Source organism: Schistocerca piceifrons, chromosome 2 (assembly GCF_021461385.2).
Source record: "Schistocerca piceifrons isolate TAMUIC-IGC-003096 chromosome 2, iqSchPice1.1, whole genome shotgun sequence".
In the NCBI taxonomy this organism is placed as follows: Eukaryota; Metazoa; Arthropoda; class Insecta; order Orthoptera; family Acrididae; genus Schistocerca; species Schistocerca piceifrons.
In genome coordinates this window covers 435,543,131-435,687,309 of record NC_060139.1, presented here as the reverse complement: position 1 = coordinate 435,687,309, position 144,179 = coordinate 435,543,131, and the positions used below count along the sequence as shown (strand labels likewise).

General features: G+C 42.7%; 1 protein-coding gene across 1 annotated transcript; it reads right to left on the bottom strand.

Moving 5' to 3' along the window:
* Positions 1-47,148: 47,148 nt before the first annotated feature.
* On the bottom strand, positions 47,149-126,960 carry LOC124776316 (esterase FE4-like). The gene is made up of 10 exons (XM_047251251.1): positions 126,823-126,960; positions 117,022-117,159; positions 116,005-116,164; positions 104,992-105,177; positions 84,959-85,158; positions 81,338-81,503; positions 76,561-76,733; positions 67,756-67,921; positions 63,224-63,356; positions 47,149-50,127 (listed from the first exon to the last, which is right to left on the bottom strand). Exons 1-10 carry the CDS (start codon positions 126,958-126,960, stop codon positions 49,959-49,961), a joined length of 1,629 nt encoding a protein of 542 aa, XP_047107207.1. The 3' UTR covers positions 47,149-49,958.
* Between the last annotated feature and the right edge of the window lie 17,219 nt (positions 126,961-144,179).

Genomic DNA, 144,179 nt, shown 5'->3' with positions numbered 1-144,179 from the left:
AAAAAGTGTAGCATCAGTTATTGAACGCCCCTCGTATATGATGTATCTGCCCCCTTTGCGGTTATTTCTCACGTTATTCGAAAATTCAGTACTTTATATAACTAAACGATGAGCCAGCAACTTCCTACTATCTGATGACCTTCTCCACCTAATGAATGACATGCAATACAAATTACACCGACCAGCGGCCAGAACATTACGACCATCGGCCTGCTATCGATACAAGCAGCCGAAGACCCATCAAGTGCCAATGTTAACACGACATCGGCAACTACTACTGAAATTGGAACGTGACCGTCGGCACTGGACGTTGGCGCAATGGCAGACCGTTGTGTGGTCTGATGAATCCTTCTTCGTCACACTGACGGAAGGGCGTGAATCCGTTGTCTTCCAGGAAAAGAGATCCTTGGCACCTGTGCTGCAGCTCGGAGGCAAGCTGTTGGCGGCTTCAAATGCTCTGGGCAAAATTTACGTGGGCATCCTTGGGTCCAAAGGGGCTCGTGCAAGATACCACGATGGCAAAGGAGTATTGTACTCTGGTTGCAGACCATGTACTCCCATTCGTGATGGTCATGTTTCCTGACGGCAGTGGCACTTTTCATCAAGATAATTCGTCATGTCACAAGGCCAAGGTGTGATAGAGTGGTTCGAGGAAGACAGTGGCGAGTTCCAGTTGATGTGCTGGCCCCCCGACTCGCCGCATCTGAACCCGATAGAACGAGGGATGTTATGGGATTTGACGTCAGAGATCATCACCTCTCCATGGAATTTACGGGAATCAGATGACTTGCGTGTCCATGCCACGATGTGTCACCGCTGTTATCCGTGCCAAAGGTGGACATAACGGCTATTACGTAGGTGGTCACAATGTTCCGGCTGTACCATAAACCTATCTTTCGTGGTAAGGATAGAAATAAAAAAAATATTCCTTTAAACGACATAGTTTCTCATTTTAATGGAACTAGTGACTTTAATGTTGGTGTTGTTTATGTCTCATCAGGAAATTATATGTTAGTCTTCTAGCAACCTGTTAATCAAACTTGTGTAGATGTAAAATCTTCTTCTTCTTCTCCATCTTTCCTGATAAAGACTTGGGAGATACCTGTAATTACATTTTTCCATTCTTTTTATTGTATGATGGGAAACACTAGTCATTTCCACCATTCTCTCTAGCACAATTTTCGTGGAATATTTACTGCCTCGTCTCCTTTTTACAACTTAAATTTTGTGATACTGCACACAATCTCCTGTGACTTACTATTAACAAACTTTCTTCCACCTACACTGCACGGAAAATGTGATGCCAGGCTATGTAAAACAGAGATAGGTAAGAAAACGCTCGAAGCACGTGAGTCGACAGGCGCCGTCCGTAGCAAGCAAAGTGCACAGCACAGCAGGCGACATGTAGCCGAGGAGACCACCTTTGCAGAACAAAAGGAATGGACTCGCCCAGCAGCTAGGAGGAGAACGCATCTGTGCGCTGGGGACCACATTATTTAGCGCGAGCTTTGTGCGTCGTTCTTCAGTGGGCATTGTTGTGCTGAAATATGGCTTTTTGATGTTGTCATGCTGAAATATGACATGTTGAGATGATAAGAGGAGGAAACAAATAGCGAGCTCAAAAGCTTCCCAGAAGTACCTGTTGCTGCTCAAATTGCTTTGAATTCGCAGGGGCTGACATGCTGTGTTGTATCCACTATTACCACAAAAATGAAATTTGGTGTTTGTCTGCTATGCCACCAAACATTGCATGCTCCGACTGCAGTTATTGTCACAGGAAGCCGCCATGATAGTACGACATGTTGAATAGGTCTCTTCAGAAAATTAATTATACCACTGAGGTGACAGCGATGGTCTTTAGTTATCTACCATAGGCTAAGGCGTTTGTGAGCTATGGAGAATGGAAGCTCAGTCAGTGGTATGTGCTGCAACAAACATACGCCAGATGGTATCGAAGTGCTGATGCAGATCGTTGCTCTGCCTCTGCAGCCAGCGCTGTGGACCAATTTGTTTAGGAAAATAGTAGTGGGGGCTTAAAAATTGTAGAGAGACGCGAAGGCTTGTCCATAGTAAGCAACTTCTAATTGATGCAGGTAGCAGCAGATGCGCAGAGATGAAGACACCTAAATAGACAGACTAACGCGGAGAGTTGTGTCTAACGGACCTTCGCACTAAATGCCGCAACAACAGCCACTCAATGGCGACTGACTGCTGGTGACCAGACGCGCGCTACTCTTCGTCTCGGTCTTGAGGGCTCGGCTGAGCAGCAGCTGGCTGTGCGTTCAGATCGCCAGCAGTAGAGACATACTCGGCGGCAGCGTCCAGTCTTAGTTTTCATCGAGTTATCGTTCTTCTTACACTTTTCTTCTGTAGTTTTTGATTGTACGCCTGATACATTTGAACATTCAAGTCCGACATTTATCTCCCTGTGAATGGTATATGTCGTTATCATTCGTATCACCTTTTAACAAATTAGTGCTTAAACGTGCGAAGTATATCTTATTTGGGAGACAGAGTAGTCAAGTCGGCAGACCTTACGTACCTGGAAATTCTGCAGTCGCGGAACAAACGATATGTTTCCAGTCATTCAATCAACTTTTGACGCACTATTAGAATTCTGCTTGTTAACGATTTTAGACTGATTCTCTCCAGTGAGAGGGCCGAAGAGGGAAAAATGGAAGATCCAGGATCAGCTGTTGCTGTTTAAATAGACTGATACTGAACTCATCGTCGCGCTGCCAGTGGATACAAATGGCACGCATTTCAAATCCATGTGATGCCATCATTTCCAAATCATTTTATGACACTGTGATAATTCGTTTAGTTATTACTAGTGTGGGGTCAGATACGTGTAACTGCCCTGAATGGAAGCTACAAGTGGCTGTTTAATAACTTTGGCTGTGCCAAAAAAATTTAAAATGTATTTGTGTTAGCTACAGAGAAGAAATTCATAAATTTGTCGGATGATACCTACGAGACTGTACACAACAAAAAAATATCGCAGCTTTAACTTTATTTCTTCACTGTATTACTTATCCGTCATTCGTATCTGAGCTTATCTTTGTCACACATCAGCAAAAATAATGTATGAACCATCTGAAGTCAGTAAACCAATCAACGTCTTTACGCTCGGTTTTGCAGTAGATAAAGTATATTTACTGAAGTGGAGCAGTGGTCAGCAGACTGGACTCTCATTTACAAGAACGACAATTCAAGTCCCCCTCCGCCCATCCAGATGTAGGGTATCCGTGATTTCCCTAAACCCCTTAAGGTAAATGCCGAAATGGTTCTTTCGAAAAAGGCGTGGCGGATTTCCGTTTCCATCATCCTTTAATATGAGCTTGTGCTCCGTCTCTAATGACCTAGTTGTCGACGGGACATTAAACACTAATATTCCTTTCTTCCTGAAGTAGATAAATAAACCAAATCACAAATAATTCGTAAATATGCTTATAATTACCAATAATTTTATCGTAGCACGCTTGTTAATAATTAATTTATGAACTTCTGATCTTCCAAATCAGTTCACAACGCTGTATATACTGTTCAAAATGCATTACCTACTCACAAATAGCACCGACACATCGTAAGGCACCTGTTGTTCCAAGTTTGAATTATGCGAAAGCCATCAATAGATACATTGTTAGCACAGAGTATACGTCTCTGTATTACCACTTGCTTTTCCAAAGAATGAACGGTTAGTACATATTTATTTCGGGCAAGTAGATCAGGTCACGGAACATTTTTGTAACAAATAAATTCTATCACCAGTGTGTAAAAAAACGGCCTGAAGAAAGTTAAGAAATTTACAGGAGTTATGAATGAGAAGAAAACTGCAAAAAAAGCGCGGTATAGCTCACGTGGTATTGAACAATTGCTTTAACGCTGGACTAGATTGGTCTGCACCATCATCTACGAACACAACGCTGAATTATAATTTACGGCATTATAGCTCTGCACTTGTAACATTTATCATAATCATGTTGGAAGCTGACCCTCCGCTTTTTGAGTTTATTTTGACCTTCTATATCCGTCTGTCGTAGTTAGGTCTCGCTAAAACACCCCATGTTCATTACCTTGTATATCGATCGGATGAAGTACTCATCACACAACGCAATCGGTACAAGAAAGTGATTGATAACAGATCCACTTCTGAAGCGCAACGGATAACGAGAATAGGAATTTAATTGTTACTCGATGTACACACAGGAGATATGGGGAAAATGACGTCGTGAACCATGTAATATTCTCTGCAGTTTCATCAGTTTAACTTGCGCAAGGTCCAGTTTCCTTTTCATTGCCGGTTACGCTCAGAGTTCATAATCAATTTATATTCCATGGCCTTTCAGAGTGAGTGGATAGGGAAGTGGTTATGAAACGCCGCTTTATGATTACTCATTTAGAAATTTACCGATCACAAAATTAATTTTTTTATTATCATAAAAAAATGGAGACATTTTTTCTCAATCCATATTCTGTACTCATTAGACTATTCATTCCATTCAACGAATTATGTAATTCTTCTTCACCTTTACTCAGGACAGTAATGTTATCAGCGAATCTTATCAATGATATTCTTACATCCTGAATTGTAATCGCACTCTTGAATCTTTCTTTTATTTCCGTCATTGATTCATCTATGTATGGATTGAACAGTAGAGGTGAAAGACTGCGTACTTACCTCCGACCCTTTTCAATCCGAGCTTTTCGTTCCTGTTCTTCCAGTCTCATTTTCTCTCTTGGTTCCGCTACATAACGTATATTACGCGTCTTTCGCTATAGCTTACTCCTATTTTCGCATAATCTCGAACATATTGCGCCATTTGACATTGTTGAACGCTTTGACCAGACCGGCAAATCCTATGAGCATGTCTTGATTTTTTTCCAGAGTTGCTTCCGTTATCAAGCTCAACGTCACGACCGCCTTTCTGGGACCTTTATCTTTCATCAAGCTAAACCGATCGTCATTCAACAGATTCTCAATTTTCTTTTCCATTCTTCTGTGTATTATTCTTGTCATCCACTTGGGGGCAAGCGATGTTAGACTGACTGTGCGATGGTTCAGCCACTGATCTGCTCTTACTGTCTTCGGAACTGAATGGATGATGGAACGTCACCAGTTTCACAGATTCTGTACACCAGTCTGAATAGTTGTTTGGTTGCCAATCCCCCCCAGTGAGTTCAGAATTTCTACTCCTTCTGCATTATTTGATCTGAAGTCTTCCACAGGTCCTTTCAGTTCTGACTTTAAGATTGGATCCAGTATTTCTTCCAAATAAACTTCAGTTTGTTTTATCATGCCATAGGCCAATTCTTCCCCTCATACAGGCCATTACTGTAGTCTTTCCGCCTATCTCCTCTCTGCGTTTAACAGTGCATTTCCCGTTGCTCTCATAAGGTTGCTACCCTGGGTTTTCTGTATGCTGAATTAGTCCTTCCGACGATCATTTCTTTTTCGATTGTTTCACATTTTTCCTGCAGTCGTTTCGCCTTGTTTTCCCTCACTAAGTGTTTTATGTTTGTGTAGTCCTGTATTTCCCTGGACATTTTTGTACCTCCTTCTTTCGGTGATCAACTGAAGCATTTCTCATGTTACACAAGGTTTCTTCGGAGTTATCTTATTACTCTGTTTAGAGATGTCCACTCCTCTTCAATTGAGCTGCCCACTGTTGTATTCCTTATCACAGTATATATACCTTTAGCGAACTTAGATTGCATCTCATGATTCCTCCGTACACTTCGTTCCACGCTAGTTCTTCCAGACGATTTTCTTAAACTACAATTTACCCTTACATTTCATAGCCGCACGAATTGTTGTACCCTGGTATTTGTATGAGACAACTGATCCGTTCTCTGAAATACCTGAAAATTTAAAATAAGTTGTTAGTCTTCGCAGCACTTTCAAACCACTTTAAAAAACTGACAGGTTATTTTTGCCGTTTCCTTCTGATAATACTTCATTACAAACAACAGCATCACCTGCAAAAAATCTGAGATTACTAGTAGTATAGTCCGCCAGATCATAAATATACGACATGAAAAGTAATGGTCTCAACATACTTACCTGGTGCACAGTTAGAATTACTTCTACTCCTATCGATGACTCTCCATCCTAGATAACATGCTGCATCCTTCCTATATTGTGGACTCTCTCTGTGCATTCTCGGAGATCTGATCCCTCAGGTACAGCCAGTGAACGTTGTTGTTTCTGTGAGTAACAAGATCACACGTCCGCCTGGCTTTCTGCGCTGGCTGTGTTAGGGCCAGTTCACACTTTCATTCACGGCTCCGTCACGTCACGCCACCGTCACGTCAAGTCACGTGATCTCAGCTTGCATGGCTGTCCTCAACTGATTTTTCGTGGGAATTGCGATGTTCCCCAAGATGATTTTCAGCTGTTATGCTGGAAGTGCACATACACAGCGTGGTAACTTATATACGTGGATATTTGAGTCCACCTTTGTACTAAAATGACATTTAAATGGTTTGCAATTTGCAGCGATAGCTTGAATATTAGAGAAGGAAGACAGAAGTGCAAAAGAACACAAAAAAGAATGTGCGTCCGAAAAATATCATCACGTGGTACAGAAAGCGTATTTCACACGCTATACAAGGAGCTCCTGGAAGAGGAACTTTCATTTTATATTTTAGAAAGTTGAAGCACCTGTTTTTTTATTTGTTACATCAAATTGCGGCCAGAATTACTAAAAGAAACGCAGTGTTGCGAGCTGCCATCACATCCCGTGAAAAACTGATTTGTTTAAGGTTAAGTTTCGTTGTTAGCCCAGTGTAACTTTTTGTGCAATAGTCATATCTCCCACAATACCCTTTCCTTCAAGGTTTATATGTTTTCTTTGCGTCTTGTATTTGGCTTTTAATAGCTCAAGTGCCTTATTCGTATTGGGGTTAGCTCGTGAAACCACATAAATACTGACCACTGAGGTCTGCAAAACTGATTCACACACAATCCAGAGAGCTACTTATGAACAAATAAGTCTGCCCCAAACACATATTTAAAAAACAACTTGCAATATCTGAAGGTTTCAGGCTATTTCTTTACGAAACGCTACAAATGCCTGACAGTATACAAATAAATTCCACATACAATCCGATTCTATCCACAGTACTTTTCTCACTTTAAGTTGCAGCCATATGGCACGAATTTTATTGTAAACTATTAAATACTGCACCGGTATGTATAAAAACGCACTTTATAAATGTAGTAGAGGACAAGCAGTTTAGTACGCTTGTCATACGATTCAGACTGCTACCTCCCTGCTTCAGTTACTGTTTCGTCATTTATTATAAATTTAACAAAGGAAATAGAGAAACGAAACAGTTTTACAATAAATAACGAACAAAAAAGAACTGATATTAACCACTAAAACCAGAACTAAACGAGGTATGGATATCTGCACATAACCGTACAACGGGAGTAAATTAGCTTGGGGTCATATGATCAACAATGGACGGATGACGTCAGCTGTCAAAACTTACTTGCCGAGAAACCTTGACTATGGCGTGACGTGACAGACGTGACGGGACGGGACGTCGAGTGTGGACGCCGCCATTTCAAATGACTTGCAGAATCTTGTGACTGGGCGGGACGTTACGTGACGTGACGGCCTGTGTGAATTGGCCTTTAGTTACAGGATGACGGCGTTGCAGCGTCCGCCAGTAACAGTCACCCCTCCTCGCTGATTGGCAGTCGTTGCAGTCGAGGGCCGCGGACCGCTGTGTCACTGCTGAACTCGCTGTGGGTAACTCCTCTTGCTTCTTCTGCTGTTCCTTGTACGTAGAAACCCAAGAAAGTTTCTCAGGAGTTCTGCTGTTGTGTTCTCCATCCAAAATGCAAAAAATTTTGGTCTCCATGGCTCTTCTAATGTTTGCCAGGACACCAGACTGGTCGCTCGACCGCCTCAACTAAGTTGTACAGCCACACTTTCAGTAGATCATTAATGAATGCTGGCAACACTAGAACGCGCTACCATTCTGCGTTAGCACCAAGATTTCCCCATCTACACACATATTCCGGGAAGCACTGTGAAGTGTGTGGCAGGAGTACTTAAGGCTGTACCACGAGTTACGATTTCTTGCCGTTACAGTTGTTTGCGGAACGTAGAAAGAATGACTGCTTAATTTCCGTAACTAGTCTAATATTGTCTTTGAGGGAAGGGGGGGGGGGGGAGGGGATTTTTACAGAAAGTGATACGTAGGGGACTGAAGCATATTTCTAGATTTTCTCTTAATACTGATTCTCGAATCTTTGCAATCAAACTTTTGCAGAATCAATTGCGTCTCGCTTTACGCGTCTGCCATTTCAAGTTTTTCAGCATTATGGTGAGGCTCTCCTGTACGTCAAACAATTCTGTCATCCATAAAATTACAAGAATTCAGCCGTAGCCATATTTTGTCTGTAGCTAAGACTTTGGCTGTAAATCGCTCAGCCATCATCGAAACGAGTCGGATAGGTCTGGCTGGCCACAAGAGTGGACCAGGCAACAGGAGCAGCCGAAGCAGAGTGCTTTAGTACACTGTGTTCAGTTTAGCTTATTTTTTCTTAAGGGTTTAAGATAAAAAGTGGATATTATTTGTATTTTTATCTGAGTCATTAGCGATGACTTCCATTTAGAACGTGCATGTTTATTTCGTGTATTAGCTTTTGTGTGATCTGGGTTTGTAGCGTAGCTTCACGGCACCATAAGCAGTGCTCTCGCCTGCTTCACTTAGGGTTTGTTACCTCTGCAGACAGTAGTTGATTAGCCAGTGTAGATCGACCTACCCAAGCGAGAGGACCGGGCAATAGCAGCAGCGGCAGCAGTCTGCTTTAGTACACAGCGTTTAGTTTAGATTTGTGTTTTATTCAGAAGCATTTGTCTTTTCTTCTGATTAACGATTATTTACATTGAGACTTTACGTATTTATTTCGTGCGTTATCTTTTGTGTGAGGTAAGTTTCTAGTGCAAAGTAACTGTTGCTACATTTGTCTTCACTAGTACTTCTTCTTTAAGAGTTAGCGGATTTTGTGACCCATGGTAAACTGCGAACTTTGCATAGCAGATTTCAGCGTCTGATTATTCCACTGGTTTATGTTTTGTATAGGTACTTCCCAACTTCAGTAGATCCAAGTCGGGTAAGTTTCCCTCTTGCTAAGATCTATTTGTCCTTCGTCAGTTAGTCCTGACCGCTTTGTTTCTATTTTTTACTTTTTTTTTACACAGTATGACATGGAAAGCGACCGTGCTTGTTGTGAGCGGACACAAGGAGAACTGGCTGCTGTCCGTAAGCAGCCGGAAGCTGCGTTGGCCACAGTCGACAGGATTCTGGCTGCTGCTCAAAGCTCCAGAGAACATGCAATACCTTTGGTGCCAATGGACTCCACCAGTAACCTAGTTGTCTTTCCATCTCCAATACACATCTGACTGGTCCGTTTACATTTGAGTGAGTGACGGATAGTGGTGTGTTCGCTTATTTTATTTATTTATTGTTTACTTAGCCTGACCAGATTAGCCCCTTAAGGCCCCCTCTTACATCTGAACAGGAATAACACTTACCAAAGATTTCAAAAAAATTTACAGTAATAATAGTCATAATAATATAAACAATGATAATAATAATGGTTGACGCTAATAATAATAATAACGATAGCAATAATGATAGTGAATGGGATAAGGAATTATATAAATTATTTTAGTACATTTGAGTCTATCATTAGAGTTATCAGGAATAAAAAGAATATACGTAGAGAAGATTGAAATGACAGAGACAGTAGAAGTTATGAAACAAAAATTTACAAACAGAGAATTCTGCTGAAAAGGGGGGGGGGGGGGCGTGGGGTGGGCTGAGGTGGGGGAGAGGAGTTGTGCGGTAGAGGGAATTTGCGAGACTAAATTGCGGATCTCAGTTGGGATAATGGCTGTTGTGATACCACCTTCAGAAATGCGCGGGTGGCGATGGACGTCGACTCACCTGGATTGCCTCCCGCTGTGGCGGCGGTCCCACGAACCAGGAAATAAGCGCCGCCAGTTCCCTCCCACGTCGAGGAAGGGACTTTAGAGGAGGAGGAGCTGGGGCAGCCGCTCCCAGATGAACGCAGTGTGCAGCCCTTCCTTAAGAAGATCGCGGCGTCAATCAAGGATGGGTCGTACCCTCACATGGACAACCCATATCTATTTACGCCGCTTGATGTACCCAAGTCTCCCCTTCCCCACCGCCCGTGCAAACTCCGCCACACTCGTGGCCTGTTGCACGAGGTGGTGTCTCGGAAGGAGCTACGAGCGATCAACGCCCTCCCCATCTTCACCCCTGACGACTGGGAGCACGTCTACCAGGTCGCCGAGAAGTGCCTGAAGGAGGAGTGGCGCTCAGGTAGAAGACAATCTGCCCCCAGAGAACGCAGCCGCCATCGCCTACTTCGAAAATCTTCGAAAGTAGCCTGAGGACCATCCGTACAATCGTTACCACCATTGCCTACCATGGAGGAACAGCAGCTTCGCTGCTTAGACTCCTGCCCTCCGTGCTTTAAGTGAGTGAGTGAGTGAGCTGTTGTGATACGTGGGCCATTAGCTAGCTGTCTTTTTGAAGCTTAGAAGGGATTTGGTTTCCCTGATATTTTGTGGAATATTGTTCCAGAGTCGGGTTCCTGATACGGAGAATGATTTAGAGAAAATGTCAGTGTTACACTATATGATCAAAAGTATCCGGACTCCCCCCCAAAACATACGTTTTTCGTATTAAGTGCATTGTGCTGCCGCCTACTACCAGGTACACCACATCAGCGACCTCAGTACACATTAGACATCATGAGCGAGCAGAATGGAGCGCTCCGCGGAACTCACGGACTTCGAACATGGTCAGGTGATTGGGTGTCACTTGTGTCATACGTCTGTATGCGAGATTTCCACACTCCTAAATATCCCTAGGTCCACTCTTGCTGATGTGAAAGTGAAGTGGGAACGTCAAGGGACACGTGCAGTACAAAAGCGTATAGGCCGACCTCGTCTGTTGACCGAAAGAGACCGCCGACAGTTGAAGAGGGTCGTAAAGTGTAATAGGCAGACATCTATCCAGCCTATCACACAGGAATTCCAGACTGCATAGGATCCACCGCAAGTACTATGACTGTTAGGCAGGAGGTGAGAAAACTTGCGTTTCATGGTCGAGTGGCTACTCATAAGCCACACATCACGCCGGTAAATGCCACACGACGCCTAGCTTGGCGTAAGGAGCGCAAACATTGGACGACTGAACAGTGGAAAAACGTTGTATGGAGTGACGAATCACGGTACACAATGTAGCGATCCGATGGCAGGATGTGGGTATGGCGAATGCCCGGTGAACGTTATCTGCCAGCGTGTGTACTGCCAACAGCAAAATTCGGAGGCGGTGGTGTTATGGTGTGGTCGTGTTTCTCATGGAGGGGGCTTGCAACTCTTGTTGTTTTGCGTGGCACTATCTCAACACAGGCCTACATTGATGTTTTAAGCACCTTCTTGCTTCCCGCTGTTGCAGAGCAATTCGGGGGTGGCGATTGCATCTTTCAACACGATCGAGCACCTGTTCATAATGCACGGCCTGTGACGGAGTGGTTACATGACAATAACATCCCTGTAATGGGCTGGCCTGGACAGAGTCCTGACCTGAATCCCATAGAACACCTTTGGGATGGTTTGGAACGCCGACTTTGTGCCAAGCCTCACCAACCGACATGAAGAATGGGCTGCCATTCCCCAAGAAACTTTCCAACACCTTATTAAACATACGCCTGCGGGAGTGGAAGCTGTCACCAGGGCTAAGGGTGGGTCAACACCATATTGAATTCCAGCATTAGCGATGGAGCGTGCCACGAACTTGTAAGTAATTTTCAGTCAGGTGTCCGGAAGCTTTTGGACACATAGTGTGTATGCTGATAGAGAGAGGATTTTATTGTGTCCACAGCGGGTGTTTCTGCTGTGCTGTTCGGATAGTGGTGTAAAAGTTGAGACAAGTAAGAGGGAATGCAATGATTGAGAAGACGATAGAGCAACCATATGGTATGATAGCCTCTACGCTTATTGGCACGTAGCCATAATAATTGTTTGTAGCCAGGAGTGATACTGCTGGAAAAGCGAATGTCACGAACGTATCGCACACAAGCATTCAACGCCAGTTCCATACTGCGTTAGATTTCGTATGAAACTCCTTGGTGATTAGCATCACCATAGTCGAGTATAGGGAGTAAACGTGACACTTCTTAAGCTCGAAAGGAAACACTTTTTTATGTTTCTGTAGTAAGTGAAGTGACGCTGACACCTTCTTACAGACTGTAATTATGTGTTCAATCCAGTCTAGGTGATGATCCAGACTTATTCCCAAGTTCTTTGCAGAATAAGTAAAGGTTATTTCTATGCTGTTTAGGATTAATCATGGAAGAGATTCTCTGTATTGAGGGGTAATAAGTCTTTTATGGGTGACTCAGATTGCTTGTGTTTCAGGTGGGTTAAGTTGCAATCCTAATTTCTGCACACAGTCTGGCAAGGCAAATAAATCAGCATTTACATGCTGGATGACTGCGCACAAGTTTTTTGGGTTTTCATGTAGATATAGCTGGAGGTCATCAGCGTATAAGTGATATGTACAGTGGGAGAGAACAGTTGAGACGACATTAATATATAATGAGAATAGTAGCGGGCCCAATGCTGATCCGTGAGGGGCTCCCGATACTACATTCCTCCGTTGCGAACTTTATGTCCCAATCGTTACACATTGCTGGCACGATGTTAGGTATGAGTGGAACCATTCTACAGCACTTGAAGAGAAGTTTAGGCTTTTGAGTTTAGGAAGTAAAATGTCGAACTCCACAGTGTCGAATGCTTTGCTGAAATTTAAAAAAACTCATAATAGTCGCCTGCTATTTGTCCATGGCTTGTTTTAAATCATCATTCAATTTTATAAGAGCAGTTATTGTGCTGCGATTTTGCCGGAAACCAGACTGGTATTCATCTAAAAGATTATGTGATGTTACATAATTAGTAAGCTGTCCATGATCTATATATTCTAAACCCTTGGACAGCGCTGGTAGAATGCAAATGGGTCTGTAGTCAGAGGTTTCTTTGACAGATTAGTTCTTTGTTAATGGTTTTACTAATCCGTGCTTCCAGCCAGATGGGAAGGTGCAAGGGGTTAAAGGATTGTTTAAAATGTTCATTGTCATGGGCAGCAGTTGACTGACGAGGAAATTAATCAGTTTCACTGCAATATTATCGTGTTCTGCAGCTGCAGAACAGATTCGCGCAATTGACTTCCTGACCGTGTTAGGGCTTACAGTCTATAGAGAAAGTTTCTTGTATCCACAGACCACTGATGCATTAAGAGACTCGATGGTTTGTGTCCTTCTTTGTTGGTCAAATATAGATGTCGGTGTGGCGAAATACTCACTTAGGTCTTCACTAGGAAGCTGAGGGTCGGCAGCGGATTTGGGATTGCTTATTCCTAGGCCTCGTAGATTTTTTGACAGTACGGCAAGTCTGTGAAAGTCTCAGTTAGTGAGTGGGCATATCCGAATTTTGCATTAGTGACGGATTGGGCAGAGAGGAAGTGGGAACCGGCTGCTGGCCGCACAGCTGGTTCATTATTCTTCAGTGACAGGTACGAGGTGCTACCTAGGGTTGATAAAATTCTGAGTAAGCTTGGGATGCCTCTCCCGTTGGTCCATCTGCTGATTAACTGCCCAGTCTGGACAAGATACTAGGGCAGGTTTGATAGTCATTGGGAACTCCAACATTGGATGGGTAATGGAGCTCCTCAGCGAAACAACAAGCAGGTCGGGAAAGAATGCCAATATGCACTTGGTACGTTTGTTGGGGGAGGGGTCTAATCCGTGAAATGGAGGAGGCTCTACCACCGGCTATCGAGTGCATTGATTGCAACCGGCTGCAAATAGTGGTTCAAATTGGCACGAATAACGTCTGCCGCTTAGTTTCTGAGGCCAAGGAAATTCTACTAAATCGTAACAGTAAAAGTATAGTTGAAGAAACCTTACAATTTCCTCACTACGTAGAACTAGATCTGAGGGAGAAAAAAGACTTAGTAATAAAAAGAGTGAGGGAAAAAGCGGAAGCCAGATCTAAAAGACACGGTAAGGGCCTTAACGTGACCAAATTCAAAATTAGGGCTTTTGTTCTCATAAAAACTAAAGAAAATCTAATGAAATAAGCCAAGAAATTTCTAAGTTCGAATAAATTTATGATGATCCCCTTGAAGAACAAAGAACTCCACACACTAACGCCTATTATTTTGTTGATCCTAGGTCAAAGAAGCCGTTGGGTGTTCGTGACATTGTAGATTTAAAGCCTTACATCCACAGAAATGTGTAATAAGGGAAACATGAAAAAAATGCATATGGAATTAACCAAATAGTATTTTACTCTGTATGTTATTGTTCATGATGTTGTGTTGTCAAGTGTTGTTATGTTGGAAAAAACTTTTTTGTCCTGAGACTACTGATACACGTCTATAAGTTTCAGACGCGGTATAACATAATTATATATTCAAATAACATGTAAACTCCAGGCTATGGCATACATAAGGACTACATTGATTGAATATTGCAGCATGATCAGGAGGACTGCCAAATGTGTCAATAGGCAAACAAAGGGTGAAAAATTTATATAGTGTACTGAGTATTGTGTTTTTCATGATGAACTGCATGAATATTTAAAGCAGACAAAACATAGTTTCTTAATGATCATACTGTGACAAATAGGTTGAAACATCCCCTTAGAAAAATTATACATGACTGTCTTTAAACTGACACACAATATTTTTAGCGCAACGGAATCTGACTTTCAATAATCCCTACAAAAGAATCGCCCTGACTAACATTAACCTATACCTTTCACAAATCACTTACCTCACAAAAATCTTCGTTACTCGAACTAATGCAATATAGCGAGCGCCACTACTGCCAGCTAAATAAAAGATTCAAACTACGGAAGGCACTAACTACTGATAGGCATAGTTAGCAAATGAAAGATTTTAATAGAGAACAAACAATGTATTTACCTTAATAGTGTTGAAAAATCATAATATACATAGCAGTTCATGACATCCAGTCATACAAATTTCAAAACTCCGCCATTTCTCTCCCCACATCCACCACTGCTGGCGGCTCACCTCCAACTGCGCAATGGTACGCACTGTTCACATCCAGCAGCCGCTGCCCAACACTACAATGGCAGACAACAATGCAAACTAGCCACAGACGGCACACAGCACAGCCAGTGATTTTCATACAGAGCGCTACGTAACGTTGCCAATAAGAAAACATAAACAGCCTACATGCACCCCACAAAAAATTTTACAAATTGTTTTGGGCAGTGGCCAATATTGATTTGATAAAATTTTTCATAATTGCAATAACAAAGATATCAAATGCACACACTTATTGATACAATGTTGGTCAAAAGCTAAAATTTTCTCACAGTCCATCATAAAGACAGTCCTGATCATTCATCACAGTAAAATTGCAGTGTTTTTCTGAAAGTCTGAGCAGTAAAAGAAAATGCACACAGAAGTAGTGGATTTCCATGCAGTCTTGAAGAAGTAGTGTTGTCCTTCCAACGGAAAGACAGTGCTGACTCTCGACATGCAGACAAGTAATGGGTCACAACAGAGCAAACCCACAGCAGAGTCATTCGAAGTTTTGAAGAATATTGGTAGGCAGGTCATCACAGAGTAGACCCACTGTAGTCCTGGTAGAGATTATGGTATTGGTGGGCCACCAGAGGTGCAGACCCACTGTAGTCCTGGTAGAGATTGTGGTATTGGTGGGCCACCAGAGGTGCAGACCCACTGCAGTCCTTGTAGAAATAATGGTATTGGTGGATCATCAAAGATGCAGACCCACTGTAGTCCTTGTAGAGATGGCCAGCAGCCATCTGTTGTGACTGTACAGGTGCACAATCACCATTGAAGAGTCTTGCAGATAAATAAGCAAGTCCATAACCACCACTTGCGCACTCACAAAGTTTTTGGAATTGTCCTTAGAACCAGCAATGCTGTTATCCAGTCCCTTGCTGAATTATTAACACATGTGCAAACACTAACAGTCCCTATTTCTCACATATTGTCCATATACTATGACCAACAGAAATGTGTACAGTGAAATGGAACTTACAAGTTAATAATATGATGAACTGGTGTCAATTACAATTTTATAACATAAGAATACAATTGCAGAGGTACAAAATACATCATTAAAGAACATAACAATACAGATAACATTTGTAGTACAGGCTTTAGAAAAGAATCGAAATAACATATACATCAGTGTTACAGGAATTTTGACGTGAGTACATACATAAAAGATCAGAATAACTTTCGAAACATCTACTTCACACATGAGCATTAAAACAAAACAGAACAAATAATGTTTAAACATCTTTACAAAGTAAATAACATAGTATTAGAAAAATTCTACAACATAACAACATCAGCTAAACACATAAAGACAGGAAAAACACAAATACACAAGGGAATACAAACACATAGTGGGATAACACAAAGAAAGGACAGGGTTTCTTTTACTGCAGTATTTTGCAAACGAAACTTTCTTACCTTCTTAGAGATCTCCCTTCGTTCTTCATTATATCCAAAAAGTCCTATCTATACCAGCTTTCTGTACTTTTTTCGTATGACTTCTCAATGCATTTCTTCCAATTCATCGCAACTCATTCTCTTGTATAGTCTACCCCCTCTTAAGCTAACTTAAATCTACTGAGCTCAGATGCTAAACTAAGGGACGAGGCAATGCAGCAGCACAGAACAATTAACACAAACAGCAATGACAAAAAAAAATGGAAATTGGCAAAGCAAGCAGCAGCAAATGCAATGACTTATATCTAAACATGACAGAGCTCAAGCAGAAAAAATACTACAGTAAAAATGGCCATGTTTAATACCTATGTCACATCTTAACACTAGAGTGATGTATCACGAGAACTTACATTAGCAGATAAGTTACCAAATCGTAAAAAAATTATTTATGCAATTACTGTGAAGGGAAATGTCTATTTATGTGCCCTCGTTTTCTTGGGAGTAGATCATAAATTTCTTATTGACTGGATCTGTAGGCATAAAATAACTATATTAGTACATCTATTAAATTTTATTCTAACCAATGCTGCAGTGCAGCTAGAAACTAGATATTAAACAAAATGAGTAAATAAATACATAAAGCAAGCCATATGGCGTTTCTCTCAACTAGCAAGACAATAGCCGTGAAATGTTTCTCATCGTTTCATTAGGCATTTAAGTAAATATCATAAATTAAGAGCTCCACAGTATAATCATATGTTTTCAAGTTTGAGCATGTCGTATTTGCGATGCTTTCTACAAAGGAATGTCAATAGCGAGGACAATGGCCTCCTTTTTTTTTCTCCACCTGTGCCTCTGAAAGGCACACACTAATGGCTTTTTCCCAGGTGACTATCGCGCAGCTGCGTGCCCACCACGCATTACGTGAAGGTCACTTAACTTTCCTACTGAAATATTTATGACAGCAGTTTCCGCTACAGTGGCAGTCTCATATAAAAAATTTCACAGGCCGACAATTTGCGTTACAAATGTGTAGAAACAAAATCCTATAAATACAACAGTGTCCAAAAAATTTTCAGTGGCATTGTGATACATTCACACATGTATACACATTTCATAATTCTAAAGTACGATTCTTGGTTTCCAACATCCTTTTCCACAAATCAGAGTCTGTAACCACTACTCATTATTCCTTACCTTACTATACATATACATATTCATCAACATTTCTTCAATATTTCATCATAAGAAATACGTAGCATAATCAAATTCCTCATACACGGTATCATCATCTTATTGATCATAAACATACCTCAACAGCATAATACATATCGTCGTTGTAATAATATCATAACATCTCAGTCAATTCTCAAAATCGTCGTAGCTTCCTCCAATAATTTCAAAACCTAAAAAAAATTATCTGCTCATTTCAATACTGTCATCTACCTCAAACGTACTTTAAAATCATGATCCCATACCAAATACATCATTCAAAGCTCTCATAGTATCACAGTGGTTCCGAAAAAATATGAGCAGTTCACAAAGTACAGACAAAATACAATTTCGTAAGTGTGAAGTTATCCAACTGTGTAATTATGTAAACATCTGTCACTGATATAGTAAAATAAATATTTGTCTCTCTCAGTTAAATGATCAGATAGCTGTGTAATTCTGTGTTAGAGAAATATGGTACCGATGTGTAAAGTTGTATAAGCAAATACCATATTAGCTAGGGCTGCTTGTGCTTGCCACACACATGGTACACAAAGTAGGCGTGTACCCCCCTGAGGATTAATGTAATTATACCCTCAGGTGTTACAGATTACAGTAATGGAATGAAATGTATCACGGAAAACCTTTGCATCTTTGTAATTCAAAAATCTTTAAAAATAAATGTTTTAAGTACAAAATTAATCACTCAAATACGTGTCCTTTAGCGCTAAATGTGCGTCTGGCTGTAAGATAATCTCTGTCATTGCTTAAGGATAAAAATTGTGCCAAGTGTCGTAATTATCGTCGTCTGTAAGCAAAGTTCTGTAGAAGTCAACGTACTTACCTCGTAATAAACAAAGTGAAATGCTATGCGTATAGATATCGTAGTTATTACGTACATTACCGTGATTAAGAAAGTACTATACTGTAACACATAGTAGTGCTACGAAAAAGGCTGTCTCATTGTAGCTATACCACAAAAGTTACTACTAAAACATGTTTTACTTTCCAGAAGAATTCAGAAAACTGTGCAGATATAAAACAGATACAGCATAAAAGCAACGATGTAAATTGTGTCACACATTAGTAGCGTCATGATATAATCGTGTAGCTGTCAAAGAAACCAAATACTAACACATCTTTAATCTCACAGAAAGTAGTTCAAATTAAGAATGTCTTTTCAAGTAAACCAAAATGTTGCATTAAAATCTCATTAGCAGTATATGTTCTAAGTATGTAAGCCTTATAGTCGTTATGTAATCGTGCAACTAACAAGCAAGAACGTACACACACGGTAACACTGTGTCCTCTGTTCACTATAACAATGCATATGTAATTACTTGTCTAAATAAGTTCCCTAGGTTCTTGACTGGATAGTTAACTTTAGAAAATAGTTGCATGTTAACAGTTTCTAAGTGTGACAAAGAGTACTAGTAACGTGAAGTGAAAAATTTTATAGCAAAGACTAAATTAAAAAGCAGATTATCTCTCAATAAACGGTCTTACATGTGAAATGTGGTGCAATCCTTTACTCATCCTAGTACGCAGAGTTTCAACTTCAACGCAGTTATCATGTGGTATACGTCGGTAAGGAATGCTAAAATTTTTTTCAAGGTTAGTGTATACGTTATTTTTCTCGGAGCCAGCCGGCGCCCGAGTCTGCCTGCGGTGCAAGTCATTGTCTGTCTCTTTGTTGCCGCGTGTCGTTACTGGGATTTGGAGGTCTAACTTCTACGAATTCACCCTGTCGAGGGGGCCCTGCCCTGTTTGAAACCCGCCAGTTCTGATTAAATTCTGGTCTGTTGTCACGATTATATCGTCTGTCGTCATAACGGTAGATTCCATAATTTCCTTCTTGTTGGTCACATGGTCTAGAATGTCTCCCTGAATCGTAACTGCGCTCTGAATTGTTACGTCTGAAGTTATTCTGTCTCCCATGATAATAACTGTATTGGTTACCATATTGTCTGTTTCTGTGGTTATCTATGTCATATTCATTACTACGGAAATGCGATCTTTCTGTGTAATTATTATTACTCTGTCAACGGTTGTCATACAGGTGGTGTCTGTTTTGGTCACGATTTGCGTTGTAAGAATAGCCTTGTCATATCCAGTTATTATTTCTTTCATCGCGGAATTGTGACAGATGTGACCTGTAATTGTTGTGCTCCTGTTTTCGCGTTTCGCGATTGTCAGTGTCAATTTCCAGTTCTTGTAACAGTCCCTGAAAAGCTTCAATGTCGTCTTTGCAACGTCCTGCCAAAATAATATGCCGTAAATGTTCAGGCAGTTTGATTAAGCAAATGCGGATGAGTTCTGAGGGGCTGTACGGGTTTGAAAGATACTGATTCTTAAGCAACATGTCTTCAAAATATTTCATAAGACTGAAAAATTCAGATTGTTCGAAACGTTTCATCATTATGATGCTATGTTTTACTCGGTCTTGTGTAGCTTGAGACCAATATACTGAGAGGAAGGCATGGTAAAATTCTCCTTCACTGTGACAATCGTGAATGACCGATCGCATTCTTACAGCTGGTTCATTCTCCAAGTAGCCACACATAAATTCAAACCTGTGCTCCAATGACCAGTTGGGAGGAAAACAATGAGAGAATTGATGAAGCCATGCTTGTGGATGAATGTCGTTGTCAGAATTCTTAAATGTTTTGAATTTACGTGTAGTAATGAACAGCTTATAGTCAAAATCATCGTGTCGGCGAGTCGCACATCGCTCATTGTTACTTTGTTTCGGCGGCTCCATCTCAAAATCCAATGCGCCTTGCCAATTTCTTTCATAATTTCCGAAGTGTCCTGTGTTATTATTTTGCGGTTGTTCCGTATTTCTATGTCCCTCTTCCCGTACTGGAGCGCGAGTGTCCTCTGAAATATGTAATTCTTGTATTACTTGTGCCAACTGATCTTGTACTTCCCGGATTTCTCTTTTGTACTGTGTATTGATTTGATTTTGATTTTGTTTGAATTTTCTAATTTGTTCATACTCTTCAGTGTCCGTGAAGGCTACAGGTCTTGTGTCATTCAGATCATCATCTACCTTTGTAGATAAGTTAGTGAACTGATCTGAAAGTTCGGCTACTTTATCCGATTGTGAAATTATTTCCTCTGTGTGTTTTTCTGAACCAAGATTCAGAGTGTCCATTTGTGTTGAAATCGCATCTACTGTGTCCTTTAAGTTTTCCTGAGTTTTTGCACGTTGCGTAACCGAATCGGTAGATGCAATTGAGTCAGTTTTAGCTTGCAAGGTCTCATGATTTTCATGAACAATAGTTTACAGTTCTTTTATGGCTGCTTCGTGATTCTGTAATGCATTTTCATGACGCGAGAAAATAGGTTGGAAATGCTCACAAATTTGTGTTTTTACGTCATTATAGACTTTCTGACATTTCGATTCAATGTTATGTAACTCAGTGGTTAAATCTTCACGTGTTTGTTCAAGTGTGGTGTCTAACTTTTGAAGCTTTTGCTGTGTTTGTCTCTGATTTTGTTCCATTGTGTCTAACTCTTGTTGTGTTTGTCTCTGGTGTTATTCCTTGTGTCTAACTTTTGAAGCTTTTGCTGTGTTTGTCTCTGATTTTGTTCAAGCGTTGTGTCTAACTTCTGTAGCCTTGGTCCCATTTGTTGCATTAACTGTAATAACAATGCACTGGTGTCTGAAACATGTTCCTCAGTGTTTTTCGGCAGTGAAGTTGCACCGGCAACATTCACATTTTGACAAGCAGAAAATGTGTCTTGACTTATTTGAGAAAACGTTGAGGACCCAAAACCTGAATCTATAGTATTTGCAAGATTGTGTCCTGTCATTTCGGATTCCTGAGGCGAACTGTTGCTGACCGATTGATCGATAATGCTTCCCTGTTCACTAATTGTTTTACTGTCTACACCATTATTTGCCGCCCGCTCCATTTCCCTATGCACAATTACCAAATTACTATGTTGAACATTAGTTAATTCATTATATGGTGGCGCTAACACACTGCTTTCGTCTCCACTGTCATTTCTAAGTTTACTTTGGAGCCTAGTATTACGTTTTTCACACGCCATTATTGTCACAATATTTCACACGACAAAAACAGAAAAGCACAATTTGAAGAGCAAAAATAAGAAAACACATTAACATAGCACTGAAAATAATATCTAGTTAATTGCAAGTGCAGCTGCGAAGTACTTGGTGCAAATCTACATGCATGCCACAACTGTTTTACTGTACAAGAATGAAAGACTGCAACTACAAAGGAGATTCTCTCTACAATTACGCGCTAGCAATAAACAAAATCTACACTAATTACACAAACTACGAGAAAAAATCAGAAGATTCCAGTGAGGTATCCTCGGCTAAGGGTCGACATATGAAACGTCCCCTTAGAAAAATTATACACGACTGTCCTTAAACTCACACACAATATTTTTAGCGCAACGGAATCTGACTTTCAATAATCCCTACAAAAGAATCGCCCTGACTAACATTAACCTATACCTTTCACAAACCACTTACATCACAAAAATCTTCGTTACTCGAACTAATGCAATATAGCGAGCGCCACTACTGCCAGCTAAATAAAAGATTCAAACTACGGAAGGCACTAACTACTGATAGGCATAGTTAACAAATGAAAGATTTTAATAGAGAACAAACAATGTATTTACCTTAATCGTGTTGAACAATCATAATATACATAGCAGTTCATGACATCTAGTCATACAAATTTCAAAACTCCACCATTTCTCTCCCCACATCCACCACTGCTGGCGGCTCACCTCCAACTGCGCAACGCTACGCGCTGTTCACATCCAGCTGCCGCTGCCCAACACTACAATGGCAGACAACAATGCAAACTAGCCACAGACTGCACACAGCACAGCCAGTGATTTTCATACAGAGCGCTACGTAACGTTGCCAATATGAAAACATAAACAGCCTACTTACAAGGTGTAATGTAAGCTGTGTATGTAAGCGATATGTAAATTCCTATATATATCTTTCACAATATGAACACATGTATAGAATAGTATGTATTTTCTGAATGCAACAAAAATTGATTTTTTTTTAGTGCTTGATGAAAAAGTGTTTATACACTCCTGGAAATGGAAAAAAGAACACATTGACACCGGTGTGTCAGACCCACCATACTTGCTCCGGACACTGCGAGAGGGCTGTACAAGCAATGATCACACGCACGGCACAGCGGGCACACCAGGAACCGCGGTGTTGGCCGTCGAATGGCGCTAGCTGCGCAGCATTTGTGCACCGCCGCCGTCAGTGTCAGCCAGTTTGCCGTGGCATACGGAGCTCCATCGCAGTCTTTAACACTGGTAGCGTGCCTCGACAGCGTGGACGTGAACCGTATGTGCAGTTGACGGACTTTGAGCGAGGGCGTATAGTGGGCATACGGGAGGCCGGGTGGACGTACCGCCGAATTGCTCAACACGTGGGGCGTGAGGTCTCCACAGTACATCGATGTTGTCGCCAGTGGTCAGCGGAAGGAGCACGTGCCCGTCGACCGGGGACCGGACCGCAGCGACGCACGGATGCACGCCAAGACCGTAGGATCCTACGCAGTGCCGTAGGGGACCGCACCGCCACTTCCCAGCAAATTAGGGACACTGTTGCTCCTGGGGTATCGGCGAAGACCATTCGCAACCGTCTCCATGAAGCTGGGCTACGGTCCCGCACACCGTTAGGCCGTCTTCCGCTCACGCCCCAACATCGTGCAGCCCGCCTCCAGTGGTGTCGCGACAGGCGTGAATGGAGGGACGAATGGAGACGTGTCGTCTTCAGCGATGAGAGTCGCTTCTGCCTTGGTGCCAATGATGGTCGTATGCGTGTTTGGCGCCGTGCAGGTGAGCGCCACAATCAGGACTGCATACGACCGAGGCACACAGGGCCAACACCCGGCATCATGGTGTGGGGAGCGATCTCCTACACTGGCCGTACACCACTGGTGATCGTCGAGGGGACACTGAATAGTGCACGGTACATCCAAACCGTCATCGAACCCATCGTTCTACCATTCCTAGACCGGCAAGGGAACTTGCTGTTCCAACAGGACAATGCACGTCCGCATGTATCCCGTGCCATCCAACGTGCTCTAGAAGGTGTAAGTCAACTACCCTGGCCAGCAAGATCTCCGGATCTGTCCCCCATTGAGCATGTTTGGGACTGGATGAAGCGTCGTCTCACGCGGTCTGCACGTCCAGCACGGACGCTGGTCCAACTGAGGCGCCAGGTGGAAATGGCATGGCAAGCCGTTCCACAGGACTACATCCAGCATCTCTACGATCGTCTCCATGGGAGAATAGCAGCCTGCATTGCTGCGAAAGGTGGATATACACTGTACTAGTGCCGACATTGTGCATGCTCTGTTGCCTGTGTCTATGTGCCTGTGGTTCTGTCAGTGTGATCATGTGATGTATCTGACCCCAGGAATGTGTCAATAAAGTTTCCCCTTCCTGGGACAATGAATTCACGGTGTTCTTATTTCAATTTCCAGGAGTGTATAAACAGTTATGTGAAGGGTTTGTTGTGTAATATTTTTGCAAACAAATTTGTTTATCGCCCAACACTGTTTTGAAGTGTTATTGACGTTTCATTGATGTATCTCTGTCAGGAAATCGCAATATTTAGCTGTGTATCTGCAATTATGATGTGGGTATTCTGTGTTACTTAAACTCATTGATCTGTGGCAAGAAAATTAGAGCTTTGTAATGTGTATTCGAAAAAAGCAAAAGGATATGTTAAAATGATAAATTAATATAATATGTGTATGTTCATAAAAAGATGTTTATTGAAAGCTGGTTCATGCTTAGGGCACTTGTTTTTGTAACATGTAAAAGATATAGGGAAGACCCCCATAACGTAAGTGGCATGGCACGATGTAAAAGCTGGTTTCGGCAGTCGAACTGAGTGGCCCCTATGTGTGAATGGCATGCAGTATGTGGCTAGCCATAGCACGGTACACTTCGAAGGTACTAAGAGAGGCAATTGGAAGTTGCTTTACAAAGAATTTGCCTCGGATGTGGATGTGGCTATTATTAAGTATTCTCGGCATAAAGGAATGGCTCTAATATGTTGAAAATCCGACTCCAACAAGAGATTTTATAGAGCATTCGAACATTAAGAGCCGAGAGTACAGTTAGCCGCTATTTCGCTTGCCACCAATCTTCGCCACTGCTTTACTAACTATATACATTCAGTAATGCATGTGAGCATGAACCATTTAATTTGTGTGTTGTTTTAATAATAATCACAAAAACATAAATTCCTGTCCGGAACCATATTTTCGATCCTGATCACGAACCTATGTAGGGCCCTAACGTAAATGCTACTAAAACCGAGTATCCTGATTTAAATAAACAGTTCTTGCATTCACGTGTTTAAAAGCAATTTTTTGTCTAATGTAAAAGGAGTACTAAACGTTAAAGCTAAAACCACAAAAGTGAAGTTGGATAGGTGTTTGCTAAAGTATCCTTAGTTTATTACAAGATATAGTTTTATAGGATTACAGTGCAAGATTGAGTAAATATTATTGTCTAGAATACCTGATTCAGAGGTGATACAAAGGCAAATAAGTTATGCTCATTTTCAAAAAGGTGTGTTTTGATTTCTATCATGAATGGTACCTTTTTCGAAGTTAATTAAGTCCAGTGTTGCATTTTATTGCCTTGCAAACTAAATTATGAGCTACTCCAAATGAAGTGAATGATTTGTTTTTTGAATTAATCTTTTCTACTGTAACAAACAAAGAGCATTGACTAGTGAAACTATACTAGTTTATGGGTCTCCATCATATTCTCTACCTATTAGGAAAAAATTGAGCTATTACTGTTGCTACGGAAAACTGGTATATGTTGAGGAGTTTAAACTGTGTATTTATGATATTATTCATCTTTTTTTTTTCATGTCAGTCAAGATAAAAGCCCCCCATCTCCAAATTTAGTTCTGCACTTCATGCAGTGACATTTCAGTATTTGATTAAGTAATGCTCTTGAGTGTAGCTGTCATTAGTATGAGCTCGGTGCAAAATTACTTCATATAATTTACTGATGTGAGCGTTATTGGTAATTGCTGCTACACACAGTTCAGAGTGCAATGTGTCAGTTTGTATCCTACTTGATATTGAAGGGGAAATCTCAACGAAAGTAACTTCAATAACCAATATTCAATTTTCTTAAACATATATTTCCAAATTTATCTGCCTACTTGGGCTGGCGACCGTTCATTATTTTAAATTCAGTTATGATTTTACCACTTGCATTAACTCCCAAGGTTAAGGTGGGTTTGGTTTTTCTGTTAATTTCACCAAATTCAAAATCATAGTCCGATACCTTTTTCCATTAGGCACACTCGAGGTCAATCTTCGAAATCCTCTCAGAGGGTAACATTAACGTTTTTCACATTAGAGTGATATACGTTGGTGTTATAGCCTTCTAGCAGCAATTTATAGTGGGTCGCTAGAGCAACGAAGGATACCTAACGACTGGAGAAAAAGTGCATATTCCCGTTTTCAGGATGTGTCACTGGGTAGATACATATGATTAAAGGCCTACATCGTTGACATCAATCTGTTGTAGAAATAGGGAACATGTTTTATATTCACATATTATGACGTTTTGAAGAATGGAAAGCATCGGTACAAAAAACATGGTTTCCGGGAACAGAGGTCTTTCGAAACTCAGGTCATTGTGTTCCCGCTTGACATCCAAAGCGTTGTAGACAATGACGCTCAGGTACATGCCGTGCTCGACTTCAGGAAGGCGTTTGACGCTGTCTCGCATAGCTGTTTCCCGAAAGGAATAACAGCTTATTGAGTATCTTACTAGATTTGCGACGGAATTCAAGACTTCTTTGCAGATAGAACTCAACACGTCACATTTAATGGAATAAAATCGACAGATGTAAACGTAATTTCAGGAATACCCTAAGGAAGTGGGATGGGACTGCTGGTGTTTACAATGTACGTAAATAAGCTAGTAGAAAGCGTCGGAAGTGTCACAAACGTGTTTCCAGTTGACGCTGTTGTCTGCAAGAAAGTTGCAAGGCCAGAAGACATTATCGACTTGCAGAATGTCCTGCATGAAACTGACGACACTTGCAGATTCTGGCAGCTGTCTCCGTCGGTAAGTCAAATTAACAGATTGTGCATATATACGAAAAGAAATCCACTTTTCCATAATTACAGTATTGGTGGAAGGTGTATCTACCGTAAAATGTTGAGGAGCAGGTATCCAGAGTGATCTTAAGTGGAATGACCACATAAAACAAATAATAAGAAAAGCACATGGCCGACTGACATACGTGGGAAGAATCTTAAGGGGGGACGTTTATGAAATTGACCACAAATGTCAATTTTCGATTTATTTTTTTATTTGTTAATACAACTCATGGACAATAAGTTCCCAAAGTTTCAAAATTGAAATCGCATCCGAAGTGCCTGAAAATTAATTAAAAGTGTGACGCAGCCTCCCTGCCATGCCAAGCTCAGAGGGACAACAAGCCCTACATTCAGAAGGAGAGGCTTCTAAATGGTATCCTGGATCTTGTCAAGCCCACTTACAGGTTTCTGGCCGATCCTGCACTTCTCAAAGAGTGTGTTCATGGCAAAACCCAAAATCCAAATGAGTGTCTAAATTCACCCATATGGAAACGATGCTCTAAAAACACATTTGCATCTGCTACAATTGTCAGAATTGCAACTTATGATGCAGTTATTGTATTTAATTATGGGAACGTCGGGAGCATGAAGGTATTAGAAAGAATGGGCTTCAAGATAGGAAATTTTACTCAAGACATCTTGAGAAAAATAGATTTACAGCGCGTCTCTGCAGCTGAAAAGTCAGTTGAAGACCTGGTAAAGGAAAGAAGACAGACAAAAAGAAACCAGAAAAGCAGCCTTGAAGAGAAAGACGACCCAGAGTACAAATGTGGTGCCTTCTGAAGAGGTGACATAAGGAAAAAAGTTAGGTTGAACTTCAAAGTGAAAAGTTTGTTTTTTAAAGTTTATGTACCTTTTCCTCAGATTCTATAAATGATAGAATTATGAAATTTTGCACATATTTCTGTAAACTTAATGAACGTTGTGTCAAGAGCAAATTTTGAAATTCTGATTGCAAGCCGAGATAGGGGGCAAAGTGCTTGGAATTTTGCATGAATTTAAAATTGTACTTGTGGAATTATAATTTAAAAAAATTATGAAAATTCCCCTATTTGACTTATTCCAAAAACCTTATGAGAGAAGCTTACAACATATGAAGAGATGAAACAGAGAAATTTTTGTAGAAATCTCTTGAATACTTTCTGAGAAAAAGGAACATACATTATTTTTTTAAAATAAAACTTCATATTTCATTCAAAATAAAATGTTGAAGATATATAATCAAAAGATTTTATATGTAAATGTGTTACTTTTATGTAAAGCGTGGTACAAAATTTCATTGCCATATTTCCAAAACTGTGGATTTGGTGCATTTTTGAAATAGTGTGTGTTTTTCATCAACGTCCCCCCCTCAAGGAAAGGTAATTCATCCACGAAAGAAGTGGCTGGAGACATACTTGTTTGACCAATTGTTGAGTATTGCTCATCAGTCTGAGACCTTTACGAGGTTGAATTACTAGAATAGAGAGACAGCGTCTAATGAAGAGTGGAGTGTTCCGTCACGGGATCGTTCAGTCGACGCGAGAGCGCTATGGAAGTGCTCAGTGGCCGCGCGGAGTGGCCGTGCGGTTAGAGGCGCCATGTCACTAATCGTGCAGCTCCTCACGCCGGAGGTTCGAGTCCTCTCTCGGGCATGGGTGTGAGTGTTAACCTTAGCGTTAAGTTAGTTTAAGTAGTGTGTAACTCTATGGACCGATAACCTCAGCAGTTTGGTCCCTTAGGAATTCACACACATTTGAACATTTTGAGTGCTCAGTGAACTCCAGCGGCAGACCCTACAAGAGAGCCGTTGTGTATCACAGAGAAGTTTGTTGTTGAAATTTCTAGAGGGTGCGTCCTGGGAAGAATCGGATAACATATTACGTACTCCAAAGGTCGGTTTAAGGCCAAATCTACACGAGCCGCCAAGGTCAGTAGACGCCACGGGCGTCACAGCTGTAAGGCTTCTACACAGGACGCATCACAATTAGTTGTGGCCGCCTGGGGCGCCAAGCTCAGTATGGGCGCCCAAGTGCAGTATTTGTATAACGTGCCTGTCACAATTAGTAGCGGAAATTGATGTGGGTAAGAGTGCACAGCGAGGGGGGCAGGTGCGCCAAATGAAAATTCGCTTGGGTGGATAAATGTTCTCGAACCTGCCCTGCCTACTCCCACATACATCTCGCACGAAACGATCTTAATGGGAAGCTTTGAGAAATTAGAGCCAATACAGAGGTTTACGCGTGCAGATGGGGAGGGGGGGGGGGCGTTTAAGGGGTCAGTTAGGGGTACCAAAAGTACCCTCCGACAAACAGCGTCAGGTAGCTTGCGGAGTATAGATGTAGATGGAGGTGTAGACAGTTTGTCCGACTCGTCCCTAAGAGGGATGAATGATTTACTACCGAAAAATGTTATCAGTGGAATGGACATACGGTTCTGCGTGAATCCCCGTAATTCTAGAGATCAGTTAATTCGTTGTGACAACATGAAGATCCACAGACCTGTTACCATTCGCGTTTCCCTTCTTTGATTACGTTCAGCACCCCAGGTGAGTCGTATGTGGTTTGGGCAGTACACACTTGAGCAGTATTGTAAGATGAGTCACACCAGTACTTCCGCGAGTCACCTCTGTAGGCTGGATGCAGCTGCGCACTGTCCTGCCGACCAGCTGAAGGCTGCCGCCTGCTTCGCCTGCTTCTGAGTCTGCGAGACCTTTCCATTCCAGATCTACGGAAACTGGTACGCCCAGGCTTCTGTATTTGTTGTCTAACTTCCATCTGACAGACATTGATACTGTAGTTATTAAATGCTCCATTTCAGCATTTTCTGAAGTGCACGATTTTACACTTCTGTTCATTTAAACTAAGTTGCCACTCTTCACTCTACGTTGAAATCTTATCGATATCTAACTAGATATTTGCACAGATTTTTTCAGGTAGCACAAGGGTCCTAACACATTTCTCTGGTGCACACCTGAAGTTACTTCGCCTTCTGTCGATCACTATCCATCAAAGAAAAAGTGCTGCGGCCTATTACTACTAAAGCCTAAATTTAGTCACGACTTTTGCTTGATATCCAACATGACTGTATTTTTTATAAACTTTTTTAAATGTAATTACGCGTCAATTGTTATTAACCGTGAATAGGGATAGTTGTTCATAAGATTGCATAGAATAGTAATGGCATCCCCCTGCGAGAGTTTCCATTTTGCTTTATTAAAGAGTTAAGGCTCCTGGAAGAGGTAACTGCGGGACGTGCCGTTTTCTACTTTACACAGCTACCTTACTGTTCACTTATGCTGCACGTATACTCTACTTACGTCATTCGCGTTGCTCTAGACAGCAGTCATATATAAGCTAGAAATCTTATCTACAAATAAAAACAGTGGGAGCTAATATTTATGCATTCATGTCATTTTACTATAGACTGTAGACTAAAGAATTTTACGTACAGAGTTGCCTATTAGCATTTGACCATTATTACTGGTATCATAAGATCATTTTTATTTGTTGTAATTTGCATATGTGAGATTTTGATCATTTCAACCAATTGTGAACCTGATCAACTTTCTTCCGTACTACATATGGTGTATTCGTTATCGTCAGAATGCTTGTTTCATAAGACAACATAATTTTTGAGTGGCCCTTTTCCTCTTTGGAGAGTCATTTGTGTGTGGAATTCTACTTCCGTAAGTCAGTTTTGTTAATTAGCATCCATCTTATCCTAATTAGATGTAGAAAAATGGGTCAAATGGCTCTGAGCACTATGGGACTTAACATCTATGGTCATCAGTCCCCTAGAACTTAGAACTGCTTAAACCTAACTAACCTAAGGACATCACACAACACCCAGTCATCACGAGGCAGAGAAAATCCCTGACCCCGCCGGGAATCGAACCCGGGCGCGGGAAGCGTGAACGCTACCGCACGACCACCAGCTTCGGACTAGATGTAGATCAACAGCAATAAACATGTTTCATTCACTACATTACAAAAGAGATGCTATGAAACGGAAAAGCAATAGAAAACTTGTAAGCTGAAGGTTTTAGTCTTCCACGGCTCAGAAAACGCTGTACGCCGAATACAGCTACCAGCTAAAACGCATGGCTATTAACATTTTCTGCAACACTTATTAATTTAACGACCACTGCCGCGAGTGTCTGATAGTTAAGTGCATGCCCTCAAGGTATATGTTCCACCTTTTGGTTCGTTAACTGTGAAATGTAATTATTATAACTCCCTTTAGACACGTTTTCTCCAGTTAGACGGGAGGTGTGCAGACAGTATGGTGTGAATGTTGAGGAAATGCGAAAAGAATCCTACTGTCGATCAGTCCTGTACAACTAATTTTAATGCTGACAAAAACTGGGACTGTCTGAAACTTTGTAGCGATAAAGAAATATTTCTGCTTCTGTTTATGATCATTATGCCACTATTTAGAATTTTGTTCGTTAGTGGAAGTTTTCTGTTACTGGCGATATTCCCCAGCAAATTAGTTCGACACTAACGGCTGTTTTTATTGGTGCTGAGCTACTGTCTCAAACTTGTCCATTGTTATCAGACAATACACATTTCTGGTGATAATTATTGTTTCTACGTCGAAATAGTTCGATGTTAACCTTCTATTGGTTAATAGTGATCGCTCGAATGTTGCTTCAGAGATTCAATACTAGTCAATTTTCTGTCTGAAACGTCGTAATTGAGGCAGGGCCGTTTTAAGGAATTTTAGGGAGCCCTGCAAAGTCTGAGTTTGGAGCCCCCACGTTTTTTCTGGAATGTATTTTGTTTACATTTTGTATGATTTTCGTGATGATATATGACTGATATGAATGTGTGAGTGTGTGTAGCTGCAGCTCAAAGAATTTCGATGAAATTCACGGACTGAGAATTCCTTGAACCTGTGTACAAATGGACCGGGAATTTGTTAAGTGCTAGCTTACCCGCAGCTTTGCGTGGGTTTACTGTGTAAAGTTGCGGATAATCCTGTACTTGCTGGTCAAAATGCATTCACCTATTTTTTATTTGGAGTGTAGCGCGTCCATCTTTTTTTAGAATGTAAATAGACGATGATGCTGCCCGGTTAGGTCGCTAGATGGCTTTGGCGTGTTAAATGTAAGCACTTATGCATTAAAATATGCACAAAAATATACGAAATATACACTAAAACAAGGAAATTTACACGAGAAATTTACTAACATGCACTTCAAATCAACGAAGCTGCACCTAAAACCAACACCAAACGGGATTTGAGATACAGGAATTTAAAAAATTGTTGGGTGTGTCTGACGTTACAATAATACTGAACCAATTCTAAACTGACTTTATTTGTGTCTGTTATGGTAAATTACTAAATATTATTCCAAATATTTCAAAGCGATGGCCTTTATGTCTGTCAGAATAGTTTTCTCATTTGCAAAAATTGCCTCTGCGTCACATTATGGTACGAAATAGTACTGCATTATTGCAATGTCGCTTGCAAAATAATCCTGCAAAAGTAGATCCGGAATCATAGTGCCAGATATAATGTTTTTCTTTAACTCATAAATTTAACAGCAAGCAAGTGTATGGCGATTCTGAAATGTACTAAAGAACTGACTTACAGTTTTTCATATAAATTGAGGGAATTATAAATTACTACAGATATTGCAGCGGCTGTAACGACCGAACGTTTCATCACAATTTTTTCTTTTTAAGAAGCAACGAGTATGTTGGCAACAGACACACAGAGGTGCCATTGATCTCAGTGTGAACAGGGGTGCCACTCCCAACCAATCATTAGGCACGCATACATACAACTACTGAAATTACTACAACTGCATTTCTAAAATCATATGTATTGAATGACCCACAAATTCTCAACGTAAAGAGATTGCTGTATAATATTCTTAGCCAGTAACAATCCTGCGCTGAGTCTAAATTCAGTTGGTTGACCATACAGTCCTCTGCCTGACATAGGCACTGTCAAAGAACGGTGGGTGCTCTTGATACAGGTGGGCTACTATGACTGGAGCTGTATTGGCAGCTGAGACTGGAATTGGAACTCGCTGTAAAACTCGCTGAACTCTGGAACACACTCTGTAAGACGCTCTGCAAGAACTCTGCCAGTTAAGCTTTAGGGTGCATCTAACGTCCTAGTTCGCAGCAACACGAGGCTCCTCTCTATTTGTACCACGAAATGCGCTGTTAGCGATCCCTGGAGCAGGCTGATGTAAATTAGCTGGCGGAGTTGCTTCACCTGGGCATGTGGGCGTCCCGTTCACCATGTGTTCCTAGAGGGAAGCCTAACTACTAGGAGTTGTAACTCACGGTGATATCACCTTCTTCTTCTGCTGCTTCTGCTGGAGGTCAATCCTCCCCGCTGAAATCTACACTGCCACTGTTGTGCTCCAACTTCATAGGTTCTATTTGCGGTGGAGTGTCAGCACTAGTTGACAGATTCAGTTCTACAAATCCTCCTCCCTCCTCCGGCATTGACAAGTCGAACTCAGAAATCTTATTACCCTCTGGAACGTTGCTGGAGCTGGTCCAAATTCTTATAACAGGCACCATTAACTGTCATCATCATCATTATTATGCACATCGCATCACAGTCCCCAGGTACATACTTTCTTCCCTTACTGTATTCTGAATCTGTTATCTGATTGTCAATTTGAAATTCCTTTTCCTACTTCCATGTTCTCTGAAACCAGTCACTGCATACCTGAAAAGTGCTGTTAGGGAAACTTGAGTTTCTAATCTTCTTTCCACGAAGCACTTTGACTAGCAATGTGCTCAAATGGTTTAAATCATACCTAACTGGAAGAGTACAGAAAGTTAAAATAAGCAGTTCACATAATATGCAAAAAAAACTAGTGATTTCTCAAACTGGGGATCAATCAAGAATGGGGTGCCCCAAGGTTCGGTCTTGGGTCCTCTGCTGTACCACTCTATATTCACGAAGATGCAAAGCTGGTACTTTTTGCCGATGATACAAATTTAGCTATCACACCCTACAGACATGAATTAACAGGTGAAATTGTAAACGAAGTTTTCAGAAAATCATTAAGTGGTTCTCTGCAAATGGGCTCTCATTAAACTTTGACAAAACACAGTATATATATATAGTTCCACACATTAAATGGAATGACACCATTATTAAATATAGACTTCGATCAGAAATCGGTAGCTAAGGTAGAATATTCAAAATTTTTAGGTGTATGCATTGATGAGGGGTTGAACTGGAAAAAACACACTGAGGATCTGCTGAAACGTTTGAGTTCAGCTACTTATGCTATTAGGGTCATTGCAAATTTTGACGATATACATCTGAGTAAATTAGCTTACCACGCCTATTTTCATTCTCTGCTTTCGTATGGCATCATATTCTGGGGTAACTCATCATTGAGTAAACGAGTGTTCATTGTACAAAAGCGAGTAATCAGAATAATTGCTGGAGCTCATCCAAGATCATCCTGCAGACACTTATTTAAAGAGCTAGAGATCCTCACTGTAGCCTCACAATATATATACTCACTTGTGAAATTTGTTATTAACAATCCGAACGAATTCAAAAGTAATAGCAGTGTACATGGCTACAACACTAGGAGAAAGGATGATCCTCACTACTCAAGGTTAAATCTAACTTTGGCTCAGAAGGGGGGAAATTATGCTGCCACAAAAGTCTTTGGTCACTTACCTAATAGCATCAAAAGTCTGACAGATAGCCATATAGCATTTAAAACGAAATTAAAATAATTTCTTAATGGCAAATCCTTCTACTCATTAGATGAATTTTTGGATATAGTAAGTGGGTAATTTCCCCAACCCCCACAAAAAAATAAAATAAAAATAAAAATAATTAAAAAATTTAAAAAATTAAGTGTCATGTAATATTTTGTGTAATGTAATATCTTGTATAGACACCTTTTATTAACCTGACACGTTCCACATCTTTACGAAGTGCCGTATTCATGATCTATGGAACAAGTACTAATGTAATCTAATCTAATGTGTCCTTAGGAGGAATTTCTGTGTATGAAGTAAGAAACATTGTCGTTGGTTCCACTGCTGTGTATTCTTGGCTAACGTCCTTCACCTGTGCTTTGAAAGTCCTGACAAAGCGATCAGCAGCACAATTGGATTCAGAGTGGAATGGCACACTACAAAGAGCAAACCTATGTTTATCAAAGAGGTCAAGTCCTATGAAATTGACATCTGTCAGAGACAGTGTTGTTGTTACTGCTACTTGTTCATACTGAGCATTTACTGTACAGAGTTCTTTTATTCTAATCTGTTACTCACTATGACTTGTCAGTGTACCATTAAATTTGATTCTGCGATGATCCAATAAATCCATGAGCTACACAGTTGATTGTAGATTTTGAAGAACCCATATTTACTTGTGATTTCACACTGATCTCTTTTATTGTGACTTCTACCTGCACTGATTTGCACCACTCTATATTAATTTGTATATATCACTTCCTGATTGTTTATCAGCACTTTCAGTGTCTTCCTTGTGTGTATTATGCATGGTGTTCATATGTTGTTTTTGTAGGCATACGTCTGCCTTGGACCTCTTTTCATGACATTGTGAACATTTTGCATCTTGGTAATGGTATGCTTTCTTGTCATTCATTATGAAGCACTTGGCACATGATTTTACTTTGTTTTGATAATGATTTGTGTTACTAATTAATTTTTCCTTTGTTTTTTTGTACTCCTGACTATTGGTCTACCCTTTAAAATTACTGGAGTCTGTTTTATTACGCAGTGTCAGACAGTATTCAACCTTGCCATAGTGGAAAGAAGCAACAAACGATCAAGTGGCAGTGAGAACTGTAGAAGGGTCGATACTGTGACAGTGAAGATTACAACCATGCCTGCATCCCTTGTACACAGCGAGCACAACTTACTATGCCCAGAATTTCACTGTCAGCACTACCTGATGTCTCTCAACCCCTTAAAAGTGTAGGTTTGGACATTTTATGACCATTTATGCAAATGCAGTGAGAAAATAAGTATTTATACATTATAGATTATTTATGACTACCTAATTGTATCGCAGTTTGCTGATATTGCAGCAGAAGCGGTAGCAAAACCATTTGTTATGAATTAGGTTCTGCCATGTGAAAGTACTGGTGGAATACTTACAGTTCAAGGGACAAATTTCATGTTTTGACTATTCTTTCAGGTCTATAAACTGCTGCACATTAAAAACTGTAAGACAACTCTTTTTCATCCAAAGGCAATTGGAAGAGATGAGTGTGTACTCAAAACCATAACTAAGATGCTTTAATGCATCAACAAACTCATAATAAGTGGGATAAATACTTGCTGTACATTTCATCTGGCTATAAGAGTCCAATCCATGAGACGACTGGGCATATCAAATGGCTCTGAGCACTATGCGACTTAACTTCTGAGGTCATCAGTCGCCCAGAACTTAGAACTAATTAAACCTAACTAACCTAAGGACATCACACACATCTATGCCCGAGGCAGGATTCGAACCTGCGACCGTAACGGTCGCTCGGTTCCAGACTGTAGCGCCTAGAACCGCACAGCCACTCCGGCCGGCGACTGGGCATATCCTTTGAGGTTGTGCACTGGTGAGAAATAAGGTCCTGTGACTCCTGATTGAACTGCGGTGGCAGTGTTGACATTAATTGATTCAGAATTGATCCCTTTTAATTAAAAAGGGGTGCACATTGATGTTATATTCAGCTATAGAACACCAGATGCAAATGTTGAACACAAAATTAATTAAGAACGTGACATGGGATTTCAACTACTTGATTGAAAACAGATGCAGTCGATTAGCACTGATTTATTTTAACTCACGACCTTCAATCATAACATTACATGACATAGCAGATTCACGACCGTGAATTCAGCGTGAAGTTGCTATAGTCACAAACACGCATATTTTGACCTCTGTTGACCGCTCCTCCATAGCTTTCCGCGGCTTTCTCCCATGTTTCACTGAAAATGGGACGACGGACATTTATCAACAGGCATACAAGTTCTCTGTCTGCTTCCCGGTACACCAGCATGGGAACGGGGTCAACCACCCGCTCACTGTCACTCATCTTAAGGCGGCTGGAGGCCGTCGCCCGTTACCGCTTTCTCAGAGCTTGAGCCGCCCTTAGCTGCCTATTGTCGCTTCCCTTAGCCGCTCCCCCGGCGGCCACGGTCAATTCTGGGTACTTCCCTGGGATAAACTAGCCTCCAGTAAATCGACGCGTTCCCATAAAGTTTTCATGTCGTGTGAATTACTTTAAAACCATCACCCGACAATGATTATTCCAATATGTCCATACTATACCATCTACAAGATGCATTGTGCCTTGTCAGTCATTTTGTTCAGCCCTACTGTTCGCTCAACGTGAGCTAGGTGATCTTTAATGACTTCATGTAAGGGGCATAGTTCTTGCCATCTTACAACTTGTAATAAAATCATTTAGAATGTTGGAGTTAATTTGCAATGGTATTTTAGGAATCAACCATGAGGATAGATGTTTGTTTTTTCAAAAAAACTGCATAGCTGTAGAGTCATTTCAATTAACGTCATACTCTGGAATTTATAATAATTTCTATAATGTAGGTAACTGGTTGACGCCGTCAGTACAATCTTACATTCGTCCCTCGTATTTTAAGCGGAACCATACATTTTGTAAAGCTACCCTCATTATTTAGGGACATACTATTTCGTAACATCTCCCCAAGGCTAGCTCTAATTCCATTCGTGCGAGTGTTACAGATAAGTAACTGTGACTGCCTCTCGAGCTATCCAGCTGTCTAGCCAGAGCGATGGCATGTGTGTGTGTGTGTGTGTGTGTGTGTGTGTGTGTGTGTGTGTGTGTGTGTTTGTGTGCGTGTGTGTTGTTCTTACATAAGTTAGGTTAAGTTAGTTTAAGTAGTGTTTAAGTCTAGTGACCGATGACCTAAGCTGTTTGGTCCCTTAGGAATTCATTCCCACCCACTCTTTCCCAACAACTGTTAACACTTAAGTTGTATATAGTAATTACAACCGGAAATCTGATTCATCTTATCTGTGATAGTACAGGTGTATCACCTTCCTGAACATCTGTGTACACAGTTCAAATCTGGTTGCTCACATTAATTCAGTTACATTCATCATACACTTAAATGTTGAAATCCATCGCAAAAAAAAAGCAATTTAATATGATCACCTCAGATGGAAAAAATCGTAAGGCGCGGGATTGTTCGTCTAATCAACGAACTTCAGCAGACTGCGGACTGTTCGTTAAAACTGTTAACTGAGTTGTTAGCGAGTTGTTTACAGTGACAGGGAAAGCGTTTCACGCTCTCCTTTCATATGTATGTAAGGAAAAATTCCGTTCTTTGGGCTGGACGCAGTAGCTTTGCTAGGATGTAATATAGAGCCCATATCTATCAAACATGTGTTGCCTGCAGAAAGGAATTCCTTTAGATTCATCATGGCCTTACTAATAGCACAATATGTCATTAGTAACTACCTACCTTACTTTTCCACTATGATCAAGAATGCGTCACTTCAGTTCTGCTTAATTATAATTGGCCAAAATCGTAAAGGGCTAAATAAGAGGTCTTGTGCAATAAATTTCGACAAAATATGATTCTAGTGGTTCTTTTCACTTTAAGTAGTTGGGAATGCTCATAAATTTTGTATATTATACTTACCATTTTCCCTTCCTCTCACTGGGTCGGTCATTACCACCAACCTTGCGTGTTGCTTTTCGATTATCAGAAACGGTCCCTCGTACAATGGATAGAATTTGCTAATTACTATTTCACTCTCTGCACTTCTCTTGTAGCTCTTAATTATAATTAGGTTCCCTACGCCGAAGTGTACAAGAGTATCTTTCTCCTATCTCCTTTTTCGCTTCTCTGCCTCTGGTTAATGATTCCTTAATGTTATCTATTAACACTGGTTGAGTGGCAAAATTGTCATCTGACCAATTGATCCACTTTAGGATTGCTTCCCTTTCTATTTGCCGCCCTGCTACCTCCACTGGAGAAATCTCGGTAACAGTGTGTGGCAATTCATTCAAGACCTTTTCAAACGGAGTCGCTTGTTCTGCACATTTCGAACTCAAGCATGACTCTCGCTGCCAGATTGCTTTGTCGGTGATATCTTGAAATTAAAATACGGTCTACGTATCCCCCCAACCAAAACCTCCTTAAACTGTTTCGCTGTAAATTTCACGGTCAAGGGTTTACCAACCTTACTGAAGCAATGATCTCGCAACTTCACAACCACCGTATTTGTCTTTGCTCTTTTTAGAGGATTTAGTTTTAACAACTTCGATCAACAATCTAAAACTAAAAGGATGTATCCCACTCCTCCTTGGGGCATAGGCAGTGGATCGCAAAAATCCACTGCCATTAACTCTCACAGATGTTCTGAAATAATGGATTAGATTAACGTGTGCGTTCCTGAAGTGTGTACTTTCATTTTTTGTCATGTCTCGCAACACTTCCTTTATGCGCGTATTCATGTTTTTAAAATAATAATACTCTTTCATGTGGATAAGACATTTTTCGTTCCAAAGTGTGCATAACATTTATTTACATATCACATTAGTAATGTGATGTCTTTGGTATGCTCAGTAAACATTTATGTAGTTTACTATTTTTATGAAATAAAATTCCTTTGTGTAGTTTCCAAGTTTCGTCGTTAGCAGTGTTGGTTTGCTGTAAATGTTGAATGTTAACATGTAAATTAACTCCTATTCGTTGTACGCATCCTAAATTCTAATAGTCTTCTAATTTCTTTTCCGTATCTTTTTATCTTTTAAAAATATCCTGGGTTGCTTGCATCCCTATTGAATTTTTTGGATGATTGGACTATGGATAAGGTCTAGTTTTCTGTTATACTGTAATTCCGCTCAAGGTTTGTTAGCATCCTATTTGCAAAGGCTATAGGGCAGTTTTGTACTGTACCCTCCATCGCATATTCTTGAAATATTTGGCATCCGAGCATCTATAGCTAAGGGACATGGTAGGGTGAAATCGAAGTGAAACAGTAGTTGTGACTGAACTAACTGTTACTTTATTCTGTTGAATTCCTTCTTGCAATGTGTATACCAGTTCCCTGGTACGCTTAGTTTAAATAATTTTAATAAAATTGAGCACTGATTCTGGAAGGAATTTCCTATAAAAACCATCCATGCCTAAATAGCACTTAGTTGCTTTTTATTTGATGAAAGTTTAATAGCATCTAGTTGAAGTGGGAGGGGTCATGTCTGATTCCTATTGTATTTACTCTACGTCTCAAAACTTTACTTCATTTCTACCATAGTGCGGTTTTGATAGTTTAATTGTGATGCCCTGGGAATTTAGTCTATTAAAAAAATACGTCCAGAGTTTGAAGGTGTTCACTCCATGATGTAGATACAGCTACTATGTCATCAGTACAAATTAAGACTTTATCTCTTAACTCAGTGCCTATGCCTCTGACTAAACCTCTTATGAACACTAATGAAACATTTAGTCCAAAAGGTAATAATAGGAACTGGTATGACCTATCCTTGAATAGAGAAGTTGCTAGCTTTTAGGAATCCTTATGGAGAGCTGTCTGAAAGTATCCTGTTATAAGATCGATTATACTAAAGTATTTGGTCCCTGCAAATTGCGTTAACATTTCTTATGTTATAGGGGGCCTCACTCTCTCAGGTTCAATCATTTATTAATAGTTATTGCATCTAGTGTGACTCTAACCGATCAATCTGTTTTCTTAACTGCTACTTGTGGAGTGTTGTAATAACTGTTAGAGGGGTCAGTAATCTTTAGAGTGCAAATAAACTCTTTAATTTATTCCAGGATTCATTGAGAAAACATCTCTGTGTTTATCTAACAATGTAACGATCTCGCCCTTTTCTTTTGTGTTCACGTTATTTGATTTACTAATATTACTACGTGTATCATCTTAGGTTATTTGTAAGCCATAATCCTGAAATCTTTGATTGCACTCACTAGCTCAGCTTCTGATGTAGGAATTTTTGTATAGATAATGATTCAAAACGTAAGGTAACTGTTTTTTCATCTACTCCATATGGAAATTTCACTACAGCATTTTGAGAATCCAACGTTACCTGGTGTCCTGTTAATCAATCTATTGAACCTATTACGACAAACATTAGGTATTTAAATTTATATTTATCTAGCGCAAATGCAATTAATAGTTTTCACGTACTGGCTTACTTGCAGCTCCTGGTATTCGTACAGTCTTGATCTGGTTACTGAAAGTCTAGGAAAGGTTTGGAACACGTTTGATGTATAAAATCTGTGATGGATCGTATATTTTCCTGTAATACATCTTTTCTTAAACTTTTTCCATTATCATATGTAATTAAATTAAAAATATTGCTCTCGACAGTCCTATTTTGATGTTCTATGCTGTTATTCTCGGTACTGTAATCTTTGTCCTAATCTGTGTTAGTGACCGTTGTTGCCTCTGTTGCAATGGCTGCACACGGTATGGCGTTGGTTACTGTCGTTGCTATTCCTACCACCCTGTCAGCTTACAGATTGTCTCTCAGTGGTGTGAATTTATTAATCAGTTATTAATTTTACCCCAGTGTCTTTCTAGAAGTTTGTCTCTTATCCTCCCTGGTAAAAGACTGATAATCACTTCTAACAAATGTTTCTCTGTTGTGGTATCGTTTAAATATTTTGCCTTAGTAATTCGCCGCCCAACGAACTTTCTGTAACCCTTCCAGTAATTTTGGAACATATAAGTTCTAGATATATCTTCTTTTGAGCCCTGTCACTCCAATACTTTTGTTTAAACGACCTTTAAAAACATTTGTGCGTTTGACAATCCTCAAATTTTAACACTCTCCACTTTGCTATGTCACCCGTCATATGCCTTATCACAAATTTTATTTTATTGTAGTCTGTTCACGACTCAGGAAGCATACCTCTGAAAGATTTTAGAAATCAGACATGATGTATATCCCCTGATGGTGTAAATTTTGGAAATTTGGGATTGAGTCCCTTACTTAATGCAGCAGTGAAATCATTGTAACTGCTGCTACTTCTTCTTTTTCCTTTTATTGATTTGTATTAGTATTATTGTGTGGTATCTCTTTTCTATAATTTTTTAAATTTTCATTGTAACCTGTTGTTGGCCTATCACCTATAAGTGTATTGATAGATAACGTATACTTAGTCTTGAAAAGGTCCTCAGCCTTATCGTGTGTTTTCTTGACAAGTAATTTCCTTTCCAGTTCAATAGGTTCTGGTTCATTAATAATTGATGATATTAATTCGATATTCTTGCTTGTACAGTTTTCTAAGGTGTTTTTAGTCTCTGATAATTCTAAAACTGTAATCCTTTGAAATAAATTATCTCGTTTAGATTTTAACGCATGTACATGTTCTGTTTACAGTCTCTACGATTTCTAGTTGCTTATCCATCAGAATTATTACTTTTAAAATCATGGAAAATCTAGTACATTCACTGTACTGAAGTACCAGCTACTGTGGCTGTGTGACGAGTAGAATCATCATTCAGTAGAGGGCGGTTGTTCCCGTAAAATACGCTGACCAACAATCCCCTGCATAGGACTTTTTTAACAGACGATAAGGAGCTCGGGAGGGAAGTCGTGTGTCGGCTGCAGGGCGCATCTAGAGCGTCGAACCACTTAAGGGCGTTCTTTGGTCTCCAGTCTAGCGTGACGTGCGCCCTCTTCTGTCTCTCCTGACTGTTCTCGGACTTCGTTCCGACAAAACGACGTCTCCCGTGACCACCTTGCCTGGATAGATGTCGGCCTTTCTGCCCTGGGCGCACTCTTTCGGATTCCCATTGGGAGAATGTATAATCACGATGTCTAAAATTCCTGTTCTTAAAAAAATGACTCATTGTGGATGTCCGTATCTCAGAACGTCTTGACACGAACTTCTGACACTTCCATGTACGCAAGTGAATAATAATGGGTGTGCGGAGTAATCGTAGTTAGCACAGTTCTCAATTTATGAAACGAAATTACACAGCAGAAGAAGTACATATGGCTTGGGGCAGAATTAACAGGGTACTATCTAGTGATTTCCAGAATACGTAGAGCACCAAAATAACGAACAGACCACTAAATGTTTCTGGAAATAAATATACGAAAAACCTGAGCCACCAATTTGGTTCCACTAACTAACAGAAATAAGTAGTAAAGTTTGAGAAAAAAGTGTTCATTTCACTAGACATGGTTTAACATAAAAAATCACCTCAACCGCAGCTACAAATTCGTATTTGTCGCGACACTAAATGACTTACAATTTTGTCAGAACAGATGCAACCGAACATTTTTCACCGCCTGAGGCATGAAAGACACCGTGGCACGCTGATTAAGCAGCTGCCGGGGGAATTACGGTGGTGGTGGTGAAACTGAGAAAAGCTACTTAAGAGCTAAGCATCGGGAATTATACACATTGAATTGCAAAATCCCTAATTGTCACACCCGTCTGTACGATTTATACTGAAGAGAAATATAGTCGGCACTGTAGTATCGTAGCCTATTGATATTGCCGTAGCCCGTGCCGTGATGAGTCCGTGGACGCTGCGAGCAGCACTTTGAGCATCAACACCAATGAAGAACGTCCAGGCCGCCGATTAAGAAGACCTGCAGGTCTGGGCCCCAGTCTGCTAGTACAAGTGCCAGTCGCTGCTGAACATTATTCCAAGTCATTGACAGCCCACCGGTAAACAATCAGTTGTTAGAAGTACGCCCTTCTGAGGCCTCTGCTTATAGCTTGCTGCGTCTGCCACAAGTTGCCAACAGTGTAGAATTTTTTGTAAACTGAAAGTGGAGGGGAGAGGGGAAGGGGGGGAAGGGAAGGAACTAGAGATGTCGTGGGGAGAGGGGAAGGGGGGGAAGGGAAGGAACTAGAGATATCAGCTGCATAGAGCCTTTATGCAGAATCAGCGGCGAGGAGCGAAAATGTGTGCTGGATGGGGATTCGAAAACAGGAGCTCCTGTTTATTGGGTAGTTGCGTTAACCTCTGAGCCACTCAGACACCGCGTATATCGCAAACGCGCGGGATACCTCGGTACGCTCCCTGGCTGACCCCCACTCCCACCTACCTGCAGCGCCCGTCCATGTCCTTCATGCTCTCTAATTTTATATTTCCACTGCAGGTCAAAAGTAAACGTACATCTGCACTGAAGATTATGGATTCATTGCCAGTCCAGAAAAATTTATTGTATGAAGTCCTGATGCAGCAGATATCACAGGTTCCTTCCACTTCCTTTCCTGTCTCCTCTCTGCACCTTCAGTTTATATAATTTGTATCGCAGCTACCGATTATGTATGGACACCTCCAAACGAACAGACACCACGACTTACTATAAGTGTAGCATTTCTTCACCACAATTTGAGTACAATATACACTCCTGGAAATTGAAATAAGAACACCGTGAACTCATTGTCCCAGGAAGGGGAAACTTTATTGACACATTCCTGGGGTCAGATACATCACATGATCACACTGACAGAACCACAGGCACATAGACACAGGCAACAGAGCATGCACAATGTCGGCACTAGTACAGTGTATATCCACCTTTCGCAGCAATGCAGGCTGCTATTCTCCCATGGAGACGATCGTAGAGATGCTGGATGTAGTCCTGTGGAACGGCTTGCCATGCCATTTCCACCTGGCGCCTCAGTTGGACCAGCGTTCGTGCTGGACGTGCAGACCGCGTGAGACGACGCTTCATCCAGTCCCAAACATGCTCAATGGGGGACAGATCCGGAGATCTTGCTGGCCAGGGTAGTTGACTTACACCTTCTAGAGCACGTTGGGTGGCACGGGATACATGCGGACGTGCATTCTCCTGTTGGAACAGCAAGTTCCCTTGCCGGCCTAGGAATGGTAGAACGATGGGTTCGATGACGGTTTGGATGTACCGTGCACTATTCAGTGTCCCCTCGACGATCACCAGTGGTGTAGGGCCAGTGTAGGAGATCGCTCCCCACACCATGATGCCGGGTGTTGGCCCTGTGTGCCTCGGTGGTATGCAGTCCTGATTGTGGCGCTCACCTGCACGGCGCCAAACACGCATACGACCATCATTGGCACCAAGTCAGAAGCGACTCTCATCGCTGAAGACGACACGTCTCCATTCGTCCCTCCATTCACGCCTGTCGCGACACCACTGGAGGCGGGCTGCACGATGTTGGGGCGTGAGCGGAAGACGGCCTAACGGTGTGCGGGACCGTAGCCCAGCTTCATGGAGACGGTTGCGAATGGTCCTCGCCGATACCCCAGGAGCAACAGTGTCCCTAATTTGCTGGGAAGTGGCGGTGCGGTCCCCTACGGCACTGCGTAGGATCCTACGGTCTTGGCGTGCATCCGTGCGTCGCTGCGGTCCGGTCTCAAGTCGACGGGCACGTGCACCTTCCGCCGACCACTGGCGACAACATCGATGTACTGTGGAGACCTCACGCCCCACGTGTTGAGCAATTCGGCGGTACGTCCACCCGGCCTCCCGTATGCCCACTATACGCCCTCGCTCAAAGTCCGTCAACTGCACATACGGTTCACGTCCACGCTGTCGCGGCATGCTACCAGTGTTAAAGACAGCGATGGAGCTCCGTATGCCACGGCAAACTGGCTGACACTGAGGGCGGCGGTGCACAAATTCTGCGCAGCTAGCGCCATTCGACGGCCAACACCGCGGTTCCTGGTGTGTCCGCTGTGCCGTGCGTGTGATCATTGCTTGTACAGCCCTCTCGCAGTGTCCGGAGCAAGTATGGTGGGTCTGACACACCGGTGTCAAAGTGTTCTTTTTTCCATTTCCAGGAGTGTATTTATTTAAAGTGCACTTGTGTGAACTAATCTTTAGCTTGGCTGCCCAGATTCCTACGGCTACAGATCCTTTGTCCACCTTCCATGTCTTTGCCATCAGCAGCGAGGAGATAACATTTGGCTTCTCAGAATATGACGGTTACTGACTCGCATCATAACAAGTACACCTATTACAATTTTAAGGGGAAACATATCAAGAGTTAAAACGACATACCCATACAATAATCATGTGAGTAGTACAGAGACTCAAATGGAGGCAAGCACACTCACAATCAAAAACAAATCACCATATTTATGACAGCGTTCATACCTGGAAAGTAGAAACTGCCTCCAGAAGAATGAAAACGACGGGTTATATCTTTGTTATATCCAAATCTCACATCTACTTCATAATTCAACAACGAAATTAAAGCATAAGAAGTGGAGCATAATACTGGATAGGGTCCACAGCGTAGGCGTAGTGAAGGAATTTTGTTACGTGGGAAGAAAAATTACGCATGACGGACGAAGCAAGGAAAATAAGAAGCAGAGTAGGACAGGCCAAGAGGGCATTTCTCGCGAAAAGAAAACTACGAGTATATGCTGAAAGTTAGGGGAGTGCTAAGTTAAGGACATGTGTTAAGACAGCAGGGAATAATTTCCATGGCCGTACACGGACCCTTAGGCAGCAAAAGCTGTAGGAGAAGACAAATATTCGAATGTATCCAACAAATAACGGAAGACGTTGGGGGTCAGTTCTACTCTGAGATGAAGAGGATGGCGCAGGAGAGGGGCTCGCAGCAGGCCGTGTCAAACGGCGTAAGCTTGACGCCACCTTAAATAATAATAATAGGTGGGAAAACTAAAAGAAATGGAGAAACAAGAAAGGAAAATTCTCAAGAAAATTTTTCGCCCGATACAAGAGCAAGGAATCTAGAAGAAAAGACCAACAGCAGAATTATATAAATACACAGACAAAATTACGCATACAATAAGGAAAAGAAGAATGCAGTTCTACGAACATATCCACAGCATGAATGAAAACAGAATTTCAAAGCGAATTCTTAAAGTCATCAACTCAGGCAGGGGAAAAACAAAATGGATAAAAGAAGTCGAAGAGGACCTCAGACAAGCACACATAGCAGTAAACGATGCAGAAAATAGAACTGAATTCAGGAACATCATCAAAAAACATAAATTTGACACCACAACACAGAAGAGACCAGGATTCAAATGGACAGCGGAGCGAAAGAAACAACAGAGTGAACACATGAAGAAAATTTGGGCTCAGAAAAACATAAACAATCATTATAAAGGAATTCAAGTTCAAACGCTCTCTTTAAATGGGAATAATCGGAAATAATAATATTAATAATAATAATAACAGCAATAATTTCAAAATTTGATTTGTTAATATTAATATGTAAAACTGATATATGCTGACAAGATTCAGAGATGGTCAAGTTATCCACTAATTTTTAAAGGGGAACAAGAGTAAGAAGAGTACACATGCATTAAACTACAAGATAACAATATTTTCAGTGGCTATATTTTTACGATTGTGTTTCAATTTAACCCATTTGGGAAAATAACTTAAAATAGATCACACTTATTAACTTTTCAAACAAATTACCTCTTGACTTGGCCAGTTATGAAAGTAATATCCTTCATGGCCTAATTTCCTAAAAGATTACTCATGGTTCGTATAGTAGTAGTAGCAGTAGAAGTAGCTTTATTCATCTATAGATCTTTTTTACAATTACAGTGGAGAAATAATTCTATTACAATTTAATTATTAACTTATAGACCCATTAACTTACTTACAGGCCTAGTTTGACAAGGATTGGAAGTGAACTTACCACGAGTTTCTTAGGAATTTCAAGTTTCTAAGAAGTTTAATCGAAAATGGATAAGATTTTTCGGTTCTGGGCTTCAGGTACGTTGTCATGTAGAGTGCTTGTAACTTACTCACGTAAACTTCAAAACGCTCTCTTCAAATCACGAAAAGGTTCCAGGCGTATTATGAAATCAGGTACTTCTGAACACTTTTAGTTTAGACTGTGCTCATATGATAGGACTTAATTCTGCAGTTAATGAAGTGGGTTCGAAGGAGTTCGAAGGAGGAAATGTGGGAACTTGTTGCGTTGCAATAAGTTGCGTGTTGACGTGAGGAGAGATGTACAGGGTGTCCGTAACTAAAGTTCAGGTTGAAAACGCTGTAGAAAGAGAACTACTGCATAGAATGACGTTAAATTTGAACAGTATATTATTGATAAGGAGAAAACGTCATGGAATAAAAACAAATTTATGAAAACTGGACCAATAGATGGCGCTGTAAGCGTCAGCATATGCACATCAACCCGATACGCGGCGCATGGATGTTCCTCAGTTTACTGGTAAGCCTCTTTTACAAGAACGGTGACTGTGCCCCAGTAGCCCTGCAGACACTCAAGAGTATGAAAAAAACGCATTGATCCCATGTCTGTTAAGTGTGTCGAGAAAAAGTTACAAAATTCTAAAAGACAAGTTCTTTTCAAGTGCAATGTCCAGAGGAAGGAAAGCAGTTTATCTGACGTCTGTCGAAGATGTGGCCATTGCAGGAGGGATCGAGCGGAGTGTGCGAACATGCAGTGCTTGGGAAATTTCTCGAACGCTGGACATGCCTGCGGGCACGGTGCATAAAGTCCTACAAAACATCATGCATCGCTGTCCATACAAAATCACCCATATTAGGGAATTGTTTCCTGCTGACCTGCCAGCAAGAGAAACGTTTGCTTTGGAGTTTCTTGCTGGCTTGGAAGAGGAGAGTGAATGGCCATAGACAATGTGTGAACAGGCGAAGCCCATTTCTATCTTCAAGAACATGTCAGTAAGCATAACTGCAGAGTTTGGGCACATCAACCGATACCACATCATTCTAGGAAGGTGACTGTGTGGTGCAGATTGACGGCATCGTTTGTCGTAGGGCCGTATTTCTTCCAGGAAATGATCCTGCGAGCCCTGTTACCTGAAACATCAGTGGTAAACGCTGTGAGAGTCTTTTGTGCACCAATGTCATTCCAACCCCCCGACAGCGTTGGTGTGAGGGTAGGATCATTTTCATGCAAGATGGCGCTCCTCCGCATACGGCACAGCCAGTGAAGCAGCTGCTGCAGAGCCATTTCGGACATGATGGAATTATCCGCCATCGTTTCCGTACAGCCTGGCCCTCCAGATCATCTGCTTTTAATCCGTGTGACTTCTGGCTGCGAGGTCATCTGAAAGATGTTGTCTTCAGTGTTACAACTAGGAACGTAGCTGAACTGAAGCCGCGCATTGCGCAACGCATTCTGAACTTGACCCCTGAGACACTTCGGTATGTTGTGGAACATGCTGCTTCTCGATTTCAACTTGTGGCAGAAAACGGTAGACAGCGTACTTGCTGAACATCTCTTGCGCCAGTCTCACGACAATTAGAAACAAATGTCATTTTGCTTTGTATGCGGGTTTTGGCCTCAGGAGAATCAAAATATGTCATTTTGCTTTTTGGGCGGTTTTAGGCCCCATGGCAATTAAAAACCGATTTTCCCATCCTATGTGGTACGACCTTGCCGTGGTGAATGGCCTTACTTAACTAACAGTGCCACAACTGTTGCCTGCCGAACTTGTATAGTCACGTACATTGAGAAACTGAAACCACAACCGTCGTATTGCGAATCATCTGGCATTTGTAGGCGATGCCATTTACTTATTTACTTCTTTTTGTCCCATGACATTTCCCCCTGCAACAATAATAATTTTTACAAATTCGACGTCATTTTGAGCGGTGGTACCGTTTCTACAGCGTTTTAAAACTGGAACTTAATTATTGACGTCCTGTATATAGGAGTCCACCTGAGTGCAGATATCTGTACGGTTTGCCGTAATTTGTAGAATTTAGTTGCAGAGACACAGTTAAAATCAAAGTGGGGGTGATTTGCAAGTGAGACCAATGGTCGAACCTTGAGGCGTGTTAATAGTGTCACATATTTGAAACGATTTTGGCCATTTTTTTTAGATGGTGAGGAGGTGGGTTTGTTCATTTAATGGAATGTACGAATACGGTTGTTCATCCGCATACATCACGAGACCTTTCTGCGTCAGTAACTTGCTGTACTGACAGTGCTAATGGAATCAGATCTTATAAGAAAAGAATTTAACAGTGCTTCACAAAGGCAATTCCAAATACGCGGTTTGATTTAGAGTTTCCTGTTTCCTATTGCAGAATGAGACAGCAGGCTAAGCACTGTACCGGGTGTACAAGCTGTCCCAGAAAGCGACCCGCTGGGCGAAAGGCCTGTGGACGACGCTGAAGCCGCCGGGGCTGACGAGCAGGTAGGCGGCCGCCTCCGCGCTGAACGCCGGCCACTGCAGCTGTTCGCCCTCCGCCGCCCCAGGCGTCGGACTCCTGCGGGCAGTCAACAGGCGAGGCGCGTCAGCCCACACCACAGCGCTCTGCAGGCCGCGCTGCAGGTTCACGGGGTACTAACTCCCCGTTCGAACAGGCCTCGGAAAGCCCAACGGTACCGACCGACCGCCGTGTCAACCCCAACCGAAAGGCGTCACTGGATATGGAGGAGCATGTGGTCGGCACACCGCTCTCCCGGCCGTTATCAGTTTTCGTGACCGGAGCCTCCACTTCTCACAAGGGGGAGGGGGGGGGGGGGCACAAAGTTTGGAAGGCGGAATAACTGTAAACTTTGTACACTTGTAGTACTCCATGAGGACAACAAAATGTGAAGCAGTAGCGCGTGCTTCTCAAGCGTTACTGAGAAAATCGCAAGATAATTTCGGTCGTCAAATATATGTATCTGTGCCTGGCCATTTTTACCATGAAGCGGCTGCAGCCGAGTGGTGCCGGCACGGTCAGAGCGTTAGCTACCATTTCGAATTAAAAAAAAAACTGAGCGAACGGACCAACGAACAAACTGAACGGGTGTCGTCGGATGTCCGCCCTGAACAAATTCAACGAACAATACAGAACAAAATGTTTTTTTTTTTAAGTGGTTGATGTTCAAGCTGCTGGATCGCTGGATCGAGTTTCCTTCGTCAGTTTTTTTTATTTTCAACACAGTGATTTTCTTTACTATTTATGTTACAATTGATATAATGGGAAAAATACGTGTAATCGGATGAACTTTTATTAAATTTACAGTGTTATTTGGCATTCTACTAATTTTTATTACCACAAATAATGTAATATTGATAACTATCGACTAGTAAACGACCAAACGCATAAAGTGATACTGAAAATGTATGCTTGTCCGTGTCTTCAAAACTTCTCAGAAGACGCTATTAAAATACATTCGATACTGCATAACCAATTATCAGCGCCGATTTTTAAGGATATACTGCGTTATGCATGGTTTGCTTCCAAATTATCGTCTGAAAGAGAGGTTTTTTTTTTTGCCCGCATCTCGTGGTCGTGCGGTAGCGTTCTCGCTTCCCACGTCCGGGTTCCCGGGTTCGATTCCCGGCGGGGTCAGGGATTTTCTCTGCCTCGTGATGGCTGGGTGTTGTGTGATGTTCTTAGGTTAGTTAGGTTTAAGTAGTTCTAAGTTCTAGGGGACTGATGACCATAGATGTTAAGTCCCATAGTGCTCAGAGCCATTTTTTAGAGAGGTTTTTGAAAATGTTAACGAGGTTTGTTTTTCCAAGGAAAACGTCAAAAGACCTTGCGTATGCGGAAACATAGCATTTATTCAATGCAGCTGGTGCTGTTTAACTTTATGTTTTCCATGTTTTCACCAAAAATACCATCTTGCAACTTGTACTCGTAATGTCGAAAGCGACGATTAATTGTACATCTTTCGAAAGCTGTCTGTGCCGGTCAAAACTTGGAAGTAACAAGTCGTTTCGGGCTCCTTCCAGTTATAAGGGTGAAAGGGTCCTGTAGCCACCATTCATTGCCAACTCTCGTAGTGGTCAAGTCGGCAAAGAGGTTTCCGCTACTTGTGAGAAATCCACCTGCGTTAGGTTGGTGGCGGAAATGGCATCCTGGGGTTTTCCGGTCCACGCGGAGCGTGGAAGAGGCTGGAGAAGCGGGAGGCAGTCTGCCGCCGGTACGGGAAGCGTACACAGCTGTGCTCCAGTCGAAGAAGGGTGAGTTGGACTGACCGCGTGGCGCGTTGTCACATAGAGAGGGGAGCTTTTAGCTTTTGGTCTCGAATTTCGTCTTATAAAGATTTACTTGCTGGGTTGCAGCAGGGAATGCAAGGCTTTTGTAGACTTTCAGTTTGATTCCCAATGCAGTCTTGACTTTGATCCGTGAGAGGAACGCGGCACAAAGGAGTTGCATATGTTGAAATACCCTCGGTTCAGTGTGAATGTTTATGTGCCTACAACTGTGTGTGTATGCTTCTAATCTTTTCCGGATCTTGGTAATTTTTGTGTATTTGTGAATTTTCTTTGTCTCATGTGATTAAAATTTGGCCACGGTCCATAGAAATTGTCTCCGCGGACCGAGTGGGCACGCGAGTCTGTTATGAAACGTATAGTATTTCACAAGCAATTGTACATAGTTAGCATGCAACAGCAGTCTATAGATGCACTATATCAATGTTTAAGGAATAAATAATTTTGCCTTCAATCTTATCTTGTGTACCGATGTTACGTCGCCGTTACCTTCGCCATTTACCTTGTAGTTTTCCTTGTTGGCCCACCTATAGCGTTTCCATGTGCACAGGTGTAGTGATTAGTGTCCCTTTTTTTATCTGAAACAAATGCTCTGGAATAGATCGTGTTTTCACGAATCTTGCTGCAGGCTGCACTTACGCATGGTGTTCACGCCCTCTTTACTTTACTCAATATTTGATTCACGGGAAGAATGCCTGGATCATATTAATAACTACATCCCATTCTTTATCAATGACTTTACAATGAATGTTCTTTTGTGAGTTTTTCTTATTAATAAATTAAGTAATTTTCCGACTCAGTGCTACCTCTTCTTTGTCGTGTGGCTAGAGTTGGTGGCGACCCTATCTTTTATATTGATTTCAGTGTCAAGTAGCATTTTCTTATTCAAAGTGCGCGTGGCTCTTTTAGCTATCAGGATACATTCAAAGGGCGCTTCATGCTTCTTGCACATAGCGTCCTTTTATTCATGCTACTTACAAAGGATTTCTCAAATCACGGACAAGCATACATTTTCAGTATCACTTTATGCGTTTGGTCGTTTACTAGTCAATAGTTATGAATATTACATTATTTGTGATGATAAAAATTAGTAGATTACCAAATAACATTGTAAATTTAATAAAAAATCATCCGTTTACACGTATTTTCCCCATTATATGAATTGTAATATAAATAGTAAAGAAAATGACTATATTGAAAATAAAAAAGAAACAGACGAACGGGACTTGATTCAGTGATTACGGGGCTTGAACGCTAACCACTCGGCTGCCGCCGCTTCATGGTAAAAATGGCCACGCACAGGTATATAAATGGTTCAAATGGCTCTGAGCACTATGGGACTCAACATCTATGGTCATCAGTCCCCTAGAACTTAGAACTACTTAAACCTAACTAACCTAAGGACATCACACAACACCCAGCCATCACGAGGCAGAGAAAATCCCTGACCCCGCCGGGAATCGAACCAGGGAACCCGGGCGTGGGAAGCGAGAACGCTACCGCACGACCACGAGCTGCGGGCACAGGTATATATCTGACGACCGAAATTATCTTGCGATTTTCTCAATAACGCTTGAGAACTACGGGCTCCTGCTTACACATTTTGTTGTCCTCATGGAGTACTACGAGTGTACGAGGTTTGCAGTAAATCCGCGTTCCAAACGTCGTGGCCTCCCCTTGTCAGTCAAGTAGCTCCTCAATTGGCATCACAAGGGCTGAGCACACCTCGCTTGCCAATAGTGCTCGGTAGACCCGGAGTGTCACTCATTCAAGTGTTAGCCAAGCCCAACAGTGTTTAACTTAGGTGACCAGGCGTGAACCAGTGTTGATACTGCAGGAAGGCCGTTAGCCCAAAGGGTATTAACAGAGGGAACATCTCACAGGCTGCTAGACTGCATCTTATTCCTCTACTGCTTCTTCTTCAATTCAATGACTGAGACCTACTACAGGTGGCTCAAGGCTGCGCACATTTTTACAAAACGTTCTGTTTCGTCTACGAATACCTTACCGAAACCATACATCATCTCATAAACTGCCTGAAGAATGGAGGCAGTTGTTTATCGACAGACATCCGAAACAATAGACACAAAAGAGATAAAGCTCATATGAAGTAAATTGAATAAAGCTTTTCATTTTATATGTATTAAAAAGATGTAGATTCTGCAATTTTGTCATATGATGACATGGTTAGAGACCGTGGCTGTTATTTGAAGACAAATGTTGATGGTGCTGAGACAGCAACCAGCCACAAATTTATTTTCAATTCCTTTATTCAAAGGGTACCGTTACCGGTTTCGAATCGTTATGATTCATCTTCAGACGGTTTTCATGCTTTCAGTACAACATGTGGTGCGTTTCTTTATAGATTAATTGTCCTAAAATATAAATAATACACAATTATAAGCACGCCACACAGATGGTTGCTTTACAGATTTTCATTCGATGTGACTTACGTGAAATGTCGATTTGGAGTGTTTGTTTTCATTACATTCGTCCAACAGATGTGAATACATTCCCACTTCATTATTATTGCACACGTACATTTTTCTAACACGCACCACATGTTCTGATACAAGATGCTATGATATATCGTAACATTATGATTATGTCCCACGTCTGGAAAAAGATCATAAATTCACTTATGCAACTGAAACGCCTTTTACACTAGTACAGAGAGACATCAATTTTGTGAACTTTAGAGTGAATACTGTTACATTAATTTTAAAGTTGATCCATTTTTTTTAGTACTGTGTAGGTAAGACAGTACATTATTTATTTACATTTAGCATTACAAGAATTGTGTAACATATAAATTTGCTACTTCATCTGCAGATAGGCGTAGGAATATTATTTGCTTTGGAGGGTGCAAAATAATTTTTGGAAATTTTTGAGGAAAGGGGTGTTAGCTAACTTGATTTGTTCGTTAAGGATATAGTCTGGGATGTTGTTTCTGTGTGTGTGTGTGTGTGTGTGTGTGTGTGTGTGTGTGTTTGTGTATTTCTAGTTCTTCTAATATATTCATAATGGCTCCTTTTTCTGCTAGATGCAAAATTTTAAAGTTGTTCCCAATGTTTCTCACTGATGTAGATTCTATTCAGTTTCATTAATAAATTTTTCTGTGTGTTGGATGCATGATCCTCTTCTTATGAAAAATAATTTTTTCATATAGATCTAAATACGTTTTAGCAACTTTGTGCCATGGTCAGTGGGTTTCGTTTTTTATGATCTTAATTTTAGTTTATAGGGTATTGTTGGACCCTCTGTACATTACCAGGTACTGGTAGCTTCTCATCTCCAAGTTTATTATTTTCATCTGCGTTCCCATGAGTTACTGAGAACCACTTAAAAATACTACACTAATTTTTCAAAACTTCGTCTGTAAATAACACTTTCCGAACGCACGAAGCAGGTAGAACATGTTTGCGTCTATATGAAAAAAACAGTGTTTCGTATGAGAGCTGGCCTGTATCCACTTACATTTAAGTAGATACTCTGCAAATCACAAGCGCCTGACAGAGGGTTCATCAAGCCACCTTCACAATCATTATCTATTATTCCCCTCTGGAGCAGTGCGCGGAAGAAACGAACATCTATATTTTTACGTGCGAGCTCTAATTTCCCTTATTTTATTATGATCAAAGTTTACCTCTATGTTGGTTGGCGTCAACAAAAGATTTTCGCAGTCTGAAGAGAAAGTTGGTGTTTGAAATTTCGTGAGAAGATCCTGCCGCAACGAAAAACGCCTTTGTTTAATGATTTCTATCCCAAATCCTGTATCATGACCGTAACAGTGTCTCCCCTATTTCTCGGTAATACAAAACGCGGTGCTCTTCTTCAAACTTTGTCGATGTACTCCCTTAACCCTGTCGGTAAGGATCCCACAGAGAGCAGCAGTACTCCAAAAGCGGACGGAGAAGCGTAGTGTAGGCAGCCTCTTTAGTATATCTGTTGCATCCTCTGAACGTTCTGCCAACAACATTTTCTAGGTGTTCTTTCCGATTTAAGCCATTCGTAATTGCAACTCCTAGATATTCAATTCAATTTACGACCTTTAGATTTAATTGATTTATTGTGTAACCGAAGTTTCAGGGATTCCTTTTAGCATTCATGTGGATGACCTCAGACTTTTCATTATTTAGAGTCAATTGGCAATTTTCGCACCATGCAGATATCATTTCTAAATCGTTTTGCAATTGTTTTTGATATTCTGATGACTTTACTAGACGAAAACGACAGCACCATCTGCAAATAACCTAAAACAGTTGCTAAGATTGTCTCCTAAATCATTTACATAGATCAGCTACAGCAGAGGGCCTATAACGCCCCATCGGGGAACGCCAGAAATAACTTCCGTTTCACTCGATGATTTTCCGTCAATTACTACTAACTGTGGGCTCTGACAGGAAATAACGAATCCAGTAACACAACTGAGACGATATTCCACACACACGCAATTTGATTACAAGCCTCTTGTGAGGTACGGTGTCAGAACCCTTCTGGAAACTTAGAAATATGGATTCACTATGAAATCCCTTGTCGACAGCACTCAACACTTTGCGTGTGTAAAGGGCTGGTTGTGTTTCACAGGACTGGTGTTTTCTAAGTCCATGTTGACTGTGTAAATAGGCCGTTCTTTTAGAGGTAATTCATAATGTTCGAACACAATATATCTTCCAAAATCCTTCTGAGTATTGACGTTAATATATGGACCTGTACTTTAGTAGGTCACTCGTTTTGCCTGTCTTGAATATTGGTGTGACGTGTGTAACTGTCCAGTCTTTGGTTACTGATCTTACGTCGAGCGAGCAGTTGTAAATGATTACGTATGGAGCTATTGTATCAGCATACTCTGAAAGTAACCTAATTACTATACTGTCTTTACCGGAAGACTTGGTTTTATTAAGTAATTTAAACTGATTCACTACTCCGATGATATCTACTTCCACTTACTCATGTTGGCAGCTGTTCTTGATTCGAAATCTGGAATATTTACTTCGTCTTCTTTGGTGAAGGAATCTCGGAAGGCTGTGATCAGTAGCTCTGCTTCAGCAGCACTGTCAACGATAGTATTTCCATTGCTACCGCTCAGAAAGGCATTGATTGTGTCTTGACGCTAGTATATTTAACAGAATATCTTTGGATTTTATAACTTTACTAGTTTCGAGACAAAGTTTCGTTTTGGAAACTGTTATAAGCATTCTCGCATTGACGTTAGCGCTAAATTTCGAGCTCCTGTAAAAGATCGCCGACATTGGGAATTTTGCGCTCGTTTAAATTTGGCATGCGTTTTTCGTTGTTTCTGGAACAGTATTCTAACCTGTTTTGTGTAGCATGAGGGATTAGCTCTGCCGTTTGTTGATTTATTTGGTATAAATGTCTCAATTGCTATCGATACTATTTCTTCGAATTGAAGCCACATCTAGTCTACACTTACTTTGAGTTTTTGGAAGGGATGGAGATTGTCATTCAGGAAGATGTCAAGCGAATTTTTGTCTTCTTTTTTGAATATTCATTTTTTCGTTTATTTTTGAAGGAATTGGGAGTTGCGGCCTTTATTCTCGCTACGACAACCCTGTGTTCACTAATCCCTGTATCCATTTTGACGCTCGTTATTAGCTCATGATTATTTGTTGTTATCGTAACTGTTTACTGTGCGAGTGGGTTCATGAACTAATTGATCGAAACAATATTCAGAGAGTGCGTTTAGCATGATTTCGGATGTTTTAAATTCGTGTTTTCGCCAACATATAGAGGGTAAATAGAAGTCACCACCAACTACAATAGCGTTAGTCGGGTAAGTGTTTGAAATTAGATTCAAGTTTTCAGAAATTATATAATTTGAGTTTGGAGATCGGTAAACGGATCCACCTGTTATTTTATTCCGGTTGCCAAGAAATACGTCTACCCATACTAACTGACAGGAACTATCAACTTCAATTCGCTACAAGATACACTATTTCTAACAACAACAAACACGCAATCGCCAACTGTATTTAGCGCATACTTCGTCAGAAAGTCCTCTTGTAAGGCTTTTCTCCGAGATATCGTTTGCTCAGAGTGTTAGTCCAGTCCCGCAAGGTATACAGGTAAGTAATGCAGGACAGAGGTACTGGAGCAAATGAAGCTGTGAGGGGTTAGGGGGTGTCGCCATTTCACGATGGTTCAGTCGGTAAGAGCATTGTCCACGAAAGCTTCCGCGTTTCAGCCCCTATTCGGCACGCAGTTTTAATCTGCCAGCAAGTTTCAAAATAGTGCACACATCGTTACACAGTGGTAGACTAATTTTTGAGTGATATACGCTGACTTGATATTTTCAATCGGATCCTTTTTTGCCGGTTCGTGTACTCTTTCATTAAATCAGTTGTAGGAGTAGCAATTTCCAATAGCTATATTTGCCCTAGCACCGTTTCTGCAGAAAATACAGCGTCGTTGGCGAAAGTCACAAAATCAAACGTGACTTACAATGTCCTGAATGCGACTCTAACCAAGCCCCAACACACCACATATATTATTCTTTGTTGGCTGATTTCTACATTCTTTCATTCTCCAGAACATACTTGAATAAAACTAAGGGCCACTGTCACCTTTTGTCAGTAATATTTATGTAGGGCAGATTTCTGACAGCTCACTCAAACCCTTTACTTAGCAGAATGTGTCTGTGATCATTTCTCGTAAATGATCTAGTGACTTACTTTTAACACCAAATTCGCTCTTCACTATAATAACCATTCCATACTCCATATAATGCTCTGAGGAACCACATTTATAAGTCTGTAAAGTCTTCTCGGCCATCCCGAACTGTAGCTATTACTGCCGCCATAGGTGGAGACGACTGGAAAGATCTGCAAATAAAAAAGCTACTGAAGCGTATTGTGCTTCACGATAAGAATGCGTTGTAAGCGATGGACAAACGAATATATGCACATACGCGATTGTGCTAGATTTTGCTCTACACGCACTACCAGTGGTGGACGGACGTCACTGCCGCATAGTTTTTAGAAGTTTGTACCAAACTGTTATCATCATTGCAATGTATGTTATTGCAGTACTGATTACCACAACAACCGCCAGCCATTCGAAATTTGACTTCTGAAGAGACACAGAATCATTTTTGAGGAGCAAAGTCCAGCGCAGAGAGAGATGCAGGTTTCGTTGTGGGAAAGCGCATGTAGTTTCTATGCTCCGCAAGTACGAGCATCTATCATTACTTACGCTGGGAACGTTTGAAACGACATTGCCAACGTATTCTAGAGGATTGATGTGTTCGTCTGACAGGGATATGAAGTAACCGTTAGTTACTGATCTCATATTAAACCACCAATGGCTGATATGACAAAAGAGCTGATGGAACTGTTTTGACTCGTTAACAGATCATCCTCAATGCAATGTTGAACGAAATGCTACTACTGTATTACATAACGTATTTTCGAATGTTGTGGTTGTCGCTAGACACAAACGCAGAGATAAGGAAAACATTTAATGGCTAAGAATGATCTGTTACGATTGAAAATTAGCAAAGTCAATCGTCACAGCAGACGTTGTTGGTTAAATATAGTGCTAGGTATGGAGTATTTTTTCAGTGGTGGAGCATTTGCACTGTTCTAGTCGAAATGTCCGATATGGTCTGGTTGAACAGGGGCCAAGGAAATTTCAAACATCTTGTCTCTGTAGTCTGGTGGTGTATTGTAAGACATCTATTTCATTTTAGACATTTTTTTTATACGCTGAGGATACTGGTAATCTAGGTTCACCTTCACAAACAATCGTCTGAACAATGTTAACCAGAGAGATAAATGTTTCTAAAATAGTAGTTCTAGATAAGTTTTCCCGCTCTTCGTGGATTCTGCAAGCATTAGTACACAAATTGTTACACCACGAAGATGACGTGCTACAAACGCGAAATTTAACCGACAGCAAGAAGATGCTGTGATATGCAAATGATTAGCTTTTCAGAGCATTCACACAAGGTTGGCGCTAGTAGCGACTCCTACAACGTGCTGACGTGAGGAAAGTTTCCAACAGATATCTCATACACAAACAGCAGCTAATCGGCGTTGCCTGGTAAAACGTTGTTGCGATGCCTCGTGTAAGGAGCAGAAATGCGTACCATCACGTTTCCGACTGTGATAAAGGTCGGATTGTAGCCTATCGCGATTGCGGTTTATCGTATCGTGATATTGCTGCTCTCGTTGGTCGAGATCCAATGACTGTTAGCAGAATATGGAATCGGTGGGTTCAGGAGGGTAATACGGAACGCCGTGCTGGATCCCAACGGCCTCGTATCACTAGCAGTCGAGATGACAGGCATCTTATCCTCATGGCTGTAACGGATCGTGCAGACACGTCTCGATCCCTGAGTCAACAGGTGGGGAAGTTTGCAAGACAACAACCATCTGCACGAACAGTTCGACGACGTTTGCAGTAGCATGGACTACCAGCTCGGAGACCATGGCTGCGATTACCCTTGACACTGCATCACAGACAGAAGCGCCTGCGATGGTGTACTCAACAACGAACCTGGGTGCACGAATGGCAAAACGTCATCATGATGGTCGCATCCGTGTTTGGTGAACGCCCATTGGAAGCGTGTATTCGTCATCGCCATACTGGCCTATCACCCGGGGTGATGGTATGGGGTGCCATTGGTTACAAGTCTCGGTCACCTCTTGTTCGCATTGACGGCACTTTGAACAGTGGACGTTACATTTCAGATTTGTTACGACCCGTGGTTCTACCTTTCATTCGATCCCTGCGAAGCCCTACATTTCAGCAGGATAATGCACGACCACATGTTGCAGGTCCTGTACGGGCCTTTCTGGATACAGAAAATGTCTGACTGCTGCCCTGGCCAGCACATTCTCCAGATCTCTCACCAATTGAAAACATCTGGTCAATGGTGGCCGAGCAACTGGCTCGCCACAATACGCCAGTCACTACTCTTGATGAACTGTGGTATCGTGTTGAAGCTGCATGGGCAGCTGTAGCTGTACACGCCATCCAAGCTCTGTTTGACTCAATGCCCAGGCTTATCAAGGCCGTTATTACGGCCAGAGGTGGTTGTTCTGGGTACTGATTTCTCAGGATCTATGCACCCAAATTGCGCGAAAATGTAGTCACATATCAGTTCTAGTATAATATATTTGTGCAAAGAATACCCGTTTATCATCTACATTTCTTCTTGGTGTAGCAATTTTAATGGGCAGTAGTGTATGTTATCAGCTAATTTCTCATGATCAAAAATAATTGCAGACCTAAAAATCATTTACGATTACGACGCTAAATATTTTATAAGCAACATAAATTGAATGAACACCAGAATATGTTCCAGTACACATGGTCTGTGCAGACTTTGATGCCAAAGTAGACCTACTTTATTCAAATATTGAGAAGGGCAATATACAATAATTACTCTCCTATATCGGCATTTTATTGTTGAGAGAAGTATAATATTACAGGCGGTGCTTATTCAACCTGTTGTGGACTGGGAGCGTCCAATTTAATGAAAGTCTCTCGGAGAGACTGACGAGGACGTGATGGACAGAGAATAGGAAGAACAGGAGATGGACAGAGAGAAGGGAGAGGAGGAGACGACAGAGAAAGAAAAGAGGAAATGGACCGGTAAGTAAGGGGAGGCAAAAGGCAGAGAGAGAGAAGGCGATGACAGAGAAAGAAAAGAGGACGAGATGATCAGTGAAGAGAGAGGAGGGGATGGACAGAAAGGGGCAGGTGTAGATGGATAGGGAGTGGGGGTGGAGGAGGTGGGCAGAGGTGGGGGGAGGAGGAGATGCTCGGACAGAGGGGGAAGTAGGAGATGGACGAATATGAGACTGGATTAAATATGTTCATGGGAAACGCCGGGTATTCAGTCATTGTAATAATCTCTGTGGAAACGTTTTAAACGATTATCGTGGTTGGTTCTTCCGTCACCTGTGACGTAGTACTGCCCACACAAGCGATATAATCTTATTTTGGTCCTCCGTTCTTTCAAAAAAACTGCTGCATTTCCGATCCCCATTTTAATATATCTCTGCTCTTTCTACCGTAAACCCACAAACTGAGAGACGCCCTCCTCACGCTGTGCTGGCACTAAACTTGTGCATAGTGGTTCAGTACAGCTCAGCATGGCAAGACATCATTTCGTAACAACTTCGGTACACAGGGGTGGTGTACTGACAGACTGCCTATGTTTGCATCGGCCGCTCACAAAACACTCCGAGCCCGATTTCGAGCGACTTGTACCGGCTTCAGCCGACCCAGAACTAAGGAGTCCTCAGGGAGGTCATGAACAAATGATAGTGTGTGAAAAATAAAACTATCCAGGAAAATGCTTCATGCTCCTTAAGATAGGCAAACACAACTTTACTTACATCACTCGCATCACATTTACATTTATGCGATCATTTAGGAGCACTTGAACCAATGCTTTTTCTTGACATATGATTGGCTATAATTTTTAGTTGGAAATTGCAGTATGTCTTGGCAACCAATACACTAGCCGGAATAGGAAAATATTTTGTTCAGTCGTAAGATTGTTGCGTTGGAAGGTGTATTTGAGACAGCAGTAGGAATTGACTGTTTTCTAACTGGATGCTGGGCGCTTGGTAGAACTTGGGAGTGCGTTTAGCCTTTGTCATCGCCTTCTCTACGTAATCTTACTCAGCCACGCCGTACGGATTCGACATGAACCTACAAATCTCCTCTGTCACAATGCATGAGAATAATGAGTAACTACACACGGAAAAGCAGCAAAGGCAGAGCTTCTGCAGGAACTGCAACAACCAAAGTATGATTATTATATCTCTCAGATATTTTCAAAAGCTCCAGCCACCAGGATAGAACAATGCCACAAATCAACTTTTATGTATCGTCAACGTTGCAAAAGTGAAGACATATTTCTAAATGAAAGAAGTGAATGTATGTACTGCTCACGTCTGTGGTTCTTGGAATGAAAACAGTAATTGGAACACAAGTGAAATACAGTAAATTTAAGTACATCTGGCATGCACTGATTTACAGAAAATTTTAAGAATTTGCCTATATATTTTTCGAGAAGCAGATCAGGATTTAAACCAATCTGAGGTAAACAAAAAAGAGTTCTTGTACGATTCATATGAGCATGCAGTCAGCCTATCCCAATATTTTTTGTCTTTGTTACACCCAGAAAAAGGCTGCCGCTCTGGGTCAAACAGCACTTGCAGCACACATTCCGTTGGTGAATACGTCCAGCTTCATGCAGAACACATAAACATCTGTGTCCAGAAATGTTATCGTTCCATTTCTACCATCGCGAAATCGCATTCGTTGAACTCTAATATTAATTCCAAAGAATTAGCCTCACATCGGATAGTAGAGTTCTGAATCCTTCTTACCCTGTCTTGGCGAAGTCTGTCCACAGTCGTGTCATCGTGTCAATGATCTTCCCATCAGGAGAACTTGGCTCTGGTATCTCAGGATAGAGTACACATCGAAACAGGTATCCTAAGTCTGCTCCATGGCCGGCAGCTGCAACAAATGAAGTGAATATCGAAAATATGGACGGACACAAACATAAACACACATTTGGCAGTACAGGATAACTACAAGAGACTGGGCAATATCTGAAGACTATACCTTCATCAATACTGAATATATTATATATACACTCCCTTATTTTTATCGCAGATATAAAGCTTCAAATTTCTGTAATCTGATTTACTGCTAGAGGGAAACCTGTATCGAACTCATGGAGGTGCTTGGAACCACTACTGATTGAGCCTCTTGGAATTATACTAGAATGTGCACGAAGATAGTGTACTAGAATGTGCACGAACATAGTGTTAAGTTCATAAGTATGTGTAACTCGCTGAATCGAAATACGAACGTGGAGGAATTATAATTTATTTTCACACAGTAAGAGTTGCCGTGCAGATAGTACAGTTTGCTAGAGTTTCCCTTGAGAACTGTAGGATGTGCAACAGAAAAATGACGCAGGCTGTTTTGGATCAGTTCTATTTTTCTGTGTTACTGTTAACCGCTTCCATTGGGCAGCTACACATCAGTGGCGGTGTTGTTTCCATTTTTCGTAGTGCTGCTGGAAAGTGACAATTCGAATATCTTCCAGTTCGTCGCTTCGAATGTCTTCGACAGTACAAACATGGCATTCTCTCCTCTCGTACTTGCCTAGCTGAATATCAGAAATGCTACACGGACTGAGATCCGGCGAATAAAAGGATGTCGAACCACAGAATCTCCTTGCTAGTCAAATGTTGATGAAATGGCTGTGTGATAAGAAGCATTTTCACGGTACAGCAGCCGTACACTCGCAGTGATTAGTCTGTCGTGGAATTGTCCATTTTCTGAGTCTTTCTAGAAGCATTTTGCAAAAACTTGAATGACTTTAAAGGGGACGAAAGTTCTTAGAGGACGTGCAGCAGGTCGCCAATACACAGATAACCATGTTCTTTAATTCTGACTTCCTCGTTCAAGCTTCATTCGGTTCCGCTCTTCACTCTGACTTTTTTCTGGTTTATACCGGAAATCTAAAATTGACCTCCAATGATAACACGACTGATGAAATTCATGTCATTTTAGATTCTGTTGAGGTTGTCTTCGTATTGGGCTGTGACGCTTTCTCTTGCCATTTTGTCTTCCTCATATCCGAAGTGTGGTGAAGAACAAATGATTCAAATATAGTGTACTAATCACAAGCCTCTATGTCAATCAAAGGTCGGGCGAGAGTCAACCTCAATTGTTTCACTTTTCGATGATTAAGGCCGCCCTTAGTTTCCTATTCTATTGCTTCTGAATCCTTCAAAAATGATTCAAGTCACTAAAAAATGTGTAGTCTGAATAAGGAAAATTTCTCATAGTCTCAGCATAAAATTTCGTTAGTGAAACTCATTGCTTTTAACCATATTATCTACTGGCACACTTTAGATCTCTTTATTTTTTTTTTTTTAAAAAAAGCAGGAGATCTAATTTCCTGTCAACGATGAGATTATTACAATCGGAGCACAAATTCGGATTGGGCAAGGTAGGAAAACGAAATAAGCCAAGTCCTTCTGCCTTAGTCGATTAGCGTAATCATAGGCAACCTGAAATTAGATGGGCGGCCGGAGTGGCCGAGCGTTTCTAGGCGCTTCAAACTGGAGCCGCGCGACCGCTACGGTCGCAGCTTCGAATACTGCTTCGGGCATGGATGTGTGTGATGTCCTTAGGTTAGTTAAGTTTAAGCAGTTCTAAGCTCTAGGGGACTGATGACCTCAGATGTTAAATCCCATAGTGCTCAGAGCCATTTGAACCATTTGAATTTAGATGGCAAAAAAAAAGAGAAAAAAAGATTTGAACGTATGTTCTTCCGATTGTGAGTCCATTGCCTTAAATACTGCATCAGATCTCCTGATGTACTGCTTTTCTTCTTCTTTTTTTTTTTTAAAGTCTAATACGTTACACAACTTCATTCAGTTGCATTGATGCCTTACGACGTTGAAAATTGTACTAGACGTCTAGGAGGAAGTGACCAAGAAATGTGTAGGGAATGTGTTAGCTCCATAGTTGTGCCAACTCATTCCAATGTTGACAGACTCGTTACGTCTCTACCAAGCTTAGTGTGTATGCTTAAGAACAAGTAGTGAAAGTTGTTTCCCGTTACCACGACGTGATAACTGATCCATTACATTTCGGGAGTACAGCCACATAAACTTTATTTCTTCTTATAATATTTCGACCTAGTACCTCCCTAAATATAATGAATTAACCATATATGACAGCTCTTACCAATAAATTATTTCTTCAAATATTTTCTGAAATCGAAAGAGCTCTTTGTTCCCCATACTTTTTGTATTTGTACTTTGCAGATGTTAATAATCGTGAGAGTCCCAGCTCCTGTTTGTGACTCATATCTGATGTGTCCCTTTTCTTAACATAGTAGTACAAACTGGTAGTGTGCTACATTGCCAGGTACACATTCCGCTTGATCACGCAACAGATGGCAGAGAAGTTACCGCTGACAAGGTACTGGATAGTTTCCTACACAGCGGGGAGCGGAACAACAGCGGCAGTCGGGTAATTCAACAGAAGAAAGATTCTACGGAAGTAATTGATGTGGGTTCCATATAAATTTCACTTGTTACACAAATAATAGGCTGGGAAACTCAAAGCAGTTATTCATCTTGGCACTGACTGAGAAAGTTGCTGGATGTCCTGAGGGATATCGTACCAAAATCTGTCGAGTTGGCGTATTAGATCGACAAAATACGGAATTGTTTGGAAGGACCTGCCCATAATGCTACAAAGTTTAGCAATTAGAGAGAGATCCGGCGACCTTGACGGCCAAGGTGATGTCTGTCCAGCACGAAGACAAGCAGTAGAAAGTCTGTCCGTTTGCAGGCGGGCATTACCTTGCTGAAACGCAAGCCCAGGATGGCTTTCCATGAAGGGCAACAAAACGGAAAGCAGAATATCGTCAGAGTACCGCTGTGCTGTAAGGACGCCACGGATGACAACAATGGGGGTCCTGCTATGAAGTTAAATAGCACCGCAGATCCTTACTCCTGGCTGTCAGGCCGCAAGGCGGTCGACAGTCAGATTGGTATTCCACCGCTTTCTGGGGCGTCTCCAGACACTCCCTCGCTGGCCATCGGGGCTCAGTTCAGAGAGGGACTCATCACACAATTCTAGTCCAGTCTGTGAGATTCCAGGCCGAAGACGTGTCCGGAGACTCTCTGGGCAGTGGTGGAACACCAGCCAGACTGTCACCTGACGTAGTTCGAGAACTGGGAATGGTGGTCTGGGAGTTTCTATTGCTTGCCTTCGTGCTTACCAAGCTCTCCAACCATATCGAGATTTTGACGATCTAACCCACCAATTGGACAGAATGTAGCACGGTATCCCTCAGGAGGACACCCAACAACTCTGTCAATACCAGGCCGAATAACTGCTTGCATAAGGGCCATAGGTGGACCAGCGCGCTATTCATGATCAATTTGTGAAGTTCTTTCTCTCTAATAAATCATCCAATTTTTCTTAAACTGTAATCTTCCACCGAGTCCCGCCTCATTCGGATACTTCCTTCATGGTGCGTCTTTTTTGTTTTGTTTATGATATCATAAAGGAAAACATCTTTCTTCACCGAGTGATTTGCTATAGGACACCTGAACACGATAGATCAATGGTAAGTTCCACAGCTCGTGGAGGAGGAGGAGGAATATAAATTCATTTTCCAAACGGATGATGCCCCCATCACATTGATAAGCCAACATTTGAGAATAACTAAATTGTGACCTGGGATGTCGATGGATTGATTTTAAGTCATCTGCAGTCAACAGTCTGCGCACTTTGACGCCTTGTTGACTGTCTTTCTCAGAGTTTGAGCTATTTCTATGAGGTTTTGCCAAGAACCAAACATACATTCACTTACCTCCAAATGTGTTGACAGACTTGAGATGGCGTTAATATCACACCCACTAAGAACGCCATTGCGGACATGCTAGAGAGACCTTAGGAGAAGTGGGTTTCAGTCTTGGCGGTCTGATGTATAGCACATCAATTCCATAGGACTATCTTTGCGAATGTGTCTTACATGTAAAAATATGCAAAAGCTGGTTACTTTTCATCCTTAGCTATTATCAGTATCAGTCCCTTGAAGGTATCAGATCGACCAGAAGCTGGAAGCAGAGAATGTGCCTCGTAATTGATGGTACTCGTTAGAATGTCAGAGCACAAGTTTCAAACTTACGGCTTTGGTAAACTGGTACGATCAAATAATTACGTTCACTATCAGTGAAATATAGTCTTATGAAACTATCCAATAATTTGCACCACTCAGTCACTTTGCTTTTTTATAACTCTATATTTTTATGCTTAGTCACCGACTTTTTTATATTCATTCAAGTGTTCAACGTAGGACAAAATTTTCGTGTACCATCAGCTTTCTCCGCCTGTTGCTTCACCTCTTCTGGAACTGTATCTCCTAGGACCATTTTTCTGAAGGCATCTAATTTGTAAAAGTACACAGGTGCCACAGACTTAGCACCGTGAGCTGTTGCCGCTCTCACTGCGGGGTAGGTGAACATCGCGTCGCCTCGCAGCTGAAAACAGAGAATCTATCTTAGAACAGCCTCGCCTGCATTGCTAAATGAAATGGTCAAATAATTCTATAGTAATACGTAATCAATGTTCATTGCGCAACCTAAAATAAAGTAAAAATCAAAAATATCCCAAAAAGCAAGCTAAATCACTCCTAAAACATCTCTCAGACCTGCTGAGATACTTGGGAGAATATAGACCGATAAAAATATTCTATCTGAGTATGATATATGAGACAGGAGAAATGCTCTCATATTTCAAGTAGAATGTAATAATTCCACTTCCAAATATTTCGACTGCTGACGCGTGTGAATGTAATCGAACCGTCAATTACACGCATTACTTACAGAAGAAGGAAAACTCTGGTAGAAGTAGGCCTTGCGGAAGACCAGTTTGGGTTCCGAAGAAATTTAGGAATATGCGACTCAATACTGAGACTAAGAGTTAGAAGATAGTCTAGACTAAGGAAAGGTAAATCTAAGTGTATAGCATTTGTATATTAATAGAGAAGGCTTTTGACAATGACGATTGGAATACATTATTTGAAATTCTAAAGGCCGCAGAGATCAAATACGGAGAGCAAAAGAATCTATACAACTTGCTCAGCAACCAGGCTGCAGATTAGCAGGATACTAAAGAGAAGCAGTAACTCAGTAGGAAGTAAGTTAAAACTGAAGCTTATGTCGTATGTTATACAATCTGTACATTGAGCAGGTAATAAAGGAAACCAAGGAGCAGTATGGAAATGGAATTAATATTCAGGAAGGAGATAAAAAAAAAAAGACTTTGCGGCTTGCCGACAACGAGACGGCGAAGGACTTGAAATATCGTTGGAGCGGAGTGCATAATACTTTGAAAACAGGTTAACCGATGAACATAAATAGAAGCAAAACGAGAGTGATGAAATGTAAGTCAGAAGAATCTGTTGCAATTGGATTAGAAAAGTAGTAGATGAGGTTTGTAACTTGGACAGAAAACTAACTGATGATGGACAAAGTAGAGAAGGTTTAAAATGCAGATTGTTAATAGCAAGAAAATGGTTTCTGTCTACAGGAATTTGTTGACATCTATTATAAGTTTTTTCTTCTTCTTCTCAGGTCTTCAACCATCAGCAGTTCGCCATGCATTTCTGTCTTCAGCCTTCCTTTTGAGAGTGGTATAGGCGCTGCAGCTGGTATCCTCCATGATCTGGTTGATGTATTCTAGTTTCGGTCTGCCTCTTGTATTTATCCCTTCTACAGTTCCTTCAGTGACACTTTTAACGATACCATCATGTCTCAGCATATGGTAACCCATGTTTCCTTCTGTGTTCGCTTACCTTCAGGAGACAAGACTTCTCTTTCTCCGCTCTGTGGAGTACGTCTTCGTTTGACATCTTGTCTATCCAGGATATCTTGAGCATTCAGCTGTTGCACCCCTCTCGAAGGCTGTTATTTTATGTTTATCTGCTTCTCCGAGTGTTTCAGCTGCTTACAGCACCACACTCCAAGCGAAAGTATTTATGAGGTTTGTCCTGCTATGTTTGTCTATGCTTCTGGATGTGAAAACGTTTCTTCTCTTGTTAAAATCGGCTTTCGGTGGTGGATTCGACTTTTAATATCCTTCCTTGGCCTTCTATCTGATGTAATTTTGCTTCCTTGGGAGGCAAAGGATTCAACCGTCGCCAGTCGCTCATTGTTAAGTGAGCATTCGGTAACGGTGCTTTGTCTGCTCACCGCTAAGATTTTTCTTTTACCTTTATTTATTTCCATATTATAGGAAGAGCCGAAGGTTGTTTCCGCCTAAGCCAGCATAATTGTTCTGCATCTTCAGTTAACACTGCAATATCATCAGCAAGTCCTAGTATGTCTATTTTCTTACCAGGAATTTTAATTCATCCTATAGCTCCTAGTTTCTCTCTAGCATCATTTATTGTCCTTTGAATGTATCCACTGAACAAGACACGAGAGAGTGAGCAACCCTTTCTTACGTCCTGCTTAATAGTAACATCTTCTTGATATTCTCCACACCATACCACAGCCACCTCTTCTCCACATTTCCCCTGCATTGTTCTTCTGTCCTGATACTTCATGTCAGTCTCTCCAAGTCTGCCTTCTATCCGCCTTGGAATGATAGAGGCGAAGATCTTTGAGGCGTTTACAAACTGAGAGTCCTATATTGTTCACATCTGTTTGCACATGCTTTCTTTGATATTGGCACTGTGATACATTTCTTAAAGTCTGTTGGGAGCTCCCCGGTTTCCTATTTAATTTGTATGAGATGGAAGAGTTCATCATGTAGCTGCTCTCCAGTAGCCTCGATAAATTCTGCTGGTATATCGTAAAAAGTGACTTTCCCAGCTTTTAGCTGCCTGACCGCAAGGTCGTACTCATCGCGCAAGAAAGTCTCCCTCTTCTTACGGATAGATTTCCTAAGATTTCTCCAGTACCAGATCTTCTTTATTTTCTGTTCATAGAACATAATTCCATCCCCATTTTGACATCCACTGCATTTTATTTGTCTGTTTCCAAAGAACTCTTCAACTGATTTATAGGCAGATTCCTTGATCATTTCACACACCTCTTTGCATTTGTCCTTCGAGTATTGTCGTTTAGCCTCTTTTGACTCTGAATTAATTTCATTCTTCAGTGTTCTGTATTACATTTGTTCTTCCTCAGTGTTGTCCTTTTTCAGTTTAATTCTTAAATTAGAAATCTTTTCTGAAGTTATTCGTCTGGGGCACATCCTCATACGGAAGAGAAATATGGACCAAAAGCAGTTCAGACAAGAAGAGGAGCTTTTGAAGTGTGCTGCTAGAGAAGGATGCTGAAGCTTAGACGAGTAGACTGTATAACAAGGGGAGTCAGTTTACATGTTCTCAAGGCGTGTAACTTGACCCATAAAACCGCGGAAATTCAGTCGTAACCAAATTTTGCCTGTTGCTAATATTTCGGCTGTAAACTGTTCAGCCATCAAATATTAACAGCAGACTAAGTTTGGTGACGGCTGAATTCCCACAATTTTATGAATCAGCTAACGAGACGGTGGTGAATCGAATTAGGGAGAAAAGAAATTCGTGGCAAACTTGACTAAATCAAAGGATCGCTTGATAGGACGCATCCTGAGACATCAAGGAGTCCTGTGTCCTGTGTGGACGATGTGGTCTATTTTACACCACATTTTAGTTCTAAGTGACGACGATTTGCTGAGTGTATTTATATGTTTTGACGATGCCATTATGGCTTTATCACATTAGGACAGGGTGCAAAACAGGTACGCTTTACCTTATTTTATCTGTACATTTCCCAGTTTGTAAGAGAGTATATCGTGATATGAAATGCTGTATTGTTTTGAAAGCTAGGACTGCCCAGTAGGTGTATATTTTTTGTATTGTAGATCTGAAGATGGTCAATACTGACTGAAACCGGTCATCGTCGAAGGACTTTATATTGTGATCAAAGACTTGAATTAAAAAATAAATTTGACATCAAGGAATAGTTAGTTTGGTAGTGGAGCGAAGTGTGGAGTGTAAAAATTGTTGAGTGAACTGAAGGTCTGGCTACAGTAAGCAAGTTCATATCAACACTGGTGGCAACAGTTACGTTGAGGTGGACCCGCCCGGATGCCTGGGCGCGTTAACGCGCCGCTTTCGGTTTTCAGGGAGACGAGCCGGCCCAGATTGAACCCACGTTGCGGATTAATGACGAGGGCTGGTGAGACGTCCAGCCTGGCTGTAGTTTTTAGGCGGTTCCCAAAATCCAAATAGATAATACAGTGGCGGCACCCACGTCCCGCCGCAGCTACAAGCTACACAAACAATTACTTTGCCACACTTGCACAAGAGATTTACTCTCGGCGCAGATAGAAGGGGTGCACACATTCCGTCCCGTGGTGGTGGTGGTGGTGGGAGGGGGGGGGTGATGGCGACAGAAAGGGCAGTTGACCACCAACATATATAATAGTGCTGACCCTATAAGATACGCGGGAAAAAGCAAGGAGGAAGAAGAAGAAGAAGAAGTTATGCAGAGGAGAATAGGTTTTGCACAGGATAGACTAGCGTGCAGAGCTGTACAAACCAGTGACTAGAGTTGCTCTCTATCAAAACTACACCTCGGTTGTCTTCGTTCAGTATAAAAATGACGTAGGAAATCGTAGAATTACCGGCAGTATTGGTAATATTGATGAGGAAAGCAACATAATATGTGAGAGACAAACTGGGAGTCGATGGCATCTCTTTGTCTTTTGTTTGTTTCTTTTGCACGTAATTAGAGCCGCACATCGTCCAGTGTTAGTTTATTGTGTATTTTATATAGTTGAAAATGTGACGATGCTATGCTGATTATATTTATATGTTTGACGATGCCATTATGGCCGTATCACTTTAGGACATGGTGTAAAAAAGATCCGAGGATGGTCATTACAGCCTGAAACCGGTCATCGTCTAAAGAATTCATTTGTGATCATAGACTGGAATAAAAAAGCATTTTAAAAAATATAAGTAATAAAAGTAGATCAAGTAACTTCTGCACATTTATATAACCAAAGTAATTACTTTTGTTGCGAGTACGGTTTACATAACGAAACATAAAAAACAATTTAATTGTTGTTGTTATTTTGTATTCAATAGAACGTTCCTCATCATGATCAAAGGCCAGAGATTCCTCTTATTTATGATAAGTGCGAAAGTAGTTTATGAAGAACAGAAACAAGTTTTATATAAGCTCGACGAAGTAGTGAAGGAATGTTTGATTTGTTTTCCTTTTGCATTTTCTTCAAGTTTACCCTCTTTTTGAGAAAATTGCGACTTATAAATCTGCGTTTTTTCTTTTGTTTTCACTATAACATCCCTCTGTTTCACGTAGCAAATCAACGATTTTAAAATAAAACTGGAACAATTTTGCTATACATAGTGTTTATTTTTAAGTAACAGACAGGAGGATAATTATCAGAATAAAAATGTTCCGCCGATTACGCAGCTCTTTATGCACCCTCACTCAGTTTCTAGACTGTTCACCACTAACTGATTCTAGGCGAATCCAATAAGACTCTGATCGCATTCGCAAACAAAGCTATCAAAATGAGGTGACGCCCGATACGTACGCAATACGCGTAATGCATATGTAATGTGGTTACCATGTTCACTGACCAAAGCTACTAGGAAAACTGTCGACTACGCTTACTTATGATACTCTACGGTAGTTTTTCAACTCTATCAGTGACACAAAAGATCGTAAAGGCGTTCGTAAAGGCGTTTGCAAAGCAGCTTCCAACATGCAGGGAATGCACTGGGGGTTGTTGACAATCGCTTTATTGTGCTTATGTAATATGCTGGAAATAGCGGACGAACTGCAGGGAAAGAAAGAGGAGGAGAGTAGGATGGAAGGAGGGGCAAGAAAATGGCTCTTCTGTGTTTAGAGTTTTAAAAACGAGCCATGGATTTAGTTGGCCCCAGATGATGAAGACAACGAGCTAATGCTTTGCTGAAGACAGTTGGGAAAAACAGACAAATCATTATTCAACATGGGCAGTGGTGTTTTCAAAACTATTACTCCTCTTTATGACCTCAGTGTCTTCAGTAGTTCATCAACTTCATTGTTTTCGTGAGAGAAAGCATCAAAACCGATTCAGGCAATAATGAACACAGGATTGTCGTAGCGAGATTGAATACTGTAATCCCCAAATCCTCGAAAAATAAACGAAAAATATAGCTATTCAAAAAATCAGCTAAAAATTCATTTGATGCTTTCCTGAGAGACAATCTCCACTCATTCCAAATTAATAATATAAGTGTTGACCAGATGTGACTCAAATTCAAAGAAATAGTATCGGCAGCAATTGAGAGGTTTATACCAAATAAATTAACAAACGACGGAGCTGATCCTCCTTGGTACACAAAATGGGTTAGAACACTGCTGCAGAAACAACGAAACAAACATGTCAAATTTAAACAGACGCAAAATCCCCGATATTGGCGATCTTTTACAGAAGCTCGGAATTTAGCGCTGACTTCAGTGCGAGATTCTTATAACAGTTTCCACAACGAAACTTTGTCTCGAAACCTGGCAGAAAATCCAAAGAGGTTCAAATGGTTCAAATGGCTCTGAGCACTATGGGACTTAACTTCTGTGGTCATCAGTCCCCTAGAACTTAGAACTACTTAAACCTAACTAACCTAAGGACATCACACACATCCATGCCCGAGGCAGGATTCGAATCTGCGACCGTAGCAGTCCCGCGGTTCCGGACTGCGCGCCTAAATCCAAAGAGGTTCTGGTCGTATGTGAAGTATGTTAGCGGCAAGAAACAAGCCTTCCGAAATGCCTTCAGAAAAGAAGACGAAATAAATATTCCAGAATTCGAATCGAGAACAGCTGCCAACAGGAGTAACGTAGAAGTAAATATCCTCGGAGTAGTGAAGCAACTTAAATCACTTAATAATAGCAAGTCTTCTGGTCCAGACTGTATAACAATTAGGTTCCTTTCGGATTATGCTGATGCATTAGCGCCATACTTAACAATCATATATAAACGTTCGCTCGACGAAAGATCCGTACCCAAAGACTGGGAAGTTGCACAGGTTACACCAATATTCAAGAAAGGTAATAGGAGTAATCCACTAAATTACAGGCCCATATCGTTAACGTCGATATACAGCAGCATTTTGGAACATATACTGTGTTCGAACATTATGAATTACCTCCAAGAAAACGCTCTATTGACACACAGTCAACATGGGTTTAGAAAACATCGTTCCTGTGAAACACAACTAGGTCTTTGTTCACATGAAGTGTTGAGTGCTATTGACAAGGGATTTCAGATCTATTCCGTATTTCTGGATTTCCGGAATACTTTTGGCACTGTACCACACAAGCGGCTCGTAGTGAAATTGCGTGCTTACTGAATATCGTCTCAGTTATATGACTGGATTTGTGATTTCCTGTCAGAGAGCTCACAGTTCGTAGTAACTGACGGAAAGTCATCGAGTAAAACATAAGTGATTACTGGTCTTCCGCAAGGTAGTGTTATAGGCCCTTTGCTGTTCCTTATCTATATAAGCGATTTGGGAGGCAATCTGAGCAGCCGTCTTCGGTTGTTTGCAGATGACGCTGTCGGTTATCGACTAATAAAGTCAAGAGATCAAAACAAACTGCAAAACGATTTAGAAAAGATATCTGAATGGTGCGGAAAGTGGCAGTTGACCCTAAATAACGAAAAGTGTGAGGTCATCCACTTGAGTGCTAAAAGGAACTCGTTAAACTTCGGTTATACGATAATCAGTCTAATTTAAAAGCCGTAAGTTCAACTAAATACCTAGGTATTACAATTACGAACAACTTAAATTGGAAGGAACACATAGAAAAATTGTGGGGAAGGCTAACCAAAGACTGCGTTTTATTGCCAGGTCACTTAGAAAATGTAACAGACCTACTGAGGAGACTGCCTACACTACGCTTATCCGTCCTCTTTTAGAATACTGCTGCGCGGTGGGATCCTTACCACATAGGATTGACGGAGTACATCGAAAAAGTCCAAAGAATGGCAGCACGTTTTGTATTACCGCAAACTGTTGTAGAAATGATACAGGATTTGGGCTGAACATTATTAAAAGAAAGGCGTTTTTCGTTGCGACGGAATCTTCTCACAAAATTCCAATCACCAACTTTCTCCTCCGAATGCGAAAATAATTTGTTGACACCGACCTACATAGGGAGAAACGATCACTACGATAAAATAAGGGAATTCAGAGCACGTACGAAAAAATATAGGTGTTCATTCTTTCCGCGCGCTATACGAGATTGGAATAATAGAGAATTGTGAAGGTGGTTCAATGAACCCTCTTCCAGGCACTTAAATGCGATTTGCAGAGTATCCATGTAGATGTAGATGTAGAAACTTGTCGGTACTCACAGGGAGCATTATTTCAATCAACAGCAATGGAATTCGAACTTAAGACCGGAAGCTTGCCAAAGACGAGGGACACATTGCAAGTTGTCTCAAGCTTCATCTATGTGTGTACTTTGCGCTTTAGCACTTATTGTAATTAACGCAAAATATGGAAGAGATACTTGATTTATACCGTATGGAGCAAAATATTATTCTTTTTCATATAAGGGATGCACACAGAGTACATCGGTTTCCATAAAACAAAGACAAATTGCTAAAGGGACGATAATTCAGAAAATTGTATGGCGACTGTGAAGAAAGTTTGGAAATGTGCGCGAAAACGCTGTCTCAGCTGCCTTCTCTCATACAGTTGTGTGATATTTACAGATGACACAGTATCAGAAAGATGCCCTAGGGTTTATGATGTAGTAATGTGAATAGCTGCAGTGGTGACAATTTAATGTTTTCTTCTGCGCTGTATCTGATCCAGTGGTTCCGATATTTTATGGAAACTAGTGTAGTTACCCAATACTACCGTTGCTCTTTTCGGGTAACAAAACATTGCGTTGCTACAAGCAGTCGAAAATACATTTCCTGAACGTTAGCAATCGACATTCTATTACTATTGCAAATTTGATCTGTTACTGATAAGGACATCTGGCTGGCTTTACCACCTGTGGATTACCTTATAAACAATGAGTGTATTATCTGCACACGATTTGCTCATTTTGATCAAAAAGACACCAGTCGTCAAAGGAGTTGTATGGGAATTGCTTACCATGCAAAGCTCCTTCATAGTTTCCATACAAATCGCTCGGTCTCCGAAGTAGAAACTGCGTATCTGCTCTGCCACTGCATCCCTGTCCTCGCCTCTGCACCCGAGGTTGTATGGAATGAGTAGCCGGTGGTTCACAGCGTAATTCGTTACGATCTTCGGCTCCTTCAGCAGACCTGTGAAGAAAACACCAACAAGAAATGAAAATTACCTGACAGGGTGGCGATTGGACAAAATGCCATTTTGCAGCAGATTAAGTCCGTCACTGCCATACGTTCAGAACTACCGAATTATGTCTGAAGATATAAGAATTCAAAGATTATTTGAGCTGAGCCTTGTCATCGTAATACAGAAAAGTGACGAGGGCATATACACTCTAAGACAAAATGTAAACAACGCACCATGAGGGAATTATCCGAACAGGACGGAAGTCGGTAGATACGATGTATACTCAGAGACAAGCAAAAAATTACAATTTCAGGAAAACTGGATGATTTATTCTTAAGAAAAAGTTTAATAAATTGAGCACATCAATAGTGCGTTGGGCCACCACTGGCCCTTATGGAAATACTTTTTCGGCATCGCGTTGATTGACAGAGTTGTTGGAAGCCCTGTTGAGGGATATCGTGCAAAACTCTTTCTAATTGGAGCGTTAGATGGTCACAATCACGAGCTGGTTAGAAGCCCCTGTCCATAGTGCTCTGAACGTTTTTCATTATGGAGTGATCCGGCGACTTTGCTGGCCAAGGTAGGGTTTGTCAAGCACGAAGGCAAGCAGTAGAAACTCTCTGCGTGTGCGGACGGGCATTATTTTGGTGAAATGTAAGACTAGGATGTCTTGCCATGAATGGTAACAAAACGGCGCGTAGAATATTGTCGACGCACTTCTGTGCTGTAAGGGTGAAGTAGATGATGACCAAAGAAGACCTGCTGTGAAATAAAACGGCACCCCAGACCATCACTCCTGGTTGTTGGGCCATACGGCGGGCGACAGACAGGTTGGTCTCCCACTGGTGTCCGGGGCGTCCCCAGACACGTCTCCGCTGGTCAGCGGGGTTCAGTTCGAAGCGAGACTCGTTACTGAAGACAACTCTGCTCCAGTCAATGAGCTTCCCGGCTTAAGACTTGTTGTGAGAAGGCCAGGACACAGTGGGATAGCAACCTGACTATCGCCCACCACAGAACCTGACAGCCAGGAGTGAGGATGGTCTGGGGTGCCACCTGTTTTATTGTCATCGGCGACACTCTTACAGCACAGTGGTAAGTCGAAGATATTTTACACCCCGTTTCGTTGGCCTTCATAGCAAGCCATGCTGTCCTTACATTTCTGCCAACTCGCAGACGACGTGAGTTTCTGCTGCTTGTCTTCTTGCTTGCCTAAAACTACCTTGGCCAACAAGGTCGCCAGATCACTCCCCAAATGAACGTTTGGAGCATTATGGGCAGGGCTCTCCAACCATTTCGGTGTTTTGACTATATAACGCGCCAATTGGACAGAATATGGCACGACATCCATCAGGAGCACACCCAACAAGTCTGTCACTCAATGCGAAGCCGAATAAGTGCTTGTATAAGGCCCAGAGGTGGGCCAACGTATTACTGGCTTACTCAGCTGGTGAATCTCTTTCCTCCTGAATAAATTATCCAATTTTTCTGTAATTGTAAGCACTTTTTTGTTCCTACGTGCACATCACATCTACCGTTTTCCAGCCCATTCGGATAATACCCATATAGTACGTTTTTCTTCATTTTTTCATTTTTTGTCTCAGAGTGTATATTAAAATTACCGTGGGACCAGTCTAAGAATTCATAGGTGAAATCTTTTCAATCTAATTATACACAGAAGATTAAATACGAAAATGGAAGAGGTACTAGACGAAGGACAGTTCTACTTCAAAATAGAAATGAGGCCGGAAAGTAATTCTGATTTCGCACTTAGTAACGGAAAAAAGCGACAAGATGAACCGTGATCCCTACTTAGTTAATTCACCGGAAAAGAATGTTAGTCTCCGCCTTAAAAGCGCACAGTGCTTGATTTGATTCGCTGCAAATGGTGTAGAACTACTATCAGGCGATCATGTCAAACTGTGTTGTCTGTTGTTGATAGAAGTATTGATAGTGAAATGAGGTGTGTGTGTTTGGGGGAGGGGGGGAGGGGTGCCAGTTGGTTATTACATTGTGTCCCAGTTCCTCTAGGACTGCTTGTGTGAAATTCCATGATGCAATAATGTCTCGTGACGAGTTGCGGCGTTACGATCCTTGAAGTGTGAACAACAACCGTGCAGGAGGTCAAAGCTCTAGCATCGTTGCATCAGGCCCCACCATGACAACGCGCCAGTACACAAAGCGAAGATCGTGCGCTAGCGGATCACTCCTGGATCACCCCCCCAGATTTGGCCACAGCCGACATCTAGTTGTTCCCCAGATAGACATTAGGAATGAGAGGACCCCGTTACGGCGCACTTAAGGATATCCAGGACATCTGTACTGCAGTACTAAATGCAGTTTTTCAAAAAAGGACTGCAATTACAGTTTCAAAACACTTTTAAAACGATTTCAGCTCTGCTTTGATTCAGGGGGAGACTATTTTGAATAAATATAGTGATTTTGTGAACATAAGAAACGACATTTAATTTTTAAAACCATAGTCTTAACGGAACTGTGATACACTGCGCATACGATCAGCGCATTTAGATGAGTCGATACGGAAACGTGACATAGTGGCAGTAAGGAGATATTGTGTTCAGGCGTGCCCATGACTACACCACTATTAAAATTGCTCGACTTGATGGTGTGTCAACGCAGAATGTCCCAACGCCTCTACAAGTAATGGCGCATCAATCGTAGTCATGTAACACAGCGTAAGAATATTGGACGTAAAAAAGATAGTAACAAACCGTCAGGGGGCTGAAGACGGATGTCCCTCCTTGTCAGTGACAATCTATTTCATATGCGACAAGAATTGCACTGTCAACGAAAGCAGGTCCATCTCGCCCAGTTTCCGAGCGAACACTGTGGAGGAAACTTCATGCAGTGGACGTTTGGGGCCGGGTGACTCACGAAAGTCCATTGCTCACGAAGGCACATATAGCTGCGCATCTTCAGTGGATCAAACAACACAGAAACTGGACAGTAGTTGACTGAGTGGTGCGACGAGTCGTGGTTTTGCTTCTTTTCAGAAGATGCGAGGCGTCGTGTACATCGACAGCCCGATGAGTCATTTAGCGCGTAGTGTCTCGAATGTGTAGCTCAGGCTGGAGGTGGTTCTGTGCCTATTCGGGGGTGTTGTTTGTACCATGATATGGACCCATTCATTCACTTTACTCTGAACATGAATCAAGATACTAATTTCAAAATTCTCGATGAATCAGTGTTTCAGCAGTTCGACTAGCCAACTTAGTCCCGTAAAAAGTGGCTGGGATTATTTGGAATAGCGAGTGAAATATGCACGGGGAGTTCAATAAGTAATGCAACACTTTAGTCTGACAGTAGGTTGGATTTATTCAGGATCACAATACACCGTATTATTCTCAACTCTTTTGGCTACAAAACCGTATTTTTCGACGTAATCTCCGTTCAGTGCGACTGCCTTACGCCACCTTACTGGGAGAGCATATATGTCCGCATGGTACCGCTCTACTCGTTTACGTCGGAGCAAACGTGTTGCTGCTTCAATAACCTCCCCACCGTCCACGTACTGCTTCCTGCGGAGTGCATCACTTCATTGGGCCAAACAGATGGAACTCCGAAGGTGCGAGAATCGGGCTGTAGGGTGATGAGGAAGAATAGTCCACAGAATTATGTGAGTACCTTCGGGTGCGCAGACTTGTGCGAGACCTTGCATTGTCATGGAGAAGGAATTTCGTTTGAATTTTTGTGGTGACGAACAGACATAAGTTGTTTCTTCAATTTCCTGAGAGTAGAATTACACACTTCAGAGTTGATCGTTACACCATGAGGCAGAACATCAAACACGATGCCTTCAGGGTCCCAGAAGATCCTCACCTCGACTTTACCGGCTGAGGGTGCAGCTATGAACTTTTTCTTCAGAGAAGAGGTGGCTTGGCGCAACTCCATGGATTGCTGTTTTGCCTCTGGTTCTGTGACGATGTTCGCCAAAATATTGTCACGATCAGCCTCGTAATGCCCAAACAATTCCGCACAGATGGTCCTTCGTTGCTCTTTATGCTCTTCTGTTAGGTGGCGAGGAATCCAGCGGAAATACACCTTTCAGTACCCCAACTGGTAGATGAGTATGCCAACACTAACAACAGAGACGTACAGATGTGCAGCAACGTGTTTGACAGTGATCCGTCGATCACCTCGGATGAGAGTGTCCGCAGTTTCCAACATAATAGGAGTCACAGCTGGGTGCGCCCTGTGTGCGAGAGATCGGACAAGCTTGCTCGACCTTGTTGCGATGATGATAGACGCCTAGCCCGACGACTCACCCTGCTTTTGTTCAGTGCCAGGACTGCCTAGACATTTTGCAAGCGCCTGTGTATATCTGCGATGCTCTGGTTTTCCGCCAAAAGAAACTCAATGATAGCTCTCTGCTTGCAACGCGTGTGATGCTACAGACGAACGTTAAACAAAATTAAAATTGAAATGTAAGGCTGTTGCTCTCTCAGACAGTACATTTTTCAGATGGTATATCAGGATATTTCTACAGACGCTCGAAGTATTCTGAGTCGTGTATTATTCATCAATACTCACTTAAAGGCACTTCGTAAAAAAAGAGAGTAGCAGGTTGTACAGCTAAAGTGGAGGCTCTGCCGACCTGGGAGAAAGAGTGAGCCCTCGAAGGCGGTGGCGCCCGTGATGAGCGGCAGCTGCTGGAAGTCGCCGCTGCGCAGGATGTCCTCGGGGTGGCGCGTCAGGAAGGCGCCCTCTCCCGCCGGCTCCACGGTGCCCACGAAGGGGAACATCAGCCCACGCGCCTTGTCCTGCAACCGCCCGACACGCCCATATAACGTACAGTTGCCTTTACTCGAAGGGTGAGAGCGAGCGCCACAATTTCGCTATTATCTACGACATTTAATTTATAAACTTCAATAAGCCGAATTATGGTGCTACAGCTACACTTAGAATTCTTTCCCTATCGTCACCACCTACTAGACGTGGCGTCTACAACTAATAGCTCGTAACTTATACAGAATGGTCAAAAACAGTCTCGAAAACTTGTAAGAGGGTGCTGTGCTGAGAAATAATTGTTAAGGAAAAAATTTGATACGTTCCGCCGTTTGGGGAGTTATTTAACACTGAAGTTCGGCAATCAGGTCGTAACGTGTGCAAATCAAAGCAGCCTGCCATAGACGGTGTCGTGAAACGTGTTCTTCGTTTGGTTTCCTCAAACCGAACACACGTAGCTTTTGCTCACCTCGCTTAAATTTAAAACTTCTGAAAGAGGCACATTTTAACTGATAATGAACATTTCTACAAGTGGTAACTTACCCACCCACAGATGCCTTACATTACCGCATTTTACCACATGTAAGTGCTTAAATTTGAGCTCGCAACGACCTGATGGGCTAACTTCAATGATAAACGACTCGGAAAAAGCGCAACGTATCACCTTTTTTTCTTTACAATTATTTCTCAACACAGCCTCATCTGCAACACCCTTACACGCTTTTCAAACTGTATAACATGGTGTTCATTCGCGACACAAAAGAAATTAAACTAATCGCATTAATAAGGAACTATTTGTCGCAGCGTATCAATGAGCTGTTTTACGGCAGAACAGTTCAGTTTACCGTCCGAACATTGCGTCCGCAGCGGTGCCGATGTGTCAACAGGCACGGCGTGTGTCGTAAGCCAGTATGCTCGGAGAGGAGGCCGGCGGAAACAGCGAGCACAGCAGGGCAGTGCGTGACTGCGAGCGATTCAGCAGGTAGCGTGAGACAGAGACAGAACAATCAGGCGGGACTCAGTGCGCCTCCGTAACGTTATGCAAGACACATGATTCGATTCGCAACTTCATGCACTGTTGGTTTGTCAAGGGGGCTAATGTACCGACACAAATCGTTAAACAAACGTAGCAATAGGAGAGACTGTTAACGGCTGGGACTAAAGGAAGAGGGTCCGGTCATTATGAATGATGTTTAATAGCAAAACCCCTTCCCCACCCGTAAAAAAAAAAAATTCTCCAGCTGACAGACCAGTAATGACTCTATCAGAATCATCGATGGCGTTCAAGCCCGTAGCGCTAGATTGTCTGATTACTGTTAGGTGGCCAGCTGGTGTGGCCGTGCAGTTCTAGGCGCTTCAGTCTGGAGCCGCGTGACCGCTACGGTCGCAGGTTCGAATCCTGCCTCGGACATGGATGTGTGTGATGTCCTTAGGTTAGTTAGGTTTAAGTAGTTCCAATTTCTAGGGGACTGATGACCACAGCTGTTAAATCCCATAGCGCTCATAGCCATTTGAACCATTTGAACCACTGTTAGGTAACAGTTTGTGCACGATTGTTCCATCTCTACAGCACATATCCGCTACACTGCCGCCCGTGAGCTACCCAAGAGACTGCCATGACGTTTTAATGTCGCAGCCTCCGATCCACCACCGGCTTGCTGCAGGGTGGGTCACGATCGGCGAACAGCACGACATCACGACGACGCAGTCACTTGATGGGCAATAGCGCGGCTCATCGCGATGACCCAACACGGCAAAATTCAGAGCCTGCTACTGCAATAGTGTCGGAAAACACGGCATCCGACAACTCCACGCGGTGTGGGAAGGCGAGAGGAGCCTTGGGAGCGACCGAGCACTGCCACGTCGTCTCGTAGGTCCAATCAGGACCACAGCAGCAGACAGACGTGAGAGTCCGACCCAGGACCTAGGAGAGAACGGAAGACGCCGTCTGAATTGTAAAATTACTGAATAAACATGTATTACAACTCATTCTTTTATTACGGCGTCTGATAACGCGCCCAGAAACCTACCACGACCACCTGAACACAGTAGGGGCATCAGCCGGGACTGCTGGCTCTTAGAGCGCTGTTGTTTGTCGATCCTGATCTGAGTCCTTACACCATGGCACGTTTCATCAAAACAGATTCATTTCAGTGGCAGCTGACGAACAGTTCACTATAGAAACTTCCTGGCAGATTAAAACTGTGTGCCGGACCGAGACTCGAACTCGGGACCTTTGCCTTTCGCGGGCAAGTGCTGTACCAACTGAGCTACCCAAGCACGACTCACGCCCCGTCCTCACAGCTTTACTTCTGCCAGTGCCTCGTCTCCTACGTTCCAAACTTTACAGAAGCTCTCCTGCGAACCTTGCAGAACTAGCACTCCTGAAAGAAAGGATATTGCGCAGACATGGCTTTGCCACAGCCTGGGGGATGTTTCCAGACTGAGATTTTCACTCTGCAGCGGAGTGTGCGCTGATATGAAACTTCCTGGCAGATTAAAACAATGTACCGGACCGAGACTCGAACTTGGGACCTTTGCCTTCCGCGGGCAAGTGCTCTACCAACTGGCTACCCAAGCACGACTCGCGCCCCGTTCACGCCGAGTTGGAGTCTCGGCCCGGCACACAGTTTTATCTGCCAGGAAGTTTCATAACAGCGCACACTCCGCTGCAGAGTGAAAATCTCAGTCTGGAAACATCCCCCAGGCTATGGCAAAGCCATGTCTCCGCAATATCCTTTCTTTCAGGAGTGCTAGTTCTGCAAGGTTCGCAGGAGAGCTTCTGTAAAGTTTGGAATGTAGGAGACGAGGTACTGGCAGAAGTAAAGCTGTGAGGACGGGGCGTGAGTCGTGCTTGGGTAGCTCAGTTAGCAGAGCACTTGCCCGCCAAAGGCAAAGGTCCCGAGTTCGAGTCTCGGTCCGGCACACAGTTTTAATCTGCCAGGAAGTTTCATATCAGCACACACTCCGCTGCAGAGTGAAAATCTCATTCAGTTTACCATAGGTTTCTTTGCGCCATGTTTGAAGTCAAACACGATGGGATCCCACCGCGTCTTAAACGTAAATGGCGTTGCAGGTATGTTTCGAGTACTGGAAGGAAGAACCTTCAAATATTGATGTGCACAAATGAGTCCTACTCCGATGGTGACCATCAGTACCAGTAAATATCTATAAGTACAAAAATTGTAGGATCGGTCGTAACTTCGATACTTCAACACTATTCAAGTGAGTCAGCTATCCCAGTTGTAATACTTCATCTTCTATCACAAATACTTTAATACTCCATAAGATGTAGTCCTCCAACTATGTACAGACGACGCAAGAATACAGCAGCGCCACTGATTTAGACGATACGCTTTTTCTGTAACTCTTCTCTCGTAACAAAATTTCCAGCTTTTGTGACAACTGTCTTATGGTTTCCATAGTTATTCCTGATTCTGTGACAGGATGTGTAGACGAGACGCCAGAACGTGGCGGACACATGACGTACCTCCTCGGTGCGACCTTGAAGAGTGTTCTCGACGAGCGCCGTGGCGGGCTGGCGCGCCAGGAAGTCGAGCAGCTGGCTGGAGTCTGTTGTCGTGAGGCCGAGGTGGGCAGCCAGCGCGAACGAGCGCTCCGGCAGCCGCGCGCTGAACGCGCCGTCGCCCACTGCCACGCCGCTCTGCGCGATCACTCGCCGGAACAGCCCTGCGGCATCGTGACAGGCAGCTCGCCATCTCAATGAGACACATGAAGTCATGCTAGGAACAACGGCAGCAATCAAAATTAAAGAAACCAAGGGAACAAAGAGAGGACGAGGTTAAGACGTTCAAAGGTTGTGAAACACGCTTGACTACAATCAAAAAAGAGACTGGAATCAAAAATCATCATTAGAAGACATTTATTTATCACTGGATGCAATACCGACAGCCATTATTCACTAAAATTCACAAATTTCTTCTGGCTAACCGAAAAAAAGACATGTGGCCACTGCAATGAAAGTGCAGCACTTCATTCTAACTATCCTTTGCCTCTTGGCTTCTTCCATGTATGCATTCGAGACATATACTGATCACACCCCCTCCTCTCTCTCTCTCTCTCTCTCTCTCTCTCTCTCTCTCTCTACGTCCATCTCTTCCTCCCCATGTCTGTCTAACTCATCCTCCAACCGCTCTCTGTTTCTTCATCTCCTCCTCTCCCTCTCTTTGTCTATTTCCTTCAACCCCTCCCTCTGACCATATTCCCCTCCCCCTCACTCTTTCCATTTCCAACTCCCGCTCTTCTTTTCCCACTTGCCCACCACCCCTGTACACCTTCCACCTCCCTCATACGTCTCCCTCTCCTCCTCCTTGCTCTATCCACCGTTTCCATTTCCATCTCAACCTGCCCTTACCCATGGTCATTGGTACACATGGTGTTGTTGTTGTGGTCTTCCGTCCTGAGACTGGTTTGATGCAGCTCTCCATGCTACTCTATCCTGTGCAAGCTTCTTCATCTCCCGGTACCTACTGCAGCCTACATCCTTCTGAATCTGCTTAGTGTATTCATCTCTTGGTCTCCCTCTACGAGCTTTACCCTCCAGTACCAAACTGGTGATCCCTTGATGCCTCAGAACATGTCCTACCAAACGATCCCTTCTTCTAGTCAAGTTGCGCCACAAACTCCTCTTCTCCCCAATTCTATTCAATACCTCCTCATTACTTATGTGATCTACCCATCTAATCTTCAGCATTCTTCTGTAGCACCACATTTCGAAGGCTTCTATTCTCTTCTTGTCTAAACTATTTATCGTCCATGTTTCACTTCCATACATGGCTACACTCCATACAAATACTTTCAGAAACGACTTCCTGACACTTAAATCTATACTCGATGTTAACAAATTTCTCTTCTTCAGAAACGCTTTCCTTGCCATTGCCAGTATACATATTATATCCTATCTACTTCGACCATCATCAGTTACTTTGCTCCCCAAATAGCAAAACTCCTTTACTACTTTAAGTGTCTCATTTCCTAATCTAATTCCCTCAGCATCACCCGACTTAATTCGACTACATTCCATTATCCTCATTTTGCTTTTGTTGATGTCCATCTTATACCCTCCTTTCAAGACACTGTCCATTCCGTTCAACTGCTCTTCCAAGTCCTTTACTGTCTCTGATAGAATTACAATGTCATCGGCAACCTCAAGGTTGTTATTTCTTCTCCATGGATTTTAATACCTACTCCGAACTTTTCTTTTGTTTCCTTTACTGCTTGCTCAATATACAGATTGAATAGCATCGGGGAGAGGCTACAACCCTGTCTCACTCCCTTCCCAATCACTGCTTCCCTTTCATGCCCCTCGACTCTTATAACTGCCATCTGCTTTCTGTACAAATTGTAAATAGCCTTTCGCTCCCTGTATTTTACCCCTGCCACCTTCAGAATTTGAAAGTGAGTATTCCAGTCCACATTGTCAAAAGCTTTTTCTTTAAGTCTACAAATGCTACAAACGTAGGTTTGCCTTTCCTTAATCTTTCTTCTAAGATAAGTCGTAGGGTCAGTATTGAATCACGTGTTCCAATATTTCTACGGAATCCTAACTGATCTTCTCCGAGGTCGGCTTCTACCAGTTTTTCCATTCGTCTGTAAAGAATTCGCGTTAGTATTTTGCAGTTGTGACTTATTAAACTGATAGTTCGGTAATTTTCACATCTGTTAACACCTGCTTTCTTTGGGATTGGAATTATTAGATGCTTCTTGAAATCTGAGGGAATTTCGCCTGTTTCATACATCTTGCTCACCAGATGGTAGAATTTTGTCAGGACTAGCTCTCCCAGGGCTGTCAGTAGTTCTAATGGAATGTTGTCTACTCCCAGGGCCTTTTCTCGACCTAGGTCTTTCAGTGCTCTGTCAAACTCTTCACGCAGTATCATATCTCCCATTTCATCTTCATCTACCTCCTCTTCCATTTCCATAATATTGTCCTCAAGAACATCGCTCCTGTATAGACCGTCTATATACTCCTTCCACCTTTCTGCTTTCCCTTCTTTGCTGCGCTCTTAATATTCATGCAAGTGGCTCTCCTTTCTCCAAAGATCTCTTTAATTTTCCTGTAGGCAGGATCTATCTTACCTCTCGTGAGATAAGCCTCTACATCCTTACATTTGTCCTTTAGCCATCCCTGCTTAGCCATTTTTCACTTCCTGTCGACCTCATTTTGTATTCCTTTTTTCCTGCTTCACTTACTGCTTTTTTATATTTTCTTCTTTCATCAATTAAATTCAGTATCTCTTCTGTTACCCAAGAATTTCTACTAGCCCTCGTCTTTTTACCTTCTTGATCCTCTGCTGCCTTCCCTATTTCATTCCTCAAAGCTACCAATTCTTCTTCTACTGTATTTCTTTCCCCCATTCCTGTCAATTATTCCCTTATGCTCCTCTGAAACTCTGTACAACCTCTGGTTCTTTCAGTTTATCCACGTCCCATCTCCTTAAATTCCCACCTTTTTGCAGTTTAATCCTTCCTATACTTTCAATATTCCCTCAACATGCCTGTCAAGTGGGTAGGCTACATATAAGGGGCTTGAAAATCATTTATTTCCCCCTGTACTACAGGCCACCATGTACAGCTGATCGATAAAGTAGACCGATATTACTTGAAAATATCATGCGTGTCATGCAGGGTAGCCTATATGTTGGAGCCCAGGAGACTGTTTCTTGTCTCTGACATGTGGGCTGCATGAAAAGCAGGTTGATTTGGCGGAGCAGTACTGTTTCTACACAACTTGTCTGTCTTCAAAGCAGCCTATAGACTAAGGGCTGGAAAAAACACGTTTTTGCCTATATGTCCTCTCCTATTGGAGCTAGGAGGTTATAAACCACATAGTGCTGGTACTATGATGCGTGCTGTTTCTGCGCCAGGTTTGGGGGAAATTGATCCAGGGGTGTGGGAGGAGATCACGGATATAGATACATACCCTCTGCTCTTTGTATATAACAGATTTAATTGTAAAAAGCTGTTAACCCCTATTATTCATTCCAGAGCTTTCAACTGTTTCAGATCTGCAAGGATTTCATCGAACAGTAGTACAACTTACACACTTCAGTGTAGCTATTCATATTGCAGCAGTTTTATGCTGTAGTAGCGAAAATATTGTGGAGGGACGGAACTCAGTATTACACCATTTCTGATTCCCAGAAGAAACAGAACAACCTGTCAGAGATGCTGGATGCATGGAAGCAATACAACATGGCCACAATGAACCACCTATCTAGCACATGTACATCAGGTGTGTGACAGCTGCTGGACAGCATATTAATTGCTTACTGTAAGGTGACCCACTGTGCAGTAGTGCAGTGGCTGAAGGGGTAACTGTTTTGATAGAAAACAGAACGCGGTGTATGACTTCGGACGGATATTCAACAGCTTCCAGTCGCTACAAACCCTAGCTTTCAAGTGCAGAGAGTATCTGCATTCAACATATTAAAAAATTTAAACTATTTGAAAGTCAGTTAGAAATAACATTTATGTTTCCTTTGATTACGGGCGACACTTGCTTCCTAAGTTTGACCAGGTTAGGTTGGTTGGTCGATTTGGGGGAGGGGACCAAACAGCAAGGTCATCGATCCCATCGGCTTAGGGAAGGCGAAGAAAGTCGGCCGTGTCCTTTCAAAGGAACATCCCGGCATTTGCCTTAAGCGATTTAGGGAAATCACATAAAACCTAAATCAGTATGGTCGGACGCGGGTTTGAACCGTCCTCTTCCCGAATTTGACCAGATTAGCTGCACCGAGGAATCTGTCACTACCGACAGGCCCATTCGACTTCTACCAATATAGCTACTCCTGTCAGCAACGCGGAGGAGAATAAAGTTAGAGTTAACATTTAGCGAAGAGTCAGACCCTCAACACACATATGGCTCACGGTGATGCCGTTATGCCACAAAGGTTGTTTCTGAATGCTGCTCACAGTAGCGCGGTATTGCAAGTGTGATGTTCTACACACTTTAAAATGTTATGTCGTTGAAACCTCTGGCTTTGGACAGTATTTTTCTCAGCTAATAACAATTTAGCACAATCTGGATTATTAGCTTCTCGATCGGCTACATTAACCTGTTTTTAATTTTATAAATAAGGCGACAATGATGTGGTAATAACTCATATTCCTTACAAATCGAAAGAGACTCTGAGCTCTTGCAACTCCTCCATCTGCAACAGATGCTGAGAGTGGCTACAAATGCAGCAATAGTGAAATAATAAATGTCACAAAAAGTTACACAAGAAATGGTATCTGCAACAATAGTAGGTCGACTTGTTCCAAGGAAAGGTCAGGCAAAACCTTCTGCGTTCTCATCGTTCAGTTAACACATCGCGAAGCGAGACGTCTATCTGCAATGTTTTTACTTCCGTTTCCATGTGTTTCAGATAACGTACACTGAATTGCGGTACCCTCTAAATGGTCCTGGGAGATACTGTGGCTACGCGTTACCCTGTGGTGTTCAACGTTTTCGACTAGGTGCTTCCTTGTTTTGGAATGATGGCTAGCGGCCACTCCCATCCTCCCAATACACCGTCGCCGCCACAAGTCAGCCTAATTTAAACACAGTCATAGTTTACGTAGTATGTGAACCTTATTATAGACTTAGCACTGCCACAATTTACACATAACTGCAAATTTACTGTAGCTTCTGGCAAAAAAAAATTAAATAATTCTAATTATATTTTTAAGAACTTTACTTATTTTCAGACTAATACTGGACGTATTTGTGAAAGATATGACACATCCATACCAAGGCACTTTCGCAGATTCTTTTCGACAGTATGTCGTAACTCAAAGGAATTGATTTGATCATAATAAATGCGCCAGGATTCTCCATAGTATTGGCCCTTATATAGTACAATTGGTTTCCCCAAAATTATGTGGTTTTCCACATTCAGAAATTATTATTGAGACATTACAGAAAGCAAGGAGATGTTTTTGAGCAGTAAGAGTAGTTGTTCGAGTAACATAGCGCCAATGTTGTTTCCCCAGACTTTGTTTTTAAAGATTTGAAAATGAACCAGCCTTTCCTACTTGATGAGATTGCTGTTTTACAGAGAAATCACTTAGTCTGGAAGGTTTCATAGCTTTTGAAGTGTTCTTCCACAAATGAGGGACAATGGTAGTTTTTGTTTGACAGGTGAGAGGTGAATCCATGTTTCAGTTATTAGAGTATTGGCAGCACTTTTTTCTCAGCCTTTTTGAGGAAATATGCTTCCAATAGCACAAGTTATGACAGTGGGTAGATGGGCACTGTGCTCCTCTGAACACAGACCCAGTGCACCGCAACACGTCCGCAGCTTCAACAGTCTCAATATTGACACTTCGTGGTTCCTAAAGTGATGTTCAGCGCCAAGTGCATTTGTACAGTTCCATTATCGGAACCCAGGCAACTTCTTTACGTGTACTGACTACCACCGACAGAACACATTAGAGTAGCTTGTGGTAGTGACATATTAATTATTATTTACATTTACGTCTGTTCTTTCACACATGTCCAAAAGAACAAGACCACACAGTCATGGTTCTGCAGCCGTATAAATAAGTGATGAAAGAGGAATACCGACGTCAGCCGCATGACGGTATTGAGGAAACTCAGTGGCGACAAGTGAATATTTGTGCTGTTCGACAAATGAAAACATCTCCCCAGAGGACGATAACCTAAGCTACTTCTCGAACCCATCTGAATCCCTTTTCCAAATACACTGATGATCCAAGACACGACGACCACTGCTCATCCACTCATCGCGAGACTGACAAGGTCGCCCCCCCTCATCGCTCCCCTCCCCTTCAGATTTAATGGTAGGGTACCCAGAGGAGAGCCCGTCAAAAACTGAACACAGGTCAAGCATGAAAACAGGAAGGTGTACTGAACTGTGAAAAAAAAGCAAAATAGAAACAGTAAACGGTCCAAGAAGCGCAATATAAAGCAGACTGACGGAAAACTGCGTCGTGGATAACTAGTCATGGTGTTGGACTGTCAAGCGGGAGACTTGTGTTCGGTCCTCCATAGTGTCAACCTTTTTCTTTTCCGCTGGTCGCTGCATTCAAATTTACGTCTGTGTCGTGGTGTAAAGTCTGTTTGCAAAAGCAAGGTGTAAGCTAAGGACCTATAATGACAGTTGATGCTGCAGAACTACTCTATTAGCAGCGGAAAGGAAGTGGCTTTCCAATAAGAACCGCAAACGTTTGTTCATAACAATCTTATCGACGCACTTCATTTACACAACTGGTGAGTGAGATATGCCTCCTCGACCCATTTTGGTGTTCGTATGAATGTGATCACTCCCAAGGAAATGATGAAGACAAACAGTTTGTCACATAAGCTGCAACAAATGAGCACAAAAGTTTCACAAGCACACAGTTTCTCTGTGCTCTGTCAAAACATATATATGTTTTTAACGTTTTTGAAGTTGCTTCCCGTTTTGGAAGTTTTGACTCTTGAATTCCTTCGTTGTAACATACTTCACACCCGTTTATTTGTTGTTTTCCTTTCTGTGGGACGTCTATATGGCATCGCATCTACTCTCACTATTCATCACATTAACTGGCGACGGTAACGTAGTCTTACCACACGATTCATATTCTACAACGAATGTATGGTACGACAACTGCCAGAACAAAAACATTTCAATGACAGGACAGACAGTTCATAATGTTGTGAAAAAAGATGAAACAAAAAGAAATGGTGTGAAGAGTCTTGAACACGGCTCGGGCGGTTTACAGTCCAATAGCACGACCACTCTTTTTTTTTTGTTGATCTCATTTTTGTTCTATATTGTTCGTTGAATTTGATCGGGGCAGACGTCCGATGACACCCGTTCAGTGTCTTCGTTGATTCGTTCACTCCGTTTTTTTTTTATTACAGAGTGTAGTTTACCCTGTGATTGAACACGCTGCGCTACCGTGCCGGCTTTAAACACGACGCCACTGATATTCAGTACACCTCAATATTGCACGTGTGGAGCTTGAACCGTTCACGGTTTTTATTTTCATTCACAGTTCAGTGGAGCTTCTTCCTGTTTTCCTGCTTGACCTGTGTGTGGTTTTTGACGGGCTACCTACTGGTCCGTTTTACCACTAAACCTGAGGGAGGTGCGATGGGAATTTTCCCTTGTGAGTGCTGCCTTGCGGCGTCGCGGTCCCGCGACGCGGCTGGGAAAGCACATCAGGGGAACCGAGACGAATGGGGCATCATTCTAGGGCGAGACAGACCGAAAATCGGGAAATCCACTGACATAACCTACTTTAGTCAGTGGAGGAAAAGTGATCGTTAGAAATTAAAATTGTAGAACAGCCACAACCGCATATAAACGTCGTTTATTGACATATTTCACTCGACAGACGCGAGCTTCTTCAGCAATTTAGTAGCTAAGGGCCACACGTTAAAATATCTGGCCGTGCATAGCCCCGCCGCCTTAGATTAAAAAATACGCAGCCAAATAAACACTCACGGAGCAGCAAGAAGGAGTTGTGCGACCTAAACGAAATCTGGTAGGCGTGTTTCTACATCTGAAAGATAATGTCTATTAAAATTTTGCGCCAGTCGCGTAAGAGTGGCGCAGGTAGCACCACTATGAGGATGCAGAAAAAAAAAAGGTTCAAATAGCTCTGAGCACTATGGGACTTAACATCTATGGTCATCAGTCCCCTAGAACTTAGAACTACTTAAACCCAACTAACCTAAGGACAGCACACAACACCCAGTCATCACGAGGCAGAGAAAATCCCTGACCCCGCAGGGAATCGAACCCAGGAACCCGGGCGTGGGAAGCGGCAACCCTACCGCACGACCACGAGCTGCAGACTATGAGGATGCAAATCAAGTTTGATTTACGTACCCGGTGTAACGGTCCTGAACGTTAGTTACATTTGAGATTGGACGTCGTGAGCTGATGTTAGTCAGGGATCCCTGTAAGTCGATAAAGACGCCATTATCAACGCCTTATTGAATTTGAACGAGGTCGCGTAAAAAGGCTACGGAAAGATGGATGTTCCTTCTGCGATATCGCAGAAAGACTCGGTAGGAATGTAGCCACTGTACACTATTGCTAGGGGCGTGTGTCACGGTAGCGCACGGTCCAGACGGCCACTTGGCACTACCGAGAGGGAAGGCCACTGTGTTCGGCGTATGGCTGTGGTACATTGTACTGCATCTGCAGCAGCAATTTGAGCAGCAGTTGGCACCACAGTGACGCAACGAACTGAACTGTTACAAATCGGTTGCTTCAAGGACAGCTCCTAGCCGGACACCCTTTAGCGTGCATGCCACTGACCCTAAACCACCGCGATTTGCGACTTCAGTGGTATCAAGCGACAGCTCATTGGAAGGCACGGTGGAGATTTGTCGTGTTTTCTGACGAAAGCTGGTTCTCTCTCCGTGCCAGTGATGGATGTGTGTTGGTTACGAGGAGGCCAGCTGAGACCTGAAAACAACCTGGCTGCGTGCTAGACACATTGCAACTACACCTGTAGTTATGGTGTGGGGTGCGATTTTGTATAACAGCAGGAGCACGGTCGTTGTTATCGCACACACCCAGACTACAAATCTGTACATCAATCTGGTGATTCGATCTCTTGTGCTTTCACGAACTGCATTCCACAGGGTGTTTTCCAACCGGATAACGCTCGTCCACATGTCGCTGTTGTAATCCAACATGCTCTACAATGTGTTGAAATGTTGCTTTGGCCTATTCTATCACCAGATCTGTCTCTAATCGAGTACATTTTAGGCACCATCAGACGACAACTCTAGCAACAGCTACAAACAGCATTAACTGTCCCTCCATTGACTAAAGTAGGTTATGTCAGTGGATTTCCCAATTTTCGGTCTGTCTCACCCTAGAATGATGCCCCATTCGTCTCGGTTCCCCTGATGTGCTTTCCCAGCCCCGTCACACGACCGCGACGCCGCAAGGCAGCACTCACGAGGGACAGGGCATGGAACTCCATCCCACAAACTGACATCCAGCACTTACATAACACAATGCGTGCGAATTTCCATGCTTGTATTCAACATTCTAGAGGGTACACTAGTTATTAATGTACCAGAATTTCACATTTGCAATGGCTTATCTCTCTCTTACATTAACCTATGATCTTGTAATTTGAATCACTTACATATGTTACCTAGAAAAATGTATTCCAGAAATATCATTATTCTATATTAATTATTTTTTTGTGTGGCATTTTTTTTCCGTCTGTGCATTCAACGCGTGGCTCTTGGTTAGTATATTTCTGAAGATCCCCACGGCTGTCGAATGAAACATGTAAATAAATATGCGACTTGAGGCGGTTCTACAATTTTAATAGCGGTTTCGACAAAGGGCAGATTGTTATGGCCCATCGTGTGGGAATGACTATCTCGGAAACGGTGAAGAAGGTAGTCTGCATGCGTGCTACTGTCACGAGCATCTATATGAAACAAGGAGTAAGCGCCAAGGTGTTGGACAAACATGCTTCATCACAGAACTTCGAGGTCGGAGACCTGCTCACAGTGTGAGACACGATAAGCGGCGGTCTGTGGCAGACATGACGACAACGTACAATGCTTGTGCCGACACAAGTGTTTCGCAGCACGCCGTTGAGGGCACATTGTTAAAATGCAGGACCGCAGCAGACCAATACTATGGATTACCAAATTGACCCAGTGACGTCGGTAATTATTGCTGCAGTGGGTACGGGATTATCGAGATTGGACCGTGTCACATGGTCGGATGAATCACGTATCAGCTCGATGGTCACATTCAGATATGCAAGCATCCATGTTAATGGGTACTGTAAACATGCTCCACGGACGTAAGCTATTAGGTTGTGGGGAACATTCACCTGGCTCCCATGGGACCTGAAATAGTAATCGAAAGCACCATCACAGCTCTGGAGTATTTGAACATTATTGCGAACCATCTGCTTTCCCTGCTGGCGTTGGCATGTTTCAGAAGGATAAATGGTCATCTGACGAAACCAGAACAGTATTACAGTGGTTTGAGGAGCACTATGGGTGAACTTACATTTATGTTTTGGACAGCAAGTTGAGCTGATATGAATCCATTAGAAAATATCTCGACACTTTGGGGTGACCTGCCCGTGATTTACAGGAACTGCGTGACTTTTGCTTAGACATCTGCTGTCATATACCTCCGCAAACTTACCAAGGATTTGTCGGATCTATATCACAATCGCTGAAGTATTATGTTTTCAGAATATGGGCCAACACAGAATGTATTGGTTCATTTGTGTGATATGCCCAGATAGCTCCCTGTGGACAGAGCGTTAATCGCTCGCTTGCAATATTCTCGTTCCTAGCCAACGTTCCAGTACAGCTGTCCGAAGCGGTAGCCATGCTCATTAACACACAGCTCTGCAAAACTTAAGGAGACGAGATACGTAAAGCTCCATAACTTATTAACAACTAGGTGGAAATGAATGACAGTGCGGGAGCACGGTTGCCGGTGGTGTCCCAGCCGTGCACAGAAAACTGGACGTCACGTGGCATGAGGTCAGCTTGACTATGGCGCAAAATAGGGCTGGTCTCGCAATACGAGGCAGGATAAGACAGTGCGTGTGATCAGCGAGCAGTTACAGTGCACTATGATGGTGTTCTTCATTGCAACATGACCCGAAGACGAAATCTGATGCCTTTACATGGGGAAGAATCATCGGGAAATTTCAAGAAGGACGAAGTCTGATGTTGTTTCGCATGCATGAAGAGCGCTCCAGATTACAGGCACTGCTGCCCGAAAGAAAAAATGTTCAGATGTGTGTGAAATCTTATGGGACTTAACTGCTAGGGTCATCAGTCCCTAAGCTTACAGACTACTTAACCTAAATTATCCTAAGGACAAACACACACCCCCATGCCCGAGGGAGGACTCGAACCTCCGCCGGGACCAGCCGCATAGTCCATGACTGCAGCGCCTTTGACCGGTCGGCTAATCCCGAGCGGCTGCCCGAAAGACAGGAGGTGGTGGGCCACTGTCAACTCCAGGTGTATATGACCAATGCATTACACAACAAGCAAGAAGGGGCTCACATCGAGCAGCGGGTGCTAAAAAATGATTCAAATACCTCCAAACACTATTGGACTTAACATCTGAGGTCATCAGTCCCCTAGAATTAGATCTGCTTAAACCTAACTAACCTAAGGACATCACACACATCCATGCCCGAGGCAGGATTCGAACCTGCGACCGTAACAGCAGTACGGTTCCAGACTGAAGCGCCTAGAACCGCTCGGCCACAGCGGCCGGCGCATCGGGTGCAATTGCAAGTACGTTTAACAGGAGTGCAAGGCAAGCAATCTTACGTTCCACAGGAGTAAGGAGGATGCGTGGCTGCGGTCTCTTTGCCCAACGACCTGTACGTACTTTGGTTTCTGTTGGAGGCGACGCTGTACTGCGATTGTGCCAAGAGCATAGAGATTGGGGTGGTGTGCTCTTCTCGGATGGGAGCAGATTCAGTCTGAAGCAGATTCAGTCTGAAGCAGATTCAGTCTGAAGCAGATTCAGTCTGAGTTGTGTGATTCTGGAAACACCCTCTTAAGGAGAGAAGTGGAACACGTAATGAACCCATGAAAATTGACGAACACAATCGTTTTGCTAGTCCAGGTATTATGATGAGCGGTGGCACAATGTTGAGTGGAGGTACTGACCTCCAAACCTTTGGACGTTGCTGTTACACTGTACACCTTCTCCATGTTCACCTGTTCTGGACTACAGCCGTCCCTGACTTCATTTTTATGGATGCCAACGTGCAACCGCATCTAACAGAGCAGGCGGAGGAGGTCTTCGAATGAGAGGGTATTCGGCGAATGGACTGGCCTGCCCTTTACCCCGTGTGGAACACGTTGGGGGGGCGCACTGCAGTACGTCCACAAAAACCAACGTTCATCCAGCATTTGTCAACCGCGTTGGAGAAATGGAACGTCCTATCACTTCTTACTGACCTTGTGGCGAGCACGTTTCAGAACATGCACCATCACCTGTGGTGATTACACGCCCTATTAAGAACCATGTCCCACCTTTTGCAGTGTCCAGGGGATAGTCATTAATAACATGTTCCTTCTCTAAATCCTCGCACAAACGAAAAAATGGCTGACATCGAAATAAGTGTCCAAGGAATAGAAAAGCAACTGGAATCACTCAATAGAGGAAAGTCCACTGGACCTGACGGGATACCAATTCGATTCTACACAGAGTACGCGAAAGAACTTGCCCCCCTTCTAACAGCCGTGTACCGCAAGTCTCTAGAGGAACAGAGGGTTCCAAACGATTGGAAAAGAGCACAGATAGTCCCAGTCTTCAAGAAGGGTCGTCGAGCAGATGCGCAAAACTATAGACCTATATCTCTGACGTCGATCTGTTGTAGAATTTTAGAACATGTTTTTTGCTCGCGTATCATGTCGTTTTTGGAAACCCAGAATCTACTATGTAGGAATCAACATGGATTCCGGAAACAGCGATCGTGTGAGACCCAACTCGCTTTATTTGTTCATGAGACCCAGAAAATATTAGATACAGGCTCCCAGGTAGATGCTATTTTTCTTGACTTCCGGAAGGCGTTCGATACAGTTCCGCACTGTCGCCTGATAAACAAAGTAAGAGCCTACGGAATATCAGACCAGCTGTGTGGCTGGATTGAAGAGTTTTTAGCAAACAGAACACAGCATGTTGTTATCAATGGAGAGACGTCTACAGACGTTAAAGTAACCTCTGGCGTGCCACAAGGGAGTGTTATGGGACCATTGCTTTTCACAATATATATAAATGACCTAGTAGATAGTGTCGAAAGTTCCATGTGGCTTTTCGCGGATGATGCTGTAGTATACAGAGAAGTTGCAGCATTAGAAAATTGTAGCGAAATGCAGGAAGATCTGCAGCGGATAGGCACTTGGTGCAGGGAGTGGCAACTGACCCTTAACATAGACAAATGTAATGTATTGCGAGTACATAGAAAGAAGGATCCTTTACTCTATGATTATATGATAGCGGAACAAACACTGGTAGCAGTTACTTCTGTAAAATACACTCCTGGAAATGGAAAAAAGAACACATTGACACCGGTGTGTCAGACCCACCATACTTGCTCCGGACACTGCGAGAGGGCTGTACAAGCAATGACCACACGCACGGCACAGCGGACACACCAGGAACCGCGGTGTTGGCCGTCGAATGGCGCTAGCTGCGCAGCATTTGTGCACCGCCGCCGTCAGTGTCAGCCAGTTTGCCGTGGCATACGGAGCTCCATCGCAGTCTTTAACACTGGTAGCATGCCGCGACAGCGTGGACGTGAACCGTATGTGCAGTTGACGGACTTTGAGCGAGGGCGTATAGTGGGCATGCGGGAGGCCGGGTGGACGTACCGCCAAATTGCTCAACACGTGGGGCGTGAGGTCTCCACAGTACATCGATGTTGTCGAAAGTGGTCGGCGGAAGGTGCACGTGCCCGTCGACCTGGGACCGGACCGCAGCGACGCATGGATGCACGCCAAGACCGTAGGATCCTACGCAGTGCCGTAGGGGACCGCACCGCCACTTCCCAGCAAATTAGGGACACTGTTGCTCCTGGGGTATCGGCGAGGACCATTCGCAACCGTCTCCATGAAGCTGGGCTACGGTCCCGCACACCGTTAGGCCGTCTTCCGCTCACGCCCCAACATCGTGCAGCCCGCCTCCAGTGGTGTCGCGACAGGCGTGAATGGAGGGACGAATGGAGACGTGTCGTCTTCAGCGATGAGAGTCGCTTCTGCCTTGGTGCCAACGATGGTCGTATGCGTGTTTGGCGCCGTGCAGGTGAGCGCCACAATCAGGACTGCATACGACCGAGGCACACAGGGCCAACACCCGGCATCATGGTGTGGGGAGCGATCTCCTACACTGGCCGTACACCACTGGTGATCGTCGAGGGGACACTGAATAGTGCACGGTACATCCAAACCGTCATCGAACCCATCGTTCTACCATTCCTAGACCGGCAAGGGAACTTGCTGTTCCAACAGGACAATGCACGTCCGCATGTATCCCGTGCCACCCAACGTGCTCTAGAAGGTGTAAGTCAACTACCCTGGCCAGCAAGATCTCCGGATCTGTCCCCCATTGAGCATGTTTGGGACTGGATGAAGCGTCGTCTCACGCGGTCTGCACGTCCAGCACGAACGCTGGTCCAACTGAGGCGCCAGGTGGAAATGGCATGGCAAGCCGTTCCACAGGACTACATCCAGCATCTCTACGATCGTCTCCATGGGAGAAAAGCAGCCTGCATTGCTGCGAAAGGTGGATATACACTGTACTAGTGCCGACATTGTGCATGCTCTGTTGCCTGTGTCTATGTGCCTGTGGTTCTGTCAGTGTGATCATGTGATGTATCTGACCCCAGGAATGTGTCAATAAAGTTTCCCCTTCCTGGGACAATGAATTCACGGTGTTCTTATTTCAATTTCCAGGAGTGTATCTGGGAGTATGCGTGCGGAACGATTTGAAGTGGAATGATGATATAAAATTAATTGTTGGTAAGGCGGGTACCAGGTTGAGATTCATTGGGAGAGTGCTTAGAAAATGTTGTCCATCAACAAAGGAGGTGGCTTACAAAACACTCGTTTGACCTATACTTGAGTATTGCTCATCAGAGTCGGATCCGTACCAGATCGGATTGACGGAGGAGATAGAGAAGATCCAAAGAAGAGCGACGCGTTTTGTCACAGGGTTATTTGGTAACCGTGATAACGTTTCGGAGATGTTTAACAAACTCAAGTGGCAGACTGTGCAAGAGAGGCACTCTCCATCGCGGTGTAGCTTGCTGTCCAGGTTTCGAGAGGGTGCGTTTCTGGATGAGGTATCAAATATATTGCTCCCCCCTACTTATACCTCCCGAGGAGATCACGAATGTAAAATTAGAGAGATTCGAGCGCGCACGGAGGCTTTCCGACAGTCGTTCTTCCCGCGAACCATACGCGACTGGAACAGGAAAGGGAGGTAATGACAGTGGCACGTAAAGTGCCCTCCGCCACACACCGTTGGGTGGCTTGCGGAGTATAAATGTAGATGTAGATGTAGAATTCAATATAATTACTGACTTTGAATAAAAGTGTCATTTCTGTTCGTCTCATTGCATATCTTTCAGTTACCTTGTGTACTGTACTGCACTGTGGTGTACTATAATATACTGTTCTATAGTATAGCGGTTCCCATTGTTATCGAATTACGTTATTTGGCAGTGTACATGCAAGTTTTGCAGACCAATTTAATTCCACCCAAGCTGGGTGTGACGCGCCAGTGAATCGTATTCATTCCACAGTTAAGGACGGAAGACCAAGAACGAAGAACTCGTATTAGAAAGAATATAAGACGAGGATGTAGTCTTTCGACTATTCAAGAAGCAAAGACGGGAATAGAAAAAGGTTCAGGAATGGGATTAAAATTCAGTGTGAAGCGACATCATAGATGCGATTCGGCGATTACATAGCTATTCTCAGTGAAAGCGAGAAAGAATTGCAAGACATATATATGAAATGAACGGTCTGATGAGGACACACAATGGACTGATAGAAAACCGAAGAAAGTCGAATATACCGAGGAATGCCACAAATGATAGTACCGATAAACTTAACATCAACGAAGTAGAAGAGATTACGGAATCCTGCTACCCTGGAAACAAACAGAGAACACAAGGAAGACGTAAGAGACTTTCTAGAACAGGCAAAGACGGCATTCCTCAGGGAAATGTCTTCTAATGTCTACTAGTGTTACGCAAATACAATATATCATAGTAAAGTGAAGTGTGAAGATTTTACATTCACTTGTGCGTGTAGAAAATATTCTGTATGCATTCTTATTTTTTGATGGAAGCCTTAATACATTCCTTAGAATCTTAAATAAATCAAAATTCACGATTTCCTCAGCGACACGAAACATTTCTAAAACATTCCTATAGTACTATGAACTATTCCACTAATTTCAACATATCTCACGGTCTATATCGAAGCTATTAAGTTAGTAGTAAATTTGTGTAAATCTTAATTGTTTCGAACTTGATCAGCTTTTCTTCGTAATTAAGAGGTTAGTCCGATCCCACTCTGAGGCAGAATGGTTTTTCGATAAAAATGGGAATTGCACAGGAAAAATCGGGGATAATGGAAGTACTACATGTGACGCATTGTTAATGAGGGATTAAAGTAATAAACGCAATGAAATAATACGTATAATGAAATTTATAGAGGATTCTCAGAAACATCTGAAAGTTTGTAAGGGTGCTGCAGGTTAGGCGGTGGTGAGAAATTACTGTTAAGAAAAAAATTCGATACGTTGCGCCATTTCCGAGCAATTAGCGCTGAAGTTAGCCAATCTGGCCTTTTTGCGCGAAAATTCAAGCAGCCCGCAAGGGACGGTGGCGCCGAACGTGTTCTTCGTTTGGTTTCTGAAACCGAACAAAACACTGATAAAAAATTGGACATGCGACGGTAGTTGGTACTGAACCCGAGCCAAAGGCTGAGCAGTCTCATGTGTTGTCTTCTACGCTATGAAAATAACTGCTGACTGTAATTGTATCTGGCGGCCCGCTTGAATTTGCTCCCGCAACAGCCTGATTTCTAACTTCGGTGCTAATTAACACAGAAACGGCGCAACGGATCGACATTTTTCTTAGCAGTTATCTCTCAGCACGACCTACCCTGCAACATCCTTACCAGCTTTTCGGACTGTTTCTGATCACCCTGTATATTTAAGGTAAAACGTAAGCCTACGCGCTGCTGCTTTGCCTGAGATGTTAAAATGGTGCAATCGGCGAACGAGATGAGTTTCAATTCAGTGCGACACAGTTACTTTAATATTACATGTGAGGCACAATAGGAACTGCATTACACAGACAATGATGCTTCGGCATGCGTTATTGGCCGTGATCCTGTCGGCCGCAATTTCAAATACGTGCGCCACATTACTCCGCCGCCTTTCCTACAGCCGCCACCGGAGCAGGAGGCAACTGCCATGAACGATTACGCTGCTGCCAATGAGATGCAAGCACCCCCTCCCCCCTCTCTTCCGGAGCCCCAGCAGCGCGTGTACTTAAGTTCGAACATTCATGTACTGAGTGTGTTTGCCTGTTGAATAACATTTACAGGCTTTCATAGTGGCCAGGGCTCGTCATTTGCCAAATAGTCATAGTATTAAGACTGTCTGAACTGTAAATCATTTGTGTCGATATATATTTCAACATTCAAAGCTACTGTTAAGAACTGTCGCTGCTACTACAACAATAAGGTCATGTATTATTTTTAGTGCTTGATATTAGCTGTAGAATAAATTAATATCTGAATTCTCTGTTCATGAACAGCATCTGTTTCTCGCTCCTTTACCCACTAAGGAACCACACAGCGCGCAAGGAAGTTATGACAGGAGAGAGGTGAAAAAATTAAAAAATTCCTGGCTATTAAAATCACAACACCATGAAACAGCAAAGTAACAAACGTTAAACTGGCATAAGGTTTGCTACATATAGGACATGAAAATGATTCACAGTTCGGCACAATCGTACAAAGTACGAGGGGTGACGCTATCCACGTTCTGCAGTGGGTTTCACATTATGAAGTCGTTGTGAGATGATATAACGCCTTGTGTAAGAAGGAGTATCGTCTACCACAACGTGTCAGAATCAGACGCATCAAAATTGTGACCTTGCAAGCCTGCGGTTTCATGGTTCCATAACAATTCCATACGCATTCGTCACGATATCATGATTGTCAGGTGAATATGGAATTGACGGTTCGAGGAGCGCCATATTCAGCGCCATGTAAGATCTCAACAGCTCCACACGACGAACGCCAAAGGGATAAGAAGAAAACTCTGTTCGAACAGGCCTTCAAACCCCAATGGTACCAGCCGACTACCGCGACATCCACAGTGCATCTGGACTGGAGAGGCATGTGGTCACCACACTACACTCCTACCCATTGGCAGTTTCCGTGACTGACACCAGAACGTCCCAGTTACGTAGCTCTTCTATTAGTCTCACAGGAGCTGAGTGCACAACACTTGCCAACAGCACTCTGCAGAACCACTTGGTCAACCAACAAAGTGCCAGCCACGCCCGACGCACTTAACCTCGGAGTCATGCAGTATCAGCCATTACTGTGATTTCCCTTTCCGTCTCCAAACAGCAGAAGCAGACGCAAGCATGTGTGTACCTGTGCACTGGAGTCCTATATCTTGTTCCTCTCTCCAATGCTTTTTCTGCTATGAATGCTTGAAGTTGTTGCTGTTTCTCTTAGCGCACGGAAGATATTTTGAGGCCTGTGGTACACGTTTTTATGGTAAGTGATTAATTTACTTCGGTTATCTATGTTGAGGAATGACACCTAAGAAATGTTTCATGATAATTTCTATAAAGAATATGGCTAGATCCTACTGCATGTTTGCTGTATAGTAATTTAAAAATTTTAAAGTATATTTTCTTCTTATTATTTCTTTTCAGATTTAAATGGCGGAAAATGAAAAAAAGAGGAAAATTGAAAGAAGATTGCATGAAAATTGTTTTGAGTAAGGTTATGTGTACAAAATGAGAGCGAGGGAGGCAGCTAAAGAGTTTTGAACAATTAGAAAAGATAAAAGTCGCCGCCGAAGAGAAGACATGAAAACCAGAAAAACTAAGTTCTGAAAGAGAGCCAAAGAAAGAACTTAAGTCGGATGTTCCAAAATAAAATAAACGAGCAAAGGGTGGTCATTGAAAGCCAATTACAAAGTGGCAAAGAAAACTCGAATTTACTGGAAATAATGGGTCAACAGAACAGACTGAAAAGAGCACTATGTGTTTGTAGTCATCTGAAGAAGCCTGGGTGCCGTGTACCAAGCGTACTGACTGGGCACATATGGGATGTATGGGACAGAAGAATATTTTGTCTTTCCTGTCTCTAAAACAGCGAGCTAAACATTCGTGAACTGAGCCAAAATAGTAACAATAAGTCCCAAGCTATCTCTTCTATAATTATTTAATAATTGCCAGTGCAGTGTATCATTGACAACCGATGTTATCACAGAAAAATCGATGGCCGGTATTACAAAACACTTTCTACAAGCCTTGTAACTGTACCTCTTTTACTTTCGATGAAATGAAGTATTATAAATAAAACATATAAATTATTACACATGTCTTGAGGGTAGAAAACAGTATATTAATATACCGATTAACCACCATAGTTACACAGTAGTAAAGTCAAAAACCTTATCCTACTCAATACTACATGGCTCTCTCCTATAATCTAAATCACCGACAAACTTAATAATGTGTGCTTCGTATGACACTGTATACACAGTACAGATAAAATATTGCTGCTCGTCATCGTTTCTGGAACTGCAATTTTGATGGTGTGTACATTTCCACATACTTCGCGCGATGAGCACCACGCAAATAACTCAACGGAGGATACGAGACCACACGGACTGATGACCATAGATGTTAAGTCCCATAGTGCTCAGAGCCTCAGACCACACGACTGCGTGATGGAATCGAGGGAAGTACAGGCAGGTGGCTCACCCTTAGCTAGAGGCGACATCATGAGCGCGTGGCAAGACCAGCCGCCTGCGCTGACCCCGAAGATGGTGACGTTGTCAGGATCCCCGCCGAAGCTGGCGATGTTGTCGCGCACCCAGCGCAACGCCATCACCTGGTCCTTGAAGCCCATGTTGCCGGGCACCACGGAGTCGCCGGTAGCCAGGAAACCTACGACACACCGGTACATCTTACACGTTTCCATTTATGTTTAAATTACACCTAAATTTTTATCCTTATCCTCTTGACACAAGTAAACGAATTTTTAAGAATTTCAATGCTAGTCGGTTAGTCGTAAATGCGAGGGACATTTCATAAAAAATGAACAAGTTGACACCTGTAGAAAGATTAACTCGTCGAGATTGTTGGTTTTGGCTAGTGTAAGCCAACACCTGTGGAGGAAAATCGTGTTTTGTCTTCACCGACGTATTTTGTTTTGTAGTAACGGAAGTTAGAAATGACGTTCTTACTGATTTCGTGTTCTGTATTTGTTGAACATCAAAGATCGTACAGTAAGGTCGAAACGTTGCATGACATAAATCGGATCGAAATTTTCAGTGCTTTAAGTGACTTCTCTTTAACAGTGGATTCTTCCTCGTTGAACTAATCGTTTTGTGAACATTGTGTGGGCATAAACAACGGTCCATGACCAGAAAGGCCGAAAACATAAGCAGGTGAACGAATTCTGAGACCTATAGCAGAAGCTCTTGAAAATCATCTTGGGACAAGCTATGGTATTTCGGAAGATACAGGAATTCTATCTTGCAGTATACCGTAATTTGACTATTGAGAAAAATTACTGCGCGACGGCTCCCTAACTGGTTGAGTGCAGAATAAAACTGCAACCGCCTAGAGCTCCCAACGTTGGTGAAACAAACATTTTTGAAAGTCAAGTTTTCTCGTATCTAATCGTGGCAGTTGACGAAAGCTCGGTTAGAGACTTCGAGCCGGAACTGAAATGACTCTCGAACGAATGTAGAATTCAATTTTCCAAATGTATAAGAACATATCGTCTAGCTCAATCAAAGGTCAAATAAGTGATGAGCTTTGATTATTGTGAAATCGTCATTACAGATAGATCTGCATGTAGACAATGTGTCACTGGAGTGTATAACCGTGAATTCATTCAGTAACTGCCACGCAGGATAGCCGCCCGGTCTGAGGCGTATTGTCACAGTCCACACGGCTCCCCCCGTGGGAGGTTCGAGTCCTCCCTCGGGCATGGATATGTGTGTCGTCCTCAGAGTAAGTTAGTTTAAGTTACATTAAATAGTGTGTAAGCTAAATGCCCGATGACCTCAGCAGTTTGGTCCCGTAAGACCTTACCACAAATTTCCAAATTTCATTCAATAACTGAATGGTAAAAAAGGAAGAAACACGACCTCAGCTGGTCGAGTACAGGCTGTAGCGCCTAGAACCTCTCGGCCACTCCGGCCGGCCATGAGTGACAACGTGTGATTGAAATGACTGGGCGGGGCCAAGAAACCACATAATTTTGGTATATAACGTGAATCGATGGACTTCTAGAAGGCTGGTACTGCTCATACTGCTAGACCTTGCAGACGTTAGTGGCAGATTAGTCATTTTCACGGACGGGTTAGTAACCAATAGAGTGCAGCAGGCCTTTGCGCACTGCACAACACGTCCATCCATGCCAAGCTATTTACTAACTTTACTTATTAATACGCACAAATACACACATATACAATGACTAGACATTCATATTTTTAGCTCTAAACAAATTAATAATGTCTCCAGTATCCAAATCCCTTCAGTGGTTTTAAGGAGGCTTTTCTTGGTTGTAAGGAAAACGCCAGAGTTGAAATTCCCCAGCCGTTTATCTCAAATGGATCTCTCTGTCCCCTACTTCCGGCTCTCAGTTTGGCTTTATGGCGCGCCTTATGGCGGACGGAACCTGAAACAGCCCTTGTGCCAGGAATCGAAGGCGAACAATAAAAAAATTCTGTGGTGAAAAGTCAATTGCAAGAGCTGCGTAGATATTATGGATATTAGACCATGGTCTAAGGCAGTGGTTTTCAATCATTTTAGACTAAGCATGCTCTTGTCGCTCTGAAATGGTGACCGGCCCCGTGTCCCATTTAAGACCACCGCGACGTCACCACCACAGATCTTCCTGGTGTAAAATCGGAGTTTACCTTGTATGGAAGCTCTTATGTACTTAGCAATGGCATAATAACAGCTGGAAAGATGGGAAAGGTTTTATAAATAAATATGTTTTTAGATAACGTAAATTTACTTTTCTTTATGTCCAAATATATTTTTAAAAAACAATTTCAACAAAATTTTCGAAGTTTCCTTCTTCAAAACTAAAACGTATATTTCACAATATTGAACACATTTCTGTAAAATTTGATGCTTTTAACATATTGGTATTCACTGTAAGAATGATCAAAGAGGTATTTTCTTCAGACGAATAATTAAAATTGAGTATTTTGATGATAGAATGACAATTAACTTATAATGGGGAAAACATTCTATGGGCAAGAATGAATAATTCGAACTTAAATTACCAGTTGATAGAAAAGGAGAACATAAAAACAATGCTGTAGGTAGACATTTATCTTTAATGAACAGAAGATTAATATTAAAGTGTCTAAAAGTCAGTGATATCTGCCAATCACGGACGCAACTCCATCGGTTGGACATGCAAGTATGTTAGCAAAAGGATTTTTTGTATTCTTTAAAAATATATTCCAATTTATAATAGAGAGAAGAGTATTTCGTAGAGTTGGTTAAATTTCTGTAGGGAACATTTCCTGTATTACCTCGAATTTCCGATTAATGAATTAGGACACCAGCAAAGGTTTCTTGACTATAGCTAACGGTTCATCAATATGCATTACAAATTATCTGTCTTCAACGCATCAAAAAACTTATGTTGCACATCAAAAGCTAACTCATCAATTCCTCTTGAAACTGTCATCACTGAATGAAACTGATTTCATCCTGCCACATGCGTCGCGACCTGGCATAGTACCAGCAGTTTCTTTTACTGTGTGTAAAACGTTTCCCTAATAGTGCATGATCTCCCCTCCCCCCCCCCCCTCCCACACACACACATTTCTATATTAATAACGAGGCATTCAAGGTGTTGAGCTCTCCGTCTCACTTTTGCCCCAGCCCAGTACACTTTGTGAGTGCACTTGTGTCGTCTAGCTGCGGCACCGGACCTTTTTGTTACCAGCAGCGAGTATATGTGTGTCTCAACCAGCTCTGCAGCGAGCGGAACTCATTATATTTGGCTACTTGTTATAATAAAGGTATTCTTTGTGTCAGACACTTTCTGTTCTGGTTTCCAATTTGACAAGAAATGAGTGAGTCCTCTCGCACTGTTCAATCAGACTCTTAAGTGTCTGAACACAGGGGCCAGAGCCCACTTGCCTCAAAAGTTACGTTTCTCAAAATCTGACTTTAAAGCTTGGAGCAATGAAATAGGCTTACCCATGGTGTTGGAATAAAATTTTGCTACCTGGCCCCTTTGCCGGCGGGCGTGCGTCATTCGACGGCAGACCAGCAGCCACTACACACAGCGGTAGCAGAGGCCACGAAAGTTCACAGTGATTATCGCGGCAATGACACCATCACCTCATCCGGTACCGGTGCTTCGCCCGACGTACAGAAGCGGACATTCGAGCATGAGGAAGAAAAGAAGAGCGACGAAAGAACAGCTCTCGCCGTGGAGCAGTACAACAACCAAACAAAGGAAGTAGCCAGCTTATCGCAACAGTGCGTAGATAAAGCGTTGCCATTAGAGATCCCTGCAGCTGAATCTGCACTTGCAAACTCTTCTAGAATTGCACCAATTCGTCATACAAACAATGCTGCTCCCTCCCGTCGATTAGCTTATGCCATGAATAAAAACAACCGTTATCGAAGCAGTGACATTGGCCCTTTCTGTATATATGTTTAAGGAGGTGCAGGAAACGTTTTTAGGCTGCATCCGATGGCAACTGGAAAGTTTGTGAACACAACGAATTCACAGAGCAGCCAAGACATTACAAATTTCTTATCAATAGGACGTAACAGAATCAAAGTTGAACTTAACCCTCCCAGAGCAACTAACTAACTGGCAGACTCCCCGGTATTTTCAGCTCACCAACTGGAGGCATGCTTACCAAGTCAAGCCTCAACGCATCAGGGCGTAATCAGAAAAGTTGACACCAGCTTAAATGAATAAGAACTCCAGCATACGATAGTTTCACCCTATACCGCCTTGTTTGTCAGGCGCACGTCAAAAAAGGCGATGAAAGGCGGAATTACCTCTACCGCACTATTTGGCACGTGTGTGGTGCAGTTTGCTTCGCAAGTACTGCCAGACTTTGTTTCAAACTACAGCATGTGTTCCCGTTGTCTATATATGTCCCTTCCGTGCGGCAATGTTTTAATTTTCTCAGATTTAATCATGTAAGCAGCCAGTGCCGCTCTGCCATAAGATGCGCCAAACGTGGAGGAAATCATGCGCGAGCCGACTGCCCGTCCACTCAGCCGCGGTGTGTGCACTGCAAACAGGCGCATGAGGCGATAAACCGGAAGTAGTACGCGCGCCAAGAGGAAATCGCTACCAGCCGAGACGGCTATCTCACATAGTCCGTATTCCGAAGCAGTGCAATCTCCTCCATCCGTGCGTGATAAACGAGCCTTCCCAGTTCTGTAGGCTCAGCCGCACAGATACGATGGGCGTTTGAAAAGTCCGTGCAAAGTCCGAGAGATGGCACCACCGGCGCTTGTCGAGGTCATGTTCAGTTAGTAAAATCTTTGGACAGAACCCACACCAAGTTTCAGCCATATTGGTCTATTTCTTTGTGTTTGGCATTCGTGTGAATCAAGGAAGTCGAGTGATTGTCAAAAAGTGGACGAAAAAGAATCTCGTGTGGTGATTAAACATTAGTTTATGAAAGGCAAAAGGCTTCAGGTGACTAAACAGAAGCTTGATAAACATTACGGTGACTCTGCATCTTCGATTAGAACAGTTTATAAGTGGTTTCAACATTTTCGGAGTGGCCATATGGCACAAGTGATGCTGAACGTTCTGGACGCCCTGTGGAGGTTACGACTCCAGAAATCATTGATAAAATCCATGATATGGTGATGGATGACAGAAGAGTTAAGGTGTGTGAGATTGCTAGTGCTGTGGGCATCTCGAATGAATGGGTACATAATATTTTGCATAAACATTTGGACATGAGAAAGCTATCCACAAGATGGGTTCCGCGATTGCTCACGTATGACCAAAAACGGAATCGTGTGAAGTGTTGCAAGGATGGTTTGCAGCTGTTCAGGAAGAATCCACAGGACTTCATACTCCTGAGACCAAATAATAATCTAAACAATGGGTTACCAGGGGAGAATCGGCACCAAAAAAGGCGAAGACCATTCCTTCGGCCGGAAATGTTATGGCCGCTGTCTTTTGGTATTCGCAAGAGATAATCCTCATCGATTATCTGGAAAAGGGTAAATCTATTACAGGTGCATATTATTCATCGTTATTCGACCGTTTTAAAACCGAGCTGCAAGAAAAACGCCGGCGATTGGACCGCAAAAAAGTCCTTTTCCATCACGACAATGCACCAGCACACACCGCAGCAGTTGTGGTCGCAAAATTAATGGAAATAGGATTCCAACTCGTTTCACATCCCCCCCGTTCTCCAACTTGGTTTCCTCAGACTGCTATTTGTTCCCCAATTTGAAGAAATGGCTGGCGGGACAAAGATTTTATTCAAACGAGAAGGTGATTGCAGCAACTAATAGCTATTTTCCACACTTGGACAATTCCTATTATTCGGAAGGGATCAACAAATTAGAACAGCGTTGGACGAAGTGTATAAGTCTATAAGGAGACTAAGTCGAAAAATAAAAAGGGTTTACCCCAAACACATATGTAGTTTTTATTTTTGCACAGACTTTTCAAACGCCCCTCGTTTACAGCCACACAGCAGCGACGTGAGGCCGCCCGCCCGCTGCCTACGCCCCAATGGAGGCTACCTCCACCTCTGCACCCGAACACACTGCCACTGGGACCGATCCGCAGTAATCCGCACCCACCGTAACAACAAGCTTCCATGTCACTGGACAGCTCTTGTAATGGCAGTTTTACTCTGGAGATGGAAACAGGCAGAATGTCCGCTCCAGGGTCACTCATTTTGCAAGAAATCCAAACAGCACCACAAGGACCAGTTGGTTCCGCAGCGATACCAGATGTTGCTGGAAACACTGATTCAGCAAAACAGTGATTAAAATTCTACAATGGGATGCCAGGTCGGTCATTTCCAACAAAGAAACCCTGCAAAGAGAATTATCTTCACTTCGTTTAAACCACATTCATTGTTCTCGCTTCCAGGCCTCCACATTTTTATGAAAGACAGACACGACGGAAAAGGCGCAGTTGCACTGTTCGCTCGATCTTCAGTTCCTGCTTCTGCTACATACGTCGACCACACACACATAAAGAGGCTTCCAGGCTGTAGCGGCGAACACTCGTTCCAAGACTTTAGACCTCTCCGAAGTGGCACTATACGCCGTCCAAGAACCAAAATCGAAACTGATGAGTGGCATACATTGGTTAATCACCTCGAGCCCCCTTTCCTGTTTTGTAGAGACTTCAATGCGCGCCATATGACCTGGGGATGCGAAATGGACGATGGATATGGAGCAGCTGTTTTGGACATCATATTAATTCAGTTTACTTATTCTGAACATCGGTTGCCCAACTCTCATCCCGGGGCCTGGAAGACGTTCGTCTGCAATAGACATGACTCTGTGTCCTTCGAGTATCTTTCAAAAATTTAAGTGGGAGGTCTGCCGCTACCCACTGGAATCTGATCATTTGGTATTCGAATAATTAGGATAAGTGAGAGTGAGTCAGATCCATACATGCCGTCATCAAAATGGAACATGTTCAAAACCAGCTGGGAGGGGTGTAAAACATATATATCAAGGAACACATTCACGCAGGTTTATTGCAGGGGCCCGCAGACGAACGTTACAATCTGTTCATTTCCCTAATAAGTGAGGCGGCCGTATTTTCCAAATTCCAGGTCAAACCGATACGGAGGGCGAAAGGTCTTTCATTTCCATGGTGGAATAAGGAATGCTCAAGACAAGTTGCTAAACAAAAGCTAACTTACAGCATCTATACACGAGAAAGCACCTGTGTGAAATTTCTCAAATACAAATAGGTGGCCGACGCTACCAAAAGGCTTTTGAAGCAGCGAAAAGACCGTCTTGGAAACAGTTTTGTGAGACACCAGAGAAACACCGTTGTATTCGGTTTGATCCACCATATGCAAATTTCGAAACAGGTGCCCGTTGTGTAAAGGTTTACATGACTGGTTGAATGACTTCGCACAAGTCGTCGCGTCCCATTGGTCATCTCTGAATCACTACCAACCTGGCATGGTGCTTCTCCTTCGTCCATGGGGTCTAATCAATCCTTATTGACTCCATTTCAGTTCTCAGAACTGCGAAACGTCTTAGAAGGTACCAACAGTGCTGCTCCAGGAGATGACGACTTCCACAACAAAATGCTGGTCAATTTGCAGGGCGGAGTCTTACACATATAGTTCGGCATCTAAAATCATTTGTGGGAATTTAGCAGCTTCCCGGACGAATGGCACACTTACGCAATTGTGCCCATACTCAAGCCCGGCAAAGACCCCTATTTGGGTAGTTCATACTGTCTCATCGCTCTTTCTTCTTTCGCGTTTAAGTCATTAGAAAGGATCATAAAGCGCCGTTTGGAATGGTGGTTTAAGAAAAACCCCTTCTGCCACGCTCTCAAAACAGATTTCGAAAAGGCATAGACATCATAGACAGCCTAAGTCTCTTACCAGGTGCAGAAGTATGAAACCGGAATTTAGTTGCAATAATTTCACGTCTGTTGCTTGAAACTGATAAACGATATTTATTCATAATACTCTCCATTGCTATTTATACATTTCTCCCATCTCTCCGGCAGGCTATGAACGCCACGCCAAAAAATGTTCTTCTTTTGAAGCGAACCAGTTTCGTACATTTTCATACGAATTGAAAAGTTGTTCTGCGAGAGCATGTCCCAGTGATGCAAAAAGATGATAATCGTTGGAGCCAAGTCTGGAAAATAAGCCGCATGCCCTAGTATTCCTCCACTGAACGCCTCGATCGTTTTCTTGGTCCGTTTAGCTGTGTGTGATGGGGCGTTATCATGGAGAAATATGACTATGTTTTGCCTTTTTTCATGTTCCGGTCGCTTTTCACGTAATGCTCGGTCTAAAACGACCATTTGCTGTTGGTAGCGATCAATGTTAACGGTTTCACCAGGTCTTAGCAGTTCATAATAGATGACACCCTTCTGATCCCACCAAGCACAGAGCATTGTCTTTTTTCTAAAGCGATTTGGCCTTGCAGTGGATGTCGATGGTTTGCCTGGATTCACCCATGACTTAACGACGCTTAGGATTCTCAAAATAAATCCATTTTTTCATCAGCTGTCACTATTCTATGGAGAAACGACTTTCTTTTGCATCTGGCGAGCAGCATTTCTCAAGTGGTCTTTCGATTTGCATGCTGTCTTTCATTTATTTCATGCGGAAGGCATTTTCTAACTTTCTGCACCCTTACCACAGCTTTCAACCGAAGAGAAACGGCTTTCTGAGTCACACCCAACTGTTCCTCGAGTTCCTGTTGAGTATGAGTATCATCTTCATCCAATAAGGCCTGCAATTCGTTGTATTCGAACTTTTTCGGTGGTTTTCCACGTTCGTCGTTAATCACGTCAAAATCACCACGTTTGAATTTTTTTAACCACTCGAAACACTGTTTTCCCAAAAGCTTAGTCGCTGAAAGCTTCGACAAGCATTCCATGCGATTCTGCAGCAGTTTTCTTCAAATGATGACAGAAAACCAGTGCTGTCCGCAAATCGTAGTTCGTAGGCACAAAACTCGACATGTTTACGGGTTTGAAACAGATACGATGTATAGACCTCAGTTACTGTGTGTTGACATTCGTCGTCAGCCGTTACAGGAAGCAGATGACGCTGCAGACGCGATCTCACTGGCCCTACACTGACGGCTAGCGCCATACAAAGGGAAATTCTGGTTTCATACTTTACACCTGATAACTACCGACATAGACCATGTTTATGCTTCTAATGGTTGCGTGATGGCACTGTTGCGTATGATAGCGTGGACGTGAGCATCCTGGTACGGAAGCTCCAATCAGTGGGTGTGCCAGACCTTATTACCCGAAATGTTTACTCTCTCCTACGGCAACGTTTAATCTATGTCAGACGACAGGACAGTACACTGTATGAACCGCGTGTACAGAGAACTGCCGCAAGTCCTATCTTTTATGCAGTGTACTCGTCAGACCGTAACACAATTTTTGGTCCTTCAGTAAAAGTCCTAATGTACGCCGATGACGTTTGCATGTACACGTTTCCTCTCACCTTGAGGACGACGCTAAGGTGGTTGGATCGAGCGGCTTACGTACTGTATTCGCGTAAGTGTAGAACTGGACTGAATCTGGAAAATACCAAATTCTTGGGCGGTTGTCTTTACGTGGCAGGTGATGGACGACAACAACACCCGAGAAACGATTAGGGTGTCAGTCAGTCAAATGGCTTGGACTCTTCGTCGACAGCACACTGATGTGAGCACGCCATGTGGAATATTTGATTTTCAAGGTCGGTTTATTACTCAACATTCTGCTATTGGTATTTCGCGTATGATAGGGAGCTGAAAGTCATTCAGGAGTCTTTCTCCTCTCTCATTCCCACAATCGGCTCCATATTTTCCCACAACTCTGTCTTCTATTCCTTCCACTACGAAACTTTACAGTCATCCATGATTATTATTTTTAATCTCCTTTTACATACTCAACTATTTGTTTAATGTCCTCATACGCTCTATCTCTTTATCTTCTTCTTGTGACGTCGGCACTTATACTTGGCGATGGTTTGCTGCTCGATTCTGGTAATGATAACGCTTTCAGTAAATTGTTCACAATAACTCATCTCTCCCCTGCCTTCCCATTCATAACACATTCTTCTTCTGTTACATCATTTTCCCGCGCTGTTGATATTATCCTATGTGGCGTCTTCTGTCATCGTCCAGCGCTGTGACATGCGCGGGTGTTTGCAAGTACAGTGCCGCGAAACTTTTCCGCTGGACGCCAGAGACGCTATACACAAGCGGCATTTATTCTGTGATTTACTCTTTGATTATTGATTTCTGTTCCACGTCTTACTCCTTAACGAAAAGCGTGAATCCAAGTGTTAGATACGGAATAATTTACCGTACCGAACTTTTCTTACGCCTTCGCACGATTTATTGACTGCAGTGTATTATGGTCTGTTCTGCCCGCAGGACTTCGTTAATAAAGTGTTACATCAAGCCGAGTCAAGCCTACTTTCCTTATTCAGCCTACAAGCACACGCAGATGTTAAACCGTCGATCGCGTAATTCAAACCGGTACCGACATCCTACGTTCATCTGACCATAAATCGTTATCGCCTTTCCATTTCACTCCATTGATTTCGGCTACATCGGTCCTTTCAGTTCTCCTTTTCACATTTCCTAGTTTCCTTTTCACTTTCGGACTTCCGTCCTTTCACGCTCTTCGTGGTAGAATGTTACTTTTTCGTTGACTATTCCATCTCTGTCTCACGGTCATCTCTCCCTTGACAGTCCCTCCCAGAGAACCGCGGGGGAGGAGGGGGGGGGGGCGTTGCTCGTCTGAAACCTTTTGACAATGGAGAGATCATTTCACATGTTCCATCAAGAGACCAAATGTCCTGTGGATACACATTACGTATCTTTGATACAGCGATTTCCATTGCCTTCTGTATTGTCATGCAGTTGATCACTACTGATTCTTCCGAGCTTAGGATTAATTTTTGACTTCGTGGTTAAAGGACTGCTCTGACACTGACAGCCATAGGCCCCGTGGGCCACAGAAAGATCTCCGCGTTGTAAGCGTTTGCAGATTTGGGAGTGCCTTACCCAGTACTCCGAGCCGGTAGTTGAAGGAAACCATAACGACGCCGCGCCTTACGAGGAAGTCCGGTCCCCACCACTGGCTGCTCCCAGACAGATGCACCAGCCCTCCGCCGTGCACCAACACCATCACAGGCAGCAGCTCCCTGGTGGCCTCCGAAGGAAGCTGCGTAACATGCACCAATACTGTACGTCCCACAGTCACTGCGTTAGATATCACTTTACAAAAATATTGATCCTACTGGTTACAAGGAAATTATTTTGACAAACACAGAGTGGCGCCAGGTTAACATATGTTATACGTGTTTTTCATTAGGCGATCGTCGACTCTGAAAATTCTTTAAAATAATTAGAGGCACAATCGCACGCCATGGAGAAGCTGTCTTGCGTGCTACGACGTACTCACTCTGCAGCTTGAGAATCAAAGTTGTGTATCAATTTCGATAAAGTCAAGAATTTAATCTCTTAAAATAGAGCATAAACGAGCCTGGCGCGGGATCTGCTGATTTTCCAGGATACAAAGCTCCCTACGAGTTACGATACAACAAAAAATGTTCCGAGTTATAAAGAAGGGAGAAGTTAAAATAACCAGTCTTTTTAAAGACATGTTTGCGAATATTGAGTCACTCTTCATGTACACGTCGGACAGAGCGCGTTGGTACACCAACAAATTGAGCAACTACATCCACGGTTAGGTTGCGGTCTCCACCAAACACGTTTCTGCCATTCTTTGCCATCTTCCCGGTCACCGACCTCAGTGTTCTGATTCGCCCCACCTCATTGCCATTACTTACGTCAGTGGTGGAGGGTCACGTGACCGCCTGGTAGCATTTCTACGCCATCCACAGCGTTCCAGAGCGAGCAATGCGGTCTTTTAAGGGACTAATGCTGTCTACAGGGTGCACATTTGGGAAACGTTGGCAATATGAGTGGGATGAAAGGGTTAGTGGGAGTGGGTAAGGAAAGAAACTGGTTGACGTGTTACATTTGTTTAGAATGTGGTCGTCAGCGTGAAGTACGCACCCGCGGCGTGTAGACGTTGAGGAAGAGGCAGTCTTCGTCGCCCATGTAGCGGCCCGTGTCACCGTCCAGCTGGGGAGCCACGCTGCCCTCGCTGGTCGCGTCCCGCACTCCGCTCCAGGGAGCGCCCGGCTGCGGCGGCTGCAACACCAGGAGACACTGTGTCACTACATCGTGGTACGCCAAACATGAAATGAGCCAAAACTGAAGATTTATATCTCAGGAGCGAAGAGCGAGGGAGAGATCGTACCAAACATTCGCTCATACTTACAAAAATACAGGGACCCTACAGGAGGAAACGAATACCTTTCTTTTTCTTTTCGCAAGCGTTTGATGAAAAGGTTTCGCTGGTCATCCTCATCCTGCTATGTTCTTTTACCCGTTGCTAACAACAGACGGCGATGGTGATGTTAAAACGACAGGGCATAACTCACACAGTGGCGAAATGACCACCCAGCCTCTCGCGTCTCTGTGAAAGGAATAAGGTTAGAGTCGTAGCACAAGCCTGGGTAGGAAAGAGTGGGTAAGGATATCATCCATAACCTTTCAAAGAAACAATGTCGCAAATTACCTTAAACAATTTGTGTCTGTTGTGATCTTCAGTCGCAACACTGATCTGAAGAACCTCTCCAAGCTAGTCTATAGTGTGCAAATGTCTTCATCTCCGAATAACTACTGAAAAGGACGTCCATTTGAGCTTGTTTAGTGTATTCGTGCTTATGTCTTCCTCAACAATTTTTGCACCACACACTTTCCTCCATTAACAAATTGATGACTCTTTGATGCCTCACGATGTGTCCCACCAACCGACCCGTTCTTTTGGTCAAATTGGGCCATAAATTTATTTTATCCTCAATCAGCACCTCCTAATTAGTTATTCCATCTACCCATCTAATCTTCAGCATTATTCCGAAACCCCACATTTCATAAACACGTATCCACTTCTTGTCTGATTCACATAACGTTCGCGTTACACTTCGCCACCAGGCTACACTCCATACAAATGCCTTCAGAAAATTCCTGACAATTACGTTAGACGATTATATATGCTTTTTCTTATCAAAACTGCATCTCTTTCTATTTCTAGTCTGCACCAAATGTCTTATTTACTTCCCCCAGCTGGAGTTATTTCGAAGATTAAATTTTTAAAAAAAATTCATCCGCTACTTTTAGTGCCTCATTCCCTAATCTAATTACTTCAGAACCGCCTGATTAAAGGCGACTATATAGGTTGCCTCACCTAACACCCGTCAGGCGTATTTTCCCTGGTGTTTCAGGACATAATTACAATATCGGTTTTTGCACTGTGTTGCCGGAGTCAGCCCACATAAATACTCCTCATCATGCCTTTCAAATTCGATGCCCAGTGACGACGGAAAGCAAAAGCATTGGTTTGTTTCCCGTTTGAAAAAGAATGATTTTTAAAACGAAATTTTTCGTGCCCATTCGACAGAGCTGTCCTTGATTAGTGTAGTCCGACATTCGTTTTATCAGTATGCATTAACGGAGACAGTAAAACATAAGGCTAACCAACACTCCAGCAGTGGCAGTACTGGCCCATCCTGCGCTGACTTCTACCGCCAAGCACGCAGCGCTACTGAGCCATTGCTGTTTATTCTTCGTGTTTTGTTGTCCTTGTTAATACATATCGACAAAACGAATGTCGGACCAGACTGAACTGGGAGTAGTAAAATGGAACACATGCAGCCTTCCTTGAGATGTTATTTATTTTATGGTTACCAGTTTCGGTGCTTCAGAACACCATCTTCAGACCTTAACTGACGCTAAGAGGATGAACTCCAATCGTATACACGATGCCATCAGTAGCTGACAAATATGAATTGTTCTCACAGACTACCTGTAACAACGATGTCGTGTCTTCAAGGCCACTCTGTTGAGGCCTGAAGATGTACTAAAGCACCGAAACTGGTAGCCACATAATAAATAACGTCGTCTCAGCATAAAGTAGTGTGATCAGATTTGTCGCTCTTATCATCGACAGCAGGCTAAGTGACAAACCTTTCTTCTGACACACACGATACCCGACAGGCATGAAAACTAAATGTTTGCATGTCTCCTGACACTGAACTTGGAGAAATTCTCAACCCAAAGAAGCAGTTAATTCTCGGAGAACGCCAGTTTCGTACAATGCATCTTGTCCAATTTTTTCCAGTGGTTAAATTCAGTAGCTGAAATGCGGTTCTGAAAGATCTACATCCGGTGATTCTTTACCACAAACTCAAAACAGATCCCAGCTGCAAATGAATTTAAATACAGAAAAGGTGAAAGTCAGGGGGTACAAAAGCTCGTGAACAGTTCAGATGTTCCAGCAATGTTTACTTCAAAGTCCTCTGTTTTCCCGTTGCAAAGCACCTTTTTGGGCACCTAAAAATTACTTTATTTTCCTTTTGTAATGCACACTATTTCTCACCTTTTCCATATTCAGTTGATCCAATTGGTTAGTACAGAATTCGCCAATAATTACGTGATTTTCTTTTCTTTAGCAAGGTTTCAATGACAAGTACTAGTTCTGCACCCAGACATCACTGGGCATAAATTACAGAGAGGGCACCACTCTAAAAAGGTACATTGCAAACACTGGACGAAGGTAGAGCCAGCAAGAACCGGCACTATAGTTGTACTTCGTCGTAGCCATGTTGCGAAAGAGCCGGAGTTCCCACTGCGAATAGAAAGCACTGTATCTCATATCGTTATCGGTAGAGAAAGCTGGCTAAAGCCGGAAATAATTTCAGCCGAAACTTTTAAAAAGCACCTAACCGTGTTCAGAAAGGGCAGATTAAGTACAGTTGATGGTGGCGTGTTTATTGCTGTCTGAAGTAGTTTAGTAATGATACTGAAGTATATAGAACCTCTGAGTTCGTATGGGTGGAGGTAAAGCTTGGCAACCGGAGTAAATTAATAACCGCACTCACATAATTATAGTTGGCTGTGTCTTCGATCTACCATTGACATACTGATGAAAATATATATATTAAAGTCGCTGGTAGGCATAAACAGTCGTCCGAAACCGAACTGAATACTTTCTTAGAAAATTATTTTGAACAGTTAGTTGACAGCCCACTCGAAGTGTAAATGGTTATGAAAACATACTTGACCTCTTGGCAACTAACAATCATGACAAAATAAGGAGCATTATGACAGATAAAGCAATTAGTGACAGTCTCCATTCATTCCAATCTGTATAAATGTAGACTAGAAGTGGTGTGCATTCAAAGAAATAGTATCGACGGCAGATGAGACGTGTATAGCAATTAAATTTATAAGAGATGGTACTGATCCCTAATGGTACCCAAAAGAGATCAGAAACTGTTGCAGAAGCAACGAAAAATGCTTGCTCCCCAAAATTGATGATGTTTTACAGGAGCTCGAAATTTAGCGCGAACTTCAATGCGAGATGATTTTAATAGTTTCCACAATTATATTCGGTCTCGAAATCTTGCAGAAAACCCAAAGAGTCTGTTGGTATGTAAACTACACCGGTGCCGAGACGCAGAAACAATGCTCGATAAAAATGTGCGATAATGATGTTGATCGACATAAAAGTTTTTATGGGTACAGTACCGCTTCATATTGTATAAAACTACTGCTGGAGAAAACCAACGTTTCGGCCACGGTTGCAGCGGCCTTCTTGTGGGTCTACTGTAACAATGTTAATGTTACTTGTGAAAGTGCCAGTAAAAGAAAATTTTTCCGAAATTCCTTCACAAAAAAGACAAAGCAAATATTCCAGAATTAGAACCAAGAAGAACTGCTAACAAAAGTAACTTATGAGTGTCTGTCCTCAGTATAGAAATGCAGTTTAAATCACTTAATAAAGGCATGAGAGATTGTGTATTAGTATGCTGGTACAGTAGCTCCATACTTACCAATCATATGCTACCGCTCGCTCATAGAAAGATCTGTACACAAAGGCTTGAAAGCTGTACAAGTCATAGCAATATCCTAGAAAGAAATAGGAGTAATCCGTTGAATTACTGGCCCATATCACTAACGTTGATTTGCAATAGGATTTTGGAACATGTACTGTATTCGAACAATATGAGTTACTCCGAAGGTAATGGTCTATTGATACACATTGAGCAAGGATTCAAGAAACATCGTACTTGTGAAACGCAACTAGCTCTTCATACGCTCGAAGCAACGAGTGTTATAGACAGAGAATGTCAAATGACCGTATATTTTAAGATTTCAAGAAGGCTCTGACACCTTTCCTTACAAGCGATTTCTAATCAAATTGCGTGCCTATGGAGTGCCATCTCAGTTGGTTAACGGATTCGTGATTTCCTCTCAGAAAGGTCACTGTTCGAAGTAATTGATGGGCAGTCACCGAGTGAAAGTAATATCTGGCGTTCTGCAAGAAAGTGTTACAGCCATCTGCTGTTCCTCATGTACGTACATGATTTAGGAAACAATCTGGACAGCCTTCTTACGAGGGCAAATCACAAAGTCTTTGCCCATTTTTTTTTTTATTAGTCCTAAGACGTGACAGCGTGGAATAATAACCGTCGGCTGCACCTTGAGGCATGAAATCCTGGAGGAGCGGTCCACGGCTACCCCAGAAGGCCGTTATCATCAGGTTCCCAACACATGGCGATGAACGGAATTTTTTCATCGCATCGCAGGCAAACCCGGGTGTTCCCACACCGTTCTTGGATTTCGGCTTGAAATGTACTATCTATGTTTTATCGCCAGTAACAATGAGGTCCAGCAAACCTTCACCCTCCTTGAAGTACCGTTCCAGATGATGTAGTGAAGACATCATTCTCTTGCCTTTCGTCATGTCATCCAACTGCTTAGGCAACCTCCGGTACACCAAGAACCCGTGAACGATGTCGTAAGCGCTTCCATACGATGTAGCAAGCTCCAGGGAAATGGTCGTGATGTGCACCCGCCGCTCTGCTTTCACCGTTGCATCCACGCGGGAAATCTTTTCGTCAGTCAGCGACGAATGCGGCCTCCCCGACGGCTCACTGTCATGCAAGACCACGACCTTTGTCGAGGTCATAACAACACCACCTCACAGCTCTCAAAGCGAGAGTTTTCCCGTATGTAGGCTGCAGTTCACTGTAGATCACGATGCACGTTCGTCCCTTGCTCAGCAGAAAATGAATCACACTTCGTTGCTCTAACGCCGTGCATGTGTGAAGCACAACCGCCAATTTAACAACTGGCAACAGCGCCGTGCGGCGAAACTATAGGCAGATATGACCGGCGGGAACAAAGAAAGATCCGACACTGGGAATAGGTATGTTGATATCGCATTTTGAGCTGTAATTTGGCTTAAAAAATAGAGGCGAAGACTTTCCGATTTGCGCTCCTACAATGCATGCAGATAGATGATGCTGTGATTTACCGTCTTGTAAAGTCATCAGATGATCGAAACCGTAGCAAAATGATTTGGACAAGATATCTGTAAGATGCGAAAAATGGAAATTGGCTTTAAATAGCGAAAAGTGGGAGTCATTCACTTGAGTGCTAAAAGGAATTCCTAAATTTCGATTACATGATGAATGACACAAATGTTGACTGTAAATTCAACTAAATACTTAAGGATGACAATGACGAATAACTTAAATTGGAACGATCACATAGATCATGTGACGGTTCAAAATGGTTCAAATGGCTCTAAGCACTACGAGATTTAATGCCTGGAACCGCGCGACCGCTACGGTTTAAGTAGTTCTAAGTTCTAGGGGACTGATGACCTCAGAAGTTAAGTCCCATAGTGCTCAGAGCCATTTGAACCATTTTGAACTTAATGTCTGAGGTCATCAGTACCCTAGATTTAGAACTACTTAAACCTAGCTAACCTAAGGACATCACACACATCCATGCCCGAGGCAGGATTCGAACCTACGACCGTAGCAGCAGCGCTGTTCCGGACAGAAGCGCCTAGAACCGCTCGGCTAATGTGGCGGAAGCGAACGAGAGACTGTGATCTATTGGCAGAATACTTGAAAATTCAACAGGTCTGTGAAAGAGGATGCCTATATTACGCTCATCCCTCCTCTTCTGGAATCTGCTGAACGGTATAGGATCTGTATCAGATAGGATTGACGGAGGACATCGGAGAAGTACAAGAAATGACAGCTTATTTTGTATTATCGTGAAATAGTGGAGAGAGTGCTACTGATATAATATACGAATTGGGGTGCTGTTCATTAAAACGAAGGTATTTTCGTTGTGGCAGGATCTTCTCATGAATTTTCAACACCAATTTTTTTCCGAACGCAAAAATATTTTGCTGGCGCCCACCTACATAGGAAGAAATGATCATCATAATATAATACGAGAGGCCGGAGAATGCACGGAAATATTTGAATGTCCGTTTCTCCCGATCACTGTTCTAAAGTGGAACGCTAGAGAAATAGGTTGAAGGTGGTTCGATGTGAATTGAAGAGTAATCCTGTAAATGTAGATGTTGATGAGCTTATTGACAGGTAATCTATCCAGCGTACTTAACTTACTGTTTCGTTACTGGTTTGAAGTAGTCACATTTGAACTGTTTCTTAATTGAACTATGTGACGATACAGCATTATAATTTACTGAAGAAAATGCAAAATGTTCAAATGTGTGTGAAATTTTATGGGACTTAACTGCTAAGGTCATCAGTTCCGAGGCTTACTCACTACTTAACCTAAATTATCCTAAGGACAAACACACACACCCATGCCCGAGGGAGGACTCGAACCTCCGCCGGGACCAGCCACAAAGTCCATGAATGCAGCGCGTAAGACTGCTCGGCTAATCCCGCGCGGCAAGAAAATGCACCTTTATGGCGATACAGTATTATAATTTACTGAAGAAAGCGACATTTCGCGACCACTTTAAAAAGTTATGCAAACAAAGGTGCGTTTCTAATCAAGTTGTCACTTCACTTACGTTGTTGAGCAACGGGATGAAATCAATAAAAACAAATTTTCATTGATATCATATGCATGTCTATGCAAGGCTGAGAAATTTTCTCGTTTCCCGAATTACATACTAGTTTTATATTAATTACAACACTATAAATATTATAAATTAATGACATTTCGGCAGTATAATAAGTTTGACACAAGAAATTATTAAATGTACGCAGCAAGAAAGCGGGTGTGTGAGAGACAATCAGAATTTTAACTATCAATTCGCAAAATTACAGTAACTTAACTAATGTTTTTCTTTTTTACAGGTACGTGTCTGCATTCCACGAACACCTCGGAATCTTCTCGCCACAGTACTGTAGCATGCCTCTAGAGGTGCCAAAACAAAATGGCACTGTCCATCTCCAGTTCTTCAGTGAGAGTGGTACAGAACCATTACTGTTCACTGTACATATAACAGGATAATGTCAGAATCTGCATGAGACTGTTCTGGGGTGATACTGTACTGTATGTAATGACGTTGCAACACTAGGGAACTGTTGCGAAATGCGGACGGTCGATTTCAGCTGACGACTAAATAAGCGGCAAAGTTCGTTATCGTGCGATCACGCGATTGTTGATTTCACTGGAAGCAGTCACACCCGTTAAATATGTGAGAGCATGCGTTCGGAACGGGGTTTAAAGTGGAGCAACCACATCACAGGAAGTGCAGATGCCAGAATCGTCAGAAAGTGTAGTTAGCTACGAGGGAGGAAGCTTACAAGACACTCTTTCGACCGGTATTTGCGTATTGCTAGAAGTCCGGGACTCATTCCGTATAGGATTGACAGGGAAAAAGAGAAGATCCAAAGAAGAACAGCGCGTTTCGTCCAGGTTCGTTTAGTTAGCGAGAGAGCACCGTGGAGATGCTGTGTTTCACGGAGCAGTTTACAGTTAAATTTCGAAGAGCGTATGTTCCTAGAAGAGTCGGTCAACATATGGTTTCCTCGTACGTTGTTGTTGTTGTTGTTGTTGTTGTTGTCGTCGTCGCCCGTCTTCTTCTTCATTCCGCAGACTGTTTTACCACAGGCTAGGCTGTCCTGTACAGCCCTCTTTATCTCTGCATAGCTACTGTAACTTATATCCATTTGAAACTGCTTAATGTATTCAATCCTTGGTCCCCCCAACAATGTTTTACCCCTCCTTTCTCCTTCACTTCCGTCCGTTGCGAAATTAACGATTCTTTGATGCCTCGAGATATGTCCTATCAAGAAAGTCCTACCGTTAGTAAAGTTGTGCTATAAATTTGTTATTTTCCCAGTTCAATTCAGTAAGCTGGCTTCAGTCCGGAACCGTGCTGCTGCTACGGTCGCAGGTTCGAATCCTACATCGGGCATGGATGTGTGTGATGTCCTTAGGTTACTTAGGTTTAAATAGTTCTAAGTCTAGGGGACTGAAGTTTCGTGTGACTAGGGCCAGGTGCAGGTGCAAGCCTTTCGATTTAACGCCACTTCGGCGACTTTCGCCTCAATGGGGATGAAATTATGATGATTAGGACAACACAACACCCAGTCCCCGAGCAGAGAAAATCTCCGACTCAGCCGGGAGTTGAACCCGAGCCCCTAGGATTGACATTCTATCCCGCTGACCACTCAGCTACCGGGGGCGGACAGGGGACTGATGGTTCAAATGGCTCTGAGCACTATGGGACTCAACGTCTGAGGTCAACAGTCCCCTAGAACTTAGAACTACGTAAACCTAACTAACCTAAGGACATCACACCCATCCATGGCCGAGGCAGGATTCGAACCTGCGACCGTAGCGGTCTCGCGGTTCCAGACTGTAGCGCCTAGAACCGAACGGTCACTCCGGCCGGCCAGGGGACTCAGATGTTAAGTCCCATAGTGCTTAGAGCCATTTGCACCATTTTTCGATTCAATACCTCCTCGTCACCGTCACTAATTTTGTTACCGAAATAACAAAACTCATCGTTTACTTTTTGTGCCTCATTCCCTTATCAAATTCTGTCAGCATCACAGCATAAATCTTGTTTTACTTGTGTTGATTTTCATTGTATAATCTGTTTTTCAAAAAACTTTTCATTCCGTTCAACTGTTCTTCCAAGTCGTTGGCCGTCTCTGACTCGTTGGCCATCTCTGACAGAATCATGTCATCGGCAACGCGCGAGGTTTTTATTTCTTCTCTCTAAACTTTAATTCCCTTCCCAGATTTCTCCTTTGTTTCCTCACTGCTTGCTCAACCTACAGATTGTATAACATCTTGAGAAAAGTTTATGAAGGTAAAATTGGAGGTATTCGAGCTCATTCGGAGGCTTACTAGCAATTGTTCTTACCGTGCGCCATTCACGACTGGGACAGAAAACGTGACTGTGGCTGTGGGACACAAAGTACCCTCCGCCACACACTATAAGGCAACTTTCTGAATGTACACGTAGATTATTTGAAGTGAAAGCGACTGTATTATATACAAAGGACGTTTACGTAAGAAAATGTCTCTTTGGTCGCTTGTATGCGTGATTTACAGCTGTAGTGCAGTGTCTGAGACACTGAAACATTTATAGTTCGTGCAAAAAATCCTGCGCCAGCAATACCTCCGCAGCTATGGACGGCTACAGAGGCAGTATGGCTCTATATTTCTGCAGGGGACTTACGACAACTTGCTGAGTCATCGCCAGGCCAATTGCTGCACTATGTTAGGAGGTAACCCAAGAATTTTGGCACCTCAGTGTACGATGTATGACGAATCGTTGTGCGTCCATTGTCAGCCATAGCTTTCCTTCAGGTGAAGTGCGGCAAACTGCAGTGAGCCAAATTCTCTGATGGCCCAGGCAGAGGACTGAATTCAGTTGATTTACTAATTTACGATGTTTGAGCCGTAAACGTTTATGCCGTTGAAGCACGTTTGAGGGGAGAGACCCACCTTGAAGCGCAGCTCCCCGACAGGCGGCTGTGCGTAGGGGATGCCGCGGAAGGCGAGGTAGCTGCTGGCCCAAGCGCCCGGCACGCTGCTGCCGCGCAGAGCCCCCTGGGACACGCGCACCGTCGGCCCGTCCGCCATGCCTGCTGGCGGCGCACTGAGCGATGAACGCCGAGCGTCGCCGACCAGCCGACCAGCCCACCGGCCTTGACTCGCAGCAATTGTACGGCCGCCTTCCCGCCGGCATTCAGACACGCCACGAGCCTCTTGCGAAACGCCGCCGTCACGTAGCAGGCAGAATCACCTGCTCCTGCGTGCGTATGCTTGCGCAATCGCCCACAAACCCGTAGCTCGGTACGGGCTTTTGTTGAAGTTTCGAGAACATACCTTCACCGAAGAGTCAAGCAGTATATTGCTCCCTCCTACGTATATCTCGCGAAGAGACCATGAGGATAAAGTCAGAGAGATTAGAGCCCACACAGAGGCATACCGACATTCCTTCTTTCCACGAACAATAGACTGGAATAGAAGGGAGAACCGATAGAGGTAGAGATGGGTCGAACTGGTTCATTCCCGTGAACTACTTCATTCATTTCACTCTTTGCCGTGAAGCGTTCAAATGAAGTAGTTCATTCATGAAGTACTGAAGCCTGGCGAAGTTGCTCAGTTCGCCGCTCAGCCGCGGCTACGCTCGCTTCGCCTCGCTCGTACAATAAAGCTTCGTAATACTTCATAATTTTACCAACAGATGGCCGAACTATGCAGTAATGTGCACGCAACGTTTTACGCTCTTACAGCGTCTGAGCTAACTTAAATAGAGCATGGTAGAAGGGGACAAAGGAAAGATAAACAGAGAAGCCTGTCACATATAAAGAAGGTATTACATTTAACCTTGCTCGACATTTTCTCATGAAACGCCCAAAAAAAGTCTTTATCTGCTAAGTTAAACATTATTTGTTGTATTCATGGACTGAAAACTAGGGCTACCAACGAAATGCAGTCCAATTTTATGTTCCTTTTAAAATTTAATCCAAAATAGAATGTGTATGTTTACCACTGTCACAAAGTCTATATATCTACGTTAAGTAATTATTCAGAAGTTTTCCTGTAGATTTTATTTTTGTTGAGAATAATAACCATCCAGATTCAAAGCGTAAATTGTCACCTGTAGTCACTGGTACGATTTCAGGTAAGATCCCTCTTTCGGTGTTATTAACAAACCTTTTATTTTCATGTAGGCTGTGCGTGCTCACACAGCCAGCCTCTTAGTTTGCGTCTGTAATATTCATTTGTCCGCAAGCGCTGTCAACGTAGGCTACCGGTAGACGCGAAGTATAACTGAACTGCACAAATAGTCACGGGTAATGATGTCAGCACTACAGGAAGCATCTGACGCTGCCTTCCCCTCGCCCCCTCACCACCACAACCCCTCGCAAACCTATCGTTTCCCACAAACGCCGTGCGATTCGTCGACAGGCAGTAGAGGGGGATCTGAAGTGAAGGGAGAATGAGAGACGTAGCGCCGATGTAGTGGGAGAGGGGAAGACAGTGAGTGAACTAGAAAGAAGTGTGGAGTGTGCCATCTGTGAAGAGTTTGAAGTACCAGTTCATTGAAATTGAGTGGTTAGTTCACCCTTCACTAGAGTGAAGTGTTCATTTGAACGACTCATTCACGAGCTCCCCATCACTAGATAGAGGTACTCAAGGTACCCTCCGCCACACACCGTCAGGTGGCTTGCGGAGTATGGATGTAGATGTAGATGTAGAACTTGTTATCGGAACAATAATTCTTGTGTACCTGTAGGCAGTGCAGCGCAAAGCCGTCATCACACGGACCGTGCTGTCGAACGTTAACGTTGAGCGTGCCAAGTTCAACGCGCTGCTGAACGCTCAGGAACGATGCGACTTGTACATACGGTACGTGGGCCCCAATGTGGTATACGCGATCGCAACGAACTCCAGCCGCAATTGAAGGATGTTTCTAGTTCGTAAATCACACTGTTTACTCAACGGGTGCGCATAAAATTCCCACGTTAGCTCTATTAAAACGCACATTTCCTCTATCGTCCACGAAAAGGAAAGTACCATGTCCAATGAATAAGGACACAGGCTTATAAAAGTTCCATTACAAACAGCGCGGTACAAATTTGAACTACTTCTCCGCATAAAATAAACATTATTTCATCATTCCCACATTTTTGTAAAACCCCAAGGTCAGTCTTACTTGATCACTGTTCCCACCCAGTAGCAGAATCTTTGCAACATTTGAATTACGAAGCGTAAAAAAAGGAGTAAAATATCTTTATACAAGTACCGCAAGCCGTCTGTAGATTAAGCCAATCGACAAAGTCAGCCCTTAAAAAAACAGGTGAACTTATATTTACATAACATCAATATATATACTTATATTAAACTAGTAATAAAGTATCAGAACCTAATAAAAACGTGAATGTTAGGAAAAAAATCTTGAAATGTTAAGACGAGAACCAACGCTCCTACAACCAACATATTACAGTGCAGTGACGCTACGCATTACGTTAAACCAACGAATTTCTTATTGTATCTAATCACACTATATTACACCTTGCTGAAAACCTTAATCGTAGATATTTTACTAACAAATTGTACCAAGAACAATGCGTTTTGGGTGGATCTTCAGTGTGTCGCAGCCTTCAAATAGCTTACTCTCGTAATACGCAAGTTACAAGAATTCTTTTGCCACGAATATGATGTTTCTCATTATTTTATTGGAACCAATCACACAGTTAACAACGGGTTTTCCGGTGATTCTCAATTTGCTGGTGCTCAGAAACGCCGTATATACATATAGATTTGAAATGAATGCCAATATGGCGCATCACAACTCTGTACTGAAGGGAGATGGCGTGCGTGAGACGTAGGTGGCGTTGTGCCATCTCATTGGTCAACGCTCAGACGCACGCTCAGAGTATCTGACATGCCAGATGTTACTCTGCACGTTCGGAAAGACTCCCGGACGTGCTAGTCCACGCTGTGAGGTCAGGAACTCGGCACTCTCAACGCTCAGCGTTCGGATGCACGGTCCGTGTGCCAACGGCTTAAGCCTTATCTCGCCGTGTTTTCTTAATTTCCTTTGCGTTGTGGTTCTACATTTTGTCTTCTCCTTCCTTGGTATATACAAAGATTAGAAAAAAAACTGAAAACACCACGAGAAATGTATGCTAGAACATAAATGCAGTTGCTAGCCAAGCCTGCAGGTAGCCCTGTTTTACACTCAAAGACTCAAAAAAACTGCATCACGAACGAATTATGCGAAAGAGACGGAAATCCTTAGATGTGTTGTACATGCGCAGACAAATAAATGATTACAATTTCAGAAAAAATGGATGATTTATTCAAGAGAAAGAGCTTCACAAACTGAGCGAGTCAATAACGCGTTAATCCACCTCTGGCCCTTATGGAAGCAGTTATTCAGCTTGGCACTGATAGGTAGAGTTGTTAAATATCCTTCTGATGGATATCGTGGCAAATTCTTGTACAACTTGCTTCAAAATCCCCAGACAGTTAGAGGATCCTGCCCATAATGCTCCAACCGACATCGACTGAGGAGAAATCCAGAGATCTTGCTGGTCGAGGTAGGGTTCGCCAAAAACAAAGACAAGCAGTAGAAACTCTCGCCGCTTTCAGGCAGTGTTATCTTGTTGAAATGTAAGCCCAAGAATGCTTGCCATGAAGGCCAATAAACAGAGACGTAGAATATCATTGACGTACCACTGTGTTGTAAGAGTGCAGCGACTGACAACCAAAGGGATTCAGCTATGAAAAGAAATGGCACCCCTGATAATTCACTCCCAGTTGTCGCACCATATGGCGCGTGACAATCAGATTGTTAATCCTCCACTGTCTGGGGGGTCTCCGAGCCGGCCCTGCAGCCGAGCGGTTCTAGGCGCTTCATCCGGAACCGCGCTGCTGCCACGGCCGCAGTGTCTAATCCTGCCTCGGGCATGGATGTGTGTGATGCCCTTAGGTTAGTTAGGTTTAAGTAGTTCTAAGTCTAGGGGACTGATGACCTCAGATGTTAAGTCTCATAGTGCTCAGAGCCATTTGAACCATTTGGGGCGTCTCCACACACGTCCTCGGCCTGGAATGTCATTGACTGCAGTAGAACTGTCTTCAGCGATGTGTCCGACTTTGAATTGAGCACCGATGACCTGTAAAGACGTGTCTGTAGATACCCCAGGCAGTGGTGGATTTTTTTTTTTTTTGTCATCAGTCTACTGACTGGTTTGATGCGGCCCGCCACGAATTCCTTTCCTGTGCTAACCTCTTCATCTCAGAGTGGCACTTGCAACCTACGTCCTCAATTATTTGCTTGACGTATTCCAATCTCTGTCTTCCTCTACAGTTTTTGCCCTCTACAGCTCCCTCTAGTACCATGGAAGTCATTCCTTCATGTCTTAGCAGATGTCCTATCATCCTGTCCCATCTCCTTATCGGTGTTTTCCACACATTCCTTTCCTCTCCGATTCTGCGTAGAACCTCCTCATTCCTTACCTTATCAGTCCACCTAATTTTCAACATTCGTCTATAGAACCACATCTCAAATGCTTCGATTCTCTTCTGTTCCGGTTTTCCCACAGTCCATGTTTCACTACCATACAATGCTGTACTCCAGACGTACATCTTCAGAAATTTCTCCCTCAAATTAAGGCCGGTATTTGATATTAGTAGACTTCTCTTGGCCAGAAATGCCTTTTTTGCCATAGCGAGTCTGCTTTTGATATCCTCCTTGCTCCGTCCGTCATTGGTTATTTTACTGCCTAGGTAGCAGAATTCCTTAACTTCATTGACTTCGTGACCATCAATCCTGATGTAAGTTTCTCGCTGTTCTCATTTCTACTACTTCTCATTACCTTCATCTTTCTCCGATTTACTCTCAAACCATACTGTGTACTCATTAGACTGTTCATTCCGTTCAGCAGATCATTTAATTCTTCTTCACTTTCACTCAGGTTAGCAATGTCATCAGTGAATCGTATCATTGATATCCTTTCACCTTGTATTTTAATTCCACTCCTGAACCTTTCTTTTATTTCCATCATTCCATCGTTGCTTCCTTGATGTACAGATTGAAGAGTAGGGGCGAAAGGCTACAGCCTTGTCTTATACACTTCTTAATACGAGCACTTCGTTCTTGATCGTCCACTCTTATTATTCCCTCTTGGTTGTTGTACATATTGTATATGACCCGTCTCTCCTTATAGCTTACCCCTACTTTTTTCAGAATCTCGAACAGCTTGCACAATTTTATATTGTCGGACGTTTTTTCCAGGTCGACAAATCCTATGAAAGTGTCTTGATTTTTCTTTAGCCTTGCTTCCATTATTAGCCGTAACGTCAGAATTGCCTCTCTCGTCCCTTTACTTTTCCTAAAGCCAAACTGATCGTCACCTAGCGCATTCTCAATTTTTTTCCATTCTTCTGTATATTATTCTCGTAAGCAGCTTCGATGCATGAGCTGTTAAGCTGATTGTGCGATAATTCTCGCACTTGTCAGCTCTTGCCGTCTTCGGAATTGTGTGGATGATGCTTTTCCGAAAGTCAGATGGTGTATCGCCAGACTCATATATTCTACACACCAACGTGAATAGTCGTTTTGTTGTCACTTCCCCCAATGATTTTAGAAATTATGATAGAATGTTATCTATCCCTTCTGCCTTATTTGACCGTAAGTCCTCCAAAGCTCTTTTAAATTCCGATTCTAATACTGTATCCCCTATCTCTTCTAAATCGACTCCTGCTTCTTCTTCTATCACATCAGACAAATCTTCACCCTCATAGAGGCTTTCAATGTATTCTTTCCACCTATCTGCTCTCTCCTCTGCATTTAACAGTGGAATTCCCGTTGCACTCTTAATGTTATCACCGTTGCTTTTAATGTCACCAAAGGTTGTTTTGACTTTCCTGTATGCTGAGTCTGTCCTTCCGACAATCACATCTTTTTCGATGTCTTCACATTTTTCCTGCAGCCATTTCGTCTTAGCTTCCCTGCACTTCCTATTTATTTCATTCCTCAGCGACTTGTATTTCTGTATTCCTGATTTTCCCGGAACATGTTTGTACTTCCTCCTTTCATCAATCAACTGAAGTATTTCTTCTGTTACCCATGGTTTCTTCGCAGCTACCTTCTTTGTACCTATGTTTTCCTTCCCAACTTCTGTGATGGCCCTTTTTAGAGATGTCCACTCCTCTTCAACAGTACTGCCTACTGCGCTATTCCTTATTGCTGCATCTATAGCGTTAGAGAACTTCAAACGTATCTCGTCATTCCTTAGTACTTCCGTATCCCACTTCTTTGCGTATTCATTCTTCCTGACTAATGTCTTGAACTGCCGGCCGAAGTGGCCGTGCGGTTAAAGGCGCTGCAGTCTGAAACCGCAAGACCGCTACGGTCGCAGGTTCGAATCCTGCCTCGGGCATGGATGTTTGTGATGTCCTTAGGTTAGTTAGGTTTAACTAGTTCTAAGTTCTAGGGGACTAATGACCTCAGCAGTTGAGTCCCATAGTGCTCAGAGCCATTTGAACCATTTTTTTGTCTTGAACTTCAGCCTACTCTTCATCACTACTAATTGTGATCTGAGTCTATATCTGCTCCTGGGTACGCTTTACAATCCAGTATCTGATTTCGGAATCTCTGTCTGACCATGATGTAATCTAATTGAAATCTTCCCGTATCTCCCGGCCTTTTCCAACTATACCTCCTCTTCTTGTGATTCTTGAACAGGGTATTCGCTATTACTAGCTGAAACTTGTTACAGAACTCAATTAGTCTTCCTCCTCTTTCATTCCTTGTCCCAAGCCCATATTCTCCTGTAACCTTTTCTTCTACTCCTTCCCCTACAACTGCATTCCAGTCGCCCATTACTATTAGATTTTCGTCCCCCTTTACATACTACATTACCCTTTCAATATCCTCATACACTTTCTCTATCTGTTCATTTTCAGCTTGCAACGTCGGCATGTATACCTGAACTATCGTTGTCGGTGTTGGTCTGCTGTCGATTATGATTAGAACAACCCGGTCACTGAACTGTTCACAGTAACACACCCTCTGCCCTTCCTTCCTATTCATAACGAATCCTACACCTGTTATACCATTATCTGCTGCTGTTGATATTACCCGATACTCATCTGACCAGAAATCCTTGTCTTCCTTCCACTTCACTTCACTGACCCCTACTATATCTAGATTGAGCCTTTGCATTTCCCTTTTCAGATTTTCTAGTTTCCCTACCACGTTCAAGCTTCTGACATTCCACGCCCCGACTTGTAGAACGTTATACTTTCGTTGAGTATTCAATCTTTTTCTCATGGTAACCTCCCCCTTGGCAGGTGGTGGAATACCAACCTTATTTTCGCCCGCCATACCGCCCCAAAACCAGGAGCGATGGTCTGTGGTGCTATTTCTTTTCATAGCAGGATGCCTTTGGTTGTAATCCACGGCACCTCTACAGCACAGGACGTCGAAGGTATTCTACGCCCCGTGTTGTTGACCTTAATAGCAAGCCATGCTGAGCTTACATTTCAGCAAGATAAAGCCCGTCTGCACACAGCGAGATTTTCTACTGCTTGTCTCCGTGCTTGCCAAATCTCTCCGCATCTGAGAAGCTTTGGAGCATTATCGGCACAGACCTCGGACCAGCTCACAATTTTAACGATACAACATGCCGGGCCGGCCGGAGTCTGGAACCGGGCGACCGCTACTGTCGCAGGTTCGAATCCTGCCTCGGGCATGGATGTGTGTGATGTCCTTAGGTTAGTTAGGTTTAATTAGTTCTAAGTTCTAGGCGACTGATGACCTCAGAAGTTAAGTCGCATAGTGCTCAGAGCCATTTGAACCATTTAGAACAACATGCCAGTTGGATAGTATTTGGAACGATATCCCTCAGGAGGACATTTGGCAACACTATCAGTCAACACCATGCCAAATAAATGCTTGATTAAGGGCCAGAGGGGGGACCAACGTGTTATTGACTTGCTCAGTTTGTGGTGCCCTTTCTCATGAATATATCATTCGATATTGCTATAATTTTAGTCAGTTGTTTGGCAGTAGATGTACGTCAGATATACTTATTTCCATCCCATTCGGATAATTCTTACATGGTGCGTCGCTTTTTTTTATGAATTCAAGCATTGACAAATTGTTGTGCTCTTGTGATGAGTGCTTCCGTAACAAAGGAATCCAAAGTGTTTGGTGTTGCAAAAGGCACCATATGGAAGATTTATATCTCATCCAGGGAAAGTGGGAAAACATCATCCATTAATTCGCTAAGCAGACTATAGTGTGTGTTGAGTGATTGTGACAGATACTCATTGACGAGTATTGTGACGAAAAATAAGAGGATGAGAGCTGTAAGAGTCACTGTAGAACTAAATGTTGAACCCATGTACAGTGTCAACATGCTACAACACGAAGGGAGCTGCACAAGCGCCGGCCGGAGTGGCCGTGCGGCTCTAGGCGCTACAGTCTGGAACCGGGCGACCGCTACGGTCGCAGGTTCGAATCCTGCCTCGGGCATGAATGTGTGTGATGTCCTTAGGTTAGTTAGGTTTAAGTAGTTCTAAGTCTAGGGGACTGATGACCTCAGAAGTTAAGTTCCATAGTGTTCAGAGCCATTTGACCATTTGAGCTCCACAAGCAAGGAATTGCAGTGTGAGTTGCACTCATCAGTAGTCGTAAGGTAATCGGGCTATCACCCAAATCTGCATTGTTGCCAAATTTATACAAGATGGGGATCCAAGATGGCAGCCATAGATGTGACAATGTTGCACTGACGCCATGAAGGGAAATTATTGTTTTGGTGAGAAAATAGGTCAATTGGACTACCTCAACTAACCTAACTCCACCCACCATCATGAAAATGGTGGGACCTAAAAATGGTGGGAAATTCAAGTTTATTGGCGGGAATATCAGATTTTGTGTGCTCACCTTGAGGTCCAGAGACCAACTGACTTAGTTCACAACACCACCACAGAGGGCGTTATTGATCCTCCCCATTCCCGTCCCCATCTGGAAACTGGTAGGGAATGCATAAGGCATTGTGGGACATGGACTGTAGGAAAAACAGAACAGAAGAGAATTGATGCATTCGAGGTGTGGTGCTACATACGACTGTTGAAAATTAGGTGGAGTGACAAGGTTAGGAATGAAGAGTTTCTGTGCAGAATTGGAGAGTAAAGGAGTATTTGGAAAACACTGATAAGGAGAAGGGACAGGATGATAGGACATCTGTTAAGACACCTGGGAATGACTTCCACGGTACTAGAACGAACTGTAGAGGGCAAAAACTGTAGATACTCTACAGACGATCCTACACCACGTGAAGATATTGTTAGATACACTATCACTGTAGTTTGCTACACGAGTACGGTCGTAACCCGGGACCCGTGAAGCGACGTGTCCGACGGCAGCCGCAGCCCGCCACAGAGTGAATCGGAAAAAGAAAGCGGGCTCTCTGGCCGGATAGGCGAATGGGTCCACCATAAAGAACGGATCAGTGGAACTAGAGGTTATTTACGGAGTGCGCCATTACCTGCAGTCAAAAGCAGGAGACATCCGGCGGCGGGAGACCAGCAACAACTTGTCCTGCATGCTCAGACCAGCATTCGTCAGCAGGTAGGTGCGAATGCTGCACTCCTATTGGCTCCCTGGGTGAAATGGTGGGTAAAGGGGTAAAGGTTAGGTAAACCATCGTCACGTTGCAATCGCTCTCATTCTGCCATCATCAGTCCGCCTGTGTGGTTGACTGTGTATTTTAGTGCCAAATTGAAGCATACAATTCCAGCGACAGCATCAGCAGCGGGAGCAGCAGCAAACACCCTCGCCAGGACAACCTGCCATGTAAATTATTTGTTCTAATCATTCAATGTACCAGTGTGCACACTTATTTAGTTTAGTATCCCTCACGCAACTGTTTATCCATATAGATTTTTTTAAAAGCAGTATCAGCAGTCGATATATGTTTCAAAAAACTCGTAACACTGAACTGCATTAACTGGATTTTATTAATATTAGTGGTTTCGGCCGTAAGTCGTCATCTGGTACGAAAATCACTCAAAACATTTCATTTGTCATGAATATTGTAAAATAAAGCATTGAACATTTTAATCCACGTCAAACGCGTAATAAAAAACTCATTCATAGCATTCACAAGTGCAGCAATCGTCCTATGCATATGAGATTACAATAAAAAATACCACACAAAAGTACAATTTGGTGTTGTCATCTCATATGAACAGGACCATTGCTGCACTTGTGGATGCTATGAATCAGTTTATTTGGATTAAAATATTCAATGCTTTGTGTTTCAACGCTCATGATAAAAGAAATGTTTTAAGTTATTTTCGTACCAGTTGATGGCTTGCAGTCGAAACAGGTAGTACTACTAAAATCCAGTTCTGCAGTCTGTTTTTTGATACATTGTTTAGGTCATAGTCTACCGAGTACTTGAATGGTTCGCTGTTGTAATTTTAGTGCCTGACAAATTTTTATTTCGTAGTTGGTGTTACAGTCCTTTTTTTTCTTCACGCCTTCATCCCTGAGGAGGGCTGGGGAATGTATGTATATTTGTATTTCGTAACGTGTTGCATTCAGTTGTCTGAGATATATTATCTGCTTTTCTAGACGCTTCTACGGGTGAGGAAAGAGATGTACGTGTCGAGACCGATAGCCAGGAGCCATCGATTCAATCTTGTAAGTAGCAGCATACGATTTTTATATTCAATGTGTTTCATATATAAGTAATTTTAGTGAACTAGTGAATACAATTTTCTGTTTATATTTCATTGAGCTAAAGAATAAGATTTTCAGTACGATTTACTGTGCCTAGGTCTCTAACAGTTTCAAGAAATAATTACGTTCAGTATCTTATTATTGTTGGTAGCGTCAGCGAGCAAGATAGATGGCCTCAAGGCCAATAATGGATTGGGTGTGAGAAGTATTGGAAAGTCCGACAGAACTGCTCAATCCTTGGACCCAGAGCGGAAAAGGTGATTACAATGCAACCATCGTCGTTACAGCATATACTTTTATTATCATTCTGGAATATTGTTATTTGTTGACAGTATATATTTTTTTTAATCCTTGAGCGTTGTATTTAATTTCTTTTTTCGCTATTCTTATGGGTCGTCATCAGCACCACGACAGCTAGCTAGAGCAGTGGTTGCGGGGACAGGAATGAAACATGCACCCGAACGGCACGCACCGCCGTGGAAAGCACCGATCGTGGCTGCGTGAGAGGCAGCAGAATCAGCTGCGGCCTCTGCAAGTGCCGGCTATCGCACCATCGCATACCCTCCAGCATCTGTGGTTGGTTCAGTTGGAGGGAGAAGAAGAACAGTAACGACCTCCTACCTCACAGGCTGGCGGTGGTGAAGACTGCAACATGCAGCAGCAGCATCAGCCTGGGTGCTCCCACTGGGCCTCACCATCGTTGCCACTTCGTCCTGACTTTTTGGGCTCGCCAGTAACGAAAGGTATATGTGCCTTGGCGCATACGCCTGTGCAACTCGCCGAATCCTTCATCAACTGGAAGCAGAGAACATAAATCGCCTAGTGGTTTGCGAATCCACTTTGAGAGCTATACTGGCCTGGTTTTCCGAGATGGAAGTTTGAGGGTCAGCTAAAGCACTCAGCCAAATACTATACCTGAACGTCCATACACATGTCTGTGATCCGGCAAATGTAGGTTCCAGCTGTATCAAGCTCCCTAAGGATGCCGGTAAGATGCACGTAAACATGCTGCTCTTTTCTGAAGGTGCTAATCAGCATTATGTTTGGGTCAAAGACATGTCCCGTCTTCTTAACTCTCAACTCAATAAACACAAGTGTAAACAGCACATTTGCTTCAGGTGTCGAAATATCTTTTCAGAAGAAAAGTATTTAAAAAGGCACCTGGACGACTGTGAATTCAAGGACCCAGTATGTGTTGTTACGCCTGCTGAGGAAAACAAATTCCTAAAGTTTAAAAATGCTCACCACCAGAAGCAATGCCCACGATCTCATATACCACCTCTACAGAAAAACACGTACCAAATGCACCCATGCACCAAATTGTAACGAGCTGTGATTTATTTATTATTTTGAGCTTTTCCTCATTACAGAGGCTTATATCCAACATAATAATTTACTTGGAAATTACAATACAAACAATAAACGTTCTTAAACTATAATCTCAAAATATTTCTCCAGGTGTTTCGATCTTGTGTGTCCTCTTCCTCTGCGCCCATTCTCCTCATTATGTGCTGTACATTTTGAAGCCAGGTTGTCATAGGTCGTCCTCTTCTTCTTCTCCTCTCCGGTTCCCACTCCAGTATCAATTTTGGTATTCTGGTTTTCTCTATTCGTCGTACATGCCCGTACCACTGTAATTTCTTCCTATCCATTACGTCATATATTCTTTCTTTTATTTCCATTCTCCTTATTACTATGGTGTTCCTTATCTTTTCTTTCCTGGAGATTCTTGCCGATCTTCTCCAAAAGTCCATCTCTAGAGCTTGTAATTTTTTAATGTGCTTCATGTTAATTGTCCAGGTCTCCGTTCCATACAGAACCACACTCTCTAATATGGATTTGTATATTAGTTTTTTAGTTCTGCTCATTACATTCCTGCTCCATAAGACTGAGTTAAGCATCCCAATGACCCTCCGTCCGCTACTAATTCTTTTATTGATTTCTGACTCTGATTTTCCCTCGATTTCTAAAATGGATCCTAAATAACAGAAAGTGTTTATCTTTTTGATTTTCTTTCCTTCAATGTATAGCTCATCTGAATCATTGGTCAAGTATTCTGTTTTTTGGTAATTAATCTTCAAACCCCAAGTTTTGTATGCTACTGCTAGTTGATTGCACATATAGTTAGCATCCTCCCCATCTTGTGCTACGACTACTTGATCATCAGCAAATAATAAATGATGTAGGTAAACTCCATCTCTCATTTCTAATCCCATACTATTACATTTACGAGACCATGTTCTAAGGCTAATATCTATATAGATTTTAAATAATGATGGTGACATGGGACAGCCTTGTAAAAGCCCTTTGCTTGTTCTAAATTTCTGTGAAAGTTTATTACCAACTTTCACTTGGCAAATGTTATCTTTATACATCTGTTGTATTATTTTAATCAAGGGAGGGTTTATGTTTGCCATATGTAGTGCTCTCCAAAGTAATTTTCTTGGAACAGTATCATATGCTTTTTCTAGATCTATGAAAATTAATACTATATTTTTTGATTTTTCCCTATGTTTCTCCAAAATCTGTCGTAATGTGAAAATATGGTCTACACATGATCTCCCAGCCGTGAATCCAGATTGTTCTTCTTGGATTCTAAAATTTTTTTCCAGTTTGTTTTTAATTACTTTCGCAAAAATTCTCATTAATGTGTTTGCAACACAAATTCCTCGATAGTTTGAACAAATTTTGCGATCCCCTTTCTTAAATATTGTATTAATGTAACCTACATTCATCTCGTTGGGTATTGAATCTCCATGTATCATTTTGTTGAAGAGCTGTGTTATCAGTTTCACAATTTGTCACCACCATATTTCAGACACTCCAGATTGATATTGCCTGGTCCCGGTGATTTACCATTCTTTCCTGTTCTCAACGCCTGAAGTACTTCACTTTCTAAAATCTGGATCTCATCATCTTCATGTCCTTTATCTTCCCCTGTTCCTTCTTCTAGATATTCTTCTCTGTCCTCATTTAATAATTTTTGAAATACTCTTCCCATTCCTTTTGTGTTATCAGTTGGAGATTAGTTTTGCTTTTTGTATCCTGTCGAAGCCCTTTCAATACTGACCATGCTTCTTTTGCTCTCCCAAACCCTAATTTGCTATTCACCTTGGCACATGTTCTTTCCCATGCTTCATTTTTTGCCATCCTTATTTTTTTCATCACTTCATTCTTCTTTTCCTTGTATATTGATCTTGTTTCTTCTGATTTATCATTCAACCACTGAAGGAACGCATTTCGTTTTTCTCTAACGAGGACCTCTAGTTCCTCTGACCACCACTCTGCTGCACGGTTGTGGTTGCTATCTTTTTTACTCAACACCTCCGTTGCTATGATTTTCACATTAGCTTTTATATAGTCATATATTTCCTCTGTACTTTCTTCAAATGATTCCACCAGTTTCCTTTCCATCCTGGCCGCAAAGAGTGTTCTGATACTTTCGTCTTGTAGGCTGTCAATATTAAAAGGTAAATTTTCATCTTTCTCAGTCTGGTTCGTTTTATTTATGTTGCATTCTTTCATGGCCAGAAAGACTTCATTTTAACTAGATAGTGGTCTGATCCACACTGGGCTCCTCTATAAGATCTGACGTCTACTGCTTTGAAACTACTTGTTTGCCTAGTGATAATATAATCTATTATAGAACGAAGTTCTTTGGTGTTCTGTTGCCAAGTATAATTATGAATGTCCTTATGTTTGAAAAATGTGTTGGTAATTTTTAGATCAGATTGTTCACAAATTGCAATCAATCGTTCCCCATTGTCATTATATTCGTCCTCTCCATGTTTTCCTACTATTCTACGAGATTCTCTAATTCCTACCCTTCCATTCAGATCTCCCATTATAATCAGTTCCTTTCTTCTTGGGATTTTTTCAATAGTCTCCCTGAGGGTGTCCCAAAATATATCTTTCTCCTTATCTTTTGTGTCGTTCGTGGGTGCATATACGCCAATAATCACAACTTCCCTAGCAAATAATGTCATTTTAACAGTTATAATACGTTGATTGATGAATGTCCAATTTGTGATTCTTTCTTTCCATGATTTCCTTATCATAATGGAGACTCCTGTTTTGGCTCTTACTGCTTTTGATACCCCACTCCAGATATGTACATAATTATCCAGGTCTTCTTCTCCTTGGCCTTTCTTCTTTGTTTCAGAGAGTACGACAACATCCAGGTTGAACATGTCAAGTTCTGCAGGTAGCAAATTTATTTTAGTGGAAATACCTTGCACATTCCAGCATCCAAACATAATTTTCTGTTTCTCATCGCCAGTTCGTCGTCCAAAGTTCCAATTTTTCCGAGGCATATTATTAGGTTTTTTAGCATTTTTATGTTTTTATGTGAGTGAGGAGCTGGCCCACTGCACAACCCCCAACCCGGAGGACCAGGTAATTTTTACTCAGGGTTTTCTTCCTTTAGCCTTTGATAAGCCAATATCATACTACAAGGCAGCAGTTGCTAGTTTTGGTCCACCCCGGGTATTTTCTTTCCCCGGTACCCACCATATCTGGTGAGCATTCCCCTATCCGCCACCTGGGGAGGCGCCCGATGGGAGACCAGCAAACTCCACACGGGACGAGCTGTGATTCAAATCTTGATCTTTACAAATCTTATGCTGGGGACAATCCTGCGGTTTAGCTGCTGTCTGAGCGCGAAAAGCGTTCATGATAGGTTGATAATCTTTAGAGAGACAACATTCCCACGACTAAATTCAATAGGAATGAAGACTTGTACAATAGCGCGGTTGACTATCATATTTGAGGGACTCCAATAAATAGAAAACCGGAAACGTCTCGTAGGGACCACTGCTATCTTACGGGGAAGGTCTGTGGCGCAGCTCACAATAGGTGCAATCAGAAGTATAAGCTACCAAGCAACTCACATACCTGTTTTCTTCCGTAATTTAACGAGTATGACATTCAGTTTCTTGTTGAGCACTTGGGTGATTTCGGCATGGAGAAAAATCAGGTCAGCGTCCTGCCTGAGAGCGCTGAGAAACATACACTACTGGCCATTAAAATGCTACACCATGAAGATGACGCGCTACAGACGCGAAATTTAACCGACTGGAAGAAGATGCTGTGATACGCAAATGGTCAGCTTTTCAGAACATTCACACAAGGCAGGCGCTGGTGGTGACACCTACAACGTGCTGACATGCGGAAAGTTTCCAACCGATTTCTCATACACAAACAGCAGTCGACCGGCGTTGCCTGGTGAAACGTTGTTGGGATGCCTCGTGTAAGGAGCAGAAGTGCGTACAATCACGTTTCCGACTTTGATAAAGGTCGGATTGTAGCCTGCCTCGATTGCGGTTTATCGTATCGCGACATTGCTGCTCGCATTTGTCGAGATCCAATGACTGTTAGCAGAATATGGAATCGGTGGGTTCAGGAGGGTAATACGGAACCCCGTGCTGGATCCAAACGGCTTCGTATCACTAGCAGTCGACATGACAGGCATCATATCCGCATGGCTGTAACGGATCGTGCAGCCACGTCTCGATCCCTGAGTCAACAGATGGGGACGTTTGCAAGACAACAACCATCTGAACGAACAGTTCGACGACGTTTGCAGCAGCATGGACTATCAGCTGGGAGACCATGGTTGCTGTTACCTTGACGCTGCATCACAGACAGGAGCGCCTGTGATGGTGTGTCAACGACGAAACTGGATGCACGAGTGGCAAAAAATCATTTTTTTCGGATGAATCCAGGTTCTGTTTACAGCATTATGATGGTCGCAACCGTGTTTGGCAACATCGCGGTGAGCGCACATTGGAAGCGTGTATTCGTCATCGCCATACTGGCGTATCACCCGGCGTGGTGGTATGGGGTGCCATTGGTTACACGTCTCGGTCACCTCTTGTTCACATTGACTGCACTTTGAATTTTGAACAGTAACAGATGTGTTATGACCCGTGGCTCTACCCTTCATTCGATCCCTGTGAAACCCTACATTTCAGCAGGATAATGCACGATCGCATGTTGCAGGTCCTGTAGGGGCTCTCTGGATACAGAAAATGTCTGACTGCTGCCCCGGCCAGCACATTGTCCAGATCTCTCACCAATTAGAAACGTCTGGTCAGTTGTGGCCGAGCAACTGGCTCGTCTCAATACGCCAGTCACTACTCTTGATTAACTGTGGTATAGTGTTGAAGCTGCATGGGCAGCTGTGCTTGTACACGCCATCCAAGCTCTGTTCGACTCAATGCCTAGGCGTATCAATGCCGTTATTACGGCCAGACGTGGTTGTTCAGGGTATTGACTTCTCAGGATATATGCACCCAAATTGCGTGAAAATGTAATCACATGTCAGTTGTAGTATGGTATATTTGTCCAATGAATACCCGTTTATCATCTGCATTTCTTCTTGGTATAGCAATTTTGATGGGCAGTAGTGTATTTCATTCTCCAAGCGAAAGAGGCCGAGAATTAGGCTCCTCTTCCTTGACACGCTATGTTTAATGCAGGAATCGCTCCAGAAACTCGAAACTCTACCTCGGGAGAACATCCATATCACTTGTGCTGCATTTTCCGACAGGGAGAAGTTTGAACTTGTCTCTAGGAAGGGGGTGTACCC

Excerpts from the sequence above, each read along its gene's own strand:
- LOC124776316 (XM_047251251.1), bottom strand. The coding sequence starts at position 126,960 with ATGGCGGACGGGCCGACGGTGCGCGTGTCCCAGGGGGCTCTGCGCGGC. Across the intron at positions 116,165-117,021 it reads TCAACGTCTACACGCCGCGG|CTTCCTTCGGAGGCCACCAG; the intron begins GTGCGTACTTCA and ends CATGTTACGCAG. Across the intron at positions 50,128-63,223 it reads ACAGACTTCGCCAAGACAGG|GAGTCCGACGCCTGGGGCGG; the intron begins GTAAGAAGGATT and ends GACTGCCCGCAG.